This window comes from Amphiura filiformis, chromosome 15, assembly GCF_039555335.1.
Source record: "Amphiura filiformis chromosome 15, Afil_fr2py, whole genome shotgun sequence".
In the NCBI taxonomy this organism is placed as follows: domain Eukaryota; kingdom Metazoa; phylum Echinodermata; class Ophiuroidea; order Amphilepidida; family Amphiuridae; genus Amphiura; species Amphiura filiformis.
In genome coordinates this window covers 26121916-26266094 of record NC_092642.1, presented here as the reverse complement: position 1 = coordinate 26266094, position 144179 = coordinate 26121916, and the positions used below count along the sequence as shown (strand labels likewise).

Genomic DNA, 144179 nt, shown 5'->3' with positions numbered 1-144179 from the left:
TTCTGGCTCTCAAAATATGTCCTTTACCCAAGGCAGTCGGTGCCCCAGCCCTGCCTCTACATTATATAAAATTATCTATCTATGTTTGTGTGTTTTCTTCACTTTTGAGAAATTGCCTTGGTGCCCTTCTCAAATTTTCAACAGTTCCCATGATGCCCCTCTTGAAATATTACAAAGTGCTGTGCTGCCTTGCCTTTTCAGTGAACATCTAAGGCAATTATCAACTTGCCCTAAAAAGTTGCTGTGCCCCTTCAGATCCTTAATTTGAGGGCTTAGGGCTGATAGCAATGCCTCAGTTCCTGGGGGCGGGGGTAGTTCAATTGGTTATTACTATGGAGGGTCAGTCACATCAGCGAACTGGACCAGGTCCCACCCGGCACCAGGTCTACTTCATCAGCATCAGAAGCTTCCACGTCATTGATGGCCGACATAATCATAAGGTCCTGCATTTTAAGTCATCCTGGCTGATGTTGAAAAGTATGCAGCAAACAACAATGTATCACATGCACTCTCTAATACCACAAGCAGGGAAATTTTCTCTTGAGCTGATCAATCAGAACTCAGGTGGATATCCATGGTGGATCTATGACTCTGAAAAACAGTGAGAGAGAAAGAGAGAGGGGAATTATAACCTATTTACAAAAGGTGTTGAAATTGTCAGTATAACATTGGCACACACCATAAAAAAGTACTGCATTTTTTGATTCACATCAAGCTTCTCAAATAGGTCACTGAAGTACCATTGAGGCCTATTGACCTGCACCTATTGTAACACATGGAAAGTGAAACATCCTAGATTTATTCATTAAATTGTTAAATCCTATTTTGAATTGTATGAAAATAAACATTTTGATACACCTTTTGTCAAAATCAGAGCACTCTGATATTTTTGACCCCTTGGACCATAAATGTGACCTTTGACTTTCTTAGCTATAACCTAAGAAAGGTACATCCTGTCAAACTAATAACTACTAGTATACATCATCAGATCGAGCACGAAAGAGCTTGGAAGTTGGAAGTAGTACTACTGTCGCCAGTAAAAAGCGGTCGAATATTTTTTAATTTGCTTGCAATGCAAGGATAAGAATAAACAAAAAGTCATTAAATAAAAACATATATCATAGGCGATTAGGCGTAGATCCCCATTTACGGATTACCCAAATTAAAAAAAAAAAGTTATTTATTTTTTTCGGGTTTGTAGTGGCCCTGGACCTAGAGCTAAATGCTAGGATAATTCATTGTTGACTTATTCATTCATTGAATTAGTATCAATTTTGAAATTATTAATAGAGTATGACATATGAGTACAAATTTATTCAAATGACATAGGCCTACATTTTTTTTTAATAAGTCAGCCATGAAAATTGAATGATCCTAGCATTTAATTAGCTCTAGGTCCAGGGACACTACAAAGCCGAAAAAATAAATACCGTAACTTAAAAAAATATGTTTGATACTGGTACCAGGTTACACGCATGAAATTCACCTCGGTACCCGAATACGTCATTACCCGATAGGTCACAGCCTTAAATTTCATTGTATTTGGTTTATTTTAAGGAGATAAGATTCATTCATTCATTCCGTTTACTGTTCAAATGAGTGATGACACATCATACAGTGCTACAGACAAACTTGAGCAGAAAATATGCCACTGTCATGCTTGTCTTCACAACCCCCCCCCCAAAAAAACCATAAATATGTACTGTCATCATGCTGGTTCTGGTTGACCATGATTATGCCTGTCGTTGATGATACTGTTACCTGTATTCATGAAATTTACAGGAAATTGAATATTAAATACATGATGGAAGTACACTCTGCACTGAATCCCTTTCAACAAAGAAAACAAGCTAAGGCACTGTTCACAAACACTTGTAAGGGGGGGGCCTGATGCAAAAAAAAAGGGGGGGGGGCCTGAAAATTTTTTACCCTCCTAAGCGGGGCCCTGAAAAAAATTACCACAAATTTTCCTGGAAATTTTTTAGTTTATATGCTTTTCTATGGGGTTGACCCATAATTTTCATGTCAAAATTAAGGGGGGGGGGCCCTGAAATTTTTGAGGTCTGTAAAGGGGGGGGGGGCAAAAAAATTTTCATGATGAAATTTTTTTGCATCAGGCCCCCCTTACAAGTGTTTGTGAACGGTCCCTAAAGATCGTCCAATTCACAAGATTTTTTATCCCACGAAAAATACTGTGCAAATGTTGCTATTCGAGCCCGTAAGTGCATGAACTTACTTATTATTTTACACCCTGTATCACCACTTTAGTTATTCATTGCATAGCTAACTAACTATACAATTTATTAAAGCTCATAGTGTAACCTGCAACAAAATTAGATTTCTTTTGAGTTGTTTCATTCATACAAGTACTAAATAGCAAATGCAATAAATTATCAAGTAAAACCAGGTTTTTTTCATGATATCACACTATATTTTTTCTTACACACCCTGAATACCAACTTCCATTTTGCACAGTTGCATTGCTTGGAACATAAGCTTTCCAAATATGTATACTTTTGCTGTAATTGGGTCTATAGTTTTAAAGATTTCAATAACTTTTTCTAATGAAATGAAACAAAAATAGAAGTAGGAGTATCAAAATTTACTTTAGTGAGGCCAAAGTAAATTGTTTGGTTGCCCTTTTTTATGATTTTTTTGAAAATTCAGCATTTTTTAACCATTTTTTGGTGCAAATTTCTCGAAGTTGGTCTAAATTTTAAAAAAATAAAAAAGCGGCTCCTAGATATTTTTATCTAGTTTTTAAAAATTAATTTTAAAAAAATTGTTGCCCAAGAATTTTTTTGTTACGTTGAACGAAAAAGAAGTGGGCCAAAAACCATTATTTTTTGGATTTTGGGTCAAAAGTGCCATTTTGGCCCAAATTTGACCTTACGGATAAACTTATCAAGTCTTGGCCATTCTAAATATGTATACGTTTATATACTTCAGACCAACAATTTAGCAGTTATGAGACCAACCTTAAGGGAAAAAATTGTGTGTTTTTGGACTGAATTTAAATGTAAATACTTTGTGTTTTTTATCAAATATTGCATTTAAAGGCTTAATGTACAATTTCCTTCAAATTTAAAATTTGTCATTATATACTCAAAATGCTGAAATAATACTAGGAATAATTATGGGGAAATGGTTTCTGTCCATTTTGAGCTGAAATAACGAGGTAAAGTGAAAGAAACACTGCTTGTTATTTTGGCTGTTTAACACGCAGTTCTATGGGAGGACATAAAGTCATAATTTCTTGAATTATGACTTTATGTCAAACTTTACTCTGTTTACCTACAAACACAACAAATTTGGCTGATTCCATTTAGGTGCAAGTTGTGACATGTGTAAACATTACAAATATGCCAAAAAATCAGGTTTGAAAAAAATTAACCAAATTCATAAAATATAAGATCGTACATTATGACTTTAATAGATAAAATGAGTGAATAACAATTATAAAATGTCCTTAGTACCGGTACTGTCCAAATTTAAGGTTGCTTCTAAAAGAGTGATTGAACAAAGGACTACACCTACTGTACTGAAAATTAAGCAAGTCAAAGCAAGTAGTTATTGATTTATTGATCAAATATTGGTTTTCTCTCATTTTTGACTGTAACTCCACAACTGTTGTCTGTGCTGAAATAAAATTTCCATTGCATTAGTTGTAGTCCTTGCCCCTATAATATACATATCTTACTTGTCCCCAATGTGCTATAATTTTTGAGAAAAATGCAAAAATAGGCACAAAATTGGGCAGGGGTGTAGTACCCCCTTAAAGCAATGTGTGATTTGCATCAAAAATAGATTCCTATATCTAAATGTCAGTTTTCATTGAATAGCTACTGATCACATTGACCCCTTTTAATTTCGAGCCAAACAAATGAGGTAAAACAGAGAGAGCGCAAATGAGGTAAAACAGAGAAAGCGCCTATCGGGAGCTTCACACAGTTAATGGGATTCAAACAAGACGTATTAAAGACAAATAGCAGGCCTTGCCGTTTAGATTTTAAAGGCGAGTGGTTAATCACTCGCTAGCACGGCTTAAAGTGGTGAATTTTCACAAATACCACTTGGGTATAATAATAAAATAGAGCTTCGGTCTTAATACGGTATTTATGTATTGTTGAATGAAATGCGCGCGAAGCGGGCTAAAATTTGTGACTTTTTCCGCTTTGAGAGGGCAGACTCGATTTAATGCTGAAATGGCTGATTCAATGGCTGATTTTGAGAGATTTGCAGCGAGTGATATTTAGTGTCTATGGCGAGTGGAAAATCGCTCACTAGAAATCGAGTTTGGGCGAGCGGTGGCGAGCGAGAGCGATCGCTCGCCTCAAACGGCAAGACCTGAATAGCGATATACACACAGTTTATGCGTCAAGTTAACGTACAGCGCCTACAATAATGTATAATCTTGCCAATCGTATTATTTATATCATTATTGATGGAGCTACACGCAGCTGATGGGATGTACAAACAAGACATTCTACCAAGGTATATGCATACAGTTTATACAATGATTCAATATACACACGCAGGAGACGTATTTATTCAGTACTCGATCGATGAGCTCAGAATAAAACCGGGCGACCGGTTTAAATAAATGATAAATTTTAATGTAATTAAAGCACTCAAGTTCAGGCTTTATAGTCGTTCACAGGGCATGTACACCAATGGCCATTACAATGGTGCAAAAAGTAGAAATTCAAAAAAAATTGAGGGCGTTGCTGTCCCGGAGCATATCTCACATTATGGCTTTAATACAGGTTGTAGTGTAGTTGGTTCCTTGATTCTTGAATTCTTTGGAGTCTTATATCGTGGTGATGTGGTAGGGTAGTTTGTTCCAATCTTGAACTGTTCTTGGCCAGAACGAATAATTATAGCAATCCTTGTTTATCAACCGGCAGGGGCAGGAGACCCTCTTAGCCTTGTGGAGGATGGTTAACCCACTGAACCTATTGGCTGTTCTACAATCTTTCAAAGAACACCAATCCTGAATCCTAGATCTTGTAAATTGTAGTCATTCATAATCACAACTTTTATTATTTCCTTCCTGAAAATGTATACTTTCATAATACTAATCATCATTGCATTGCGGCAGTCATATACATGTCATGATGTACAGTCGGGCATGACAGACTATAGGTATGCTAGGTGAATTCAAATTTGCCATCAAACTGCATCATTTTACATATATCAAATTAAAGCCCTTGAGTAAAGAAAGCCAAAACTGAAAACATTTTTGTCATAGCACTTTCCGTAACAAAGTTACATCTTGTCAAAGATTGACTTTCATCAAAAAGATTCTGCTAGCAAAATCCCCCAAAACGGCATTTAGGGGTGTTTCTAGATCTTAGTCTCATGGGCCTGGCGATAGCAGCTTTTTTTAATGGAACTGCTATCAAAATCCCTCTAAAATTCCATGTGCGACTTGATTATCACCATAAAAAATCATATATTCATGGGTCAAGTGAAGTATAGAAAACATATTTATGTAGGTTTCCTTCACCGACCTGTTCTCAAAAAAACAAATCAAATTTCTATGTAAATATCCATTGACATTGTGTTTGGGCCCCCGTCTCAGCGAATTTCGCTGACTAGCAAATGTGTTAACTAAAGTTTGCCTGGGATACCTAGGCTACAGACTATTCTGTGCTGTGGCTGTACTGTACCCCGTACTTATGGGGTAGGCCTACCATGCATGCATTCAGCATGGTATGCCACTGTGCCAGGCGGCTTGGGCCCATGCATGACAGGATCTGTAGAATTGTGAATGCCGTCGATTTCGCGGCGCATGGCCGGTGGCATTTCCATAATAATCATGTTATATATTTATCACTTATTTGTAAGTAAGCTTACAATTACATCGGAGTGTCATGTATTGTACTGAAATTTGTCAGTGTCCCTGAATAATTTCATGATTTTATTCAGTTCGGTGAAATTTACTCAGTTGGTTATTTGTATTTTCATGTATCAGTCCCCCAGTGAATTCATTTGGAATATACAGTATTACTCACAAAATTAAGAAAATTAAACATCATCCGAATCTCCGGTTGTTCACGATCGCAATCTGCATCGCATTTCACATGTAAACAAAGTGAAACTCGCACCTGCTCCAGTTCCATTTCCGGCAAGAAATTGTAAAAATCGCGGGTGAAAGTGCGTTCGAATTTCGAGGTCACGCAAATCACACAAATTATTGAGAGGTCATCGGTGTGACATTGTCGTCAGAATTGAAAGGTGATAATGCGGGTCTCTGATTGGTCAATCGGCGAGTGTTGCACACCCTTCTCTATTTAATATGCGGAAATAAACACTACTTATGAATAATATATCATTTATCGATCATGAATATGCATGTTATCATGATCCGATTGAATCGTATCGTGTTTTGGGCGTTTACTACGTGTATATAGTGTCGCGAAAATCAGAAAAGTGGTGGCGTTTCGGAAGGATATTTTTCTCAGGGGGAGAGGGGCAAGTAAATAAATACCATTTAAAACGATCATTTACGGTGGAATTAACAATATTTTGTTATGTCTTTTAATTATAAATTTATTAAAACATCAGAAAGAGTAAAAAAATCAGACAGAATCACACATAATATATGTTAAAAACGTATTTTATTTCACACATTGTACAAATATCACAAACAATACAAGAATGCCTACAGCTCTTGCATCAACCACGGTGCCAGAACCATGACTCACAAGTATAGCTTCTATCCCCGTACCATCACCCAGTGGAACATACTTCCTGCATCCATCATTCATGAGTCAACATCAACCAAATCGTTCAACACCAAGGTCTGGAGCTACATACAGACTCACTCAGCTCAGCTGTACACAGGCGAGCCAGTGGATTCAACCCCAGCCTCATCAAACTAAGCCACTCTGCACCAGCCACTGTTTTTATGCGCACCCTTGGATTATGCACCCTCAGTTGAGTTGTTTTTAGACATTTGTGATGCCACCAGAATCTGGACGTCGATACCAATTGGTCCTGTCCAGTATTTCTTTAGATGTAGATAGGCCTCAGTTATCTACTGCTGATACCAATAAATCCAAGCGCGACGCGAAATACGCGATATGCGCTTCCCGTGACGCGGCGCACATGGTTACCGGTACAAGTTGCTCAAGATCCAAATAATATTGTACATTTCAAGATTTTGGTCAAATTATTTAGTAGGAAAAGTAACGACCAAACCAAAATGTAGGGAGCTGGAACAAAATATTTAGACAGGGGTAATCTCCCAATGGGAGCTACCCTAGCGAGACTAATAGTGGAAGATTATGAGCAACAGTGACCGACAATAACCAGACCCAAACCGCCATGGCTCTATCAAGAGCCCTGTCCGCCGCTTTTCGGCATGGAGTTAATCACTCTTTCTTATGTCCGTTAGCGGTTTCGTCTTCGTTTTCCATTTTCCATAATAGAGAAGGTCTTCTTACTTCATCAGTACTCGTTGACCCGATTGATTTCCAACCAAAACGGTAGGTAACAAACCTGTATAGGCAGGTCTACTTTTACCGGCCCCGGGATTTTGCGCACTGAATCCTCCCATTTTGCCTTCAGAATCATCATCATCTAGAACGTGTGTTAGGCAATGTTATTTTGGAACATTATTATTTTGAATGTTTTTTGCTTTCCTTGCTATCTTCTGTAGATAGCATGTAGGGCCTTGATTTATACCTCTAATTTGTTTTCTTTATGTTTAATGATTTTTAATGATATGACTGTCTACCGAAGATAGCAATCATGCCGGGTTTATATGAGACAACAAGTAATTATTTGCGTACTGAATGAATCATCATTGTTTTTTGTTTTGTTTTGTTTTGATTTTGTTTTCTTTTTGTTTTGTTTTTTTGTTTTGTTTATTATTTTCTTTCCTTCATGTTCCCAATAATCTCTGCTATATAAGTGCCGTTTTAAATTTGGTAAACTTCTTCATTTTAACATTTCTTTATAGCTTTGCATTCGGCCTAATGCCGATTTTTTTTTTCTAGGCGCGCGGCAAATTAATGCCGTTTTACCGGCCCCGGGATTTTACGCACTGAATCCTCCCATTTTGCCTTCTGAATCATCATCTAGAACGCGTGTTAGGCAATGTTATTTTGGAACATTATTATTTTGAATGATTTTTGCTTTTCTTGCTATCTTCTGTAGATAGCATTTAGGGCCTTGATTCATACCTCTATTTTTTTTCTTTATGTTTTATGATTTTTTTTAATGATATGACTGTCTACCGAAGATAGCAATCATGCCGGGTTTATATAAGACAAAAGTAATTTTTTGCGTACTGAATGAATCATCATTGTTTTTTGTTTTGTTTTCCTTTTGTTTTCTTTTTGTTTTGCTTTTTTGTTTTGTTTATTATTTTCTTTCCTTCATGTTCCCAATAATGTCTGCTATATAAGTGCCGTTTTAAATTTGGTAAACTTCTTCATTTTAACATTTCTTTATAGCTTTGCATTTGATCTAATGCTGATTTTTTTTCTAGGCGCGCGGCAAATTAATGCCGTTTTACCGGCCCCGGGATTTTGCGCACTGAATCCTCCCATTTTGCCTTCTGAATCATCATCATCTAGAACGCGTGTTAGGCAATGTTATTTTGGAACATTATTATTTTGAATGTTTTTGGCTTTCCTTGCTATCTTCTGTAGATATCATTTAGGGCCATGATTCATACCTCTAATTTTTTTCTTTATGTTTTATGATTTTTTTAATGATATGACTGTCTACCGAAGATAGCAATTATGCCGGGTTTATATGAGACAAAAAGTAATTTTTTGCGTACTGATGAATGAATCATCATTGTTTTTGTTTTCTTTTCTTTTTTTGTTTTGCTTTTTTGTTTTGTTTATTATTTTCTTTCCTTCATGTTCCCAATAATCTCTGCTATATAAGTGCCGTTTTAAATTTGGTAAACTTCTTCATTTTAACATTTCTTTATAGCTTTGCATTCGGCCTAATGCCGATTTTTTTTTCTAGGCGCGCGGCAAATTAATGCCGTTTTACCGGCCCCGGGATTTTACGCACTGAATCCTCCCATTTTGTCTTCTGAATCATCTACTAAAAGTAATTTTTTGCGTACTGAATGAAATCATCATTGTTTTTTGTTTTGTTTTCTTTTTGTTTTCTTTTTGTTTTGCTTTTTTGTTTTGTTTATTATTTTCTTTCCTTCATGTTCCCATAATTTCTGCTATATGTGCCGTTTTAAATTTTGGTCAACTTCTTCATTTTAACATTTCTTTATAGGTTTGCATTCGACCTAATATCGATTTTATTTCTAGGCGCGCGGCAAATTAATGCCGTTTTACCGGCCCGAGATTTTGCGCACTGAATCCTCCCATTTTGCCTTCTGAATCATCATCATCTAGAACGCGTGTTAGGCAATGTTATTTTGGAACATTATTATTTTGAATGTTTTTTTGCTTTCCTTGCTATCTTCTATAGATAGCATTTAGGGCCTTGATTCATACCTCTAATTTTTTTCTTTATGTTTAATGATTTTTTTAATGATATGACTGTCTACCGAAGATAGCAATCATGCCGGGTTTATATGACACAAAAAGTAATTTTTTGCGTACTGAATGAATCATCATTGTTTTTTGTTTTGTTTTCTTTTTGTTTTCTTTTTGTTTTGCTTTTTTGTTTTGTTTATTATTTTCTTTCCTTCATGTTCCCAATAATCTCTGCTATATAAGTGCCGTTTTAAATTTTGGTCAACTTCTTCATTTTAACATTTCATTATAGCTTTGCATTCGACCTAATGCCGATTTTTTTCTAGGCGCGCGGCAAATTAATGCCGTTTTACCGGCCCCGGGATTTTGCGCACTGAATCCTCCCATTTTGCCTTCTGAATCATCATCATCTAGAACGCGTGTTAGGCAATGTTATTTTGGAACATTATTATTTTGAATGTTTTTTGCTTTCCTTGCTATCTTCTGTAGATAGCATTTAGGGCCTTGATTCATACCTCTAATTTTTTTTCTTTATGTTTTATGATTTTTTAATGATATGACTGTCTACCGAAGATAGGAATCATGCCGGGTTTATATGAGACAAAAAGTAATTTTTTGCGTACTGAATGAATCATCATTGTTTTTTGTTTTGTTTTCTTTTTGTTTTCTTTTTGTTTTTCTTTTTTGTTTTGTTTATTATTTTCTTTCCTTCATGTTCCCAATAATATCTGCTATATAAGTGCCGTTTTAAATTTTGGTCAACTTCTTCATTTTAACATTTCTTTATAGCTTTGCATTCGGCCTAATGCCGATTTTTTTTTTTTTCTAGGCGCGCGGCAAATTAATGCCGTTTTACCCTTTATGTTTAATGATTTTTTAATGATATGACTGTCTACCGAAGATAGCAATCATGCCGGGTTTATATGACACAAAAAGTAATTTTTGCGTACTGAATGAATCATCATTGTTTTTGTTTTCTTTTCTTTTTGTTTTCTTTTTGTTTTGCTTTTTTGTTTTATTTATTATTTTCTTTCCTTCATGTTCCCAATAATCTCTGCTATATAAGTGCCGTTTTAAATTTTGGTCAACTTCTTCATTTTAACGTTTCTTTATAGCTTTGCATGCATTCGACCTAATGCCGATTTTTTTTCTAGGCGCGCGGCAAATTAATGCCGTTTTACCGGCCCGGGGATTTTTCGCACTGAATCCTCCCATTTTGCCTTCTGAATCATGATCATCTAGAACGCGTGTTAGGCAATGTTATTTTGGAACATTATTATTTTGAATGTTTTTTGCTTTCCTTGCTATCTTCTGTAGATAGCATTTAGGGCCTTGATTCATACCTCAATTTATTTCTTTATGTTTAATGATTTTTTTTAATGATATGACTGTCTACCGAAGATAGCAATCTTGCCGGGTTTATATGAGACAAAAAGTAATTTTTTGCGTACTGAATGAAATCATCATTGTTTTTTGTTTTCTTTTCTTTTTGTTTTCTTTTTGTTTTGCTTTTTTGTTTTGTTTATTATTTTCTTTCCTTCATGTTCCCATAATTTCTGCTATATGTGCCGTTTTAAATTTTGGTCAACTTCTTCATTTTAAAATTTCTTTATAGCTTTGCATTCGGCCTAATGCCGATTTTTTTAGGCGCGCGGCAAATTAATGCCGTTTTACCAGCCCCGGGATTTTGCGCACTGAATCCTCCCATTTTGCCTTCTGAATCATCATCATCTAGAACGCGTGTTAGGCAATGTTATTTTGGAACATTATTATTTTGAATATTGTTTGCTTTCCTTGCTATGCTCTGTACATATCATTTAGGTGCTTGATTCATACCTCTAATTTTTTCTTTATGTTTAATGATTTTTTTTAATGATATGACTGTCTACCGAAGATAGCAATTATGCCGGGTTTATATGAGACAAAAAGTAATTTTTTGCGTACTGATGAATGAATCATCATTGTTTTTTGTTTTGTTTTGTTTTCTTTTTGTTTTGCTTTTTTGTTTTGTTTATTATTTTCTTTCCTTCATGTTCCCAATAATCTCTGCTATATAAGTGCCGTTTTAAATTTGGTAAACTTCTTCATTTTAACATTTCTTTATAGCTTTGCATTCGACCTAATGCCGATTTTTTTTTCTATGCGCGTGGCAAATTAATGCCGTTTTACCGGCCCCGGGATTTTACGCACTGAATCCTCCCATTTTGTCTTCTGAATCATCATCATCTAGAACGCGTGTTAGGCAATGTTATTTTGGAACATTATTATTTTGAATGTTTTTTGCTTTCCTTGCTATCTTCTGTAGATATCATTTAGGGCCTTGATTCATACCTCTAATTTTTTTTCTTTATGTTTAATGATTTTTTTAATGATATGACTGTCTACCGAAGATAGCAATCATGCCGGGTTTATACGAGGGGCAGTCAGTATGTTTTAAGAATTGACTCGTGACGTCATTTGTGGATCGTTTTCATGACATTTCTCAATGATTACATAAACACTGTACCTTTGTCTTTCAAACAACACATGTAAAAATTCTATCACACACATGATTAACTTACAGCATTAGCATAAAATCACCTGGTGAAATTGAGGCGCTTTTGTTAAGGGAAATAAGAGGCTGAAATGAGGTATTGTTGTATTTTCTATATTTTCTCGGGAATTAAAGAATGGAGAATGCTGCCTTTTGGAACAGTAATAGAACACAAACTACCGGTTCATTAAACTATGTTTGTTGGGCTGTAAAGGTTTTAGTTTATTTAAAATGCGTGGTCAAATATGTCTTATTTTTGACAAAAACAAGGCTTTTCTTTCTTTAAAAATCTTGATATTGCCAAAAATAGCAAACGTGGATATTTAAATTTTTTTGCCAGTTCTGTTGACTAATCTCCAAACATTTAAACGGGAGTCTCCCTAGAAAATATTTGAATCCGTGATTAAAATATAACTGTTATTGTACCATTGTTACATTTATACAAAAAGTAGTGGTACAAAGAGAGAGGCCATCGTTTGAATGAGAAATTTATTTTTAAAACTTTTCTGTTCATTTCAGGTTGAGATCATCCATAAAAATTCATATGAATATTTAAATTACAATTTTCATAGCATTTTGTAATATTTTAGGCCCTATTTACATGGAATTTAGCAATTTTCGTGCATTTCCACCATGTTGTATCGGTCATCCCACTTGCGCATGCGCAGATTGTTGTTTCATTTGCACCAGGTATCATCGCACTGAGTACCAGCTCTCACACGTGACCAGTCATTATATTTTAGTCTGTTTCATTTTGGAGATAATTAATGTCATTTGTAATAACTGCTTTTTCATTTTCGCCATTTTTGCAGAATAATTTTGCTTCCATTCAAGCCCTAAAGTTGTTAAAGTTTCCAGACGTCCCATTCCACCAACGTTTAATGGCAAGTCTCATATTTGACCAAATGCAAACGGAGGACCTAGTGTTTATTCCTGCCCAAAACTAGCCATATGCACCTTGTACTTTTGCTGTTTTCGGACATTGTAAACACGTGTTTTTTCTGTAATTTAAAAGGCCCGCCTTTTTGCGTGATTTGGCAGTGTCCCTAGTATATTGATTTTATGCTAATGCAGTTACGTAATCATGTGTATGATATAATTTTTACATGTGTTGTTTGAAAGACAAAGGTACAGTGTTTATGTAATCATTGAGAAATGCCATGAAAACAATCCACAAATGACGTCACGAGTCAACTCTTAAAACATACTGACTGCCCCTCGTATGACACAAAAAGAAAAAGTAATTTTTTTGCGTACTGAATGAATCATCATTGTTTTTGTTTTGTTTTGTTTTTTGTTTTCTTTTTGTTTTGCTTTTTGTTTTATTTATTATTTTCTTTCCTTCATGTTCCCAATAATCTCTGCTATATAAGTGCCGTTTTAAATTTTGGTCAACTTCTTCATTTTAACATTTCCTTATAGCTTTGCATTCGACCTAATGCCGATTTTTTTCTATGCGCGTGGCAAATTAATGCCGTTTTACCGGCCCCGGAATTTACGCACTGAATCCTCCCATTTTGCCTTCTGAATCATCATCATCTAGAACGCGTGTTAGGCAATGTTATTTTGGAACATTATTATTTTGAATGTTTGCTTTCCTTGCTATCTTCTGTAGATATCATTTAGGGCATTGATTCATACCTCTTTTTTTTTCTTTATGTTTTATGATTTTTTAATGATATGACTGTCTACCGAAGATAGCAATTATGCCGGGTTTATATGAGACAAAAAGTAATTTTTTGCGTACTGATGAATGAATCATCATTGTTTTTTGTTTTGTTTTCTTTTTGTTTTCTTTTTGTTTTGCCTTTTTGTTTTGTTTATTATTTTCTTTCCTTCATGTTCCCAATAATCTCTGCTATATAAGTGCCGTTTTAAATTTGGTAAACTTCTTCATTTTAACATTTCTTTATAGCTTTGCATTCGGCCTAATGCCGATTTTTTTTTCTAGGCGCGCGGCAAATTATTGCCGTTTTACCGGCCCCAGGATTTTACGCACTGAATCCTCCCATTTTGTCTTCTGACTCATCATCATCTAGAACGCGTGTTAGGCAATGTTATTTTGGAACATTATTATTTTGAATGTTTTTTGCTTTCCTTGCTATCTTCTGTAGATATCATTTAGGGCCTTGATTCATACCTCTAATTTATTTCTTTATGTTTAATGATTTTTTTAATGATATGACTGTCTACCGAAGATAGCAATCTTGCCGGGTTTATATGAGACTAAAAGTAATTTTTTGCGTACTGAATGAAATCATCATTGTTTTTTGTTTTGTTTTCTTGTTGTTTTCTTTTTGTTTTGCTTTTTTGTTTTGTTTATTATTTTCTTTCCTTCATGTTCCCAATAATCTCTGCTATATAAGTGCCGTTTTAAATTTTGGTCAACTTCTTCATTTTAACATTTCTTTATAGCTTTGCATTCGACCTAATGCCGATTTTTTTCTAGGCGCGCGGCAAATTAATGCCGTTTTACCCCCAGACAAACAAGAACCTAGACCTATAACTTTGGTTTGCGTAGTGAAGTCAACACTGCTTAGCAACGATTTTGACAAGGACGCAACCCGGACGCAAACAAGCAGACATGTTCGCGTCTGCAGAACATGTTGCGTTTGACGCGGGCGATAACGGCGCAGCAATCACGCAAACGATCGCGTTTTTCGTTCCAGACATGAACGCTTATTTCTCCGCGTCCGACCACCCGACCAAAATCACCTTGGATACGTGGCTTCACCTACTGCCATGGTTAGGGATGGGCAGTTACAGGTCTAGGTGGTATGTCTATGGTTTTACCGGCCCCGGGATTTTGCGCACTGAATCCTCCCATTTTGCCTTCTGTATCATCATCATCTAGAACGCGTGTTAGGCAATGTTATTTTGGAACATTATTATTTTGAATGTTTTTTGCTTTCCTTGCTATCTTCTGTAGATAGCATTTAGGGCCTTGATTCATACCTCTAATTTTTTTCTTTATGTTTTATGATTTTTTTTAATGATATGACTGTCTACCGAAGATAGGAATCATGCCGGGTTTATATGAGACAAAAAGTAATTTTTTGCGTACTGAATGAATCATCATTGTTTTTTGTTTTGTTTTCTTTTTGTTTTCTTTTTGTTTTGCTTTTTTGTTTTGTTTATTATTTTCTTTCCTTCATGTTCCCAATAATATCTGCTATATAAGTGCCGTTTTAAATTTTGGTCAACTTCTTCATTTTAACATGTCTTTATAGCTTTGCATTCGGCCTAATGCCGATTTTTTTTTCTAGGTGCGCGGCAAATTAATGCCGTTTTACCCCTTTATGTTTAATGATTTTTTTAATGATATGACTGTCTACCGAAGATAGCAATCATGCCGGGTTTATATGACACAAAAAGTAATTTTTGCGTACTGAATGAATCATCATTGTTTTTTGTTTTCTTTTCTTTTTGTTTTCTTTTTGTTTTGCTTTTTTGTTTTATTTATTATTTTCTTTCCTTCATGTTCCCAATAATCTCTGCTATATAAGTGCCGTTTTAAATTTTGGTCAACTTCTTCATTTTAACGTTTCTTTATAGCTTTGCATGCATTCGACCTAATGCCGATTTTTTTTCTAGGCGCGCGGCAAATTAATGCCGTTTTACCGGCCCCGGGATTTTACGCACTGAATCCTCCCATTTTGCCTTCTGAATCATGATCATCTAGAACGCGTGTTAGGCAATGTTATTTTGGAACATTATTATTTTGAATGTTTTTTGCTTTCCTTGCTATCTTCTGTAGATAGCATTTAGGGTCTTGATTCATACCTCTAATTTTTTTCTTTATGTTTTATGATTTTTTTAATGATATGACTGTCTACCGAAGATAGCAATCATGCCGGGTTTATATGAGACAAAAAGTAATTTTTTGCGTACTGAATGAATCATCATTGTTTTTTGTTTTGTTTTTTTTTGTTTTGTTTTTGTTTTGCTTTTTTGTTTTATTTGTTATTTTCTTTCCTTCATGTTCCCAATAATCTCTGCTATATAAGTGCCGTTTTAAATTTTGGTCAACTTCTTCATTTTAACATTTCTTTATAGCGTTGCATTCGGCCTAATGCTGATTTTTTTTTTTTCTGGGCGCGCGGCAAATTAATGCCGTTTTACCGCCGGGCCCCGGGATTTTGCGCACTGAATCCTCCCATTTTGCCTTCTGAATCATCATCATCTAGAACGCGTGTTAGGCAATGGTATTTGGAACTTTATTATTTTAAATGTTTTTTGCTTTCCTTGCTATCTTTTGTAGATAGCATTTAGGGCCTTGATTCATACCTCTAATTTTTTTCTTTATGTTTAATGATTTTTGTAATGATATGACTGTCTACCGAAGATAGCAATCATGCCGGGTTTATATGAGACAAAAAGTATTTTTTTTGCGTACTGAATGAATCATCATTGTTTTTTGTTTTGTTTTGTTTTTTTTTGTTTTGTTTTTGTTTTGTTTTTGTTTTGCTTTTTTTGTTTTGTTTATTTTTTTTCCTTCATGTTCCCAATAATCTCTGCTATATAGGTGCCGTTTTAAATTTTGGTCAACTTCTTCATTTTAACATTTCTTTGTAGCTTTTTATTCGGCCTATATAATGCTGATTTTTTTTTCTAGGCGCCCGGCAAATTAATGCCGTTTTACCGCCGCGGCCCCGGGATTTTGTGCACTGAATCCTCTCATTTTGCCTTCTGAATCATCATCATCTAGAACGCATGTTAGGCAATGCTATTTTGGAACATTATTATTTTGAGTGTTTTTTGCTTTCCTTGCTATATTCTGTAGATAGCATTTAGGGCCTTGATTCATACCTCTAATTTTTTTCTTTATGTTTAATGATTTTTTAATGATATGACTGTCTACCGAAGATAGCAATCATGCCGGGTTTATATGAGACAAAAAGTAATTTTTTGCGTACTGAATGAATCATCATTGTTTTTTGTTTTGTTTTCTTTGTGTTTTCTTTTTGTTTTGCTTTTTTGTTTTGTTTATTATTTTCTTTCCTTCATGTTCCCAATAATCTCTGCTATATAAGTGCCGTTTTAAATTTGGGTAAACTTCTTCATTTTAACATTTCTTTATAGCTTTGCATTCGGCCTATATAATGCTGGGGTTTTTTTTCTAGACGCGCGGCAAATTAATGCCGTTTTACCGGCCCCGGGATTTTACGCACTGAATCCTCCCATTTTGCCTTCTGAATCATCATCATCTAGAACGCGTGTTAGGCAATGTTATTTTGGAACATTATTATTTTGAATGTTTTTTTGCTTTCCTTGCTATCTTCTGTAGATAGCATTTAGGCCCTTGATTCATACCTCTATTTTTTTTTCTTTATGTTTAATGATTTTTTTAATGATATGAACTACCTTAGATAGCAATCATACCGGGTTTAGGCCTATATGATACAAAAAGTAATTTTTTGCGTACTCAATGAATCGTCATTGTTTTTTTGTTTTGTTTTGTTTTTGTTTTGTTTTTGTTTTGCTTTTTTGTTTTATTTATTATTTTCTTTCCTTCATGTTCCCAATAATCTCTGCTATATAAGTGCCGTTTTAAAATTTTGGTCAACTTCTTCATTTTAACATTTCTTTATAGCTTTGCATTCGGCCTAATGCTGATTTTTTTTTCTAGGCGCGCGGCAAATTAATGCCGTTTTACCGTCCCGGGATTTTACGCACTGAATCCTCCCATTTTGCCTTCTGAATCATCATCATCTAGAATGCGTGTTAGGCAATGTTATTTTGGAACATTATTATTTTGAATGTTTTTTGCTTTCCTTGCTATCTTCTGTAGATATCATTTAGGGCCTTGATTCACACCTCTAATTTTTTTTTTTATGTTTAATGATTTTTTTAATGATATGTCTACCGAAGATAGCAATCTTGCCGGGTTTATATGACACAAAAAGTCATTTTTTGCGTACTGAATGAATCATCATTGTTTTTTGTTTTGTTTTCTTTTTGTTTTCTTTTTGTTTTGCTTTTTTGTTTTGTTTATTATTTTCTTTCCTTCATGTTCCCAATAATCTCTGCTATATAAGTGCCGTTTTAAATTTTGGTAAACTTCTTCATTTTAACATTTCTTTATAGCTTTGCATTCGGCCTATAGGCCTATAATGCTGATTTTTTTTCTAGACGCGCATCAAATTAATGCCGTTTTACCCCAGACAAACAAGTTGTGGTATGTCTATGGTTTTACCGGCCCCGGGATTTTACGCACTGAATCCTCCCATTTTGCCTTCTGAATCATCATAATCTAGAACGCGTGTTAGGCAATGTTATTTTGGAACATTACTATTTTGAATGTTTGCTTTCCTTGCTATCTTCTGTAAATAGCATTTAGGGCCTTGATTCATACCTCTAATTTTTTTTTCTTTATGTTTAATGATTTTTTTAATGATATGACTGTCTACCGAAGATAGCAATCATGCCGGGTTTATATGAGACAAAAGTAATTTTTGCGTACTGAATGAATCATCATTGTTTTTTGTTTTGTTTTTGTTTTCTTTTTGTTTTGCTTTTTTGTTTTGTTTATTATTTTCTTTCCTTCATGTTCCCAATAATCTCTGCTATATAAGTGCCGTTTTAAATTTTGGTCAACTTCTTCATTTTAACATTTCTTTATAGCTTTGCATTCGGCCTATATAATGCCGATTTTTTTTCTAGGCGCGCAGCAAATTAATGCCGTTTTACCGGCCCCGGGATTTTACGCACTGAATCCTCCCATTTTGCCTTCCGAATCATCATCATCTAGAACGCGTGTTAGGCAATGTTATTTTGGAACATTATTATTTTGAATGTTTTTTTGCTTTCCTTGCTATCTTCTGTAGATAGCATTTAGGCCCTTGATTCATACCTCTATTTTTTTTCTTTATGTTTAATGATTTTTTTAATGATATGAACTACCTTAGATAGCAATCATACCGGGTTTAGGCCTATATGACACAAAAAGTAATTTTTTGCGTACTCAATGAATCGTCATTGTTTTTTGTTTTGTTTTGTTTTTGTTTTGTTTTTGTTTTGCTTTTTTGTTTTATTTATTATTTTCTTTCCTTCATGTTCCCAATAATCTCTGCTATATAAGTGCCGTTTTAAAATTTTGGTCAACTTCTTCATTTTAACATTTCTTTATAGCTTTGCATTCGGCCTAATGCTGATTTTTTTTTTTCTAGGCGCGCGGCAAATTAATGCCGTTTTACCGGCCCCGGGATTTTACGCACTGAATCCTCCCATTTTGCCTTCTGAATCATCATCATCTAGAATGCGTGTTTATTATTATTTTGAATGTTTTTTGCTTTCCTTGCTATCTTCTGTAGATATCATTTAGGGCCTTGATTCACACCTCTAATTTTTTTCTTTATGTTTAATGATTTTTTTAATGATATGTCTACCGAAGATAGCAATCTTGCCGGGTTTATATGACACAAAAAGTCATTTTTTGCGTACTGAATGAATCATCATTGTTTTTTGTTTTGTTTTCTTTTTGTTTTCTTTTTGTTTTGCTTTTTTGTTTTGTTTATTATTTTCTTTCCTTCATGTTCCCAATAATCTCTGCTATATAAGTGCCGTTTTAAATTTTGGTAAACTTCTTCATTTTAACATTTCTTTATAGCTTTGCATTCGGCCTATAGGCCTATAATGCTGATTTTTTTTCTAGACGCGCATCAAATTAATGCCGTTTTACCCCAGACAAACAAGTTGTGGTATGTCTATGGTTTTACCGGCCCCGGGATTTTACGCACTGAATCCTCCCATTTTGCCTTCTGAATCATCATCATCTAGAACGCGTGTTAGGCAATGTTATTTTGGAACATTACTATTTTGAATGTTTGCTTTCCTTGCTATCTTCTGTAAATAGCATTTAGGGCCTTGATTCATACCTCTAATTTTTTTTTCTTTATGTTTAATGATTTTTTTAATGATATGACTGTCTACCGAAGATAGCAATCATGCCGGGTTTATATGAGACAAAAAGTAATTTTTTGCGTACTGAATGAATCATCATTGTTTTTTGTTTTGTTTTTGTTTTCTTTTTGTTTTGCTTTTTTGTTTTGTTTATTATTTTCTTTCCTTCATGTTCCCAATAATCTCTGCTATATAAGTGCCGTTTTAAATTTTGGTCAACTTCTTCATTTTAACATTTCTTTATAGCTTTGCATTCGGCCTATATAATGCTGGGATTTTTTTCTAGGCGCGCAGCAAATTAATGCCGTTTTACCGGCCCCGGGATTTTACGCACTGAATCCTCCCATTTTGCCTTCTGAATCATCATCATCTAGAACGCGTGTTTATAGGCAATGTTATTTTAGAACATTATTATTTTGAATGTTTTTTGCTTTCTTTGCTATCTTCTGTAGATAGCATTTTAGGGCCTTGATTCATACCTCTAATTTTTTTCTTTATGTTTAATGATTTTTTTAATGATATGACTGTCTACCGCAGATAGCAATCATGCCGGGTTTATATGAGACAAAAGAGAGCTTGCGAAATGGAGTTATATTTGTTTTGATTATTATTTTCTTTCCTTCATGTTTCCAATAATCTCTGCGATATAAGTGCCGTTTTAAATTTTGGTCAACTTCTTCATTTTAACATTTCTTTATAGCTTTGCATTAGGAAATCATACTGCAGTTACTGTCCGTTTTCCTATACACAATACACAGTGCTCTCACCATTGACGCGTGACCTCTACAAATGATGTATGTTGGAAGAATGGACCCTTGCCTAGTTAACATCACTGTGTGAAAAATAACCAGCCAATATTTTATTTATTCTCCAAAACTTCTAGCAAATATGTTTCTCTAACATGACCTAAAATTACAGCTAGGTTAGATGTTCAGAAATGGTCGCACTTTTGTAAAATATGAGTGAGGGCAAAGCATAGCTAGCTCATAGCTAGCCAACTCCCCGTGTTAATTGAATGGAGATTTGACCGAAAATATTGAGCTATATTGGTAACGGACCGCTCCGTTCTGAAGGATGCCACAAAAAAACGGTACAAGCTACATTTAAACTATTCTAAATAGGTTCTAGAAAATATAGTTTTGTAACATGTCCTAAATTTTAGCTAATTTAGATGTTTGGAGAGGGTCGCACTTTTGTGTTTTAGGAAGGATATGTAAACGACAGATAACACCAAAAATATGAAGAAATTATTTCCAAACCGTGTTAAGTCAACAATCATTATGTTGCTCATTTTGAAGAATGCTGGTTAACAAAAAACAGGTCTTTGTCTCATTTCGTGAACAAAGCTACACATACCATTAGCTACCATTGTTTCCTTTCGTTTCCTAATATAATCGGTTACCCAACTGAAGCTATAATACCAGCTTTATTGCGATGTCGCACATTGAAAACAGACACTTGTGCACAACCAGAGAAGATCTGATTTAATCAGTTGAGCTGCTTCAATGAGTGTTATCTTGGTTTAATAGCTTTTAATGGGGTTTAAGTCCTGCAAAGGTCGAGATGAATTCTATTGTAGACATGACTGCATCATGTTTTGCATATTTAGGCCTAAATCGCCTCGCATCCGGGACACCGGATTGAACCAACATTTTTCAGCCTTGAAAGTGAATCATGTTTAGTTGCTTAATCTACTTTTTTTTTTATCATCATTGATTTTCTGGGGCATATTTACTTTTACCTATTTGTATCCGTTACAATTTGATCATATCTTATTGTAAGATGAATTAATCTTGAAGGCCTACTAGTAGGTATGTCACAGTGGCTGCACAATAATTCTGTCATACTGTGCACGCATACATAACAGTGAATCAAAAAGCGCGCGGATCAAAGTTGGCCAATTTTTGAAAACATACATGTCAAAAAACGATTTCCTCGTTATGTTTCATTGATCACAATAATTTGTCTTTTTAATATATGGTAGGTGAAACATTTCCTAAATCACTATCAACTCCGCCGAAATTATACACTGCCTAGTTTAAGAGTTAAGACCTGTTTTATGAATTTTTTAGATCGTCCATAAATCAATAAATATAGGTCTCTGGAAATAGAGGACCTAGTACCACCGGTCTGAAATACCAGTGTTTGTTATCATGTATTTTTTTCCTTGGACAATGAGTGAAACACTTCCCTATACCAATTGAAAACTCGGTGCACTTAGGCAATTAACTGCAGTTTCTTTATTCAACATCACAGCAGGTTCATATTTGACAAAATCATGCTGTATGAATAAAACATAAATAAAACATTGAAAAAGTAAAATTACATATGCCTAATTAACATAAGAATGGCATAAATATATAATTAGATGTAATTAGCTAATTTGCATAATTAATGACTTTTTGTGTATTTTTTGTTACCAAATGAAAGAACTTTGGGTACTTATGTGTGCAAAAAAACCGCATCCTCATATCATGTACGGTTCTCTGTTGGCATTATTTTTGCATATTAATTAGCTGGACTTAGTCATTTTTAAGCTTTTATTTGTCTGCAGATTGGTCAAAATGGCTAAAATTGTATATTTGGTGGATTTATTACATTTATTCGAGGAGAGATTTTTTAATCTTGTTTTCTTTAACGAAGTCCGGAAAGATATGCAATTAATCTGTGATACTTAAATCAATGCTACCTTTTCAAGTAAGTGTCCGAATAAGCATTACAAATCCCAAAATTACCATTTTGCCATTTATAGCAATTTGTGGCAGGTTTTCACCCGATTTCCGGGTATCTTCAAGTTGACGTTACATCACTTTGCATTATCCGATTTTAATTCTGTTTTTTGTTTTTTGAAGCATTCATAACGATGATTCAATTAAAAGCGTCAAATAACATGTTTCTGCTGCGCTTATTTTTGGGGTGATATACCTACAGTACTAGTCTCCCCTTTCCTTAGCGACTGCGATGAGAGACTGTTATAGTGTCAAAGGTGACAGGTACAGCTGACATCTACGATCTAGGCGTTTTAGGGCGCAGGAAAGCTTATCTTTTTTTATCATTATTCTATATTCCAGCTCAGTTCTAAGTCTGAAGGTCACTCAAGGGTTATACCCTGCTTTTATTATTCAATTATAACTAGTTTGTTTTCTTCGCACAAAGTCCAGAGTAAGCCAGGTAAGTGTCAGTGGTGGATGCATGGTAGTACGTAGTCATGTAGTAAAAGCTTATCAATATCATGTTAAATCAATCATCACTTCCCTGATCATAAAGTATTATTCAGATTCCCTTTTACAAATTAACCATCGCGTATACGCGCGCGACGTCAAGCGTGTGCCATGGACCATGTGCAAAATAATACGCGCTGACTTTCGTATTCGGCGAGGAGAACGATTTCTACCTCCTGGTTTGTTTACAAACAGAGAGGTAGACAAAAGACCGTTCCGCTTGTCCAAACACTGAAGTATCAGAAGGATGGTCCACAATATATCTAGCGTGATTCACGTAACATGAATAGGGATTAAAAAGCTGTCACGTAGAACCATGTGTTTCTATTGTCCATGGGACCATGCCATCAAGATTTCATATGGAAACAGTTCAGACCCAGAACAGGATCATGTCAGAAATTAATATTTTGTTCTGGGTCTGATTATTCGGACTAGCAGTACGCTTAATTTGTAAAAGGAAATCTGAATAATACTTTTATTATCGATCATACATGTATACTTGCATATCAATATAATATTCATCTGATGAAATTGCACAGAAAGTGCACAGTGCAGTGTACATCACACATGCAGATTGAGCAATGTCAAATTCAGACATGAGTATGAATGACACCATACCAAATGATACCATACATGCATACCGTGCCACAGGGTTCCCGTTAAGGTTTTAAAAATGTGTGTCCGTAGTGACGCAAGTTTGCTGACGAGGTTGCAAAACTTGCGTCCAGACAGATTTTTGTGCGTCCATCTGATATTCACGATACACACGTAGCCCGGGTGCCGGGGTCTACACCTCATCAAATGTTGATTGTTAAAAAAAATGAAAGTGCATTTTCGCCGTGATATTCCATCTCCATTCGCTATGATAATTTTTCTCATTTCTGTGTCAGTTTTGGTCCGAAACGTGGAAACATGGTCAAAAACAGGTGCAAAACAATGAGCAAAGTCTGTCAATCTTATAAGCAAATTTTCGTTCGTACTTTTACTTCCGCATTCCTTTTTTTTAAATTAACGTGGTGTTTATGCTACAAAGCTAAAAACGCGCTGCCACAAATAATACAAAAAAGGTTATCATTTGGATTTTGTCTTTAAAATTGCTTTTATTCATCGTAACAATAATACTAAAGGAAACATAGATTATTTATGAGAAAATAAACTTAAAACATTAAAAATTGAATAGTGCATGTCAGCTTGTGATAAATAATTAAATAAACATTAACCGCACGTTAGCGGCACGTCGTCAGTCCAGCATGCTTGCATGTAAACAAATCCATCAGGACTTCCCCATCAAACAGCGATCGTTCGGAAAGCATGCAAAAAGTGCATGATTTTCTGACGTTACATTTACAAATATTGCAGAATTTACTTCAATTCTTAGCAGGTAGGTCAAAATTTTTTGGTTTTTATTATCTTAAAAATATAAAAAGAATAAAAATTTCTTATTTTTTATCATCAATTAATTAAATGATAAAATTTCGAAGTTTTGTCTGCGTCAACATGCATGTGACATGGACGCAAAATACTTGATTAGCCATGTGAACTTGCGTCCAAATTTGTAAAATACGCGTCTGGACCTAATGACGCACACTAACGGGAAGCCTGCCGTGCCATACTTTACCATAATTGAAACTCCCAGCTCTGACCTGGAGTTCCAAGAAGTGCTGTGTATGTGTTTAAATGTGCATTCGTATACATACCGTACTTTCTAAAGTTGTCAGTACAAAGTTCATTGTTGCAAATTTAAAGTGATTGCAAATTACCAGTGCCATACTTTTACTTTCCTATTTGGTGAGGCTCGTCTGTTTACAGACAGAGAGGTAGACAAAAGACCTGTCAAAACCGTTCCGGTTGTCCAAACACTCAAGTATCAGAAGGATGGTCCACAATACATGTATAGTGATTTACGCAGCATGAATAGGGGATTAAAAAACCTGTGAAGTGATCTCATTCTTTTATTTTTCAATATTTTTCTGTAAAAATTGGGGAAGGTAATGCCAATTATATTTTGTAACTATCTTGCAAATTACATCAACATAACTTGTTTCATTTTCCTGTAAGTGTGAGTCAAAATTGGTCCATCGCCACAGTGCGCTTAATTGCCAGTGGCCGAGTTCAGTACTGCTCAAGAATGGCACAAAATATTCAGATTAATAAGATCAGGTGAAAAACGTGGCCTACTGAGCTGTAATTTGGCAGAGTTGCCAGTAATACCTCTATCATACCCTCTAAAAGGTTAAAAAATTGAACAAGTACTGTAGATCTCGAGTTACAAATTAAATCACCAGCTTCCCTTTGGAATTTCCATACTCCTTTCGAATCATGCTAAGAAGACACATTTCTGAACATAATGTGAAGTTTCGTGCTCATTCGATGTATTTTTCACCTGATTTCAACTCTAAACATTTTCTTATATTTAGGCCTATACCATCTACAACTTGCTGCTGGCTATACCTTGTTTAGAACTTTCAAAAGAAGTACCTGAATGTGCAACCATAACTGTTTCAAAATAGCCTGCGAAAGTCATGCGGGTAACTCCAAGGTCATGCATTGAATTGTTTTGAATGAGGAATACTACAGGAACCAGCTCCTTTTGTTAGAAGTCACACATGAGTATGATGAGTGAAGTGGATAACCTCTATTGTTGTGAATGAGTCAATGACCTGATTTTGTTTGCATACACCTACTAATTGGTCATATTAAACCCAATAACAAATTTTTGGTTGTGAAAAAAAAAGTTCACCTGAATCTTGGATGATTTTTGGCAAATGTTCTCTAAATGCATGATTTCAATGCCTCGGTTTGAAAAAATAATTTATGCCATTGACTAGTAAAGTGCCATTTCATTTGAAACCCCTTTGATACTTTCACAATATGCTTGTTTCATGTTTGCATATATGTTAAAATAAAGAAATATATAAAGGTAAACATATGCATATATGCCAATTTTGCTCCCAAGTGCTATTTTTGGACCTTGTCATTTTATTTCGTTCCAATGACCGGTCGGAATGGGAAACTTTGATAATTCATAATTCGAAAAGTTTTTGACCGATTTTGACCATTTAACCACCAAAATACTTCTATTGATGAGTTCTATCCAGAAAATAATCTTTTGTAGCAATAGGGGCAACATGAAATTTTGATGGTTATCCCTAGTATGAATATATGGAGAGGTCAAACAGGTTGTTTAATTATTGTCAATTAATGAAAACAATTAAGGGCTGTGCAATAATTATGAGCCCGGGGGGGGGGGAATTCCGAATGGCCTGCCAAAAATCGCTTGCCCGACCTCGGCCTGCCAAAAATCACTTGGGCCCCCCCTCTCGGCCCGCCAAAAAATCTTTGCCCCCCCCCCCCCTTTACACATGCCAAATTTTTGGGATCCCAATCTTCAAACTTTAAATGGCCTAGATATACGAGGGGGTATCAAAAAGTTTTAGAAATTGCACAGAAGTGAAAGAGCTATATCAATGAAATTTTGTCAGTGCAATCACTGGTCCCTATGTACATTATGGTCCAAAAATGGTCTCATAGGTATGTTTATTTTTTTTACAGGTGGCACTAGATGCCAATAACCCGCTGCCCCAGTTACTGCGCATAAACTGCAAGATTGAGAAATTGAGGCAAGCAGCATTATTAAGATCCTGCTTTTGAAGGGTTGCAGGAACTTGCAGTGCCTAGAAAATTGTTGATGAAATGAAAGTTATCTTCGGTGGTGATTGTGATATGCCACTGTCGCTTTTTGGAAAAGGAATTTTTATTTCATCACAGATTTTCTGGGCACTGTAACCCTTAAAATGGAACTTAATCATGCTGCATGCCTCAATTTTCTCCATTTTGCTGGTTATCCGTTACATAGGCAGGTAGTGACATCTAGCTCCTGTAAAAAAGTAAACATACTTATGAGACCATTTTGCAACCATAGTGTACATAAGGACCAGTGATTGCACTGACAAAATTTCATTGACATAGCTCTTTCACTTCTGGGCGATTTCTAAAACTTTTTGATACCCCCTCGTATGTTGCGAGCGCAGCGAGCAGGAAAATTTTCATTAAAGCGTTTCCATAGTGTTTTCCTAAGCCTTTTTAGAGCGTTATATTGAAAAGGTGCCCCATGAATGTGTGCCAAAATTGCTTGCCCCCCTGCCTTCCGGCTCGCTAAAATTTCTTGCCCCCCAATTTTACCCTCCCTGCCGGGCCAGGGTTCATAATTATTGCACAGCCCCTAACACTGGAGACACCCAATGGCACTTCCTACAACTTAAGAACAAGTCCTCAACAAGGTTCTTCAGCGATCTGCTGATTTCGTGGATTTGGCACTGTTTTTATAGCACAGCTTAAATACAAAAGTGAGGTACACGTCATCACATCGACACCTCATTCCCCGATCAAGATGCGTTTCATTGAATGACTTTTTAGAGTGATAATCAGGAAGAGCATGCAGTCATACTCATACACTGTCGAAAGACCCTATCGAATATCATACTACATGTATACGTTTTCTTCCCGAATAACTCAAATTATTAAAATGAATTTCTCTACGTTTTGTGAACATAAACCTGCTCGGTGTGTGGCAGACTTAAATAAATCTGCTGTTTCCCCAAATTAAATCTGCTGTTTCCCCAAGTTAAAAGGGCATTTCGTGATCCACAGCCTCATCCCCCCACTTTTCTCAAAAAAAGTTGAGATTTTTATACCACTGGATACCTAATGGGCACATAATGTTTATGTACCAAATATTTCTTGCAGATTAATTCGTTTAGCAAAAATATCACCAAATTTGAATTACAACAGTACATGGAGCAGTGTAATACACATAATCATGCATAACTCGCAAGTTTACGCAAAATCTGAATCAACTGAAATTTTGGGAATAAGCTTTTTTCGTGGATACCTACTGAAAATGTCATAAAAAGAGGATGCTAGGATCACGAAATCCTCCTTTAATTAATTAACTGTCTGAATTAAATTAATCTTCAGTTCTCTTTTATTGTTTTCTTGCAGTGGAATGGCCGATGCCATCAGCTTTCTCAGTAACCCTTATACAGTAGCAGCTCTAGGTACTGCAGCCGCAACATCAGCATATTGGGTCATATCCAATATCAATATGCCAGTTGTTCAGCCTCCAATAGACATCAGACGCCAGTCTATTGAGTTGCCTGTAAGTATATATAAATATAAAGTGGATATTAAAGCCTCAATTTGAATAGCTACAGTACTAATAATTTCATTTGAATGAACACAGCCGATGATCGCCATGTATACTGCACTGTGTAACATGCGCTCAGAAGTGAATCCAACTCACTTATGATTGGTTGGTACATGTATTTTCGATGTCCTTTGATTGCTATATTTATTCAAATGAAATTTTTTCTGTACCAGGGTACATGTAGAACTTATAGAGTCGGAAGTTTTACGGAAAACGGAAAACGGAAGAAAATCACGGAATCAGAGGTAGTTCACGGAAAATGACATTTTTGTATGATGTGACAAAAATTGTTAAAAGATAAGCGAAATAAGTGTTAAAAACAAGCATGAGTTGTGTATGTCAATTTTTATGACTAAAATACTGTTTAATAATACCGAAATATAGGTATATTACCAAGGCATGAACCCCCTACACACCGACACCGCCTGGCTAATAATTATTTGGTGCAGCAGAGACACTAAAATGAATACACGGGATCGATACACGTGAATTGCTATGCACGATTTTGATATCAGACGAGAATCTTCGTATACCGGGTTAGAAAATGATGAATATCTCCCGTAAATGATTTTTTCTCAAGAAACCAGATGTGGTCTCATACACTTGAAAATACGTGTTGAACAGATATGATAGTCGCTAGAATGCGCTTTGAAAATTGGCTGTGCGCTTTGAACTCAAAATTAGCCCAAAACTCTAATTTTATATTGCGTTGGTCCTGTAGGGACTACATCGTGCAGTACAGCTGCACTCACTACTAGGCAGTATAAAAGTCGATGACCATTGACCTCAATGGGGTATACAAGCTTATTCACGCACAACCAAGATCAATTACCCGGCTATTGTGTGTAGCCTTAGTCATGTCCCTCGACTAATTCTTCGTCTCAAAGAGCTTCAAAGGTCTGAACCAAATGGCCAATCGTGGCTGTGGATTCAACCTACCATGGCGATTTATGCCATGAAGATATAGGGTCGATGACACTGTGCCCTATCCCTCCAAACATTGTAATAGTCGGTAAACGGTAAACTGAATATAGAAGCCAAAGTTTTGCATCACCAATCAGCTATATTTATGTTCTGTTTTTTAATGCATGTAGGAGTAAGCGTGGGTATCGACCGTATCATCAGTATTTCCAGTATTTCTCTGTCTTTTACCGCCACTGCAGCAAATCTTGTTGCAGTAAATGATAATAGCGATAATATAAAATAGGCGATCTCAAAAACTATCATTTGACATATTTTGTCGCTCGAAAAATGTAAAAAGAAAAACCAAATCTTTTCTGTGCCATATTTTATCTGAAGGAAAAGACTTTATTTTATATTTTCACCATATCTTATTAGTCTTAATGAAGTAACAAGGACAAATATATGAAAGTACCATATCATTTTTGTAGAGGGAATGGTGAAATTAATTCCATTGTATCTTGGAAATTTGGAAAAATTACCCTTTTTTGAAAAGGTCCAAAAACTAGATTTTTGACTCCATAGAGAACAATACTGCAATTTGTTCTTATCATTAAGAAGTGGTGGCATAATATGGACCTTTTTCCCAAATTTGTAATTTTTTGTTTCAAATTTTGAAGATACAGTTGAATTCCTTTCATCATTCCTTTTCCAATAATGTTTGCTTTCATATTTGTCTTTAATGGTACTTTCAAAGTTAGGTTATTGTGAAAATAAATTTCCTGCCAAATGGTCCTGTGTGCATCCTTATATAGAGTTAGCTGATCAGACATATGGGAGATGTACTCCTATTCCGATCAACCATGATCAACAAAGCAACCTCATCAATGTTGTTATCAGTAAAGACTGTGATCATCAAAATGTATCTACGACCAAGTTTGCATCTTGGAATGCGCGTTCAATGCATAAGAAGACTACATCGATCGTTGATTTCATAACTGAGAACGATTTGGATGTGATCGCCCTCCAAGAAACCTGGTTGACTGGGTCAGACCGGGATGATTGTGCTCTCGCTGATATAAAACACACTGTTCCAGATTTTGACATCTATAACATCCCTAGAGAGTTACGTCGTGGCGGAGGAGTTAGCTTTCTGGTGAAGAGCGGATTCACCACATGCCTCAACCAATCTCCCACTTACGAATCTTTTGAGCACATCGATGTCTCGATCTCCAAGAATACATCCACCTTGAGACTTATCAACTTATATCGCCTCCACCATCACGTGAGAACAAGCTTACGTCTAAAATGTTCCTCAATGATTTTTCCACCTTTCTTGAGAATGTTCTGTCCTCGCCAGGAGACATAGTAGTGTCCGGCGACTTCAACTATCATGTTGACGATCAGAATGATCGGGGACGCATCTCATTTTTCTGATCTTATTGATGAAGCTGGACTTGAGCAGCACGTTAACGGCCCCACCCACCGATCTGGACATACGCTGGACCTTCTGCTCTCGCGAAAAGAGTCCAACGTGATCCGTGATGTTAACCTTGCAATTGGTTTACCGTCTGACCATAACGCGGTGGTGTGCGGTTTCAACTTTGATCGTCCTGCAGCTTTGAAGAAAAAACTTGTGTACAGAAAAATCCATGAAATCGACATAGATCAGTTCAACAAGGACATTGAACTGTCTGCTCTGTTTATTCATCCTGAAACAGATCTTATCGAGCTTACCAAGCAATATGACGATGTTCTTCGTGATCTTCTTGATCTTCACGCTCCTGTTAAGGAAAGATCAGTCACCGTAAGACCAAATTGTCCTTGGTATTCCGACGATCTTCGCCGTGCAAAGAGGAACAAGCGTCGCCTTGAGAGAAAATATCGCAAATCAAAGCTCGAGGTTGATAGACAAATCTACAGTGATGCTTGTGAGTCCTACAGATCTGCGCTAGAAGCCTCAAAACGAGAGTATCACAACAGCAAGATACTTTTCCAAGCCATGAGTCGCCAGAATCTCTCGCTAATGAGTTTTCCAACTATTTTGTTAGCAAGATTCAGAACATTCGTACCAACTTAGACTCTGTCCCTCACACTGAACTTTCCGCTACTCTCCATGAGCAATGCACTAGTTCATTTGTTGAGTTCAGTGAGCTATCAGTGGACACGGTTCTTCGTCTAATCATGGAATCTCCACCGAAAAGCTGCTCCATGGATCCAATCCCGACCCCACTTCTGAAGAAATGTGCTCATACTCTCGCTCCGATTGTTACTCGTATCATCAATCTCTCGCTAACTACCGGCGTTGTACCACCGTGCTTTAAAGTCGCTAAGGTGACTCTGTTGTTGAAGAAGCAATCACTGGACAAGGACGTCTATAAGAACTACAGACCTGTGTCACTCTTGAGTTTCCTTTCAAAGCTTCTTGAAAGGTGTTGCATGCTGCAGATACAGGAGTATTTTAGCGCTAACAATCTTCACAGCAGTGCTCAATCTGCTTACCGTCCCCACCACAGCACTGAGACTGCTCTTTTGAGAGTGCAGAACGATATCCTTCGTGCAATTGACAACCACAGTGAGGCAGTGCTCATCCTTTTGGATTTGAGCGCTGCCTTCGATCGATCGACCATCATGTTCTCCTGCAAAGACTCGAGCTTCGCACGGTATTTCCGCACAGCACTACAATGGTTCACCTCATACCTTGAAGAGCGCTCCCAATGCGTCACCATTGGAGACTCGAATCGAGGCATCACAAGCTTGTTTGGGAGTGCCTCAAGGATCGGTATGTGGGGCACCTCTTTTACATTCTATACCGGCCCCTGAGCGACATTATCGCGAAACACGATCTCATGCACGTTATGTACGCTGGACGACACCCAAATCTACGCCCTCTTTAAGCCTCAAGATAGGAGTCCATAATTCATCGCCTTGAAGCTTGTATCAAGGACATCAAAGCGTGGGCGATTAACAACAAGCTCCAATTCAACGATGAGAAGACCGAGATAATACACTTCAGCTCCCGCTTTATCGGCACTGAAAATCTTCCTTCGATTGAAATCGGTGACTCTCATATCAACTCAAGCCCTGAAGCTCGCAATTTGGGAGTCATGTTGGATACCCATCTTAAACTGAAATCTCACATCAGCAACATCTGTCGCGCCAGCTGGGCTTTAATATACAAACTTGGGCGAATCCGGAAGTATCTGGACAATAATACCACAGAACGCTTAATCCATGCCTTCGTCACTTCGCGCTTGGACTCTTGCAACATTCTCCTTTTTGCTTTGCGGAATGTGATCTTCAGAAACTCCAAAGACTCCAAAACGCTGCTGCTCGCTTCTGGTCACCTGCATCAAACGCAATGAACATATAACTCCCATCCTTAAACAACTGCACTGGCTCCCAATCTCCCATCGCATTAGGTATAAAGTTCTCCTGCTGGTTTACAAAACTCTCATTGGACATGCACCCACTTATTTAGCCGATCTTATTGCACGCTACAAGCCTTCTCGCACGCTCCGGTCTTCATCGCTCAATCTTCTCAAATTCCCCTCTCCACCTCCACGTACCATCTTCTATGGACATAGAGCATTTTCAGTGTCCGCCCCAATGCTCTGGAACACTCTGCCAATGGAGATTAGGGCGCTGCTTCAATTGCTGAATTCAAATCTAGACTCAAGACTTTTCTTTTCAATGATTATTTTGACTAATGTGTTTTTATTATTGTTTATTCTGATGCTGTTATAGTATGTTTTCTTGCCATGAATTGCAGTTTCAAGGTTCTATGATGTGTAATATTAAGGTTGTTATACTGTTATATTAATATGTTTATTATGTTTTCTTGCCATGAACTGTAGTTTTAAGATCTATGATGTGTAATTTTAAGGTTTGATGTAATTATTTTTCTGTATTTATATGTTCAGCGCTCAGAGGGCTTTTTTTGTAATGTGCGCTATATAAATCCCTTGTTATTATTATATTATTATTATTATGTACATTTGTGTCCGTCCATATCAAAACGATGCACTTGTTGGCTGCTACATGTGTCGCGTTTTACATAATAGCTATGAATAAATACCAGACTCATCTCAAGTGGAGGTCATTTCAAATCATCCCCAAGTCACATGGTTTAGGAATACAGAGAACATTCCATAACAATGTGATTTGGGGATGATTTGAAGTGACCTCCACTTGGGATGAGTCTCGTATTTATTTCTAGCTTTAAGTGAAATGAGACACATGTAGCAGCCGACAAGTGCATCGTTTTGATATGGATGGACACATTTTAGCATAATTTCTGACAACCTTTGCAGAGCCTCATAAAGCGTAATTGCGAGTTATTATTTGAATTTGAATTCAATTTGTTTGTTTTCCGTTTGTTTGTTTGTTTGTTTGTTTCATGGCAGGGTGGTGAGCACATCCATGTGAGCCCTCTGACAGGTGTAGATGGAAAATTGTTAAAATATCGCTATGACGACGTACAGACCATCTATGAAGCTTTCCTAAAAGGCAGAAAACTTTGTGGTAAGATACAATTGTAGCATTGTAATAGACACAACTGTTCACAATGTTAGCTTCCCAGAATAAAATAAACATGAATGTCAAAAGGCAGTAGGTCAGTTTAAAGTAAATAATTGTGAGTTGCAAATCTGTCCATATCTAGCACTTAAGGGGGTACTACACCCCTCAATAAATTTGTGTCTATTTTTGCATTTTCTCAAAACTAATAACACAGTGGTAACAAAAGTTATGTATATTATAGGGGCAAGAATCAATTACTACACTGGAATTTCAGTGACCCAAGACAAGCGGTTTGTTATTTATGATCAGAAATAAGGTACCGCTAGGATGTACCTCGCTTCCTATCGTATATACTGAACCGCTTGTCTTGAGTCACTGAAATTTCAGTGTAGTAATTGGATTCCTTGCCCCAATAATATACATAACTTTTGTTACCAGTGTGCAATTATTTTTGAGAAAATGCAAAAATAGTCTAAATTTACCACATGGGTGTAGTACCCTTAACTTAATACCTATAGGTAGTAGTGTTTCTTTGGTAAATCAAGAATTCTATAAGCGAAACAGAATTTCTGTGTACAAAATGTAGGTGAAAATGGGCATTCTTACTAGTTATGCAAATCAAAGTTGATGATCAAAAGCTTTCTGCTTATTTTATGTAAATTAACGAAACAGCTTAAAGGGGCATAGCCCGATTGCTAATAGCCTCATCCCCAGAACCCTAGATTTTACCGGAAGTGGTATAAATTTTGGTATCAGAAGAAAGATACTATTTTTCTCATTTACCCTGTGAAATTTCAGGGCTCAAAGAGATTTAGTTTGAATGTAATGAATGAAAAGGACCAATTAATCAATCCACAGTGTTCCTATGGGGCTAGAAAATTACATTTTTAGCTCTTATATCAAAATGAATTGAAACACTGGCGTGAAACTTCACAGATCGGAATTGGTGGTAAAGGTCATTCAATCAAGAAGAACTTTATATAGTTAAATCGGGCCATGCCCCTTTAACAAAAACAATAAACAATTATCCAGTAAGCAAATCAGTCAAGTGGACTGATTTGTCTTCATGGTTTAACTTTAAGTAAAGACGTGATGGAAGTATTTAAGAGTTTGAAAGAGCAATCAGTTGGTGGAATTTAGAGATTGTTAAACCCAGAACCTCTGGTTGCAAGTGTTTATATTGACGGTCTATACAGAAAGGGTGGGAGAAATGGCAGTTTGCTTCTTAAATGAAATATGATATCTGTACTTTAATAACTAGCATTGGGTTATATCTTATACTTCCTTTATTGTTTTTGACAATGTGATTATTGACATTATATTTTGATGATACATTGTATTTGCAAAATTTTCACATAAGAGAGGTCCATATAAAAATTTGACCTGTATACATAAATTACATGTTCTTAATATTTTTGTTTTATGTTTTTGTATTCTAGGTGATCAGCCTTGCTATGGAGTGTGTCAAGATGAGAACACAATTGCATGGAAAACATATAATGAGGTAAAAGCGGGGAATACAAGATTAGTCTAGTCATTAAGGAAAGGGGTATGAGCGTTTGGACAGTATTTATTGTGGGACATTAGAGCACATCAGACATATCGAATTGCATTCTGAATCGAAGAATGTCCTTCTGATATCAAATAATTTTGATTTTTTGAAATTAGCAATGTAATACACATTTTATGGCAAATCATTAAAATTGATATTTTTGATATTTAACAGTACTAAAGTAAACTTTATAAATCTGATGATTTATACTTAAAGTGTATGTAGGTGGGATGAAAAGCCGACGATCAATTGAAAATTTTGACCTTTCAGTATTGAAGATATGGATTTTTTTTCCCAAAACACCAAAAAAAATTAGGTCTTTTGGGAAAAAATCCATATCTTCAATATGAAAGGTCAAAATTTTCAATTGATCGTCGGCTTTTCCTCCCAGCTACATACACTTTAAGAATATATCATTAGATTTATAAAATTTACTTCGAGGACTGTTATATATCAAAATTTGAAAAATATCAAATTTTATAATTTGTCATAAAATTTGTATTATATCGTGATTTTCAAAAATGAAAATTATTTGAGATCAGAAAGACATGCTTCGTATTCAGAATGCAATTCGATACGTCTGAGGTGCTCTCATGTTCCATAAAAAATACTGTCGAAACGCTCAAAACGCTCATTCCAGATCCCTTAAGCTTACTGCAGGGTCCATTTAAAATGATTAGCAGTTTTCATTATCAAGTGGTCCATATGGTATTATTTTCTTACCATTGAAACCAAATGTGAACTTATCCCTCCAAATTGTCTATTCCAGTTGGAATCCATACACTCCAAATTGTCTATTCCAGTTGGAATCCATACACCCCATTTATGGAAGACATGACCTTAATCTTCCCCATAGGAGTATGATTTTCAAAGGGGGTTACAGTAACCTGAATGGTTGGCTCCATTTGATATCTACACCCCCTGTGTGGGAGATTAAGGTAATGTCTTCCATAGGGGTGTATGGATTTCAACTGGAGTAGCCCATTTTTGGGAGCAGTTCACATTATATAGGGGGTGTATGGATTTCATCTGGAATAGCTTGATAAAGGTAAAGTAGCAAGGGCTGCATAGAGGATATGGTACAGTACATTTAACAAGGCCAATTTCAAAAGAAGACAAAGTAACCTCTGGAGGAAAGATTTTTGAAAGATTTTTAAAGACTGAACCAAGAAGCAATCCTAACCTTTTTGATGATTTTAAAAAATATTTCAAATTTGGTATATTTTGAGAGCTCACTGTAGGAAAGGCTCATCTCTGTTAGCTCCACTGAGTAATATTGTGTATAAATGGAATGATACTGATGAATAATATTACCCAGGGAGCTAATGGGGTTGTGAAATTGTTGCACTGAGCCCGCAATATTTGAAAGTCATTTTTGTCAACATAATTTTGTGGGAGATGACAGTCACATCTGAAAATGACATAGTACAACGTTCTCATTAATGGTGGGTAAAACTAGGGGTGTCAATGTATACACTTTTCACGTTTGAGTGACCACAAATGCACTACGAAAACCATTCAGATTTTGTTGGCCAAAAAAACAAACTGTAGACCGGTATTGTAGTTCCAAAACAAGTCTACAATGGTTGATAGCAAATGTTGAAATAAAAACCTTAAAAAAAGAGTTATTTTGGGGTTTTGTTTTCCCAAAGTTTTCTGATGGCAAAATTGTAAAAGTTTCTGATGGCAACATTTGGTAGAGAATTTTGATTGGAGAACCACCTTGTTGATTTTGTTGTCACAACCTCTTCTTACATTGCAGGTTTTTCAAATAGCACAAGAGCTTGGTTCAGGACTAATAGCAAGAGGTGTGGAACCTGGTAAAGGCACTATGATAGGAATATATGCACAGAATAGGCTACAGGTAGGTGCAACTGCAGTCTGTCATATTGACAGTGTATAGGCGGTGGTGAGAGTGCAGAGGTCCTTGGCAAGACTAGATATAATGGGTGTCATTTTGCCCAATGCGTGTGGTAATTCTTGGGAGGGGTTAAATATTTTAAGTTTTTGTTTTGATATATTATTGGCTTTAAGTGCAGTGTAATGGGAGAGAACATGGACCTTTTCGAGCATCATTATTTCTTAATTGTATGTTCAAAGTATATAAAACTATACATTTTTGGAAAGGAAATGAGTCAAGGAATACCATGGGGACGTCAGATTTGTTTAAAAATCTTGAGTTTTGAAAAAATCACAAAAAATCACTTTAGAAAAAAATCTGTTCAGAGTAAAAAAAATTCAGTTAGGTCTTTGATGTTTATTGATGTATATTTATTTATTTTTTTGAAATGCGTCTCTTTTTTCGAAATATTGAAAAAACATGTGAAAAAAACCATTTTGTCACTATTAAGCTAAAACTTGCACATAATGGTGTATATTTTTGTTTAAAGCAAATATTTTGAAAAAATGAGAAAACCTTCCCTAGACTTTGATGTACTCTAAACGATAGTGTAAAAAGTTTACCTTTTGCTTGCATATTTTTCGAGTTATCTTGTCACAAAAATCGTGCAATATTGTTAAAAGTGAACTCTGAGAAATCGATGTTTTAGTAAAAAAATGTCAAAATTATGCACAAAACGTCCTTTTATTTTAAAACGGTAAGACTTAAAAGCTGTATCTGTTGCATAGTCTAAATATGCATCTTTTTGCACCAATGAATCTATAATGTCTGCTTTCAGTGCGCCAAAATTCAAAATAATTAAAAATCTAAGTGGCATTTTGACTGCAAATTTTGTTTTGTTTACACCACATTTGCTGGCGTTAACAACATACCGAATGCGCCTTTACTGCGTTGGACATATGCGCAGCGTCGCGTCACGCATTGCGAATCGCGCGCGTAATCACAATATTTCGCATTCGTGCATTTCCGACTCATTGTTTCCTGCCAATTTACTAAGCTGTCTTGAGCCATGTGACTTTTTAGAGTTGAAAAGAGTGAAATAAATCAAGCAAAAATATTAGCAAGTTGTATTTTATCAGTTTCAAGTGAAAGAATACATCTTAGTGTTGATAAATATCAAGAAATCTCAAATTCGGGCGTGGACGAATGTGTCTCCCATTACTCTGGCCTTAACTCAAGAATTGCAAGACCAATGGAAATATAAATGCAATTATTTCCTTGCCTCATTTCCCATAAGATCAATGTATTAATATTAAGAAGTACTCTGCAGTTTTTTAGTTAAATACCGAAAACTATGAAAATAAAGCTCCTGCCATCCCACTCGCCTTAACAGATTTCAGTCAATTTTAAAGAGGTAGCCCGCTTGGCTAGTTCTCCATAGAAGAACTGACAATACACCTGCTACTTTGATGACAGACAGAACAGAATTTACATGGATAAATTTTAACCTTGATTAATTCCCCAAGGAACTTGAACCAAAATTGGGGCTTTCACTTTAAGAGTTTGGTAATTCTGTAGAAGAGCTTTTAAGAAAGAAGTAGAAATCTGTCAACGGAAATATTAGTTTATATCAAGCAGTAAATTTCATGTGACTTGAATGTATTGTCACAATCCATAATGTACTATACACTATTGTCTGACAAAACATAGCCAAATACCAATCAAAATTACACCACACCCATTCATTTAAAATAGAATATGTTTATCTAAATGCACACCTGATATTTGGTTCATACTGTTCTATATTCTTCTCTTTTTCAGTGGGGCTATGCTGAGATTGCCTGTACTATGTACACCTTGTGTTCAGTACCACTCTATGACACACTGGGACCAGATGCATGCTCTTTCATCATAGATCAAGGTAAGATTACCTGTACTATGTACACCTTGTGCTCGGTACCACTCTATGACACACTGGGACCAGATGCATGCTCTTTCATCATAGGTCAAGGTAACATCAAAATCAAGTACTTCTTGCAGTTTTCAGTCTGCCTTCACTTTCATGACTTGGGCAGTGTTGTAGAAAGTCGACTTGTTACTTTAGTCAAGTTGATACATTGCGATGACTCGACTTGACTAGAGTGGATAGTCAAAATGTATCGACTTGACTCAAGTCACCAACTACAATGACTTGACTTGGACTCAAGTCAGTTTCTAAAATGACTCAACATGACTCTGACTGAACAGTTGACTGCACGACTCAATGACTGTGACTCAAGTAATGCAAATGACTTACACTTTTTTGCTTAAATAAATTGGTAAAAATTTGCGCCTCATTAAATGAGACTGCATCATTTTCTTAAATTAGCATTTTATACCTGTAGAGAGTGAAACGTACAAAGATATGTTACATACATCTTACGAAGTGGTAGTGAAAAGTTCTTATTACTTGAAGATGAAATTTACCCCTTTATGCCATAATGAAATAGTTTTACTTGACTCATCTAGTGCCTGACTCTGACTCAACTCAACAAACATGTTCATCTTGACTTGCCTCTTGAAAGCTAGTCAGTGACTCAACTCAACAAACATGTCCGTCTTGACTTGCCTCAAGCTAGTCAGTGACTCAACTCAACAAACATGTTCATCTTGACTTGCCTCTTGAAAGCTAGTCAGTGACTCAACTCAACAAACATGTGCATCTTGACTTGCCTCAAGCTAGTCAGTGGCTCAACTTGATTTGTGGCTTGACCACTGATTGACTTGTGAAATAGAGATTCAGTCCAATATTCTGACCCCTGTCAATGTAAAGGCAACTATTAAATATTGGGCAGAAAGAATTGGATTTGGTGGGTATGCTATCAAGTCAAGACAGAGTAGTTCAATTAAAACTTAGTCATGTTTTTAAAATTTTTCATAACTGTTGTCCTGAATATATGAAAATGCATTTTACTAGAGTATCATCTCTTCATAATTACAGTACCAGGGGTAGTCCATTCAACTTTAAGGTTCCTCACTCCAAGGGCCAAAATAGCCTCACTTTCTTTAATAGTGCAATTCATTATTGGAACTCACTGCCAAATGAAATCAAGAACATCAATGATTTTAAATTGTACAAACAATCTGTCAAACAGTTTTTAGCTGATCAAGGGCCCATTTGATTTTGAGGGTTTGAGCTGGTCTCACATTTCTGCTTTTTGCGCCCTTTGTGCACGTTGTCTCTGTTCTTGTTTTTGTATGGCAGTTTGTTCCTATCTTTCTCTTGCTTGTAAAGGACCCCAATGGAAATAAGCTTTTCCCAAGGCTTTTTGGGCTATCCTTGGTACTTGTGTTGATTTGTAATTTCGTTATACAATTTTGATGTGCAATATATTTTATTTTGTTATAATAATACTGTATATGTAGTGTAATTTGTATGTTATTCTTATTGTACCAAATAAAATCAATCAATCAATCAATCAATCGATCAATGAGCTCCAATATATGTCTGTCTGTGTATCTGCATGGAATGTGAGTCAAAACTGAACTGAACTGAAAATATTTATGCATGTGTATATTTTCTTTGTTTCAGCTCAAATGAGTACAGTAATTAGTGATACCAAGCAACGGATCAAGACTCTACTGGAGAAAGCTGATGAATCCTCTTGTCTCAAAGAAATCATCGCTATGTTACCATCAGAAGTTGATGATGATCTGAGATCAATGGCTGAACAGAAGGGTGTGTCATTAGTCACATTTGATGAAATACTGGTAAGTTGAGGTCCCATGTTCAACTCCCAGTTGAGGATATTGATACTCGGCAATAATAATAATATTTATTTGAATTACCAAAATACAAAATACAAACAATTTAAAAGAGGGTATGCAATATGTTGTCACTCATGACAGAGTCATCCTCATTTAAATAAAATTCTGTCCTATAAAGTAGCATGGGGCAATTCGCATGATAATACAATAAAACAGGTGCTAGGTATGAATGGTTGTGGAATCGATCTAGAGACCTGTCCCTCTATCAACTAACGCTATCTTAGAACTGTCCTCCAACATGGCTGCCATTTCAATTGTTATACCGTTCTGGTTGGTTTATTGCATACACACACAACTTGCAAATGGTAATTCAGGAAAGAAAAATAGAATAGTCCAAATACAGGGTGCTTTCCTTTCCTGTTACATGTGCATATGATAATATAATTCATATGTAAAAGAAAACACACAAAAATAAATACAAAATTAAATAGATAGAGAACTGCATGAATTGTTGAAAGTCTGTGTACAGGGGATTCCCAACAAAATCAAATGTGAGCAACAAGTAAAGCAAAAGCTCAAAGTGTGCAAAAAATACAATGCAAGGACAGGCTAATAAATACACTCTTAATTAAACTAAGAGATCTGTTAATGAGTGTTACACTAAAAATTATTCTTACAATTTACTGTTGATATAGCTCCACTTTTACCATATTTCAAATTATTTTCAATGATTTATTGCAGGAAGAAGGAAAAAGCAATTTACGAGAACCAGTGGTAAGTTATCATGATTCTTTTTGACTCTGCTAATATTTGAATATACATATTTTATATTCATTTCTTTCTTGACACTTTAACTTTTATGTGAAAATCATGTAAGTGAAAATAATCACTTTTTCATTATTATTTTAACCCCTCTAGCTATAACCATGAATATTTCTCTTTATTTTTAAAGACTTAATCAGTTATTAGCCTCCCCCCAAAAAAAAAAACACACCTGATCACCTTTAATCCATGAACATTCAGCAGAAGCAGATTTTAGTACTTCATGAACAAATATAGAGTCAGGGACGATAAATAATCCTTTCAGTAGGCTAACCTAAAATTGATTAAGAAGTAATTGAGCCTGTTGAATTCGGAAACTCTTGAATTCAGAAACTATGTTTATTAGATAGAATTCCAGATTCATTCAGTTTGTTTGTATTTAGTGGTAATAAAATGAGAATGAGAATAAAATGGGAATATTAAAAATCAAATTGGTCTCTAGCCATTTCCAAGAAAAAAATTGGAGTTAACAACATCTTCTTCTGATGAGGAAGTTCCTCAAAATTATTGTGTTGTTGTGTTGTTTGTTTCAGCCACCCAAACCAGATGATTTATACACAGTGTGCTATACCAGTGGTATTACAGGTAGGTTTCTTGCTCTTATAATCCCAGCAAACACGAAAAGTCAATACATAATTTATATCTTCATTTCTTTTCTTCTACTAAAACTTGCTCAAATTTGAAAGTAGACATTGTGTATTTGTATTATTTAGTCATGGTGTTTTACCAGTATATTACATGTAGATGATGCCAGTGTTACTCAGAGGCTATATGTTGCAATTTTGGCATTGTGAAAATTAGATTTGGTGCACAAGTCTGTGTTACAATTAGACAATTTGAGGAATTTTTTAGCCAAGTAGGGCCAGTTTGGTGAAAAATGCTTCATTTGTTCACCCGATTGGATTACAACCACTGGTTGATGGTACCTTCTGTTTTTTTATCTTGTGAAAAGGTGATCCAAAAGGAGCATTGATAACCCATGGGAACCTGATAGCAACAACAGCTGGACTTCAAGCAATATGTGAAGTACCTGTAAGTTTATCTTCGAAAATACATATGTGACTCGTTCTGACAAAACCAGGAACAAGTCGCATTTTTGATATTTCATGATTGGAATAAAAATGTAAGCACAGGACAATAAGCTTCAAAATTATACCAAAATTATATACATAGCATCAATACTTTTCAAGATATGGATAATGTTGTAAATGATACCTTGATATTTTTGCCGAACTGTTATTCTGAGTAATGGGCTAATTATTTTCCTGCTTTACACAGGATTATCATAGTTCAACTGTCAATTATTGATTAAATAAACCTCTTTTTAATAAGTACTTTTAAGGGTGTGAAAGTCCACTCAGTCCCAAGGTCACAAACCATGAAATTAAAAATTCCAAAATTTGATTTTTTTTATGGGAATGTCATCTTTAAAGGCCTATAATTCAAAAACATGCCTGTCAACTTGTTCCGGGTTTTGTTGGAGCTGGTCACATATGTGATGTGATCAAGGGAAATGCCACTAATGTTGATTGACAAAAATTTGGTCAGATTCCTTTATTACTTTTTGTTTTCATCAATGATAAATTGCCTATAACATGGTAAAGTGAAACTCAATTTTCATGTGGTTTACATCAAAACATAGCATTTTTAGCGCTGCACTAGCTTCCAGAGTAGAACGGCACTCTCTTCCCCATGGTGAGCGTACACAGCGTAAATACAGAAGTGGGTCTCAGATTGGGTGACTCAGTCATACCGGTAATCAGACAGGTGATCTGCTTATGTGTCAAATTGTGGTTCCGCGCATAGCGGTTCTCATGAAGGGAACACAAAGTTTGGTATATGTTGCTCATTAACGGGGCGCACACAGCAATCAGAACAAGAAAGTGCCATACTTCTCTTGAAGCTAGTGTAGTACAGAGGGCAGCGTGGCCGGGCGGTTAAGGCATTGGACTGTGAATCCAAGGGTCGAGGGTTCGAAATCTGAGTAGGTTCGCTTGAGCTTGGCTGGCTCTTTGTGTCCTTGAGCAAGGCACTTCACTCTACTTGCTTCGGAGGGCACTTTAAGCCATCGGTCCCGTGTACATTATTTCTGACATTAATGCAGTGTGCATGTTAAAGAACGTCACAGGCTATTCAAAAAGAGCAGGGGATCATCCCGGTACTGTTGACTGTACTTCAAAATACACTCATCTACTCTAGGTTCCAGAGTAAAAAAAGAAGTACAGCTTGTCTGTATGCAGTGCGATAATACTCATACATATGAGGTAGGCACTAATATTAGGAAGAAGAAGAAGAAGTAACTGATGTTAATCATACTTTACTCATATGTGGTGTGATCAAGCAAAATCAGTCTGAAGTCGGGCATATTCAATTTTTTAGTTGCAAAGCTACATTTAGCAGAAAACCGCATTGAAATTAAACATTTAGTTCTAAAGATATGAACAGTTGAAGTGTTTCCAAAACAATAGGCAACAAAAGAAAATATTGTCTTTGTTTGGCTATATCTGAAAATCAATATATATCTGACTTCCGACTGATTTTGCTGGATCACATCACATATGTGACACGATCAAGAGAAATGAGTCAGATGTCGCTAATATTGATTTTGAGATAATGGTAAAAAAAGTATTAAAATTCTTTTGTTTTATATTGTTTTCAGCGATAGATAAATTGATGTAACTTCACAAAGAAAAGTCATATCAACATTGGGTTTTCAGTTTCTGAAAGCTCTAAATGTTTTCTTTAGAAACTTATGTAAAATGCATTTTCGACCAGGGTCTACATGTGACTCATTCCCTTGATCATGTCGCATTGTGAAGTTTCATTAATCAAAACAAATGATTCTTGCGTGAACAATTTCAATTTAATTATTGCGGTTGTTTTGTTTTTCATTTACACTTTGAAAATGCTAAAGTAAAGTCCAAATCCCATTCTGGTTATAAAAGTTATTGGCGATTTTAAAACAAAGTAAAACATAAGAATGTATCACCTTTTATCGCCTTTTTGTGTCAAAAACACAAAATGAATATTAGCAGCATCAGACTTATAACTGGCTGACATAACAGTCAGTAACTCAGACCTGCGTATTGACCAACATTTAAAAGTTCCTTTCCGGCGGCTTTCACTGTCCCAGAGATCATTTTGTCTGTTTGCCTCGTCCATCTGGAATTATCTCCCTGAGGCTATTGTCAATGCTTCTTCCCTCCAGGCCTTCAAATTGGCCATTCAGTCCCACCTCCTCCAACCAGTTCGCCATAATTTTTTTTAAATTTTATTCTGTCTTGTTTATATGTATTTTCTAGTAATGTTTTGATTTTAATGTAAGGGCAATCCATCAATTTATTGTGTTTTCGATATTGGATATGCCTGACCTTGTGCCAAATGTAAAGAAAGAAAGAAATAAAGAAATAAAATTTAATTTACAAGTCAAATTGCATCTATTACTAGATACAGCAGACTAGTGAAATTTCATTACAATTTTTATATTTTGTTATTTGTTATTTACAGCCAATGACCTTCAGACCTGGTGTGAGACTTCTGTCTTATCTTCCTCTTGCTCATATGTATGAGAGACTTTGTCAGGTACGTTATCAGAGAAGTAATTGTATTCCGAGGTCCAAAGCAAAATGTTTAGATTTTTCACAAAGCCCGACATATTACCGATGCAAAATTATTAACCTCATTCATAACCATCACTTTCTTCTCTTCACTTTACAAAATAACACAATATTTTACTTAAAAATTTGTAAAAATAAACAATTTTTACATTTTCCCACAAAATCTGATTGCACAACTGCACAATTTCGGTATTGATAACATGGAATATGCTAGTCGAGGCACACATAGTGCGTTGCAGGCGTTGGCCTAGTCCATAATTCGTGCATGCGATCAAAAGTATGCACAACTAAAGATGTGAAATTGTAAGTGTCATTCGTTTTAGAATAAGGGTATGACAGTAACTTAATTTATTTGCTATATTAAATAGTTTATAGTTATTAAAATAATTTTTGACTGACTCAAATTAGAATGATGAGAATAAACAATAGGAATTTGTGGTTTTCTATCCTCTATCATGTGCACGTCATATACTATCCTCTGTCATGGGATAGATGATCAGCAGGTACAATATTTTATCGTAGTAAAATGTGTTTATATGATGTCATGACTTTTATTTTTATTGTCCTATCCTAGGCTATGATGACTATGCATGGCGGTCAAATAGCATTCTATCGTGGAGATGTCAAGAAAATTTTAGATGATGTGAGAATGACTCATCCAACTGGCTTCCCATCTGTGCCTAGGTTACTGAATAGAGTATATGATAAGGTAAGATTCATCATTCAAGTTGTGGAATTGAAAACTGAATCCTAAATGAATTAAGGTGGGTCGCAGGGGACCATGATCTAGCGGTATTTGCATTAAAATATTGCGACAAATAAAGCTGACACACTAGAGGAATGGGTTCTATAAAGGTGATCCCAAGGCTTGATATAAGGGGTTTCATGATGTACATGATTTTACTCTGAAGGCGGAAAGCACACAAACCTTTTGTTTTGATATATTAAGAACTACAATATATATGGAAATATAAATGGGATTATTGGCTTATTGCCTTATTTCTTATCAGATCCTTGTATTAATATCAAGAAGTACACTGCAATTTTTAGTTAAATGGCCAAAGTGGAAAATATGTCTCCTGTCACCCCACTCGCATCAAATGCAGGAAATGTATCATTGAAAAGACATGTTACAGTGGTTTGTATGCCACCTGTGACAGATGACACAGGAATAAGGAATGCATAAGGAATGAGGGTGTTCTTATTACTAATCTCTGCTTTGTAGCAATTTCTGGGATAGCATTTTCACACTTGTAGTGCCAACTTTAAAAAAAATATCTGTACAATATTAGCAATTTTAGTGTTGATAGTTTTTTCAAGAACTTGTGAATATTTAGACAATTGTAGACACACACGGGGGCGGTTCAAACTTTCAGGAGTCTACGAGTCTGTTATCAGGTCAAAGGTCAAGAAGATCGTGACTTGATACAGTCACTCACTCGCTGATGAAAGATGGAGTACCATCTGAAAATTCCAAGGTACAAATTATTTCTTTGTGTTTGGATCAAAGGTTTAAATCAAAATCATGATTTATACCAACACAGATGAACTTTCATGAATATATGATAGTTTGTTTGTTTGTTAATAGTAGTTGGTTGCTATGGGTTTTTTGTTTAACAAATCATGCTTTCTTTCTTTCTTTTTATTATTCTTTATTTAGGTCCAGCAAGGTGTGGCACAAGCCAATTGGGTGAAGAGAACGCTATTCAACATGGCCATGAATAGCAAGAAGAAAGACCTTGAAAGGTAGGACCTGTCATTGCTGTTGCCACCATGCACCTCCACCAGGACCACCACCTCCACGTCCTACATGTATACCACCGACAATGCCACCTCCACCACAACTACCCCTCTACCTTTACTGCCACCTCCTTCATTACCTCAACTACTACCACCACCTTCTCCTCCTCATTACTTCAAATGTCATGACCGTCAAGAAGCTTGCATACATCATATGATTGCATTCAACTGTGTGTAAAGATTTCATATTCTATCCAGTATCAGTAAATAAATCTAATTATTAAATATGGGTGGTCCAATTTTATCATGTCGTTGTTGAGCAGGAAAAAAAACCTAGTATGTACTTGTGGTCCTTGTACATGTTTAAATTAGAAGTGCCAAGAGGTTACATGCTTTGCTTTAAACTTGTTCAGGGGCCAATGACACATAGGAGGTTTTTCCTGTGCCCAACAACGAATGGTGTTTTGTACCTTACATTGAGGCATATCACTAAAAAAGTCCAATTCCAAGTTTTGAGTTAAAGTGCTCCAACAGTTCGGATATTAAAAGCAAAATTGTATTATTACGACGACCCATATATAGAACAGGACAGATGGTACACCACCATGGGGGTAAGGTAAAGCCACGATTTTTCCGTGTTACAAAATTTTAATTCTGTGTTACAATTTACATTATAAAGCACTGAAAAGTGAATACAAGCATGTTTTTAATTAAAAGTGTAATTTGTCTTATTTAATTATATGTACCTTTTTACTGTAGTCTCCCCTCAGCATCCCCATTAAAATTAAGCAGCATCAATTGTCTTGTGTGTACTTCCGATAGCTGTATCGGCCAGAATCTTGCATCGTAGGCCTAGAATAAATGCTAGAATGGGTTGTTTAATGGCTAATTACTGCTAAATTATCACTTTTCTTTGTTTTCTTTTGCAAATCAACACAAAAGTTAGACATTTTACACAGTTTTTCACTATTTTGTGGCATTTTCAAATTTCTGTGAGCAAACCCTGAATTCCGTGAATTTTTCCGTTTTTTCCGTATCACGGAGAAATCATGGCTTTAGGGTAAGGCTACCACTTTTTTGTTTAGAGCAAAGAGCATAATAGAGGAAACATCTGTCACTGGGGTAATGACAAAGAGCTTTCTTCAGATGCCAAGATGGGGTACAGTGGATGATGAGGCTGTCAATCAGATCACCACCTTTAACTTTTGCACAGTCCTTATTATATCAAATAATTTGTATTTTTCCTCATACGTAATATTGTTCACACATTTTGTTGATTGAACAGGGGCGTTGTTAGGAGAGATAGCATCTGGGATAAACTTGTCTTCAAAAAATTTCAGGTAAGACAACAGGTCAATTAACTATTTTACTAATTTGTTACAGACCCTGGGGGTACATCATACAAATGACAGCTAATAACCATATTGATCGCAATTTGGCCATCTGCTTTATCAATTACCAACTTTTAGGTCAAAGTTGGTTATGAATAGGTTATTTATCAACGTTTTCTCAGATTATTCAGAAAAGTAGGCACATTTTGCATCATTGTAGCCCAACTTCTCAAAATGTGTCAACATCTTTGGCAGTTTGGTAAAAGCTGTTCCAATTTGTGTTGAATTTGGCTAAAAACTTGGGCTAACAGACCGCATTTACTGACTGCAATAATAGCATATATGAAATTCCACAAAAATTTGAAGACTGCAAAGAGTGAATTCTTGAACAAAAAGCTGAATTTTCAACAGTAATAATTTCATTTGAATAAGTAATACTTGTATTTTCAGATGAATTTGATCTCTAAGATATTGTGTAGTATGAAATATTTTATCTGTTAATTACAGGATCTAATGGGTGGAGATGTAGAAATCATATTCTCTGGTGCAGCTCCCTTATCTGGTGATGTTATGACATTCCTGAGGTGTGCATTTGGTTGCCATGTAAGTACATGTATAGAGTGGTATAAATGCACAGATGAATATGAATGAAATTTGAATGCAGCAGTGTTCTTGCATTAGTCATAAGTAAAGGGAGTGTTGGTTGTTCTATCAATGCTATTACCCATTCTAATAAATCTACGAAAGATATCAATATCACCATCAGTTCACTTGGAAAATATGCAGTGACTTATTGAGAGTTACTGTAAGCATGGGTGTGAATGTATTGTAGGCTGTTTGTTAGTGGTGTGTGCATGCATGTATGCATACGTTTCTTTGCGTGTATAAGGGGGGGTATGTGTAGGTATTTGCCAGCAAACGAGGGCACAAACTCACACTTCACATTTAAACCATGGACCTCTCTCACAATGGGGTACCGTCCTCAGTTCAAGGAGGTCTACAAATGACCACAATTGCATGTATAATGTATTTGTGAAATATGTCTTTTATCGTGCGTGAGATATAATGTCTGCAGTTGCTAGGTAAAATTGCATAGTTATCCGCAGTTGCAGGTCAAATTGTCAGCAGTTGCTTGGTAAAATTACATAGTTGCTAGGTAAAATTGCATAGTTATACACAAAAAATGACAAAAGATTGGCAGAAAACATACTTGGTATGTTGCTTTAGTACGGATTCAGACAAACGCATTTGCATAGTCCTAAACGGCGTCCACGTTTGGAGGCAATTACACATGGGGTGTGTAGGTGCATGTGAATGCATATTTCATCATGTGTGTACAATAGTAGGGGTGTGTACAATAACTTGTCTCCATGTTAATTCTTCCAGGTAATTGAAGGCTATGGTCAGACTGAATCATCTGTGGCCACCACATTCACAGTACCAGGGGACCACACTGTCGGTAAGATATTAAATTCTAAACCCCCAAAAAAAAAAGTGTTGTGAAATTGGATTTCATGTGTGGTGTTACAAGATTGCCCCCTTGGTAGTTCCCAGAACTAAAGTGGTCCAAAATGGAATAAAAAATAATATATCCTAAGCACTGAGCTTGGTTTCCTAACTAAAACATATGTTGTTGAATAAATTTGCATTTGTTAAAGGGGTATTTTGTGATTTTAGCATCTTCTTTTTAGGGTATGGTTCAATAGATAATAGAGAAAAGCTTATTTCCAAAATATCAGTTGATTTGGACATTGAATTTGCGAGTTATGCATAATTGCATGTATTACAGTGCCCTATACGTCACTGTGTTGTAATTTACAGCTGTCAACAGCTGGAAAAGACAAATAATTGGAGGCTTGTCAAAAGTGACCGAATCTGCAAGAAAGTTTATGTAATCCTGGGTTTCTGATGGTATAAAAATATCAAGTATTTTTGAGTAAGTTGGGTGATGAAGTTGTTGATCATGAAATGCCCTTCTAGTATCAATGCTTTTTCCAAATTTCACCTTTTCTAAGATGATGGGATAGTGACTGTCCACCACAAATGTGCAGGAAAGTCAGCTGTTTCACTTTTTACAGGTCAATTCTCCTCAATATCAGAGTACACTCATTTATTGCATTTGCCTATTGTTTGTGTATGTTGCTAGGAAGTAATGAATAGGATGAGAAATCCTTTATTTCTTATGATTTTATTGTCAGGTTCAATGGAATGTATCTCAAAACTCTAGTGCCTTACTCCCCATTCCAGAAAAATACAGAACTAATTTTTTTGGATTAAAAAAATATTATCTGGTTTTGCCAAATGAAACATAGCTTAATCTTACATCCTTTAGGTAGTCCTAACTGGCAATAAAAGTCAAATTTTTAATATTTGGTAAATTTTTGGAAATAAGGGCCTAAAACATGCATTTTTAGGGTGTTTTTCGACCTTTTTCGTATTATGTGACAATCAGGCCCAAAGATTTGAACAAAGACTAATTTCAAGTTATGCATTAATTTTTTGAAAACACATTTTCCAATCTTTTTCATAACCAATTAGCAAAAATAACATATTAAAATTATGAGCTAACTCTTAGCCTATACTCAAGATTTTGAATGCTTAGACTTGTGCCAAATCTTACAGTTTTGTCACTGTAATTGTAAGAAAACATGCAAAATTGCATGTTTTTGGACCATTTTACCTCAAATTGCAAAAATATTAAAATTTGACTTTTATTGTCAGTTAAGACTAACTAAACAATTAAGATTTAGCTATGTTTCATTTGACAATACAGGATAATGATTTTTTAATCCAAAAAAATTAGTTCTATATGTTTCTGGAATGGGGAGTAGATCCGTACTTAAACAGACATCAAATCTTTTTACATTTATTCCGCTGCCACTAGGATCTATCACATTATTTGGCAGGCAACAATAACAGTACCAGTATGACTACCACCGAACAGCTCCCCATTTTACACCTGGGTGGAATGGGACAAGCAAGATATAAAGTGTCTTGCCTTGGGACACAACAAGTTGGCCCTGACAGGGTTCGTACCTGCAACCTTGTGGTCATAAGTCAAAAGTCCTAACAGTTTTACACCATACATTTGTCGGTTTCTGGTAATGATCATATTATAACCATGTCACTTTCTTGCTTTTTGTATTATTCATTATTTTGTATTGTTTATTATTGTAGGACATGTTGGAGCCCCCATTCCATGTAATCAGATCAAATTAGTTGACATTCCTGAGATGGATTACTTCGCTGACAAGGACCAAGGAGAGGTGAGTAAACTCTGATCAAGGATACACAAGTGATGGCTCATACTTCCTAGAGACAAGACTATGAGTCCAGACTCCGAATAGTCCTGATGGGACAGTGTAAATCTACCATATTGGATTGGCATAGCTGGGAATAAAAATCCAAGATCAAAATACTGTATAAGTAGTAATTTTCGCGAGGGTTTTATTTTCGCGAATTTCACGATTAGAGCTCCAACCGAGAAAATAACACCTCACGAATATATGCGTATTACAAGTATAAGGACTGGGCAATCACGAAAATAGTGTTCTCAAAAATGTGTCTCTCACTCCAAATCGCGAAAAATAACTGTACGTGAAAATTACCACTTATATACAGTAGTGTACCGGTCATTACCATATTGTAACAATTTCACTTTTCATTTGTGTGAACAGGTTTGCTATAAAGGCTACAACATCTTCCAAGGTTATTTGAACAATCCAGATAAGACCAAAGAAGCATTGGATGAAGATGGATGGCTGCATTCAGGTGATATAGGACAATGGCTACCTGTAAGTTCATATTAGAAGTGTGTAGACTATTATTATATAATAACTTGCTGTAAACATTTGATGAGAGTGTACTTCCACAGTTATAACATTGTGGAACTAACACCATATACAACATCAAATTTTATAGAAAATTGACTAATTTCAGGAAATTTTGTTCTACCCTTCCTGTGCAAAAATATAGGGAAAAGGGCATTTTCTGGACTTTTCAAGATTTGACAACACCAAGTGGTATCTCTGAGTTGCAGATCGTGTCAACAGCCAATCAGATACATATGAATATATGTGATGTGACTCACATATGTAGTAAAGTATGCTCTTGTCAAAGGTTTGCAGCAATTGACTTTAGTGAAAGTTGTAGTATTTCTGCAAGGCTGTCCTTCCATCTGGTCACATGCCCAAACCAATTTAGCTGCCTGTGTTTCACTATGGTTAACAGATGATCATACCTGTTTTATGTGTGATTCATGTATTACAAATTATTTGAAATGTTTCAGTATCGTTGATCAAAGAAATAGTAATTCCATAATTCAACAGAGGTCTAAAGAGACTCTCAGTGCAAAATCAACAAATTAAATAACTGTGACATTTAGGCATGTACAGAGGAATTTTATGTTATTTTGATGGAATGATGGACTTGAACTTGTGGTGACCTTTGCCCAGATCAAGGCATGATTATATGGTGAACAATGCTACCATTGGGCTAGTCCAAGTGAAATGTATACACCCCCTATGGAAGACATCTACACAGGGAGTGTGGATTTCAAATGGGGTTACCCCTGAATGAGTGGCTTCACTTGAATTCTACACTACCTGTGTGTGAGATTAAGGTCATGTCTTCCATACTTGTATATGGATTTAAATGGCATAGCTAATTTATTTGACTTTTTTTCAGAATGGAAGTTTGAAGATCATTGACAGAAAGAAGAACATCTTCAAGTTGGCACAGGTAGGCACACTAAAGACATAACTTAGTTTCAGCTAACATATTCTTGTGATTTATACTTTCAATAACTACTGTCTTTAAATGCTTCGGTTTTGTCTCATGTATTTTCTACTTTATATAAATGATCCACGGTTGTTTGAAGGGATCATTTATTAACATTGCTGACAAAACATTACATTATTGTCAATTCTAGACCTTTGAGAGTCAGATGTATTTTTAAAATGTGTAGACTAGCTGTTTGTTATCTCGATAATGTATAACAGGAGCCCAATCTGTGCAAACGAAACATTCAACTGAGCTCTGAAGAATCGTATAGCTTGTCAGTATTGAAATGTTTCTTGTTGGATTTGCTTGAAGCAACCTTTGTTTCACCCTTGGGTGAAATATATACCATGATTTTAGTACATCTTTTTCAAGGCACACATTATTTACTTACATTTTCTTATTTTATTCTTTCTTTACATGTATATCAGGGAGAGTATCTAGCTCCAGAGAAGATAGAAAATGTGTACATTGGCTGCTCACTGGTAGAACAGGTCTGGGTGCATGGAGATAGTTTACAGGTATGTTGTCTTAAAAGTGGAATTTTCCACAGAGTGAATGAAATGTTAACAATGAGAAAGAAGGAATGCAGATATATGATAGCTTTGGATGTAATATATAGCAGAAACATTCCTAAAATATTAATTGGTAGGCATTCAGTGAGTGCTACATTATACCAAATCCATTTGTGGTGTTTTAAACTAAAATGAAATCAGTGGGTTAAAAAAAAAGCTATTAAAATGAAGAGCTACATGTAATTGCGAAGATGCAATGTATCAGAAGATCCAAACATACAATGTAGTTCAGGCCCATTAACCCTAACGCTCTGAGGGGAGTTTAATCAGAGTTGCCCTATATCTTTTACCTCCCCCCTCGGGCACCCAGCCTTTAGTATTTGGTAGAGTTAGGGTTAATCCACCTTAATTGCCTTAGCTTTGTTTGCAAACTTGGGTCTGGTCATTTTCATGTCTGATATAAAATTGAATCGATTGAGCCCATATTTATTGGTCAAGCTATGAGTTCTAGAATATTGGACGAGACATAGTTGAGTCCAATATTTTAAAACTCATAGCGAGACCAATAAATATTAGGCGTAAACATCCAATTTTATTATGTTTTGGATCCAATATTTTCACACACTTGGACTCATCAAAACATAATTATGTTGTATATTGTACTTCATGTAAATCATGTAAAGATTATGCAAACACACTTTATGAAAGTTTCAAACTCAAAAGATTCTGTATGGCAAGAAGCACAGACTCTGGAAATATTATGACATTTTAAAAATGGGCAAAAGACATGAAATTTAAAATGGAACCCTGATGTTTATTTCTTTGTAATACAAACTGATACATTTTGTTTTCTAGGCATTTGCAGTTGGTTTTGTTATACCAGATAGGGAGACTCTGTTACCATGGGCACAGAAAAAAGACATAAGTGCAACATTTGAAGACCTATGCAATAATGAGGTAGGAAAAGAGTTTTATTTAAAAAAAAGAAGAGCATTAATTTATCGCAACTGAGCAGAACAAAATAACTTCACATTCACTTTACCAGCTGTGTGGTAAATGGTTTTGTGGCTAAATGTATCCTTTTGAAAATGGCTCTTTCAGTATCTATATTTGACCCAAAGATTTAGTATGTATTATATGTCTGACAATGTTCTTTTTCTGTAGACTGTGAAGAAAGGCATTCTTGAAGAGATGATAGCAGCTGGTAGGACTTCCGGACTCAAATCATTTGAACAGGTAAGCTTAATTAGTCAGTAACATTTATCTAAGTCACTATGTTTTTTGAAAAATTGCATTCACAAGGGCATAAACTTGAAAACTAGAGAACCTGGACTCCCTATACTGCCATGTGCAATAGTGTTGCCAGTTATGGGAAAGAAATTGGGGGTATTCATGTCCTTGCCGATGGTACGCAGAAACAAACTAAAACAATTCTGCATGATCATACTATGCATTGTGTCGCCTCTTTGAGGCAGTCAGTGCATACAAGCACCAATTAGTTTTGGTTGCATTCGAGAGAATCATTTTAAACTGGGTCAAACCCAGAACCACAAGGCTGAAGTAGTTAAAATAATAATTATAGCCTTTTATGTGTAGGGATATCTTCTTGTGTTATTCCAGTTGAAATCTATACACTACTATGGAAGACATGATCTTAATCTTCCACACAGGGAGCGTAGATTTCAAATGGAGTCACCCATTCAGGGTCATCTACTCCAAATTGGGCTATTCCAGTTGACATCCATACACCCCTATAAGACATGACCTTAAACTTCCACACTGGGGGTGTAGATTTCATAATGTTACCCATTCAGGTAACCCCATTTGAAATTCACACCCCCTGTGTGAAAGATTAAGGTCATGTCTTCCATGGGGGAGGGGTGTCGATTTCAATTGGAATGGCTCATTATGCCGATAGCCCCTTAGACCACTCAGCCATCTCACCCTCTCTTGTGTAACATGGTTACATATATCCAGGGACAGGCGATTTGCGCGGAAAAAAAATAGCAAATTGCACAGGACTTTTTTTTCAGTGCAAATCATGTATCCCTGCTCATAGGAAAAAGAATAGCCAATTCCGCGCAAATCGCCTGTCCCTGCATATATCTCACTGTGTTTATGGTTTATATGATTTTGTTTTTTAGGTCAAGGATATACATGTGTGCTCAGACCTGTTCAGCGTTGAAAACGGCCTGCTCACACCAACATTCAAGCTCAAACGTCCGGTGCTGAAGAAGAAATTTGCAGCAGAAATTGAGGCTTTGTATGAAAAAAATCAGTGAAATGGCTTCCAAAGGTTGACATCAATCTGCCTAATGACTTTTTTAATAAGGCTATCAATTTTGTATTTTTTTATATCATGCGCATGTATGAATTACAATTATGTCCATGTGTAATTATTGTTTTTTTGCATATAATAAATGTGATATTTCAGTATTAACATTCCCAAAGATGTCTGCACAAATATGAGTCCCGCCTATATGAGCTATTCCAAATGAAGTCCACACTACCCCTGTGGAAGATTTAGCTAAAGTCTTCCACAGAGGGAGTATGAGTTTTGAATAGAATAGACAGTTGGGTTTCAAAATAATTAACCCTGACCAATTACATTTAAAAAATATTCTCCCCCTGTGGAAGATATTTCCAAAATCTTCCACAGGGGTAGTGTGGATTTTAACTGGAATAGCCCAATTCATCACAATGTGGCTGAATCTACCTACAATTATTAAGACAATTTGTGTAAATTTTGAAATGTACCCAACTGTATGAATAAATTATTATTAAGACAATTTGTGTAAAATTGTGAAACGTATAATGTTAACATAAAACTATAAATTCCTGTATCTTGAATATTATGTTGCTAAAATATGGATGTTTTCTTCATGTAAAACATGCAGAGCTAGACTAGGGTAAAGACTTAATTGAGGGATTATACGTAATATTCTCTCAATGAAGTTTTTACACTAGACTTTAGTTCTGCTGATTTCTTACATGAAGGAGAGGTCTAAATATAAAATAATTGATGATGTAGTGTGTGATAAGTGGAAATGAGGTCTTGATTGGATGATAGTCTCAGTCTAAGATAGTATATGGAATTCCTTTGTCACCTAAACAAACCATTTGACGTCTTTGATCATCAGAGCATATTTGGAGTATAATTTCTACTTCTCAGTTAATCAAATTGGCTAGTTGAAAATTTTATATCGCTACATCATTGAAAATCTGCTTATCCAATCAATGAATGTTGTTTCGATCAATGATGACCATATATAGTTTGTTGAGGTGATGAATGACATCAAGCATCTGGGACCTAAGACTGGATTGAATGATTGACTGAGGTCATGATATATTAAGAAACATTCCAAACACATCTTTCTTGAACAAATTATGAAGCTGAGCATGTAAGCCATTGCCGATAGTTTAAGCAGTGGTTTTACATTTATTGTGAGTAATGTGCAGATCAGTAATCTATGTACTTAAAATAATACAAGCAAATGAACAATAATAAATAATGAATAAATAAATCATGGCTTCAATGAAGAGACTTGGAGATATCACCAATGTCGATTAGCACGTTTGGAGCTTGGAATTAGAAAAACTTACAAATTTGGCATATCCCAAAATTAATTTATGCAACAATTGGGATATTCCACCCCCATGGAAGGCATGACCTTATTCTCCCACTCTGGGGATGTGAATTTTATATACGGTTACATAATGGAAGATTAAAGGTGGGTAACCTGATGGACAATCTCATCCCCCACTTTACCTCATCAAAATGCTGATTTTGTTATCAGATGAAAGCTCATATTTTTCTCATAAACATATTCAAATTTGGCGTTCCAAATCGGTGTATTTCCGAAGAAATCATCAAAAAACTGCTGAATTAGTCTCAAATATGGTATACCATAGTTGAGACTAATTAGGCAGTTTTTTGATGATATCTTGGGAAATACACTGAGTTGGAACTTCTAATTTCAATATGTTTATGAGAAAAATAGGGTCTTTCACTTGAAATCAATATATGACATGATCATGATGATTATCATTAATAAAAACACTGTAGACTACCAATATCACACTGTATAAATGTCGGTAATTCCATTACGAATAAGTCACATTTACAAAAAACATTTACATTTTCTTTTTGCATGAGTGCTTTGAAAGGGATGACATTTTATGTTATACGTAAGTTTTAAAGAATTTGATTTTCCAAATATATTAGGTCACCTTCCTTTAAGGTCATGTATTCTATAGGGGTGTATGGAATTTAACTGGAATAGCACATTGACTCATTGTGCTTAATTCTGTCATGAATATGGGGAATGTGGCCTCTAAAGGCTTGTACTGCTATGGGCCATTATAATGACAGTATCTCAAATTTGCTACAAAAAGTTACATAAATGCGCAGTTAACAGGCCTTAGGCAGGGACACACACCCTATGGAAGACATGACCTTAATCTTTCACACAGGCGGTGTGAATTTCAAATGGGGTTACCTGAATGGGTAATATTTGAAGCTTTGGAAATATGGACAATAATTTTCGGATTTTCTACGAGTGGTAACTAATTTACAAACTGAGAAAATATGAACAATTATTTTTTGTGATATTCACAGAATGCTATGATGTGCTATCAAGATCAGCTCAATATGTGTGCAAATGTTAGTCCTCTGAGAATTCAGAAATTTCAGTTTACTATATCATGTATATATGTGACCATCCAGCACAACTGAGCCCTGAAGTCGCCAATCATCATTTTTGAGATATTCAACCAAAATATTCTGCTTGAAATTAGCTTTAAAATGATGTATATCATCATGTCTATAGTACTTGACATTTAAGTAGTGAAAAATCAATAAAACAGTCAATAAATCCCTGGTTTCCTATTGTTTATTGTTAAGTTCAATGGAGCATATCTCAATAGTGGCACTGGTGACATATGGGCTCAGTTGTGGAGGATGGTCACATATGGTTAAAAAGTGAAATATATTAACTAGATATCAAAGTAATTAATATATCAAAGGAATAATGTGATTAAAACAATATAAAATGAATTGCAAAAATACCTGTGCACTGTATTACATGGTTACGGAAATGTCTTTCAAAATCAAATTTTGGACCATATTCACCAAACTCTAGCTTCACTTTAACAGCTGACCATTGACATGGTCACTTAAATTCTTGTCTAGCACCCTATAGTTTGATCAGCTCGTAATCGGCGGGCCTTATAACATCGCGGATAAATATCAATATATTTTATTTTGAGAATTGCCTTGTGACATCTCGCCATCACAAATTGTTCATTGAAGTCCTAAACTTAGTCTGCTTTATTAAACAATATAGACCAGACAGGTCAACTATATCACTCTTAATGTGGGTCTACCTTTCAGGTGTAGTGGTAAAAGCCTAACTATTTCCGCTGATTACGAGCTGATCAAAGTATATGATTTAGAAAATAATGGTAGCTATATCAGATATATATACCTACATTGTAACTGTATTTTGTACTAATGAAAATTATTATTTTATTACTTCTGTCTCTTTCAAAAACAAGTTGGTGTATTTTTTTTTCATTATTCAATTCAACTCGCATTGTATGATTACATTTTGTTAATCAGTAATGTGACAATTGCATTTATTAGTGCAATTTATGAAAACAATGCTTTATTTTATAAATAATTGAGAATGGAATAAATTATTATTTTGTTGCTTTATCATTATAATCATATGCATTTCATGTGTTTTGTAATGTAAGATATTATTTTCAATTTCAAAAATATTTGTGCCGCTTGATGAATTTCAGTACTACTTCATTTTTTCTACTTTCAACTTATTTGTCTTCATGTAAAGGTGCATTGACACTATACATGTACCTCATAACATTATATGCTTGATTTATATTATAATTTTTTTTACTATTTTACAATCTATCATTTACTCTAACCACTCGGGTATAAGCCCACCCCACTAGATAGGTGATTTCACTCCAGAAGTAGGGTGGGATTAAAACCGGAGAGGGGCTAGTACTTGGAATGTTTTTGTTTTTTTGTTCTTCCTTATTTGTAACATTCATGCCTGAAGTACCAGTAATTTCTATTGTTAATGTTTCAGGTATGGAATGTCAACTTTTAAACTGATATTTTTTTTAATTGTGTTCTTTAATGTGAGAACAAAGCATTGGATTGATTTAAGAAATTGCCAAAATTACTACTACTGGGCTTTATAGCCGTATACACTCTTGTTTCCAGAATGTTTTGAAAAATAGGGGTGGGCTTATAGCCAAGGTGGGCTTATACCCGCATGGTTATGGTTGTTCCAGTTGAAATTCATACAACCCCTATCCTATGGAAGAAATGACCTTAATCTTCTACACAAGGAGTGTAGATTTCAAATGGCCGGGTTACCTGAATGGGTGGCTCCATTTGAAATCTTGATCTACACCTCCTTTGTTGGGATTGATGTCATGTCTTCCATAGGGGTTGTATGGATTTCAACTAGAATAGCCCAATGCTGGTAACAATTTTTCAAACCCTGCCAGCATTTTAGTGAATTCAGAGTAGTGTAACAGAATGAAATAGTTTTGGGTATGATATTTTGAGTATGAAACTACTTAATGTGACCTGCTACCATGAAATGAGCGTAAAGTCGCAAGTTGGTAGTTTTGAGACATCCTGCTGCTGAGTTGATGTCCTTTGTTTGCTGTGCACCTGCACAAGCCAGAAGCATATTCTTCATGAATGGCATTGTGCCCTCATTGACAAAGGACATACAGCCATATTATTGGCTTGAACAGGTGTATATAAAATAAAATACACCAATGCAGCAGCTAGGTCATCTCAAACTACCAACTTGTGACTTTTTGCTCATTCCGAGGTAGCAGGTCACAAAGTAGTTACAGCAAGAAATTGGTTGAGTTTATGATTCAAAATGAACTAGAGTCAACAGACGCTGATACAAGCCGCAATTTGACCCCTATAACTTGACCCCTGGGTTACGGATGGGGTCAACTGCTCTTGCATTGTGCTTAGGAGGTCATAAGAAATATTCCTGGTGAATTTCAGCTTAATCGAACTTATACATGGATTTTGATTTTTGAAAATTTTGATTGACCTTTTGACCCCTTAATGACCTTTGACCTCAATGAAAAAAAAAAACCTTGTGTACACCGATAAAATGCATTGTTCCAATTTTAATTAAAAAATTCTAACATGTTTAGTTCTTGAGATAAAAATTCTTGAAGTTATTCAGCTAAAAACAGGAAGTGACCCCTTAATGACCTTTGACCCCCAAAATAAAAAAATACCATGCATACATCAGGGAACACTAACTCATGTATGTTGGTTATATTATTCTGGTCTGTTTACATTTTGAGATAAATATTTTTTGAACATTTTTGGTTTTTGACCGGAAGTAACCCCTTAATGACCTTTGACCCCAAACCTGTAGGCATCCTAAAGGGAGCGCACCACCATTAAACGCGCCCATTGAAATACACGGTAAAAGGCCTACATTTGGATCTCGTTTTGGCACTTGAATTACGTATTTCAACTATAAAGCTTGGTATCAAATTAAAGCTGATCATATGTAGAATATTATTCTGTTAACGGAATATATTGCTAACCACCGAATTTTTTTGTTATTTTGCCGCAAAGAAAAATTGTGCAAATTTAACTCTAAAAAATCACTCAATTTTGGAAACCGGACGTTGTTCAAATTCGCGCCAGAACTTCAACTCTGAAATAAAATTTTGGGAATTTTTCTCAAATTTGGTCATGTATACACTTGTCGGAAGCAAATGAGCTGAAAATGGGCAAGATTTGACTATACGTTTAGAAAATAAAGCCATAACAAGCTCAAATAAGCGGTGGACTATTTTAACCGAATTTCACTGGTACATAAATCGTGGAGTGATTTGGTGGTGCGCCCTCTTATAAACGTCACTTGTTATCAAAATCCAATTTTGTACTTTTTAAAGTAAACTAGAGAAGGTTTCTAGTCATTTCAAGCAAAATTTCACCTCTCTGCGACATTCCGTTTGGAAGAAATGACGATCTAAATCTCAGCTCAGAATCACCAAAAGACACAAATTTCAACACGTTCATCAACATGCTGAGTTTTGCAGAGGTTGGACAGAAAATTGAAAGTTTTATACAAAAAGATACTTTCTAATTTTAATTTTTAGTTGTGAAAAGTACAAAATGTGTGTATTCATGTTTTGAATATCTTCAATATAGGCCTATTTACATAATTATGTCAAAAGACCCCCCTTCTCTTTTCTGTCTTCAAAACAAGGCCTACTGATATTGGCAATTTAGGCAAAAATACAAGTTTTATACGTTATTCTGATCTGGTATAAATTTATAGCAAAAACGCTCACGGAAGTTGATTTTTCATGCCTTTCTTAACGTCAAAGACTTGTATTTTTGGATAAATTAAAAAAAAATATTCCTAAAATTAATCACAAAAGTCATTTAAAGCGTTTGCGAATGAAATAAAATGATTTATTAAGACTTTCGCCCTTATTTTATGTCTTTTTTGTACTGAAGCGCGTAAATAGTAACACACCTTGAAAGCCTCTTATAAGGGAGCGCACCACCATTAAACGCGCCCATTGAAATACACGGTAAAAGGCCTACATTTGGATCTCGTTTTGGCACTTGAATTACGTATTTCAACTATAAAGCTTGGTATCAAATTAAAGCTGATCATATGTAGAATATTATTCTTTTAACTGAATATATTGCTAACCACCGACTTTTTTGTTATTTTGCCGCAAAGAAAAATTGTGCAAATTCAACCCTAAAAATCACTCAATTTTGGAAACCGGACGTTGTTCAAATTCGCGCCAGAACTTCAACTCTGAAATAAAATTTTGGGAATTTTTCTCAAATTTGGTCATGTATACACTTGTCGGAAGCAAATGAGCTGAAAATGGGCAAGATTTGACTATACGTTTAGAAAATAAAGCCGCAACAAGCTCAAATAAGCGGTGGACTATTTTAACCGAATTTCACTGGTACATAAATCGTGGAGTGATTTGGTGGTGCGCCCTCTAAAGACCCTGGCTAGTAGCAATGCATGTGTGCTAATGGCGACTCTCTGCTATATATTTTGTAAAGACAGTGATTTTTTGAATATTTTTAGCTTTCAGACCGGAAATGACCCCCTTAATGACCTTTGACCTCAATTCTTTTTAGGAAGTTTTAAGCACTGCCACATGTTGATTCATATGCATGAGTCACATGATCATTGCATGAAATTTGTGGAAGGAGTAGCATTTTTGTGAAATCACATTTTTGACCATTATAGCTAGGTCAAAGGTCACAGCGAGGTCAAAGTCAAATGGAAGGTTTGGCCTAGCCCAGTGGTCATTTGGGTCAACTTTGGTTGAAATCTGTCAAGCATAAGAGAGCTAGAGGTAAACGTGGCAAGTCACGCAAAATGTCACGAGTTGCCAGAAGAAGAAAGAAAGAATTGAGAAGAGACAGAACAAGCCGACATCCGTCGTCGGCTTGTAATCATGGATTTATTAAATAATACAGGTATAAGTTAATACAATAATTCATTGACTTAATTCAGAACAACATAAGCACGTGCAATTTGACAAATACTTTAACAAGTTTATTCTAGGTAAACTTGTAAATGTATTTGTACTACCTTTAAGATCAAATATGTCCAAATTGAAAATGTATCGGATTTTATATTGAAAAACGATAATAATACCAACTTGAAGCAAAACATTGCTACTGTTTGCTACATTTCATTCTCTGCTAGCAGGTTGCTGTAAGGGGGCTTCCTCGGAAGGGGATGGGTCATGAAAATACTGGGGTGCTCTTAGTTTTTCTCACCAAACAAGCTCGACAGAATCTCAGATGTTACAGGTTTATTGTATTTAAGTTTGACAATTTTTGTTATTGTCATGATCATTGTGTAATAAAGACAAATTTATTAAAAGATGGCGAAGTAAACTGCATTTCGCTAACTCTCAATTGATCTTTGTCAAACTAATCCTTCACAACATGAGGAAAACTCTTGAGCTTTCATGAATCCCACTTTTCATCCCTCTTTTTCTTCTTGACTAATTGTTGCCCAACCACTGGTAGGCAAAAAAAAAAATTGTTTGTTTGTCCACGTCCGACCGACCGTGTATCCTGGTCCCGACCGTGTTTTTTTTTCTTTTTTTAATTTGCGTTGAATGTGCTAGTAAAACAGTGGTTAGTATAAATTTAAAGAAAGAAAATGAACAGTATAACATGCAGAACCATCTCAAGAGTTAAACCAGTAAAGTGCTGACTTATTTACCAGTCTTCAAATTGTCAGTTTCAAGTGCAATATCTGTAAAAAAAATTTTTTTTTTTTTAAATCCGACCTACCGACCCAACTGTTTCATAAGCCTTTATGGACAAACAAACAATTTATTTTTTTTGGCCTTATTGGTGGTGTGCGCTCTTATACCGACTCCAGACAGACAGAGTGTGTCAAGTCGCGTCTCATGTACGCTGACCTAGGTAACGCCGTAAACATCCGCAGTTCAGAGTATATACTAGATAATTCGTATTGAAACCCAGCAACAATCTTTGCCTGTCTGTATACAATGCGCATGTGCCATGCTGCTCAGCGACTCCTCAGCATGAAAGTATAAAGGAACAAAGCGTTATGAACGAACTGAAGGACAGGGTTAATGCATGAGGTGCTGTCCACACCTAAAAATAGGGGGTCGTAATTTTATGCCTGAAAAATACGGAGGTGATAAAACTATCAAGGGCTTGTGACTATAAAAGTGTCATTTACTTATTGGACAGTTTCAATGCAGAGCCCTATTCTAGCTAACCTTGTTTTTTATTTGACATAGTGAACCTTATTTTCGACATAGCAAACTTTCGACATAGCAACCTTCAATATTTAGCATGCAGACACTGGATTGGCAAAATATTTCATTTGGCAAAACAGCTTATCATGTGTAGATTTCTAAGATATCATAATTCCAGACAAGTGGGTAAACTTTACAAAGTATTGTCTGAAGGTCACTCAAAGGTTATATATACCCTGTCCAGAGCACAAAGTCCAGAGCAAAGTAGGTAAGTGTGAGTAGTGGATGTAGAGTGTTAAGCTTATCAAAATGTTAACATTGCATATTACAATGGTCAATGTATTGGCATTGTACAGTGTATCACACTACAGTTACTATATAATGCAGTCTACGAGTGATGCATATTGACTATTGTGCCATGTGTTAGAATATGCAGTATTCTGTCGGTCCAGCATCTAGTCTTGGGGCCCAAGCTTCACGTGGCTCACGGTATGTAATCAATAACAGAAACCGACTGTGAAGGAGACGATCGATGTTGTCACTCTATTCCAAATTCAGCTGAAATTTTAGCTGAAATAGAGTGAAATATTTGGCCCATAATCCAGATGCATCGCTTTGAAAAGCAATTTACAATTACACTTTTGTGGGATGCATTCGTCACTTTTGCATTTATACTAATTGTGGTGACTGCAATTAATTGCAGATGATGAAAATTAAAATATTAAAAATACCATAAAATATATTTTGTACGATATTGATATTGATATATGAAGATTTCACACAAAAATATCAACTGCTGTATAAATGCATTTTGATTTTGTTTTTTGTTTACTTAAATTGCAAAATTTGCTGAGTATACCCAATAAATTGTAATTTGCATATTATAGACACCTTTTTGATGGATTTCAATATTGTGTTTTCATAATTTTGATGTACTCAAAATTTGAATTTGTACTTTACATGATTATAAATAGATTAACCTGTGAAGAATTAATCTTCTTTTTTCAATTGTTTGCTTGCAGTGGAATGATGGACGCCATTAGCTTTCTTAGTAACCCCTATATAGTAGCAGCTCTAGGTACTGCTGCAGTGACATTGGCATATTGGGTCATATTCAATTTGAATATTCCAGTCATACAACCTCCAATAGACATCAGACGCCAGTCTATCGAGTTGCCTGTAAGTTTTAACCACAATGGATTGTAAACTCTCAATTTGAATGTGCTCTTCCAGTTGAAATCCGTACACCCCTATGGAAGATATGATCTTAATCTTCCACACACAGTGTGAAGTTCAAATGGGGTTACCTGGATGGGTGACTCCATTTGAATTTTACACCCCCTGTGCAATCTGACTACCAGGTGTGACCTCCAGTAAATTATTAGGAAACTCTAAATTGTTTGAATTTGACACTTCAAAATCAACCAGAAATGTGATGGAATCAGAATCACATGATGATGTGGCTTATCAAATTTAAATCAAGAAGTTGAATTCAATTTGTTTGTTTTTCCGTTTGTTTGTTTCATGTCAGGGTGGTGAGCACATCCATGTGAGTCCCCTGACAGGTGTAGATGGAAAATTGTTAAAATATCGCTATGACGACGTACAGACCATCTATGAAGCTTTCCTGAAAGGCAGAAAACTTTGTGGTAAGATGCAAGTTTATAACATTATATAATACTCAGTCCTGCACCAAGGGCATTTGCCCAGCCCCTGTATACCCCCCCTCCCATCTTGGGCTTTGTCCCCACCCTCTTGTCTTCCCCATCATAATAGGAAAATTGCAACCCCCCCTCCTAAAATTGTCTTGACACCCCACTAGAAAAAGTTTGGTGCTACCAATGATAATACCATATTATATTCACACGGGTCTTGTTCACATATCAATGAGCCATAAATGTGCCACATACACCAATAAGAACTATACCAATAACCGCCCTTGTGTTGTAATAGACCCCAACAAAAATAAGGTTCACAAGAGGCTTTCTTAATTTATACAGGGTTTTCTAACCCAAATAAATGAAATTCAAATAAAAAAAACTTACATGGACAGGACTGATAACTATTTACAACTGGGGAATTAATTCTTTTTCATGTTTCCACAACCCACAGTACATGTCTCCATATTTTTTTTACAGTGTACATGTAACCAGTTATTGGTCTCTTATATATTGGCATTTCAAGACACAATAACATGTTAAGTCAATGGATCAATAATTTTAAAAGGGTCAAAACCACTAAAAATTTGGCGAAAATGCTGTCGCAACCTTGCATAAGATTCTCTAAAGTACAAGATAATAGTCTAAATTATGAAAGATGGATATTAGATTACTTATTCCACATCTCCTGTATTCAAATTCACACTCACTCCAGGATACCAATGGTAAGGGTGAAATACTAGTAAGTCTTTTGGGTTGAAAGAAGCAAGTTCAAACATCCATTTCAAATAGTGAAAACCGATCTTTAGTAATGCACTTCACTCCCTGACAAAATCAATGCTGAGTCTTACAAACCAAAGTAACGTATGTTACAGCAGTAAATTTCGCTAGTTTTCTTGTAAGTGCCATAAATAAAAAAAAGTTCACAATATTACGTGCTCATATTTGTCTGGGTCAAAATTCCAAGTGTCATCTCTGACTTTTATATGTGTAAACATGATTAGGATAACATTTTATTTTCCCCATTTTTGGAAATCCGAATTGCTTGTTTTTAGTGGTTTTGACCCTAAAGTGAATAATAGTGACAAATCTGTCAAAATCTATAGTGCTTAGATACACAGGTTTTTGTGTTTCTTTGCTAATTTGTCATTATATTTTGATGATTCATTGTATTTGCGAAAATATCACATCAAAGAGGTCCATAAGATTTCCATATAAAAATGGTTGAATGGTACACATAATCAGCTGAAGATAATAATGATCAGTAATTTCATTTTATGTTTTTGTATTCTAGCTGATCAGCCTTGCTACGGAGTGTGTCAAGATGACAACACAATTGCTTGGAAAACATATAATGAGGTAAAACCTGCAAATATAATATCAGTCATTCATCAAGCTTATTTCAGACTTTCAGTACATTGAAATTGATGTACATGTATAGTTTTCATCATATTGTTTTCCATGTTATTATTTTCTTACCAAAGACCCAAATGTCAATGGTTGCGGCGTTCTAAAAAGCAGTTCAAAAATATAAATATCAGTACAGATTTATTGTATCCACACTTCGCTGTGATTTTTTTCTACATGAATATAATTGCCATAGTCGATCCTTTTGCATTTTTTATCACTTTTATTCTTGTTTCATCATTTTAAAAAAGGTGATTTGAACATCACAATCACCAGGGTAGAAAGCTCAAAACACATGAAACTATATGAAATAACATTAGAAAAATGACATCTAAACCTTGAACCCTTTTTGTATACAAAGTACAGCACTTCCATTATTGATGTGTTACATCATTGATGTTGCATAATTCTTATAATTCAGAAATAACATTTTTATAGTAAACTTCATTGATATTTATCACAAAATCTTACATTGCAGGTTTATCGAACAGCACAAGAGCTTGGTTCAGGTATAATAGCAAGGGGTGTGGAACCTGGTAAAGGCATGATGATAGGAATATATGCACAGAATAGGCTACAGGTAGGTACAACTGCAGTCTGTCAAATTGACAGTAGAGAGATTGCGAAATTTACGTGAAACGTGACACGGGAACGCGAACAGCAAGCTACATTAGTCGAAAATCGGTTATTATGCCCTCTAGAGGGTGAAATCTATTGTGAATTGGTCAATCGTGGAATTACCGTAAAGGCGATTACGTTGCGGTTGGTAGCAAAAATGACGCTCCAAAATGACAAAAAACGCATTATAAAATGCAGGAAAATGTTATGTTTATCATGTTATGACACGAATCAAAGTATCCTAATAGAACAAGTAGAGTCCGACATGTAATAAAATCCATTTTGGGGTTAAAATTTGATCTCGTATAGACAAGAAGAAGTGAACAAATTTCGATTTTTTTTCGACGCTGAATTCGAACGGGCAGATTGCCTATTCATTTGTGTGTGGAAAATGCCGTCCAAAAATCAGCTTGCGAATAATAGGCGTTTTAGGCAAGATTGTGTCGTGTTACGGCATAAATGCTTGTATAATTGTCTGTTTGGGACGGGAACAGAAGTTCGTGGTAACGCTATTTTTCGCCTTGCTTTTTCGTTGTGCATTAAACAGCTGTCAAAGCGTTTTGCTTATGGATACTATTCAGCAAACTCCAAAATGTTTTTAAAACATGATAATGCATGTGTTTTTGGTTTTAGTTATAACGTTTTGATAACATATCGATGCATGTTTATATAAAAATCATGAAAACTCGTGTTATACTGAAAAAATAATACAACATTTTAAGCCAAAATTGAGAAATGCTACCGGGGGTATAGTAAAATATCATTTTGCAAACATATTTAAGTGTCTATTGTGTTAGAACGTTTATCAGCAAGTTTAGAACAAAGGGTTTTTTGAATGTTATTAAAACTTTTTAATGCCCTTGACCCTCACATAACCTTTAACCCGACATTTAACGTTTTCTGTAATATATATGTGTTTGCTGGGTAGTAATCGAACTAGGCATATGATTAGATTATCTATTTTCATTTTGCTTTAGAAAGTAAACAGGGTATTATTTATATGATAATGGAGTTTGTTTCTTGTTATTCGAATAATATACACCAAGACTTCCCAGGCATCCAACACCAAACTAGATTATTTAGACAAATAGCATACACGTTTGAACATATAGGCCTATACTCATTTTCCAATAGCCCGCAAAACTCAAATATCGCTAATCTGGACTGAATGCTTAGAGCATTATAGATACAGAGCCAGTCGTATTTACATATCAATACCGAGGAAAGTAGTTCGATGAAAGAAGATAATCTTCTCTGGTTCGATGCACCCAAGGTGAATCAATGGGTGCTTCTATTACCTTTAGATTATTTGTCTCAGCATAGCGCCATCATGATTGCAATTGCGTTTACACGTAGTCTTGGTTCAGACCCTATGCGGCTATCACGAACATACTAGGAACGACGAGCGTTAGGACCGACACAAACTGGCTGTGTAGGAGGCTAGTTTGGATGTGAACGGGACTATGACGTTCTGCCGCAAAATGCAGAAATCCGTAACCCGTATGGCGTTTCCCGTGAACGCCTCTCCGCAATCTCTCTAATATATAGGCAGTGGTGAGAATACCAAGGTCCTGGGTTCAATTCCCAGTGCCGTATCCCATGATATTTTGTTTTAGGATTGAATATATGCCACAATAGATATTGTGCATGTACAGTGGCATAAATGTTATCCTGGTGCTAAAATTGTACATTGAAATGTTATTCAACAATGATATTCTGGTACATACTACAATATGTAGCGTATAATAATTTTATTGGGAATAGGCCAAGTGGTGTTATGACTGGGATCTATTCACTTCTGTTTAGCTCAATCTCAAATTCTCTGTCAAGCAGTGAATGCACAATGCACAGCATATCAACCATTGACCTCCCAGTACACACCAAATGTCCTCAGGTTTCAAAAAAGTGTTAAATTTGGGGTTACCCAATGAAGGAACACTTCAGTGATATCCATCCAATACCTGTTCCATTAAGGGATCTAAAATGAGCGTTTATTGCGTTTCGACAGTATTTTTGTGGGATATGAGAGCACCTCAGACCTATCGAATTGCATTCTGAATACGAAGCATGTCTTTCTGATATCAAATAATTTTCATTTTTTGAAAATCACAATATAATACAAATTTTATGACAAATTATACAAATTTGATATTTTTCAAATTTTTGATATATAACAGTCCTCGAAAGTAAATTATATAAATCTAATGATATATTCTTAAAGTGTATGTAGCAGGGAGGAAAAGCCGACGGTCAATTGAAAATTTTGACCTTTCATATTGAAGATATGGATTTTTTCCCAAAAAGACCTAATTTTTTTTGGTGTTTTGGGAAAAAAATCCATATCTTCAATCTAAAGGTCCAAATTTTCAATTGATCGTCGGCTTTTTCATCCCACCTACATACACTTTAAATATAAATCATCAGATTTATAAAGTTTACTTCAAGTACTGTTAAATATCAAAAATATCAATTTTTAATGATTTGCCATAAAATGTGTATTAAATTGCGAATTTCAAAAAATCAAAATTATTTGATATTAGAATGACATTCTTCGTATTCAGAATGCAATTCGATATGTCTGATGTGCTCTAATGTCCCAAAATAAATACTGCCCAAACGTTCATACCCCAGCCCTTAACTGAATAAAGGAAATTAAAATACTTCCGCAGCATAACACTTCCAACAATGTCCAAGTCCAAAGTAATGTGATATTTGTTGGTGAAGGTTGTCATTCATCCAGGTATAATCAAATATAAAATTACATTCTTTAAACTATTCAACTGGACTCATGGTTTTGAGAGGCAATGGTTTCACACCTTATCCTAGGTGCATCTTCCGGCTGTCAGTTGGTCTGTCAGCAATTGCTCACTGACCAGTGGCGAGATGGTGTTGCCAGAGGTCATAGATTTAGAGCCAAACTTCTTTGGAGTGTATACGCAAACTTCTTTGCTGTGTATACACATTTGGAGAGCAGGAATCACACCTTCGACAACAAGGATGTTGTGATTTTAGACAGGGATCGCAGGTGTTACGAAAGGGGAGTCAAGGAAGCGATCTATGTCAAGAAAGAACAGCCTTCACTCAACAGTGGAGGCGGCATGTGTCACAACTTGGCAGGGGCCTACAATTCCGTTATCAAGAACATTCCAAAGAAGTTTGGCTCTAAATCTATGGCCTCTGGCAACTCTATCTCGCCACTGGTCAGTGACCAATTGCCGACAGACCAACAGATGGCCTGAAGATGCACCTATGATAAGGTGTGAAACCATTGCATCTCAAAACCGTGAGTCCAGTTGAATAGTTTAAAGAATCTAATTTTATAAATGTGATATCTGGTTCTTACCATTTACATCTGTCTCTTCTTTCAGTGGGGTTATGCAGAGATTGCCTGTACTATGTACACCTTGTGCTCGGTACCACTCTATGACACACTGGGACCAGATGCATGCTCTTTCATCATAGATCAAGGTAAGATTGCCTGTACTATGTATACCTTGTGCTCAGTACCACTCTATGACACACTGGGACCAGATGCATGCTCTTTCATCATAGATCAAGGTAAGATTGCCTGTACTATGTACACCTTGTGCTCAGTACCACTCTATGACACACTGGGACCAGATGCATGCTCTTTCATCATAGATCAAGGTAAGATTGCCTGTACTATGTACACCTTGTGCTCAGTACCACTCTATGACACCCTGGGACCAGATGCATGCTCTTTCATCATAGATCAAGGTAAGATTGCCTGTACTATGTACACCTTGTGTTCAGTACCACTCTATGACACACTAGGACCAGATGCATGCTCTTTTATCATAGATCAAGGTAAGATTGCCTGTACTATGTACACCTTGTGCTCAGTACCACTCTATGACACCCTGGGACCAGATGCATGCTCTTTTATCATAGATCAAGGTAAGATTGCCTGTACTATGTACACCTTGTGTTCAGTACCACTCTATGACACCCTGGGACCAGATGCATGCTCTTTTATCATAGATCAAGGTAAAATTGCCTGTACTATGTACACCTTGTGTTCAGTACCACTCTATGACACACTAGGACCAGATGCATGCTCTTTTATCATAGATCAAGGTAAGATTGCCTGTACTATGTATACCTTGTGTTCAGTACCACTCTATGACACACTAGGACCAGATGCATGCTCTTTCATCATAGATCAAGGTAAGATTGCCTGTACTATGTACACCTTGTGTTCAGTACCACTCTATGACACACTGGGACCAGATGCATGCTCTTTCATCATAGATCAAGGTAAGATTGCCTGTACTATGTACACCTTGTGCTCAGTACCACTCTATGACACCCTGGGACCAGATGCATGCTCTTTTATCATAGATCAAGGTAAGATTGCCTGTACTATGTACACCTTGTGTTCAATACCACTCTATGACACCCTGGGACCAGATGCATGCTATTTCATCATAGATCAAGGTAAGATTGCCTGTACTATGTACACCTTGTGTTCAGTACCACTCTATGACACACTGGGACCAGATGCATGCTCTTTTATCATAGATCAAGGTAAGATTGCCTGTACTATGTATACCTTGTGCTCAGTACCACTCTATGACACCCTGGGACCAGATGCATGCTCTTTCATCATAGATCAAGGTAAGATTGCCTGTACTATGTACACCTTGTGTTCAGTACCACTCTATGACACACTGGGACCAGATGCATGCTCTTTCATCATAGATCAAGGTAAGATTGCCTGTACTATGTACACCTTGTGCTCGGTACCACTCTATGACACCCTGGGACCAGATGCATGCTCTTTCATCATAGATCAAGGTAAGATTGCCTGTACTATGTACACCTTGTGTTCAGTACCACTCTATGACACACTAGGACCAGATGCATGCTCTTTTATCATAGATCAAGGTAAGATTGCCTGTACTATGTACACCTTGTGCTCAGTACCACTCTATGACACCCTGGGACCAGATGCATGCTCTTTTATCATAGATCAAGGTAAGATTGCCTGTACTATGTACACCTTGTGTTCAGTACCACTCTATGACACCCTGGGACCAGATGCATGCTCTTTTATCATAGATCAAGGTAAAATTGCCTGTACTATGTACACCTTGTGTTCAGTACCACTCTATGACACACTAGGACCAGATGCATGCTCTTTTATCATAGATCAAGGTAAGATTGCCTGTACTATGTATACCTTGTGTTCAGTACCACTCTATGACACACTAGGACCAGATGCATGCTCTTTCATCATAGATCAAGGTAAGATTGCCTGTACTATGTACACCTTGTGTTCAGTACCACTCTATGACACACTAGGACCAGATGCATGCTCCTTCATCATAGATAAAGGTAAGATTGCCTGTACTATGTACACCTTGTGTTCAATACCACTCTATGACACACTAGGACCAGATGCATGCTCTTTCATCATAGATCAAGGTAAGATTGCCTGTACTATGTACACCTTGTGTTCAGTACCACTCTATGACACACTGGGACCAGATGCATGCTCTTTTATCATAGATCAAGGTAAGATTGCCTGTACTATGTACACCTTGTGTTCAGTACCACTCTATGACACCCTGGGACCAGATGCATGCTCTTTTATCATAGATCAAGGTAAGATTGCCTGTACTATGTACACCTTGTGTTCAGTACCACTCTATGACACACTAGGACCAGATGCATGCTCTTTTATCATAGATCAAGGTAAGATTGCCTGTACTATGTATACCTTGTGTTCAGTACCACTCTATGACACACTAGGACCAGATGCATGCTCTTTCATCATAGATCAAGGTAAGATTGCCTGTACTATGTACACCTTGTGCTCAGTACCACTCTATGACACCCTGGGACCAGATGCATGCTCTTTCATCATAGATCAAGGTAAGATTGCCTGTACTATGTACACCTTGTGTTCAGTACCACTCTATGACACACTGGGACCAGATGCATGCTCTTTCATCATAGATCAAGGTAAGATTGCCTGTACTATGTACACCTTGTGTTCAGTACCACTCTATGACACACTGGGACCAGATGCATGCTCTTTCATCATAGATCAAGGTAAGATTGCCTGTACTATGTACACCTTGTGCTCAGTACCACTCTATGACACACTGGGACCAGATGCATGCTTATTCATCATAGATCAAGGTAAGATTGCCTGTACTATGTACACCTTGTGTTCAGTACCACTCTATGACACACTGGGACCGGATGCATGCTCATTCATCATAGACCAAGGTATCATTAAAATCACTTTTTTGTCAGTTGTCTGCTGGGTGAAATATTCAATGGGAAGGGTAACAATATTAATGCAAAGTCAACTGCTGGTGATCTTTTTCTTCTTGACATTGATAGATTGAGGATGAATATTGGTGTATCAGTACCATGGCGTATACCAGGCAAAATACCTAAGGGGTCCAAATCAGTTCATATCTATGCAACAAGACCAACATTGTGAAATTTGACCGAGTATAATGGGTGAAATGCTCCATAATGCTACTCTTACCCCTTAATTTAGCAATTCAGATATCATCAATATTTAACTACATATATACCAAAAAACAAAAAAAAATAATGGAAATTAGTTTTAGACTGTTTGCTATCTGGTGATATGTTCTAAAGGATCCAAACAAAGTACCCAATGAAAAATATTGGCTATGATGTCATATGAAGGCCTACTTTTCCCAGGCTGTTCTTTCTGATTTCTATTTATAGAGTTATACAGTAAGAAATAGCAAATAAGGAGGGTTTTGTGAAAATCTACTGCCAGGCAAAATATGCTTTAATCTTACTGATAATTCAGTACAATAGTAATATGAACCCTAGTAAAATTCTCCAAGAGTTCCAAGTCGATCCGAGAAAAAGAGTGTTTTTAGCCACACCCTAATGTGTGTCTTGTGACTTGTACATTTGGTAATGGACTCCAAATATATATGTATGTGTTTGTTTGAATTATTTTGTTTTAGCACAAATGAGTATAGTAATCAGTGATACCAAGCAACGGATCAAGACTCTACTGCAGAAAGCTGATGAATCCTCATGTCTCAAAGAAATCATCGCTATGTTGCCATCAGAAGTTGATGATGATCTGAGATCAATGGCCAAACAGAAGGGTGTGTCATTAGTCACATTTGATGAAATATTGGTAAGCTGACATCCTTGGTTTGAGGATCCCAAGTATATACACTCTTTGTGTAATGTGGTTTCATTACAGTCTACAGTCCTTACACCAGGAGGACAAGAAATTATAAAGCTAATATGCACTCAGTCTGTTAAGTGTTTTTAATACAAGCCTCTGCGGTTTTTAAGGTTATAAAACATTTTTACAATGTTTTCAAAAGGATTCGGAAAATAATATTACCATGTTGGAATTTTTTTGATGATTTATTGCAGGAAGAAGGAAAAAGCAATTTACAAGAACCAGTGGTAAGTTATTGTTATTCTTTCTGACTCGGACTTTTTGCTTTAGCAGGTTTTGTAACAGGTTCATCAGGTTTGGTAATTAAGAATTAAAGAGTTCATGATTTGTCAAAACCAATCAAGCAACTTAATATTTTCTTGCTGACAGTTTCGTCAGTGAAGCACTTACCTTTTCAAAGCTTGTTGTTATTGTTGTAATGATCCAAAAGCTGATGACTGGCAGAAAGTTATGTCACTTCAGGTATCAATGTTAGTCTTGCTAGCAGTCTCCAATACCAACAGTGGATATTAAACATGACTTAGATTGTAGATCCCCTCGTCTCTGTTCACAACTCTTCACCCGCTCCTCCTGATCTGAATTGTCTCTTTGATCCATCATGCATTTCTGTCACTCTCTCTCTCTTAGATTTTGGACTCCCCTTAATTGATAATATGACACAATTAACATAACGTCTTGCCAGACATTTTGGATCATCGCTACAATTTCAACAAGTTTTTAAAAAGTCATAAACTCTCGATCAGCATGAAAATAGTAAGTTTCTTGATTGGTTTTGACAAAATAAAACCTCTATAATGCCTAAGCAGATTGTTATTATTAAATTGAAACTTACGGGCTTTATGAAACTTACGGGCTTTGTGAAATATAATTAGTAAAGTAATAAATAAAATAGAAGGTTTTGTTCCTTCTGTTGTAATTATGTTAGACACCATGTATCTGAAATATTATTTCATAAATAATTTTTTTAATAATTAGACAATAACTGCACACTGTCTATTTTGAGGTTATTGCAGGAAATTATTGTGTTGTCTGTTTCAGCCACCCAAACCAGATGATTTATACACAGTGTGCTATACCAGTGGCACTACAGGTGCGTATATTATGTGTTGTTCTATTGTCTGTTAATGGTGCTATACAAGGTCACATACTGAGGTCAAAGGTCATTTGAGGTCAACTTGTAAAATTAACTGAAAATGGAAAAAAAATTGTTTCACAAAAGTAAAAAAAAATTGCACATGAATGTTTACTATGTTCACTACCCATATCTTGATATGATGTATCTGGGACCACCATCCCTATTTTATATCTTGTGAAAAGGTGATCCGAAAGGAGCAATGATAACACATGGGAACCTGATAGCAACAGCAGCTGGACTTCAAGCAATATGTGAAGTACCTGTAAGTTTATTTCTGATAATTGATTATACATTATGTGACCTGCTCTCACAAAATGAGCATACAGTTGACAAAATAACCTGAGATATTTAGGATTTGGATTCCTTATTTTTTAAACTTTTTAAAGCATATACTAAACATGCTGGGGTTGCTCCTTGCTTTTGGCTTCATAGCTTTGGGTGATACTAAATGGACAATATACTATAACAGCTCCCCATTTCACCCCTGGGTAGGGAGAGGTAAGTAAGGTAAAGGGCTTTGCCCAAGTGCACAACACGATAGCACCGCCGGGACTCGAACTCACTAAAAAGCAAATTAACTGACTGAACTTAACTCACTAAAAAGCAAATTAACTGACTGAAATTAAACTAACACTAACCAATTATATCAAACTGATTCAATGAAATGTTATACTTGAGTGCATGTGTCATCATTACAATTTCTATATTTTGTCACTTTTCTGTTTGAAGCCAGTGGTTTTCTTCAGACCTGGTGCCCGAATTCTGTCTTACCTTCCTCTTGCACACATGTATGAGAGACTTTGCCAGGTAGGTTGTCATAGGTAACAAAGTATCATTTTCATCCCTGTGAGTACAAGGATTTTGAAAGTATTATGTTTAAAGAATAGTCGCATATGAAACAAGAAACAGGTAAAAGGATACCTTACTCGGAGTAAAAGGCTGTAAACACAGTTTCCTCTTCACTACATCCTCAGGAACCTCAGCAAAACACAACTTTTTACACAAATTTATATAATCTGAATTAACCCACTTGTCAGAACTCCATTTTGGCATAATGACTGGATTTGTGTTCTGGACCTGATTTTTCACAAAATTACTGTGGTCTACCTGCTTCGTTACCCAAAAGGTCCCAATTTTGAAGAAGTTATGTCCTGTCTATTGTCCACTTTCTTCAATGAAAATGTTTTTAAACAAGTACACTTTTTATGAGCAAGCTAATTTTTTAGGGTTTAGGGGTGTAATATAATTTGGAAATCTTGGTACAGACCATGCAGACATGATCATGATTTTGCTTTGATTGTTTGTTCCCAGGCAATAATGACTATGCATGGTGGTCAAATTGCATTCTATCGCAGAGATGTTAATAAAATTTTAGACGACGTGAGAATGACTCGTCCAACTGGCTTCCAGGCTGTGCCTAGGTTACTGAATAGAGTGTATGATAAGGTAAGATTTGTCAGACGATGTGAGAATGACTCATCCAACTGGCTTCCCATCTGTGCCAAGGTTACTTAATAGAGTATATGATAAGGTAAGAGTTATCAATTAGACGATGTGAGAATGACTCGTCCAAATGGCTTCCAGGCCGTGCCTAGGTTACTTAATAGAGTGTATGATAAGGTAAGATTTGTCAGACGATTTGAGAATGACTCATCCAACTGGCTTCCCATCTGTGCCAAGGTTACTTAATAGAGTATATGATAAGGTAAGAGTTATCAATTAGACGATGTGAGAATGACTCGTCCAAATGGCTTCCAGGCCGTGCCTAGGTTACTTAATAGAGTGTATGATAAGGTAAGATTTGTCAGACGATGTGAGAATGACTCATCCAACTGGCTTCCCATCTGTGCCAAGGTTACTTAATAGAGTATATGATACGGTAAGAGTTATCAATTAGACGATGTGAGAATGACTCGTCCAAATGGCTTCCAGGCCGTGCCTAGGTTACTTAATAGAGTGTATGATAAGGTAAGATTTGTCAGACGATGTGAGAATGACTCATCCAACTGGCTTCCCATCTGTGCCTAGGTTACTGAATAGAGTATATGATAAGGTAAGATTTGTCAGACGATGTGAGAATGACTCATCCAACTGGCTTCCCATCTGTGCCTAGGTTACTTAATAGAGTGCATGATAAGGTAAGATTTGACAGACGATGTGAGAATGACTCATCCAACTGGCTTCCCATCTGTGCCTAGGTTACTGAATAAAGTATATGATAAGGTAAGATTTGTCACATTGTGAAACCAAAAAATTGTGAAATGAATAAAATTATACAAAATATGGTCCTGATGGGGGGAGTGGCAATTTTCCTGTGGGATTTTTTAATCGATTGGTGCAGCACATGCCCCTTGGTGCCCTATGATGTTATGCCACTGTTGAAGATAATTTCCATGAATCTGGGGGCACCTGTCTATGCCACTGCTACACCATGGGCCCGTCATCCATGGCATTACAGGCATAGTGATTGGCAAGTCTCAAGTCTTTTAAAAGTGTCACATTAATGTAGACCAGTGTGACATCAAAGTTTTACATTTGAGTTCAGACCTAATTGTAGGCCTATCCTGCCTATTAAAATATGATTATTATAATGAGACATGAGTGACAGGGGCACTTGACCACTTCAAACACCAGTGTTCCATATAACTTGGTCTTATCCAGCCCCAGATCCAGCATTCATTGACAGCTATGAGTATGAGTGACAGCACCCTTAATTACCACACACCTCTATTGAAATATTTATAGGTAATAAACGTGTATCACTTATTGGGAGTGAAATTGTACACAATAATAACACACGTGCTGAGATGTTGATCGTCTAATACACGAGCCCGAAGAAGGGGGAGTGCATTAGACGATCAACATCTCAGTATAAGTGCATTATTTTGTACAATTTCTCAACAACAAGTGATACATAACATACAAACTAATTTTTATGCTATTTTTATTACCAATTTGTCATTAAAAATGTTGGAAAATGCATACAAATATAAATTCATCCTCCCGCAAGAAAAATTAATGCATCCAAAAGTACTGCACGTACTACACAGAGTATTATTATACAATATTTATGCACGGCTAGTAATTTACTAATGTTTGCTCTGATTGGTTCTCACTATCTAGGAGTATATGAAGATCGATGCATTGATACACCAAACCTAACAATGAAGTCAAGTTACAGATCAACCTGACATATTTGTGACATGATCAAGGGGAATGAGTCGGATGTCGCTAATATTGATTTTGAGATATTAGCAAAGAAAGTGTTAAAATTCTTTTGTTTTATATTGTTTTCAGCGATTGATAAATTGACATAACTTCACAAAGAAAAGTTGTATCAACATGGGGTTTTTAGTTTCTGAAAGCTCTAAATGTTTCTTTTAGAAACATGTGTAAAACTCATTTTTGACCAGGGTCAACATGTGACTCATTCCCCTTGATCATGTCACATTTTTGTTTCTGAAAAGACTAACAGAAACCAAAAAGATAAAAAGACTTTTAGAATGTTGAACATGGTACACGGCAATAACACAGTATGGCTGATTGTTGTCTTAATTTCTGTACAAAGCTAGCAATTTTAGAGTTGAGAGTTATGTTTTTCAAGCTCTTGTGAAGTTACCTTGAAAAGAAAGTGAAAAATTGTTTATGTTTTTATTATTTTTCATTTAGGTCCAGCAAGGTTTGGCACAAGCTAATTGGGTGAAGAGAACGCTATTCAACATGGCCATGAATAGCAAGAAGAAAGATCTTGAAAGGTAGGACTTCTCATTGTTGTTGCCACTGCCACCACTGCACTATGACCACAAAATTCTTTGTCATGAATGAAATAGGTTTATAAATTCAGATCCCTTGTTGAAATTAACACAATAATGCACTTGCGCTGAATGCTGATGCATCCATGGTACTCTTTTGCTGGGCTTGTTTCTTGAATTGAGGCCAATTCTCTCTCAACAAATAATACGCATTTGATAGCAAATTTGGAATTCGTAATGAAAAAGAGACTACCTGTTTACATTGCATTTGAAACAGAATCAGTCAAAATCAAATTACAACTTTTTGTGTGTGTAAACTGGGCCTTGTAATTGTAGGTTTTCTTCATCCATAATATTTTCTACACATTTTGTTGATTGAACAGTGGCATTGTTAGGAGAGATAGCATCTGGGATAAACTTGTCTTCAAAAAATTTCAGGTAAGACTGCAGGTCCATTAACTGATACCATTATTTGTTATAGACACTGAGTGTGCTTGGTACAAATGACAATACTATGGGACCATGCTATAAAACATGGGTTGCTTCTTCACCTATTATATCACCCTTTCTCTGGGTCAAATTTGGTGTATATATTGGTCAGTTTTACAACATTCCTCTAATTATTTTTCATCATTGTGACCAAATTCATCATAAATATTTGAATTTACAGAATATGTATATATTATTAACAAATAACATCAACCAACTTGAAATACAACAAAATAAGTTACACATATTCACTCGGTTGGACATCCGGGAACATTGTCCCTTCGTCCCCTTTGCACAAGCGCAGCAAGATAGCAACCAGCTCGAGAAAGGGAACTGCACATGCGCACACTGGTTTTACAAGGCTATTTCCCTTTGTGACGTCATCCGAGAATGTGATAACAATGGATTTTATTAAAATACAAGCACAAACAAGAGTAAACTTATTGTTACAGGACCTTTGGGAAATTTGATTTGAATTGGCATATTGAAATGTTCTCCAACTTTATTCTCTAACCAGAGATGTTTTTTAATTCCAGGACCTCATGGGAGGTGAGGTAAATATCATCTCTTCTGGTGCAGCTCCTTTATCTGGTGATGTCATGACATTCTTGAGGTGTGCATTTGGTTGCCATGTAAGTATCAATGGGATATGCAAGTTGAAATCCATACACCCCCTATGGAAGACATGACCTTAATCTTCAACACAGGGAGCGTGAATTTCAAGTGGGGTTACCTGAATGGTTGACTCCATTTGAAATGTATACCCCTGTGTGGGAGATTAAGGTCATGTCTTTCATAGGAGGTATAAGGATTTCAACTGGAATAGCCCATTAGTGGAAAATGCTCTGCATGCTGGCCATAGGCTTCAACAAGTATTGAGATTGTTTCTCAAAATATCAAGAGCTATCTTAAGAACCACTGAATAAATATTAGGCTTGTTTGTACTCATTTTAATGCATTTTTCATACTGATTCCAAATATTTGACATGATCAAGGGAAATGAGGTGGATGTTGCTAATTGATTTTGAGATACTGGCAGAGAAAGTGTTCAAATTCTTTTGTTTTATATTGTTTTCAGCGATTGATAAATTGACATAATTTCACAAAGAAAAGTCGTATCAACATGGGGTTTTCAGTTTCTGAACTATATGTTTCTGAAACTATATGTTTCACATATACAGGGTCCACATGTGACTCATTCCCCTTGATCAAGTCACATATGGTCATGGAAATGTACAATTTTGAATTTTTTTATAAAATTTTTAAAGAAAATCTGAAATTTGTCATCTGCAGTGGAGAGGATAAATTTCATTGAGTTTGTCTAGCAGCATTTTTATTTTGAGTGTAATGGGCTGTGTGTTAGTTACATTTGTATGTGGGGGTGTGTTTGTGCAGGTCTGCATGAATAGAAAAGCTTAGAAATAAATTGCAGCTTATACATCTTTTTATGTCAATTCCTGTAGGTAATTGAAGGCTATGGTCTGACTGAAACAACTGTAGCCACAACATTCACAGTTCATGGGGACTATAGTGTAGGTAAGATATATCTCAATATTTACAGATGTTGAATTCCATAGGTGGGGGACGGGGTGAATGTACCAATTTTGGCAAGGGGGGACATCTCCAGCTCCCCTAACAATAATAATAGATTTAAAAAAGCAATAATTGCCCTGTACATCTTCCTTTTAGGGTAAAATAGGGTAAAATGGTAAACTTTTGTGTGCTTTGCCTGCACTGGCCCAACAAATATAGCAAAACACCCCTTAATTTGGGGCTAAAATTAGTGCACAAAAAAGGCCTAGTAAAACAGAAACAAAATATGCTTGACCCCCAACCCCCATTAAATTTCAATGCTTCTGCCGCCACTGTGGAATTCTAAAACTAAGGTTAGATTTCCTTGAGAAACTAGCGCACAAAGATTTTGTGAATTTAGCTTTCCTGTGTGGTGCTATAATATCACCCTACATTTAGTTGCCAGAAAAAGAAGTGGGCAAATAAACCCCAAAACAACTTACCATGGATATCAGAGATGAAGTCCTCCGATGTGAAGGACGAAATATTGTAGTGAGTAAAAATTTGCTTGGGTTTTGTCAAGCAAAATGGAAATATGTATTCTTTGAAAATTAGTTCAGAAATATGTTATGTGCGGTTAAAATCAACGGGGTCAGCACGGTCGATGAATGCATGGAGTAGTACTATGATTATTAACACCAATCATGTACCACGTTGCTCTTAAATCTGTGTATTGGATGAGACTGCATGGCCTATAAGGTATTCAAATCACCAGAAATTGGTTAAATATGTTTTGCTGGGCATGATCTTTTTTTCACTGTTGAAGTCCTCATGATAAGTTCTTTTGATGGGGGCCTTTTTGTAACAACAAGTATTTCATGGTATGGAGGGTTTTTTTTCACCCTACAATGATCATTGACCAAAGCCTGTGTTGCATAGACAGCGATATGTGCAAATGCATGGACACCACAAATGCATGGACTGGAAAGTCAGCATTTTAACTTTTATGGAGACTTATTGCATTTTTCTAGCAAGCAATCAAGTAAAAAAAAAATAAACTGGTTGAGTAATCCCTTGTTTTCTATTATTTATTGAAGGGTTCAGTGGCGGGATCTTATTTCAAAACTAGGGATGCCAACATTCCACAGCTTATGATGTCTTATTCATTATTTTCATGTAGGACATGTTGGAGCCCCTATGCCATGCAATATGATCAAATTAATAGACATTCCAGAGATGAATTACTATGCTGACAACGACCAAGGAGAGGTGAGTAAATTGTGACTAAGAATACAATGGTCAAAACCCAGTGCACCCCCCTCGCCCCCCCTAAACTCAACACACAATTTGACAACCATGAGAGTTACCAAATCTTTCAAAGACCCCCTTTTGCAATGATTTTTCAACAAATTTACCCCCTTCATGCAAAATCGAAGACAAAAAGTGGCCCAAAACAACCCTTTTTTTGTGGTTTTCAATGACTAGAATTTCAAACACCGTACCCCTTGACACTCAATATTGATATAAAATAGGGACTGTAAAGTAACTTAGACTTTTTAAAAGCACACCCAATAAGCCCAATCGCCATTCTAACTTCCGGTTTTTGAGAGCAGTTTTAGGACACTTTGACCTCTGACATATCGGGAAAATTTACGTAATTATTATTAATTTTCTTATTATTGTCACAATTTTGATCATTAAAAATACCAAATAATTAATTTATAAAACACTAATATTTTTTATATTTGTTTTAAATATTGTAAAACATTTTTAGATTATATTTTGTATGCGTACAAAAACCCAATATTTCTGAATTTTCTGAAAGGTCAAAGGACAAAGTGTCCTAAAACTGCAAAAACTGTCCTACAATGCATTGCAAACTTCCAATGCCGATTGGGCTTATTGGGAGAGATGTAAAGAACAAGTTACTAGGTCAATCTTCTGACTTCTAAAAGGTGTTCAATACATAAATACAAAAGAATCGCTCATCTGCTGATAATCTTATGATTGCATGGGTGCCATTTCAAATTCGAAGAGACTTGTGGATACCCAGTTTCTTGTGGCTCCGCAGGCCGGCGCGTCATTAATAAAGCCCATGGAATCAGCGGCCAAACTGAGTAAGTCCCACCGAAGTCAATTGAACAATTTACTGTATTTAAGATCACCGGTATTAAGTCCCCAGTGACGTAATCTGGGACGGAAGGGGCTGACATCCTTATATCGCGATGGCACAATGATGACATTACTTCCTGGGAGTGCTGAGCCTGGTGCTGAGGGGATGATGATGGACGAATACCAGATATCAGATTTTCCCCAAAACCCTTTTATCCAAATTTCAGCGGACAGTGCCAATTAAATACCCCCTATTTTGCGGTCCGCGCTACTGGTAAAAAAAAATCCCCTTTTCCGCTATTTTTGGTAACTCTCATGGTTGTCATATTGTGTGTTGAGTTTGGATGACTTGTGTTAGCCGGCAGCCTAGAATAGTCCCAGTTGGCCACAGTTTCTACGCCCAAAGTCACTATGCATATGAGCACTGCCTGAATTACAGCAGCAGCCGACCTGTAGGATCTTGACCCCTGAGCACTACCTGCCGATCTAACATTGCCTCTGATTGGTCAATTACATGATATCTTCATTTTAATCACCAACCAGAATGGAGCTTTGCAAGTAATTCACCCCAATTTTTTGGCGTGGTGAAATTATTCTAACAATGTTGCTGATTGGTCCAATTGATAATGAAAACTTCTTTTTGGCCAATCGGCAGGTAGTTCTCATGGATGTTAACATTTGGTTTGGACAGGTTGTGTGACTGAGGATAATGTCCCAAAACATTAATACATCGAAAGGATGCACTTGTTAGCTGCTACAAGTGTCTCTTTTTACATAATAGCTAGGAATAAATACCAAACTTATCTCAAGTGGATCCCCAAGTCACATGGTCAGTTAGGAATGGTATCTGTATTCCTAAACCATGTGACTTGGCATGATTTGAAGTGACCTCCACTGGAGACGAGTCTAGTATTTATTCCTAGCGTTTATGTAGAAAGTGGCACATGTAGCAGCCGACAAGTGCATATGGATGTACGCATATCCAGTTTGGGTGAGTGCCAAGCGAGAGCGATCACTCGCATCTAATGAAAAGGCCTGCCTCACAAATCCCATAGGCCTTGTGGCAACCCTATCCTAATCTCACATAGTAACCATAATAATGTTTTTATCAAATTTGTTTAAAACAGATTTGCTGCAAAGGGAATAACATCTTCCAAGGTTATCTAAACAATCCAGAGAAAACCAAAGAAACTTTAGATGAAGATGGATGGCTGCATTCAGGTGATATAGGAGAATGGCTGCCTGTAAGTTAAAGCCATAATGTGTGATTTGTTTCACAGCGATGCCCTCATAATTTTGCATAATTATAATGCCCAGTGGTATACTAAAATACCACGTAAAAGACTAAGCCTGAAGTGCTTTAATAACAATAAAATTTAACTTTTTGTATTAAAACCGGGTCGACACACTTTTATTCAGAGTTCAGCGATCGAGTACTTGCTAACATGTACCGTGGATGTCAGCTTGTATGTACACACGTCGAGCGCGATGCTCCGTGCAGTTACATGTAATACGATCAGCGAGCGTAGAACACGCATTGCAGGCATTGGAATGAATCGCAATTTTCTTCGTTATACCTCAATTGTTTGGCTCAAAATTAAGAGGTATAACGAAGAAAATTTGATCAGTGAAAACAAACATTTAAATGAGAATCTATTCTTTATGCAAATCACACATTATTGCTTTTTAAAATTGTTTACCCATTATATAGACAGGAGAACTCTGAGAACTCTGAGTAACTGGATTATTTATTGTCTGTTGTTACATCCTACGTGTAGCATATTTGGTTGCAAAGTTTAAATGTCTTAATTAATCTTTAACCAAAGAATTTTAAAAAACCTAGTGAAATGTTTTAGTAGGACAGGTGTAATTGACATTTAATTGAATTCATCTGTTTTTTTCAGAATGGAAGCTTGAAATTTATTGACAGAAAGAAGAATGTCTTCAAAATGGCTCAGGAAGTTGAGGTAGGCAGGCACATTTTCTATATTTTCAGCTGACATATTCATGTGATTTATACTTTATATCCATCATCTGTAAGCATTATCATTAAAAGGAAATGGTTCAACTTTACCACATGTGATTTCTACTTTATATAATGTAACTTATACAGATTATAAGTAATCTTGATGCCCGGTTCTCCCCCAATATGAAGTCCCATGTATTTGCCTTTTTCTATTTGAGAGTCATGTGTCTATTTGTGTCATGTGTATTTTTTAAATGAAGTATAAACCCATAGTCATATTATTAGCTTGGTCCATAAACAAAACACTCAGCTCTGATTGTAGCGCATCATCATCAGTATCTCAGAAATCAGAGACTTGCATGCTTGATTTATTCACAACACCATGCTTGAGTAAAAATGTGTACCATTTAGATTACTTTTTATTTAATATTTTCTTTTTATCAGGGAGGGTATCTAAATATACATATAGCCCCAGAGAAGATAGAGAATGTCTACATTGGCTGCTCACTGGTGGAACAGGTCTGGGTGTTTGGGAATAGTTTACAGGTATGTAGAAGATAGAGAATGTCTACATTGGCTGCTCACTGGAAGAACAGGTCTGGGTGTATGGGAATAGTTTACAGGTATGTAGAAGATAGAGAATGTCTACATTGGCTGCTCATACTGGTGGAACAGGTCTGGGTGTATGGGAATAGTTTACAGGTATGTCATCTAAAAAGTCCTTGAAGAACAAGGAATCAATAGATAATAGAATGAATACACTTCTGACATTGGAGGAAAATGTTGGTAGTAAAGAGTGGCGACTATGCCATGTTTCTGCGTGTTTACACTGAGCACTCTGTATTTTTACCCGGTATTACCTGGTAACCCACAATCCGATTCAGGCAACAACCAGCACGTTTCTACTGAATAGTACTGATGCTTAAAATAAGGGTTGTGGTGTGTACCGGAAGTACTGAAAATATTTTCCTGACCCCCAAGCTGCTTTTAAGGTCACGATGTGATACATAAAATGTACATAAAAGATGTTCAACACCCAGCAACCGTTAACCGTTGTTTCCACTGACAGAAATACGGGTGTCACACCACGTGGTGGATCATGGTTGCCGGGTGTCCACACCATATCACTCTGAACCGATCTGTTTCACTGAAGCTCACTGAGCACATTAACCGGTAACACTCTAAACTAAACCACATTACCCGCCAAACGTTCCCCAGTAGAAACACGCAGTTTGTGTGGCTATGTCTTTCATAAGAGGTGTATGCCCAATTATTAAAAGTATTAAAGTAGCATAACAATTTTCATTTGAACTAATGTACAGGGTTCTCATCACAGACTTAGGAATGTCATGACATGTTAAAACATTTCAAATCAAACCATGATGTACAAGGGGGTATCAAAAAGTTTTTTTTTTTTTTTTGAAGCGAAAGAGCTATATCAATGAAATTTTAACAGTGTAAGTACTGGTCCCTATGTACATTATGGTCCAAAAATGGTCTCATAAGTATGTTTTCTTTCTTTACAGGTGGCGCTAGATGGGCGGTATGCGCGTAACCTGCAAGATGAAGAAAATTGAGGCTCGCAGCATGATTAAGTTCCTGCATTTGAAGGGTTATAGGCCTAAAATGCACAGAAAATCTATGATGAAATGAAGGCTGTCTATGGTGATGATTGCCTGTCATATGGAACTGTTGCTCTTTGAAAAAGGAATTTCCAAACTGCCCGCATGCATGTCCCTCACCGAAGCCAAGAAGTGGACGTCCATCACTTGGGGATGATGCGTCCACAGTAAAGAAAGTGGAGGATCTTATCATGAAAAGGTTATGCGCTTACCGCTCATCTAGCACCACCTGTTAAAAAAGTAAACATACTTACAAGACCATTTTTGGACCATAATGTACATAAGGACCAGTGATTACACAGACAAATCTTCATCGATATAGCTCCTTCACTTCTGGGTGATTTCAAAAACTTGTTGATACCCCCTCGTAGATTTCGTCTTAATGCAAACTGATACCCAGCATGTATTCATTTTGTTTTAGTCTTTTGCAGTTGGTATTGTTGTACCAGATAAGGAGACTCTGTTATCATGGGCACAGAAAAAAGACATCAGTGCAACATTTGAAGACCTATGCAATAATGAGGTAGGAAAATAGTTTTTATTTGCTCAGTTCTCACAATGTTTGACTTGAAATTATTAAGAAAAGCATTAATTTACCACAATTTTACTGAGCAGAACAAGTCACATAACTTGCAATATTAATATCAGCAGTGTGGCAATGGATGTACTTGATTTTGATCGCTTTGCCAGATGATAAAGGTATTCTTCTTCCTCTAAATAACAGCTAATGCCTCATCTGTTTTTCAGTGAGTTTTGTGAATCTTGAACCCAACAAATCAGTATATAATGATATACATGAATGACGATGTTCTTTTTCTGTAGACTGTAAAGAAAGGCATTCTTGATGAAATGATAGCAGCTGGTAGGACTTCCGGACTCAAATCATTTGAACAGGTAATAAGCTTACTTAATCGTTAACATTTATCTTCAGTCACTGTGGTACTGCAGAAAGTAAGACAGTACCGGCAGTGTTTACTCATCATTTTGGACGGGCAGTTTAATCCTGAGCTGGGCATGATTAAATGCAAAAACAATACTTGAATAAGGTATGTGAACTAAGGCAGTGTTTACTCATCATTTTGGACGGGCAGTTTAATCCTGAGCTGGGCATGATTAAATGCAAAAACAATACTTGAATAAGGTATGTGAACTCAAAACAAGACCACACTAGCTGGTTTATGTTTTCGGGGTCAAAATTTGGAACCCTAAAAAGTTGATGGCATGAAATGCCATACATTACATGTAGAACAGGGTTTATTCTATATGGTTGTTGCCTTATACATATTTTCCACTATATTTATGGTGTATATATTTTTTGTTTTTTAGGTCAAGGATATCCATGTGTGCTCTGATTTGTTCAACGTTGAAAACGGCCTGCTCACACCAACATTCAAGCTGAAACGACCTGCGCTGAGGAAACAATTTGCAGCTGAAATTGAGGCTTTGTATGCAAGAAATCAGTGAAAGGGCTTCCAAAGGTTGACATCAATCTGCATGAAAACATTTTTAAAGACTGTCAATTTTATATTTTTGTTTTATATCATATACATACATGTACAGTCATGTCCATATGAAATTGATTGCACATTAAAAATGTGACATTCAGTATTTCAACATTCCAAATGATGACTACCGCCATGTAATCATGATGAAGTGAAAAATATCAGTGCTTATATTAGCAGGTGGGCTTATCCCGGAATCATACATTATTTTGCACTACATAAAAAGTATTACTTTATTACTGTCTCTTTCAAAACTACCTTAAACATGTCAGGTGTATTTTTTCATAATTCAATTCTATCCATATCAGGTATGAGACTGTACTTTCCTAAAAAAACTGAAAATGTGTGTGAAATTGGGCAAAAAGTACCAAAACAGGCTGAAATTAAATAAAGTTGTGGAAATTTTGACTAAAAATCTGAATTCAGTTTTAAAACTGTAAATTCTCATGCCTGCCATATGTGTACACATCCATTATCAAAAGGATGCACTTGTCGGCTGCTACATGTAATGTGTCTCTTTTTACATAATTGCTAGGAATAAATACCAGACTCATCTCAAGTGGAGGTTACTTCCATACATCCCCATGTCACATGGTTTAGGAATACAGAGAACATTTCTAAACCATGTGACTTGGGGTTCCATGACTTGAAGTGACCTCCACTTGAGATGACTTCAGATGAGGGTTTATTCCCAGCTTTTAGATAAAAAGAGACACATGTACATGAAGCAGCTGACCAGTGCATACTTTCTAATATGGATGTTCCCATAATTATGTGATGTTATTGCATTTGTTAATGCAATTATTGATGAAAATGACTGGTTTTAAAGGATGGATTTCTTTTTAATCATTGAAAATGGAATATATAATATTCATGTGTATTATTTGTGTTGCTATTAAATATCATTACGAAGATGTAAATATTTAACAGATTTATTTGTATGATGCATATTATTTTTTTAATGTTTCCACATGTAAGATATTATTATCAATTTCAAAGAAATGTGTGCATTTGGATGAAATTCAGCATGAATTTATTACAATTTTTTACTTTTAACATCAAAAGATTTATTACCAGTCTTCCTTTAAGGTACATACATGTACATATGTATACTTAATAATGCTATGTGTACTTGATTTACATTATTTATAGGTTTGTCTTCCCCTCTGTCTGGGGCACTTCATGATCCACATTCTCACTCATCCCCCCACTTTTTATACCCAAAAAGTGAGATATTTATACTATTAGCAACTTGAAAATCTTCATATCAAGTTTACCTTTCTATAATTTAATTAGACTATGGATTTTCATGAAAGTGGTTTTAAATTAAAGCATATATACTTAACAGATTTCTTTAAGTGGATTCTTGAATTATATTTACGTATCCAATATTGCATTAATTTTTTAAGATTTTAGATAATTTAGGTAATTTTTTGAAATTGCAATGTAATACACATTTTATGGCAAATGATTAAAAATTGATATTTTTGATATTTAACAGTACTCGAAAAGTAAACTTTATAAATCTGATGATTTATACTTAAAGTATATGTAGGTGGGATGAAAAGCCGATGATCAATTGAAAAGTTTGACCTTTCGTATTGAAGATATGGATTTTTTTCCCAAAACACCAAAAAAAATAGGTCTTTTTGGGAAAAAATCCATATCTTCAATATGAAAGGTCAAAATTTTCAATTGATCGTTGGCTTTTCCACCCAGCTACATACACTTTAAGAATATATCATTAGATTTATAAAATTTACTTCGAGGACTGAATATATCAAATTTTAATAATTTGTCATAAAATTTGTATTATATCGTGAATTTCAAAAATGTAAATTATTTGATATCAGAAAGACATTCTTCGTATTCAGAATGCAATTCGATGTCTGATGTGCTCTCATGCCCCACAAAAAATACTGTCGAAACACTCAAAACGCTCATTCCAGATCCCTTAAGAGATGTATAATATACTGAAAGAGTCTGGCCTCCACTTTGATTGCGTGTCACCTTTTCAGCGTAGGCCAGCCATAGCCGGTATCGGGGACCAAAATGCTACTCAATTATGATCACTATGACTATGCTACACAATTATGGAAATGTGTAGCAATTTTATGCCATACACTTATACAGTGAATGTGCAAATGTAACAAAAATCAAGTAGTGCAAGCTGATAATGCTACGCATAAAAAACGTTTTATGTCCAAAGCTGCACCTATTCGCCCTTTGCATGGATCCGCTATCTTGCTACCAAAACGAGGCTCTCCCTGCAAATGCATATGCAAAAAGTGCACTTTTGTTACTCACGCTTTTCTAGCAACACGTCAGAAGGCTTTTGCAAAGCGTACGCGGCAGTTAACGCACACGTTTGTCAGGCATACATACGCACACACACTCTGCGGGTAGAACCTTGTTTTGAGATGACTGCACGATCAGCAAATTGAAAGGCAAACTTAGGGATTATTTCAACCCATGCCCACGTAAACTTGGATGTATACAGTATGTGCTTTTAATTTATAAATAAATATGTGTATAAAACTTTACAGCTTCAAGAATTTTGTGCTTGACTGTGAAATATTAACAGTTTTATGTTGGACAGTTGGAACAGGGCTCGAAATTCAGAAAGGCCACAAAGACCATGGTCTCTGTAAATCAGTGGTGATACTCGATGTCTAAGCATTCTTCTGTACCTAGTGGCCTTTTTGCTCGTTGCTTACTAGCCTTGAAAATATGCCCATGAATATGTCCTATGGTGAATATCCGGGAGCATATAATTTTGTTCTGAAGAAATTAGAACATCATAATAAAAACCCTACAGTTTAAATTTGTTCAGTGGGCATTTCCAGTTGAAATCCATACGCCCCCTATAGAAGACATGACCTTTATTTCACACACAGGTTGTGTAGATTTCAAATTGAATCAACTATTAATAGGCAAATCCATTTGAATTTCACACTCCCTGTGTGGAACTGCGATGTCTTCCATAGGGGGGGGTTGGATCTCAACTGGAAAAGCCCAATATAGACCAACCTTTCTACTTACACAGCATGTGTAATTTATACAAAACAATCTGGCTACCTGTTTATTTGTTACCAAATTTCTTGTAGATAATTTGAGCAAACAATCATCAATTCTGATTAACACTAACAGAATGAAATTACAACCCAGTGACGGGCATAACTCACAAACACAAAATCGGAACCAACTGAAATTTTGGGAATAAACTGTTTTTGTGGATATCTATAGTGAAATGTCATAAAGTGAGGATGCTGGAATCACAAAATACTCCTGTAACAGATTTTATGCTAACAATGTTCCATTGTAAAAAGATAAATGCCTTCACTGCTCAGTTTCAAATGTCAAGGGTGAGGCATTAGCTTGTGTGTTACATAATCAACTGAATATATTGGCATCTGTGTATGGCCAAGCTTTAAAGCTTCCCAGTTTTTTACCGTCCGCATCGTAATGCAGCATCCGAAAGCACGGATTGCAAAAAAACGATGGATCATTTGGCGAAAAACTGTCCTCTCTTGTGATCCATTTTGCCGTGAACACATTACACACAATGCAATGAATGCGTCTGGCTTCACATTTGTTAATCATCATTGGATAGCCTGCCAAGTCTTTGTTATCCATATCATGCATAAGACGGATATCTGAGAACAGAAAGACGTGCTCACATTCTCCCTGATGGCAGTAAAGATACGGGTACCCAAGTCTTATGTTGAGACTTTCCATTGTGACATCCTCCATTGATTCAACTTGCATATCTGCAGACACTCCAGTTCGATGTCCTGAAGCCCACTTGCGTATTGGCTCACTTAGGTCCTTACATGATGGGTGACTCTCATCCACATAAAACGTGTCGTCTATGAAAAAGAATGACGACTTGAAGACATCTTTAGCTCGCTGATCTTGTGGGAGGTCTGGACATTCGCTGCATTCTTCTGCTAGGAGGGCTTCATCTGTGACACAAGTGATCATTTTCTTGATGTCTTTTAGTTTTTGAGTGGACAGGAGTAACACCTCGCGATCAAACATCATTTTTACTTTAGACTCTCGATCCTTACCACTTGTAAGAAGTGGTTTGAAGAACCATAATTGTAGGAGCGTCATAGGTTGAACGATATGTTTCGCATTACCTGGTTTTGAAATATGATGATACTCCATATCAAAGGTACTCCTGTTGGACCTGAAGCGCCCTCTAACAATCGATACTGAATGCATAGCCTTTGCTTTGGTGTTCTTCTGACTATCCATACGTAATTGTAATGTACTTAACCTATGACCTTTTGTGGCTGATATAGCTTCCTCCAACTCCATCTTGTCTAGAGCTTTTTTAACCGGCATCTTCGCATCCAGTCCACTGGGATCACAAACACCCCCTAGCTCTTTCACTATCTCCTTGTTCGCTCCCAGTAAATCGCACATAATTTCAGGTTCTGGATTAATGGCATTAGGAAGGTAGTCTACTGTGTCCAGAACAGACTCCCATTTGGAGACAAAACTTCCAACATGGATTAAGGGAGAGACATTGAGGTCTTCGGGTTTGACAAACTCGTCATATATTGGCACTGTCTCATCTCCGCTCATATAATCATCCATTGTGTCGCAGTGATTTATGCAATCTATAGAATGAGAAAAGAAAATTATAGAGTGAATGCGTCAATAATGGGCTGTTTGCAGAGATGCCAACCTTGCAACTCAAGAAACTGTACTCACAGACCCCAAAAACTGTATTTTGCCATACAAAACTGTATTTTTTGAGATCATGTGTAATTTTACTTGTAACTACAATCTCAGAAATATTTGTTCGAACACTTTTAAGGCCATATTGGAAATGGTCCCCTTCTACCCCCGTACAATGTTGGCATGCCCAATATGCTCATCTTCACCATATCTTCTCCCAACATTGTTTGGTGGGGAAAGGGAGGGGCATGCTTAAGATAAACGTTGAGACAACACTATTATAATTCTTATTTTCCAGTGACTCATATAGCGTGCGCACTATGCTAAGAAGAACATGGGAATTACAGTGGGTGTTCGAACACATTTTTTCCGGGATTGTCTACAAAATTGCTTAGCAAAATCATCTGATTTTAGTTTTTGGACAATAACTCTGCAGTTACGCCATCGATCTTAATGCAATTTGGCACACATGTCAGAGACATGATTTGCTATCATCTCACAAAATATGGAGGAAATCGATGAATATTTGGATAGCGGTCAGTTACCATAGATTTAATATAGCGTTTTGTACACACAAATATTAGGCCTTAATGGTTTATGTGCTATGTTAATTGCTCATTATGTTCATATTGTATAATAAATTAAAAGGAGGAATTAAAATTTTATTTTCAGCTAGAAATAATAAATAAACATTACTCAGAATTCAATGTTATTTATTTCAATGTCACACAGTACCACGGTATGATAAATGGGGAGGGGGGGGGGGCGTCGAGAACGAGGGAGAGGGAGAGAGTGATAGGAAGGGAGAGAAACGCATCGGATACGCACATGTATTGATTTAAAATGAGTTTATAATAAAAAACATTACTTGACCAAAATTTAAAAAACAGCCTAATGTGTGAAATTGTGTTCATTAAACATTTTAAATACACCATGGTTAGGATGGTCAAATGGTAAAACGTAATGATTTACACACATAGACAAGCACGCATATCCATCGATTTACCATATAATAGAAAAGTAAATCATATTATTCTTTATGTTTTGTGGTCAATCGTGCATACTGTGTGTTTTCAATGGGGAGATGAGCAATGATTTACCTTTACCATGAATAGGGTTTCACACTTTCAGTGTACATAATTATACCCACAGAAGAGACAACGTAAATCATGTTTTTAATGAATTTTGCCCATGTAAGATTGCATGTAGGCCTAGAAATAAAGGTCATTATCTATCATGCTCATAATGATCGGTGGTTCTTTAATCGGAAAACAGCATTTTTGAAAATATTTTCTTTTATTCCATTCAAATATAATGACAATCATGAAATAACCCTGAGCTTGCATACCAATCATTGAATATGTTAGTTACAATTGTTTTATGTGTCTTATACATTGCGCATGTGTGTCTTTTAATGTGCAATTGGTCTTGAACTTGAAACTTATTGACCAGCAAGTGACATGTGCACTTTTTATTACTTTTTTTTATTCTTCCTTCTTTTTTAATTATGGTTTTCTTTTTAGTTTGATTGTTCGTTTTATCTTCTTGAATTTCTTTTTAGTATTTTCTTTGCATTTTTGTTTTGATTTCCTTTCTTTGTTTCTTTCATCTTTTTTATGGGGGTGGGTCTTTAATGATTTCTTTTTCTTTGTCTTTGCTTGAATTCTTTGAGGTATACTTTCGTGGGTCGGGAATTACTGGTTTGGAGGGAGAAGTTTGGCAAAGCAATGGACATAGGTTGGTATATGTCTTTGCATTATTTTGCTATCTACTGCAGATAACATTGATAAATTTGCATCCCACATCCGTATGATTTTTGCTTGACGGTGCCCTTAGTGTCATAGCAAATATAAAAGATGGTGAATGATTTTCCAAACAGATTTTCAACTTTTTAATTATCCAAATTGCTATGTTTTAAAATGTTTGGGGCTACGAATAATGTATTCTACGTGTTATTTGACTTAACTTAGTCAAAATTTGATGAAAATATATGTTTAAACTGACCGATCCCTGAAATATTTGTGAATGGAATGTAATATTTTTTATTCCCTATGTTCCTTAGTATATATAAACTAACATGTGTGAGTTTCATTTCAATCGCTCTACTGGATCTGAAGTTGTGAACCCAAATGTGAAGTAGCAAACACTGATTTAGGAATTCCTCAGACAATCTCAGAAATATTTGTTCGAACACTTTTAAGGCCATATTGGAAATGGTCCCCTTCTACCCCGTACAATGTTGGCATGCCCAATATGCTCATCTTCACCATATCTTCTCCCAACATTGTTTGGTGGGGAAAGGGAGGGGCATGCTTAAGATAAACGTTGAGACAACACTATTATAGTTCTTATTTTCCAGTGACTCATATAGCGTGCGCACTATGCTAAGAAGAACATGGGAATTACAGTGGGTGTTCGAACACATTTTTTCCGGGATTGTCTACAAAATTGCTTAGCAAAATCATCTGATTTTAGTTTTTGGACAATAACTCTGCAGTTACGCCATCGATCTTAATGCAATTTGGCACACATGTCAGAGACATGATTTGCTATCATCTCACAAAATATGGAGGAAATCGATGAATATTTGGATAGCGGTCAGTTACCATAGATTTAATATAGCGTTTTGTACACACAAATATTAGGCCTTAATGGTTTATGTGCTATGTTAATTGCTCATTATGTTCATATTGTATAATAAATTAAAAGGAGGAATTAAAATTTTATTTTCAGCTAGAAATAATAAATAAACATTACTCGTAAATCAATGTTATTTATTTCAATGTCACACAGTACCACGGTATGATAAATGGGGGGGGGGGGCGTCGAGAACGAGGGAGAGGGAGAGAGTGATGGGAAGGGAGAGAAACGCACCGGATACGCAAATGTATTGCTTTAAAATTAGTTTATAATAAAAACATTACTTGACAAACATTTAAAAAACAGCCTAATGTGTGAAATTGTGTTCATTAAACATTTTAAATACACCATGGTTAGGATGGTCAAATGGTAAAACGTAATGATTTACACACATAGACAAGCACGCATATCCATCGATTTACCATATAATAGAAAAGTAAATCATATTATTCTTTATGTTTTGTGGTCAATCGTGCATACTGTGTGTTTTCAATGGGGAGATGAGCAATGATTTACCTTTACCATGAATAGGGTTTCACACTTTCAGTGTACATAATTATACCCACAGAAGAGACAACGTAAATCATGTTTTTAATGAATTTTGCCCATGTAAGATTGCATGTAGGCCTAGAAATAAAGGTCATTATCTATCATGCTCATAATGATCGGTGGTTCTTTAATCGGAAAACAGCATTTTTGAAAATATTTTCTTTTATTCCATTCAAATATAATGACAATCATGAAATAACCCTGAGCTTGCATACCAATCATTGAATATGTTAGTTACAATTGTTTTATGTGTCTTATACATTGCGCATGTGTGTCTTTTAATGTGCAATTGGTCTTGAACTTGAAACTTATTGACCAGCAAGTGACATGTGCACTTTTTATTACTTTTTTTTATTCTTCCTTCTTTTTTAATTATGGTTTTCTTTTTAGTTTGATTGTTCGTTTTATCTTCTTGAATTTCTTTTTAGTATTTTCTTTGCATTTTTGTTTTGATTTCCTTTCTTTGTTTCTTTCATCTTTTTTATGGGGGGGAGGGTCTTTAATGATTTTTTTTTCTTTGTCTTTGCTTGAATTCTTTGAGGTATACTTTCGTGGGGTCGGGAATTACTGGTTTGGAAGGAGAAGTTTGGCAAAGCAATGGACATAGGTTGGTATATGTCTTTGCATTATTTTGCTATCTACTGCAGATAACATTGATAAATTTGCATCCCACATCCGTATGATTTTTGCTTGACGGTGCCCTTAGTGTCATAGCAAATATAAAAGATGGTGAATGATTTTCCAAACAGATTTTCAACTTTTTAATTATCCAAATTGCTATGTTTTAAAATGTTTGGGGCTACGTATAATGTATTCTACGTGTTATTTGACTTAACTTAGTCAAAATTTGATGAAAATATATGTTTAAACTGACCGATCCCTGAAATATTTGTGAATGGAATGTAATATTTTTTTTTTTTATGTTCCTTATTATATATAAACTAACATGTGTGAGTTTCATTTCAATCGCTCTACTGGATCTGAAGTTGTGAACCCAAATGTGAAGTAGCAAACACTGATTTAGGAATTCCTCAGACAATCTCAGAAATATTTGTTCGAACACTTTTAAGGCCATATTGGAAATGGTCCCCTTCTACCCCCGTACAATGTTGGCATGCCCAATATGCTCATCTTCACCATATCTTCTCCAACATTGTTTGGTGGGGAAAGGGGAGGGGGCATGCTTAAGATAAACGTTGAGACAACACTATTATAATTCTTATTTTCCAGTGACTCATATAGCGTGCGCACTATGCTAAGAAGAACATGGGAATTACAGTGGGTGTTCGAACACATTTTTTCCGGGATTGTCTACAAAATTGCTTAGCAAAATCATCTGATTTTAGTTTTTGGACAATAACTCTGCAGTTACGCCATCGATCTTAATGCAATTTGGCACACATGTCAGAGACATGATTTGCTATCATCTCACAAAATATGGAGGAAATCGATGAATATTTGGATAGCGGTCAGTTACCATAGATTTAATATAGCGTTTTGTACACACAAATATTAGGCCTTAATGGTTTATGTGCTATGTTAATTGCTCATTATGTTCATATTGTATAATAAATTAAAAGGAGGAATTAAAATTTTATTTTCAGCTAGAAATAATAAATAAACATTACTCGTAAATTCAATGTTATTTATTTCAATGTCACACAGTACCACGGTATGATAAATGGGGGGGGGGGGGCGTCGAGAACGAGGGAGAGGGAGAGAGTGATAGGAAGGAGAAACGCACCGGATACGCACATGTATTGCTTTAAAATTAGTTTATAATAAAAACATTACTTGACAAACATTTAAAAAACAGCCTAATGTGTGAAATTGTGTTCATTAAACATTTTAAATACACCATGGTTAGGATGGTCAAATGGTAAAACGTAATGATTTACACACATAGACAAGCACGCATATCCATCGATTTACCATATAATAGAAAAGTAAATCATATTATTCTTTATGTTTTGTGGTCAATCGTGCATACTGTGTGTTTTCAATGGGGAGATGAGCAATGATTTACCTTTACCATGAATAGGGTTTCACACTTTCAGTGTACATAATTATACCCACAGAAGAGACAACGTAAATCATGTTTTTAATGAATTTTGCCCATGTAAGATTGCATGTAGGCCTAGAAATAAAGGTCATTATCTATCATGCTCATAATGATCGGTGGTTCTTTAATCGGAAAACAGCATTTTGAAAATATTTTCTTTTATTCCATTCAAATATAATGACAATCATGAAATAACCCTGAGCTTGCATACCAATCATTGAATATGTTAGTTACAATTGTTTTATGTGTCTTATACATTGCGCATGTGTGTCTTTTAATGTGCAATTGGTCTTGAACTTGAAACTTATTGACCAGCAAGTGACATGTGCACTTTTAATTACTTTTTTATTCTTCCTTCTTTTTTAATTATGGTTTTCTTTTTAGTTTGATTGTTCGTTTTATCTTCTTGAATTTCTTTTTAGTATTTTCTTTGCATTTTGTTTTGATTTCCTTTCTTTGTTTCTTTCATCTTTTTTATGGGGGGTCTTTAATGATTTCTTTTTCTTTGTCTTTGCTTGAATTCTTTGAGGTATACTTTCGTGGGGTCGGGAATTACTGGTTTGGAGGGAGAAGTTTGGCAAAGCAATGGACATAGGTTGGTATATGTCTTTGCATTATTTTGCTATCTACTGCAGATAACATTGATAAATTTGCATCCCACATCCGTATGATTTTTGCTTGACGGTGCCCTTAGTGTCATAGCAAATATAAAAGATGGTGAATGATTTTCCAAACAGATTTTCAACTTTTTAATTATCCAAATTGCTATGTTTTAAAATGTTTGGGGCTACGTATAATGTATTCTACGTGTTATTTGACTTAACTTAGTCAAAATTTGATGAAAATATATGTTTAAACTGACCGATCCCTGAAATATTTGTGAATGGAATGTAATATTTTTATTCCCTATGTTCCTTAGTATATATAAACTAACATGTGTGAGTTTCATTTCAATCGCTCTACTGGATCTGAAGTTGTGAACCCAAATGTGAAGTAGCAAACACTGATTTAGGAATTCCTCAGACAATCTCAGAAATATTTGTTCGAACACTTTTAAGGCCATATTGGAAATGGTCCCCTTCTACCCCAGTACAATGTTGGCATGCCCAATATGCTCATCTTCACCATATCTTCTCCCAACATTGTTTGGTGGGGAAAGGGAGGGGCATGCTTAAGATAAACGTTGAGACAACACTATTATAATTCTTATTTTCCAGTGACTCATATAGCGCGCGCACTATGCTAAGAAGAACATGGGAATTACAGTGGGTGTTCGAACACATTTTTTCCGGGATTGTCTACAAAATTGCTTAGCAAAATCATCTGATTTTAGTTTTTGGACAATAACTCTGCAGTTACGCCATCGATCTTAATGCAATTTGGCACACATGTCAGAGACATGATTTGCTATCATCTCACAAAATATGGAGGAAATCGATGAATATTTGGATAGCGGTCAGTTACCATAGATTTAATATAGCTTTTTGTACACACAAATATTAGGCCTTAATGGTTTATGTGCTATGTTAATTGCTCATTATGTTCATATTGTATAATAAATTAAGAGGAGGAATTAAAATTTTATTTTCAGCTAGAAATAATAAATAAACATTACTCAGTAAATTCAATGTTATTTATTTCAATGTCACACAGTACCACGGTATGATAAATGGGGGAGGGAGCATCGAGAACGAGGGAGAGGGAGAGAGTGATAGGAAGGGGGAGAAACGCACCGGATACGCACATGTATTGCTTTAAAATTAGTTTATAATAAAAAACATTACTTGACAAACATTAAAAAAAACAGCCTAATGTGTGAAATTGTGTTCATTAAACATTTTAAATACACCATGGTTAGGATGGTCAAATGGTAAAACGTAATGATTTACACACATAGACAAGCACGCATATCCATCGATTTACCATATAATAGAAAAGTAAATCATATTATTCTTTATGTTTTGTGGTCAATCGTGCATACTGTGTGTTTTCAATGGGGAGATGAGCAATGATTTACCTTTACCATGAATAGGGTTTCACACTTTCAGTGTACATAATTATACCCACAGAAGAGACAACGTAAATCATGTTTTTAATGAATTTTGCCCATGTAAGATTGCATGTAGGCCTAGAAATAAAGGTCATTATCTATCATGCTCATAATGATCGGTGGTTCTTTAATCGGAAAACAGCATTTTTGAAAATATTTTCTTTTATTCCATTCAAATATAATGACAATCATGAAATAACCCTGAGCTTGCATACCAATCATTGAATATGTTAGTTACAATTGTTTTATGTGTCTTATACATTGCGCATGTGTGTCTTTTAATGTGCAATTGGTCTTGAACTTGAAACTTATTGACCAGCAAGTGACATGTGCACTTTTTATTACTTTTTTTTATTCTTCCTTCTTTTTTAATTATGGTTTTTTTTTAGTTTGATTGTTCGTTTTATCTTCTTGAATTTCTTTTTAGTATTTTCTTTGCATTTTTGTTTTGATTTCCTTTCTTTGTTTCTTTCATCTTTTTATGGGGGGGTCTTTAATGATTTCTTTTTCTTTGTCTTTGCTTGAATTCTTTGAGGTATACTTTCGTGGGGTCGGGAATTACTGGTTTGGAGGGAGAAGTTTGGCAAAGCAATGGACATAGGTTGGTATATGTCTTTGCATTATTTTGCTATCTACTGCAGATAACATTGATAAATTTGCATCCCACATCCGTATGATTTTTGCTTGACGGTGCCCTTAGTGTCATAGCAAATATAAAAGATGGTGAATGATTTTCCAAACAGATTTTCAACTTTTAATTATCCAAATTGCTATGTTTTAAAATGTTTGGGGCTACGATAATGTATTCTACGTGTTATTTGACTTAACTTAGTCAAAATTTGATGAAAATATATGTTTAAACTGACCGATCCCTGAAATATTTGTGAATGGAATGTAATATTTTTTATTCCCTATGTTCCTTAGTATATATAAACTAACATGTGTGAGTTTCATTTCAATCGCTCTACTGGATCTGAAGTTGTGAACCCAAATGTGAAGTAGCAAACACTGATTTAGGAATTCCTCAGACAATCTCAGAAATATTTGTTCGAACACTTTTAAGGCCATATTGGAAATGGTCCCCTTCTAACCCCGTACAATGTTGGCATGCCCAATATGCTCATCTTCACCATATCTTCTCCCAACATTGTTTGGTGGGGAAAGGGGAGGGGGCATGCTTAAGATAAACGTTGAGACAACACTATTATAATTCTTATTTTCCAGTGACTCATATAGCGTGCGCACTATGCTAAGAAGAACATGGGAATTACAGTGGGTGTTCGAACACATTTTTTCGGGATTGTCTACAAAATTGCTTAGCAAAATCATCTGATTTTAGTTTTTGGACAATAACTCTGCAGTTACGCCATCGATCTTAATGCAATTTGGCACACATGTCAGAGACATGATTTGCTATCATCTCACAAAATATGGAGGAAATCGATGAATATTTGGATAGCGGTCAGTTACCATAGATTTAATATAGCGTTTTGTACACACAAATATTAGGCCTTAATGGTTTATGTGCTATGTTAATTGCTCATTATGTTCATATTGTATAATAAATTAAAAGGAGGAATTAAAATTTTATTTTCAGCTAGAAATAATAAATAAACATTACTCGTAAATTCAATGTTATTTATTTCAATGTCACACAGTACCACGGTATGATAAATGGGGAGGGGGGGGGCGTCGAGAACGAGGGAGAGGGAGAGAGTGATAGGAAGGGAGAGAAACGCACCGGATACGCACATGTATTGCTTTAAAATTAGTTTATAATAAAAAACATTACTTGACAAACATTTAAAAACAGCCTAATGTGTGAAATTGTGTTCATTAAACATTTTAAATACACCATGGTTAGGATGGTCAAATGGTAAAACGTAATGATTTACACACATAGACAAGCACGCATATCCATCGATTTACCATATAATAGAAAAGTAAATCATATTATTCTTTATGTTTTGTGGTCAATCGTGCATACTGTGTGTTTTCAATGGGGAGATGAGCAATGATTTACCTTTACCATGAATAGGGTTTCACACTTTCAGTGTACATAATTATACCCACAGAAGAGACAACGTAAATCATGTTTTTAATGAATTTTGCCCATGTAAGATTGCATGTAGGCCTAGAAATAAAGGTCATTATCTATCATGCTCATAATGATCGGTGGTTCTTTAATCGGAAAACAGCATTTTGAAAATATTTTCTTTTATTCCATTCAAATATAATGACAATCATGAAATAACCCTGAGCTTGCATACCAATCATTGAATATGTTAGTTACAATTGTTTTATGTGTCTTATACATTGCGCATGTGTGTCTTTTTTAATGTGCAATTGGTCTTGAACTTGAAACTTATTGACCAGCAAGTGACATGTGCACTTTTTATTACTTTTTTTATTCTTCCTTCTTTTTTAATTATGGTTTTCTTTTTAGTTTGATTGTTCGTTTTATCTTCTTGAATTTCTTTTTAGTATTTTCTTTGCATTTTGTTTTGATTTCCTTTCTTTGTTTCTTTCATCTTTTTTTTATGGGGGGTCTTTAATGATTTCTTTTTCTTTGTCTTTGCTTGAATTCTTTGAGGTATACTTTCGTGGGGTCGGGAATTACTGGTTTGGAGGGAGAAGTTTGGCAAAGCAATGGACATAGGTTGGTATATGTCTTTGCATTATTTTGCTATCTACTGCAGATAACATTGATAAATTTGCATCCCACATCCGTATGATTTTTGCTTGACGGTGCCCTTAGTGTCATAGCAAATATAAAAGATGGTGAATGATTTTCCAAACAGATTTTCAACTTTTAATTATCCAAATTGCTATGTTTTAAAATGTTTGGGGCTACGTATAATGTATTCTACGTGTTATTTGACTTAACTTAGTCAAAATTTGATGAAAATATATGTTTAAACTGACCGATCCCTGAAATATTTGTGAATGGAATGTAATATTTTTTATTTCCTATGTTCCTTAGTATATATAAACTAACATGTGTGAGTTTCATTTCAATCGCTCTACTGGATCTGAAGTTGTGAACCCAAATGTGAAGTAGCAAACACTGATTTAGGAATTCCTCAGACAATCTCAGAAATATTTGTTCGAACACTTTTAAGGCCATATTGGAAATGGTCCCCTTCTACCCCCGCATACAATGTTGGCATGCCCAATATGCTCATCTTCACCATATCTTCTCCCAACATTTTTGGTGGGGTAAGGGGAGGGGGCGTGCTTAAGATTAACGTTGAGACAACACTATTATAATTCTTATTTTCCAGTGACTCATATAGCGTGCGCACTATGCTAAGAAGAACATGGGAATTACAGTGGGTGTTCGAACACATTTTTCCGGGATTGTCTACAAAATTGCTTAGCAAAATCATCTGATTTTAGTTTTTGGACAATAACTCTGCAGTTACGCCATCGATCTTAATGCAATTTGGCACACATGTCAGAGACATGATTTGCTATCATCTCACAAAATATGGAGGAAATCGATGAATATTTGGATAGCGGTCAGTTACCATAGATTTAATATAGCGTTTTGTACACACAAATATTAGGCCTTAATGGTTTATGTGCTATGTTAATTGCTCATTATGTTCATATTGTATAATAAATTAAAAGGAGGAATTAAAATTTTATTTTCAGCTAGAAATAATAAATAAACATTACTCAGTAAATTCAATGTTATTTATTTCAATGTCACACAGTACCACGGTATGATAAATGGGGAGGGGGGGGGGGGCATCGAGAACGAGGGAGAGGGAGAGAGTGATAGGAAGGGAGAGAAACGCACCGGATACGCACATGTATTGCTTTAAAATTAGTTTATAATAAAAACATTACTTGACAAACATTTAAAAAACAGCCTAATGTGTGAAATTGTGTTCATTAAACATTTTAAATACACCATGGTTAGGATGGTCAAATGGTAAAACGTAATGATTTACACACATAGACAAGCACGCATATCCATCGATTTACCATATAATAGAAAAGTAAATCATATTATTCTTTATGTTTTGTGGTCAATCGTGCATACTGTGTGTTTTCAATGGGGAGATGAGCAATGATTTACCTTTACCATGAATAGGGTTTCACACTTTCAGTGTACATAATTATACCCACAGAAGAGACAACGTAAATCATGTTTTTAATGAATTTTGCCCATGTAAGATTGCATGTAGGCCTAGAAATAAAGGTCATTATCTATCATGCTCATAATGATCGGTGGTTCTTTAATCGGAAAACAGCATTTTTGAAAATATTTTCTTTTATTCCATTCAAATATAATGACAATCATGAAATAACCCTGAGCTTGCATACCAATCATTGAATATGTTAGTTACAATTGTTTTATGTGTCTTATACATTGCGCATGTGTGTCTTTTAATGTGCAATTGGTCTTGAACTTGAAACTTATTGACCAGCAAGTGACATGTGCACTTTTTATTACTTTTTTTATTCTTCCTTCTTTTTTAATTATGGTTTTCTTTTTAGTTTGATTGTTCGTTTTATCTTCTTGAATTTCTTTTTAGTATTTTCTTTGCATTTTTGTTTTGATTTCCTTTCTTTGTTTCTTTCATCTTTTTTATGGGGGGTCTTTAATGATTTCTTTTTCTTTGTCTTTGCTTGAATTCTTTGAGGTATACTTTCGTGGGGTCGGGAATTACTGGTTTGGAGGGAGAAGTTTGGCAAAGCAATGGACATAGGTTGGTATATGTCTTTGCATTATTTTGCTATCTACTGCAGATAACATTGATAAATTTGCATCCCACATCCGTATGATTTTTGCTTGACGGTGCCCTTAGTGTCATAGCAAATATAAAAGATGGTGAATGATTTTCCAAACAGATTTTCAACTTGTTAATTATCCAAATTGCTATGTTTTAAAATGTTTGGGGCTACGTATAATGTATTCTACGTGTTATTTGACTTAACTTAGTCAAAATTTGATGAAAATATATGTTTAAACTGACCGATCCCTGAAATATTTGTGAATGGAATGTAATATTTTTTATTCCCTATGTTCCTTAGTATATATAAACTAACATGTGTGAGTTTCATTTCAATCGCTCTACTGGATCTGAAGTTGTGAACCCAAATGTGAAGTAGCAAACACTGATTTAGGAATTCCTCAGACAATCTCAGAAATATTTGTTCGAACACTTTTAAGGCCATATTGGAAATGGTCCCCTTCTACCCCGTACAATGTTGGCATGCCCAATATGCTCATCTTCACCATATCTTCTCCCAACATTGTTTGGTGGGGAAAGGGAGGGGCATGCTTAAGATAAACGTTGAGACAACACTATTATAATTCTTATTTTCCAGTGACTCATATAGCGTGCGCACTATGCTAAGAAGAACATGGGAATTACAGTGGGTGTTCGAACACATTTTTCCGGGATTGTCTACAAAATTGCTTAGCAAAATCATCTGATTTTAGTTTTTGGACAATAACTCTGCAGTTACGCCATCGATCTTAATGCAATTTGGCACACATGTCAGAGACATGATTTGCTATCATCTCACAAAATATGGAGGAAATCGATGAATATTTGGATAGCGGTCAGTTACCATAGATTTAATATAGCGTTTTGTACACACAAATATTAGGCCTTAATGGTTTATGTGCTATGTTAATTGCTCATTATGTTCATATTGTATAATAAATTAAAAGGAGGAATTAAAATTTTATTTTCAGCTAGAAATAATAAATAAACATTACTCGTAAATTCAATGTTATTTATTTCAATGTCACACAGTACCACGGTATGATAAATGGGGGAGGGGGGCGTCGAGAACGAGGGAGAGGGAGAGAGTGATAGGAAGGAGAGAAACGCACCGGATACGCACATGTATTGCTTTAAAATTAGTTTATAATAAAAACATTACTTGACAAACATTTAAAAACAGCCTAATGTGTGAAATTGTGTTCATTAAACATTTTAAATACACCATGGTTAGGATGGTCAAATGGTAAAACGTAATGATTTACACACATAGACAAGCACGCATATCCATCGATTTACCATATAATAGAAAAGTAAATCATATTATTCTTTATGTTTTGTGGTCAATCGTGCATACTGTGTGTTTTCAATGGGGAGATGAGCAATGATTTACCTTTACCATGAATAGGGTTTCACACTTTCAGTGTACATAATTATACCCACAGAAGAGACAACGTAAATCATGTTTTTAATGAATTTTGCCCATGTAAGATTGCATGTAGGCCTAGAAATAAAGGTCATTATCTATCATGCTCATAATGATCGGTGGTTCTTTAATCGGAAAACAGCATTTTTGAAAATATTTTCTTTTATTCCATTCAAATATAATGACAATCATGAAATAACCCTGAGCTTGCATACCAATCATTGAATATGTTAGTTACAATTGTTTTATGTGTCTTATACATTGCGCATGTGTGTCTTTTAATGTGCAATTGGTCTTGAACTTGAAACTTATTGACCAGCAAGTGACATGTGCACTTTTTATTACTTTTTTTTATTCTTCCTTCTTTTTTAATTATGGTTTTCTTTTTAGTTTGATTGTTCGTTTTATCTTCTTGAATTTCTTTTTAGTATTTTCTTTGCATTTTTGTTTTGATTTCCTTTCTTTGTTTCTTTCATCTTTTTTTTATGGGGGGTCTTTAATGATTTCTTTTTCTTTGTCTTTGCTTGAATTCTTTGAGGTATACTTTCGTGGGGTCGGGAATTACTGGTTTGGAGGAGAAGTTTGGCAAAGCAATGGACATAGGTTGGTATATGTCTTTGCATTATTTTGCTATCTACTGCAGATAACATTGATAAATTTGCATCCCACATCCGTATGATTTTTGCTTGACGGTGCCCTTAGTGTCATAGCAAATATAAAAGATGGTGAATGATTTTCAAAAAGATTTTCAACTTTTTAATTATCCAAATTGCTATGTTTTAAAATGTTTGGGGCTACGATAATGTATTCTACGTGTTATTTGACTTAACTTAGTCAAAATTTGATGAAAATATATGTTTAAACTGACCGATCCCTGAAATATTTGTGAATGGAATGTAATATTTTTATTCCCTATGTTCCTTAGTATATATAAACTAACATGTGTGAGTTTCATTTCAATCGCTCTACTGGATCTGAAGTTGTGAACCCAAATGTGAAGTAGCAAACACTGATTTAGGAATTCCTCAGACAATCTCAGAAATATTTGTTCGAACACTTTTAAGGCCATATTGGAAATGGTCCCCCTTCTACCCACCGTACAATGTTGGCATGCCCAATATGCTCATCTTCACCATATCTTCTCCCAACATTGTTTGGTGGGGAAAGGGAGGGGCATGCTTAAGATAAACGTTGAGACAACACTATTATAATTCTTATTTTCCAGAGACTCATATAGCGTGCGGACTATGCTAAGAAGAACATGGGAATTACAGTGGGTGTTCGAACACATTTTTTCCGGGATTGTCTACAAAATTGCTTAGCAAAATCATCTGATTTTAGTTTTTGGACAATAACTCTGCAGTTACGCCATCGATCTTAATGCAATTTGGCACACATGTCAGAGACATGATTTGCTATCATCTCACAAAATATGGAGGAAATCGATGAATATTTGGATAGCGGTCAGTTACCATAGATTTAATATAGCGTTTTGTACACACAAATATTAGGCCTTAATGGTTTATGTGCTATGTTAATTGCTCATTATGTTCATATTGTATAATAAATTAAAAGGAGGAATTAAAATTTTATTTTCAGCTAGAAATAATAAATAAACATTACTCGTAAATTCAATGTTATTTATTTCAATGTCACACAGTACCACGGTATGATAAATGGGGGGAGGGGGGGGCGTCGAGAACGAGGGAGAGGGAGAGAGTGATAGGAAGGGAGAGAAACGCACCGGATACGCACATGTATTGCTTTAAAATTAGTTTATAATAAAAAACATTACTTGACAAACATTTAAAAAACAGCCTAATGTGTGAAATTGTGTTCATTAAACATTTTAAATACACCATGGTTAGGATGGTCAAATGGTACAACGTAATGATTTACACACATAGACAAGCACGCATATCCATCGATTTACCATATAATAGAAAAGTAAATCATATTATTCTTTATGTTTTGTGGTCAATCGTGCATACTGTGTGTTTTCAATGGGGAGATGAGCAATGATTTACCTTTACCATGAATAGGGTTTCACACTTTCAGTGTACATAATTATACCCACAGAAGAGACAACGTAAATCATGTTTTTAATGAATTTTGCCCATGTAAGATTGCATGTAGGCCTAGAAATAAAGGTCATTATCTATCATGCTCATAATGATCGGTGGTTCTTTAATCGGAAAACAGCATTTTTGAAAATATTTTCTTTTATTCCATTCAAATATAATGACAATCATGAAATAACCCTGAGCTTGCATACCAATCATTGAATATGTTAGTTACAATTGTTTTATGTGTCTTATACATTGCGCATGTGTGTCTTTTAATGTGCAATTGGTCTTGAACTTGAAACTTATTGACCAGCAAGTGACATGTGCACTTTTTATTACCTTTTTTATTCTTCCTTCTTTTTTAATTATGGTTTTCTTTTTAGTTTGATTGTTCGTTTTATCTTCTTGAATTTCTTTTTAGTATTTTCTTTGCATTTTTGTTTTGATTTCCTTTCTTTGTTTCTTTCATCTTTTTTTATGGGGGGTCTTTAATGATTTCTTTTCTTTGTCTTTGCTTGAATTCTTTGAGGTATACTTTCGTGGGGTCGGGAATTACTGGTTTGGAGGGAGAAGTTTGGCAAAGCAATGGACATAGGTTGGTATATGTCTTTGCATTATTTTGCTATCTACTGCAGATAACATTGATAAATTTGCATCCCACATCCGTATGATTTTTGCTTGACGGTGCCCTTAGTGTCATAGCAAATATAAAAGATGGTGAATGATTTTCCAAAAAGATTTTCAACTTTTAATTATCCAAATTGCTATGTTTTAAAATGTTTGGGGCTACGTATAATGTATTCTACGTGTTATTTGACTTAACTTAGTCAAAATTTGATGAAAATATATGTTTAAACTGACCGATCCCTGAAATATTTGTGAATGGAATGTAATATTTTTTATTTCCTATGTTCCTTAGTATATATAAACTAACATGTGTGAGTTTCATTTCAATCGCTCTACTGGATCTGAAGTTGTGAACCCAAATGTGAAGTAGCAAACACTGATTTAGGAATTCCTCAGACAATCTCAGAAATATTTGTTCGAACACTTTTAAGGCCATATTGGAAATGGTCCCCTTCTACCCCATTACAATGTTGGCATGCCCAATATGCTCATCTTCACCATATCTTCTCCCAACATTGTTTGGTGGGGAAAGGGGAGGGGGCATGCTTAAGATAAACGTTGAGACAACACTATTACAATTCTTATTTTCCAGTGACTCATATAGCGTGCGCACTATGCTAAGAAGAACATGGGAATTACAGTGGGTGTTCGAACACATTTTTTCCGGGATTGTCTACAAAATTGCTTAGCAAAATCATCTGATTTTAGTTTTTGGACAATAACTCTGCAGTTACGCCATCGATCTTAATGCAATTTGGCACACATGTCAGAGACATGATTTGCTATCATCTCACAAAATATGGAGGAAATCGATGAATATTTGGATAGCGGTCAGTTACCATAGATTTAATATAGCGTTTTGTACACACAAATATTAGGCCTTAATGGTTTATGTGCTATGTTAATTGCTCATTATGTTCATATTGTATAATAAATTAAAAGGAGGAATTAAAATTTTATTTTCAGCTAGAAATAATAAATAAACATTACTCGTAAATTCAATGTTATTTATTTCAATGTCACACAGTACCACGGTATGATAAATGGGGGGGGGTCGAGAACGAGGGAGAGGGAGAGAGTGATAGGAAGGAGAGAAACGCACCGGATACGCACATGTATTGCTTTAAAATTAGTTTATAATAAAAAACATTACTTGACCAACATTGAAAAAACAGCCTAATGTGTGAAATTGTGTTCATTAAACATTTTAAATACACCATGGTTAGGATGGTCAAATGGTAAAACGTAATGATTTACACACATAGACAAGCACGCATATCCATCGATTTACCATATAATAGAAAAGTAAATCATATTATTCTTTATGTTTTGTGGTCAATCGTGCATACTGTGTGTTTTCAATGGGGAGATGAGCAATGATTTACCTTTACCATGAATAGGGTTTCACACTTTCAGTGTACATAATTATACCCACAGAAGAGACAACGTAAATCATGTTTTTAATGAATTTTGCCCATGTAAGATTGCATGTAGGCCTAGAAATAAAGGTCATTATCTATCATGCTCATAATGATCGGTGGTTCTTTAATCGGAAAACAGCATTTTTGAAAATATTTTCTTTTATTCCATTCAAATATAATGACAATCATGAAATAACCCTGAGCTTGCATACCAATCATTGAATATGTTAGTTACAATTGTTTTATGTGTCTTATACATTGCGCATGTGTGTCTTTTAATGTGCAATTGGTCTTGAACTTGAAACTTATTGACCAGCAAGTGACATGTGCACTTTTTTATTACTTTTTTATTCTTCCTTCTTTTTTAATTATGGTTTTCTTTTTAGTTTGATTGTTCGTTTTATCTTCTTGAATTTCTTTTTAGTATTTTCTTTGCATTTTTGTTTTGATTTCCTTTTTTTTTTCTTTCATCTTTTTTATGGGGGGTCTTTAATGATTTCTTTTTCTTTGTCTTTGCTTGAATTCTTTGAGGTATACTTTCGTGGGTCGGGAATTACTGGTTTGGAGGGAGAAGTTTGGCAAAGCAATGGACATAGGTTGGTATATGTCTTTGCATTATTTTGCTATCTACTGCAGATAACATTGATAAATTTGCATCCCACATCCGTATGATTTTTGCTTGACGGTGCCCTTAGTGTCATAGCAAATATAAAAGATGGTGAATGATTTTCCAAAAAGATTTTCAACTTTTTAATTATCCAAATTGCTATGTTTTAAAATGTTTGGGGCTACGTATAATGTATTCTACGTGTTATTTGACTTAACTTAGTCAAAATTTGATGAAAATATATGTTTAAACTGACCGATCCCTGAAATATTTGTGAATGGAATGTAATATTTTTATTCCCTATGTTCCTTAGTATATATAAACTAACATGTGTGAGTTTCATTTCAATCGCTCTACTGGATCTGAAGTTGTGAACCCAAATGTGAAGTAGCAAACACTGATTTAGGAATTCCTCAGACAATCTCAGAAATATTTGTTCGAACACTTTTAAGGCCATATTGGAAATGGTCCCCTTCTACCCCGCATACAATGTTGGCATGCCCAATATGCTCATCTTCACCATATCTTCTCCCAACATTGTTTGGTGGGGAAAGGGGAGGGGCATGCTTAAGATAAACGTTGAGACAACACTATTATAATTCTTATTTTCCAGTGACTCATATAGCGCGCGCACTATGCTAAGAAGAACATGGGAATTACAGTGGGTGTTCGAACACATTTTTCCGGGATTGTCTACAAAATTGCTTAGCAAAATAATCTGATTTTAGTTTTTGGTCAATAACTCTGCAGTTACGCCATCGATCTTAATGCAATTTGGCACACATGTCAGAGACATGATTTGCTATCATCTCACAAAATATGGAGGAAATCGATGAATATTTGGATAGCGGTCAGTTACCATAGATTTAATATAGCGCTTTGTACACACAAATATTAGGCCTTAATGGTTTATGTGCTATGTTAATTGCTCATTATGTTCATATTGTATAATAAATTAAAAGGAGGAATTAAAATTTTATTTTCAGCTAGAAATAATAAATAAACATTACTCGTAAATTCAAAGTTATTTATTTCAATGTCACACAGTACCACGGTATGATAAATGGGGGGGCGTCGAGAACGAGGGAGAGGGAGAGAGTGATAGGGAGGGAGAGAAGCGCACCGGATACGCACATGTATTGCTTTAAAATTAGTTTATAATAAAAACATTACTTGACAAACATTTAAAAAACAGCCTAATGTGTGAAATTGTGTTCATTAAACATTTTAAATACACCATGGTTAGGATGGTCAAATGGTAAAACGTAATGATTTACACACATAGACAAGCACGCATATCCATCGATTTACCATATAATAGAAAAGTAAATCATATTATTCTTTATGTTTTGTGGTCAATCGTGCATACTGTGTGTTTTCAATGGGGAGATGAGCAATGATTTACCTTTACCATGAATAGGGTTTCACACTTTCAGTGTACATAATTATACCCACAGAAGAGACAACGTAAATCATGTTTTTAATGAATTTTGCCCATGTAAGATTGCATGTAGGCCTAGAAATAAAGGTCATTATCTATCATGCTCATAATGATCGGTGGTTCTTTAATCGGAAAACAGCATTTTTGAAAATATTTTCTTTTATTCCATTCAAATATAATGACAATCATGAAATAACCCTGAGCTTGCATACCAATCATTGAATATGTTAGTTACAATTGTTTTGTGTCTTATACATTGCGCATGTGTGTCTTTTAATGTGCAATTGGTCTTGAACTTGAAACTTATTGACCAGCAAGTGACATGTGCACTTTTTATTACTTTTTTTTATTCTTCCTTCTTTTTTAATTATGGTTTTCTTTTTAGTTTGATTGTTCGTTTTATCTTCTTGAATTTCTTTTTAGTATTTTCTTTGCATTTTTGTTTTGATTTCCTTTCTTTGTTTCTTTCATCTTTTTATGGGGGGTCTTTAATGATTTCTTTTTCTTTGTCTTTGCTTGAATTCTTTGAGGTATACTTTCGTGGGGTCGGGAATTACTGTTTTGGAGTGAGAAGTTTGGCAAAGCAATGGACATAGGTTGGTATATGTCTTTGCATTATTTTGCTATCTACTGCAGATAACATTGATAAATTTGCATCCCACATCCGTATGATTTTTGCTTGACGGTGCCCTTAGTGTCATAGCAAATATAAAAGATGGTGAATGATTTTCCAAAAGATTTTCAACTTTTTAATTATCCAAATTGCTATGTTTTAAAATGTTTGGGGCTACGTATAATGTATTCTACGTGTTATTTGACTTAACTTAGTCAAAATTTGATGAAAATATATGTTTAAACTGACCGATCCCTGAAATATTTGTGAATGGAATGTAATATTTTTTATTCCCTATGTTCCTTAGTATATATAAACTAACATGTGTGAGTTTCATTTCAATCGCTCTACTGGATCTGAAGTTGTGAACCCAAATGTGAAGTAGCAAACACTGATTTAGGAATTCCTCAGACAATCTCAGAAATATTTGTTCGAACACTTTTAAGGCCATATTGGAAATGGTCCCCTTCTACCCCGTACAATGTTGGCATGCCCAATATGCTCATCTTCACCATATCTTCTCCCAACATTGTTTGGTGGGGAAAGGGGAGGGGGCATGCTTAAGATAAACGTTGAGACAACACTATTATAATTCTTATTTTCCAGTGACTCATATAGCGTGCGCACTATGCTAAGAAGAACATGGAATTACAGTGGGTGTTCGAACACATTTTTCCGGGATTGTCTACAAAATTGCTTAGCAAAATCATCTGATTTTAGTTTTTGGACAATAACTCTGCAGTTACGCCATCGATCTTAATGCAATTTGGCACACATGTCAGAGACATGATTTGCTATCATCTCACAAAATATGGAGGAAATCGATGAATATTTGGATAGCGGTCAGTTACCATAGATTTAATATAGCGTTTTGTACACACAAATATTAGGCCTTAATGGTTTATGTGCTATGTTAATTGCTCATTATGTTCATATTGTATAATAAATTAAAAGGAGGAATTAAAATTTTATTTTCAGCTAGAAATAATAAATAAACATTACTCGTAAATTCAATGTTATTTATTTCAATGTCACACAGTACCACGGTATGATAAATGGGGAGGGGGGGCGTCGAGAACGAGGGAGAGGAGAGAGTGATAGGAAGGAGAGAAAGCGCACCGGATACGCACATGTATTGCTTTAAAATTAGTTTATAATAAAAACATTACTTGACAAACATTTAAAAAACAGCCTAATGTGTGAAATTGTGTTCATTAAACATTTTAAATACACCATGGTTAGGATGGTCAAATGGTAAAACGTAATGATTTACACACATAGACAAGCACGCATATCCATCGATTTACCATATAATAGAAAAGTAAATCATATTATTCTTTATGTTTTGTGGTCAATCGTGCATACTGTGTGTTTTCAATGGGGAGATGAGCAATGATTTACCTTTACCATGAATAGGGTTTCACACTTTCAGTGTACATAATTATACCCACAGAAGAGACAACGTAAATCATGTTTTTAATGAATTTTGCCCATGTAAGATTGCATGTAGGCCTAGAAATAAAGGTCATTATCTATCATGCTCATAATGATCGGTGGTTCTTTAATCGGAAAACAGCATTTTTGAAAATATTTTCTTTTATTCCATTCAAATATAATGACAATCATGAAATAACCCTGAGCTTGCATACCAATCATTGAATATGTTAGTTACAATTGTTTTATGTGTCTTATACATTGCGCATGTGTGTCTTTTAATGTGCAATTGGTCTTGAACTTGAAACTTATTGACCAGCAAGTGACATGTGCACTTTTTATTACTTTTTTTTATTCTTCCTTCTTTTTTAATTATGGTTTTCTTTTTAGTTTGATTGTTCGTTTTATCTTCTTGAATTTCTTTTTAGTATTTTCTTTGCATTTTTGTTTTGATTTCCTTTCTTTGTTTCTTTCATCTTTTTTATGGGGGGTCTTTAATGATTTCTTTTTCTTTGTCTTTGCTTGAATTCTTTGAGGTATACTTTCGTGGGGTCGGGAATTACTGGTTTGGAGGAGAAGTTTGGCAAAGCAATGGACATAGGTTGGTATATGTCTTTGCATTATTTTGCTATCTACTGCAGATAACATTGATAAATTTGCATCCCACATCCGTATGATTTTTGCTTGACGGTGCCCTTAGTGTCATAGCAAATATAAAAGATGGTGAATGATTTTCTAAAAAGATTTTCAACTTTTTAATTATCCAAATTGCTATGTTTTAAAATGTTTGGGGCTACGTATAATGTATTCTACGTGTTATTTGACTTAACTTAGTCAAAATTTGATGAAAATATATGTTTAAACTGACCGATCCTGAAATATTTGTGAATGGAATGTAATATTTTTTATTCCCTATGTTCCTTAGTATATATAAACTAACATGTGTGAGTTTCATTTCAATCGCTCTACTGGATCTGAAGTTGTGAACCCAAATGTGAAGTAGCAAACACTGATTTAGGAATTCCTCAGACAATCTCAGAAATATTTGTTCGAACACTTTTAAGGCCATATTGGAAATGGTCCCCTTCTACCCCATTACAATGTTGGCATGCCCAATATGCTCATCTTCACCATATCTTCTCCCAACATTGTTTGGTGGGGCAAGGGGAGGGGGCATGCTTAAGATAAGCGTTGAGACAACACTATTATAATTCTTATTTTCCAGTGACTCATATAGCGTGCGCACTATGCTAAGAAGAACATGGGAATTACAGTGGGTGTTCGAACACATTTTTCCGGGATTGTCTACAAAATTGCTTAGCAAAATCATCTGATTTTAGTTATTGTGCATTAAGTCTGCGGATACGTCATCGATCTTAATGCAATTTGGCACACATGTCAGAGACATGATTTGCTATCATCTCACAAAATATGGAGGAAATCGATGAATATTTGGATAGCGGTCAGTTACCATAGATTTAATATAGCGTTTTGTACACACAAATATTAGGCCTTAATGGTTTATGTGCTATGTTAATTGCTCATTATGTTCATATTGTATAATAAATTAAAAGGAGGAATTAAAATTTTATTTTCAGCTAGAAATAATAAATAAACATTACTCAGTAAATTCAATGTTATTTATTTCAATGTCACACAGTACCACGGTATGATAAATGGGGGGGGGCGTCGAGCGAGGAGAGGAGAGAGTGATAGGAAGGGAGAAACGCACCGGATACGCACATGTATTGCTTTAAAATTAGTTTATAATAAAAACATTACTTGACAAACATTTAAAAACAGCCTAATGTGTGAAATTGTGTTCATTAAACATTTTAAATACACCATGGTTAGGATGGTCAAATGGTAAAACGTAATGATTTACACACATAGACAAGCACGCATATCCATCGATTTACCATATAATAGAAAAGTAAATCATATTATTCTTTATGTTTTGTGGTCAATCGTGCATACTGTGTGTTTTCAATGGGGAGATGAGCAATGATTTACCTTTACCATGAATAGGGTTTCACACTTTCAGTGTACATAATTATACCCACAGAAGAGACAACGTAAATCATGTTTTTAATGAATTTTGCCCATGTAAGATTGCATGTAGGCCTAGAAATAAAGGTCATTATCTATCATGCTCATAATGATCGGTGGTTCTTTAATCGGAAAACAGCATTTTTGAAAATATTTTCTTTTATTCCATTCAAATATAATGACAATCATGAAATAACCCTGAGCTTGCATACCAATCATTGAATATGTTAGTTACAATTGTTTTATGTGTCTTATACATTGCGCATGTGTGTCTTTTAATGTGCAATTGGTCTTGAACTTGAAACTTATTGACCAGCAAGTGACATGTGCACTTTTATTACTTTTTTTATTCTTCCTTCTTTTTTAATTATGGTTTTCTTTTTAGTTTGATTGTTCGTTTTATCTTCTTGAATTTCTTTTTAGTATTTTCTTTGCATTTTTGTTTTGATTTCCTTTCTTTGTTTCTTTCATCTTTTTTATGGGGGGTCTTTAATGATTTCTTTTTCTTTGTCTTTGCTTGAATTCTTTGAGGTATACTTTCGTGGGGTCGGGAATTACTGGTTTGGAGGGAGAAGTTTGGCAAAGCAATGGACATAGGTTGGTATATGTCTTTGCATTATTTTGCTATCTACTGCAGATAACATTGATAAATTTGCATCCCACATCCGTATGATTTTTGCTTGACGGTGCCCTTAGTGTCATAGCAAATATAAAAGATGGTGAATGATTTTCCAAAAAGATTTTCAACTTTTTAATTATCCAAATTGCTATGTTTTAAAATGTTTGGGGCTACGTATAATGTATTCTACGTGTTATTTGACTTAACTTAGTCAAAATTTGATGAAAATATATGTTTAAACTGACCGATCCCTGAAATATTTGTGAATGGAATGTAATATTTTTATTCCCTATGTTCCTTAGTATATATAAACTAACATGTGTGAGTTTCATTTCAATCGCTCTACTGGATCTGAAGTTGTGAACCCAAATGTGAAGTAGCAAACACTGATTTAGGAATTCCTCAGACAATCTCAGAAATATTTGTTCGAACACTTTTAAGGCCATATTGGAAATGGTCCCCCTTCTACCCCCGTACAATGTTGGCATGCCCAATATGCTCATCTTCACCATATCTTCTCCCAACATTGTTTGGTGGGGAAAGGGGGGGCATGCTTAAGATAAACGTTGAGACAACACTATTATAATTCTTATTTTCCAGTGACTCATATAGCGTGTGCACTATGCTAAGAAGAACATGGGAATTACAGTGGGTGTTCGAACACATTTTTTCCGGGATTGTCTACAAAATTGCTTAGCAAAATCATCTGATTTTAGTTTTTGGACAATAACTCTGCAGTTACGCCATCGATCTTAATGCAATTTGGCACACATGTCAGAGACATGATTTGCTATCATCTCACAAAATATGGAGGAAATCGATGAATATTTGGATAGCGGTCAGTTACCATAGATTTAATATAGCGTTTTGTACACACAAATATTAGGCCTTAATGGTTTATGTGCTATGTTAATTGCTCATTATGTTCATATTGTATAATAAATTAAAAGGAGGAATTAAAATTTTATTTTCAGCTAGAAATAATAAATAAACATTACTCGTAAATTCAATGTTATTTATTTCAATGTCACACAGTACCACGGTATGATAAATGGGGGGGGGGGGCGTCGAGAACGAGGGAGAGGGAGAGAGTGATAGGAAGGAGAGAAACGCACCGGATACGCACATGTATTGCTTTAAAATTAGTTTATAATAAAAACATTACTTGACAAACATTTAAAAACAGCCTAATGTGTGAAATTGTGTTCATTAAACATTTTAAATACACCATGGTTAGGATGGTCAAATGGTAAAACGTAATGATTTACACACATAGACAAGCACGCATATCCATCGATTTACCATATAATAGAAAAGTAAATCATATTATTCTTTATGTTTTGTGGTCAATCGTGCATACTGTGTGTTTTCAATGGGGAGATGAGCAATGATTTACCTTTACCATGAATAGGGTTTCACACTTTCAGTGTACATAATTATACCCACAGAAGAGACAACGTAAATCATGTTTTTAATGAATTTTGCCCATGTAAGATTGCATGTAGGCCTAGAAATAAAGGTCATTATCTATCATGCTCATAATGATCGGTGGTTCTTTAATCGGAAAACAGCATTTTGAAATATTTTCTTTTATTCCATTCAAATATAATGACAATCATGAAATAACCCTGAGCTTGCATACCAATCATTGAATATGTTAGTTACAATTGTTTTATGTGTCTTATACATTGCGCATGTGTGTCTTTTAATGTGCAATTGGTCTTGAACTTGAAACTTATTGACCAGCAAGTGACATGTGCACTTTTTATTACTTTTTTTATTCTTCCTTCTTTTTTAATTATGGTTTTCTTTTTAGTTTGATTGTTCGTTTTATCTTCTTGAATTTCTTTTTAGTATTTTCTTTGCATTTTTGTTTTGATTTCCTTTCTTTGTTTCTTTCATCTTTTTTATGGGGGGGGGGGGTCTTTAATGATTTCTTTTTCTTTGTCTTTGCTTGAATTCTTTGAGGTATACTTTCGTGGGGTCGGGAATTACTGGTTTGGAGGGAGAAGTTTGGCAAAGCAATGGACATAGGTTGGTATATGTCTTTGCATTATTTTGCTATCTACTGCAGATAACATTGATAAATTTGCATCCCACATCCGTATGATTTTTGCTTGACGGTGCCCTTAGTGTCATAGCAAATATAAAAGATGGTGAATGATTTTCCAAAAGATTTTCAACTTTTAATTATCCAAATTGCTATGTTTTAAAATGTTTGGGGCTACGTATAATGTATTCTACGTGTTATTTGACTTAACTTAGTCAAAATTTGATGAAAATATATGTTTAAACTGACCGATCCCTGAAATATTTGTGAATGGAATGTAATATTTTTATTCCCTATGTTCCTTAGTATATATAAACTAACATGTGTGAGTTTCATTTCAATCGCTCTACTGGATCTGAAGTTGTGAACCCAAATGTGAAGTAGCAAACACTGATTTAGGAATTCCTCAGACAATCTCAGAAATATTTGTTCGAACACTTTTAAGGCCATATTGGAAATGGTCCCCCTTCTACCCCCGTACAATGTTGGCATGCCCAATATGCTCATCTTCACCATATCTTCTCCCAACATTGTTTGGTGGGGAAAGGGAGGGGCATGCTTAAGATAAACGTTGAGACAACACTATTATAATTCTTATTTTCCAGTGACTCATATAGCGTGCGCACTATGCTAAGAAGAACATGGGAATTACAGTGGGTGTTCGAACACATTTTTTCCGGGATTGTAGCTATAAACATTAAAAACTAACTTATTTTCAAGTTTGTCAACTAAAATGACCTGTTGCATACCTGCCAACTTTTGAAAACTAGAAATGGCTAGGGACACTTGTGAAGCGTAGCTCGCGACTACGGCCAGGTTCCAGGGGCCCGCCTTATCAAATTTGGCAATGCCAATGAACCATTCCATCAAAGTAATAAATCAATACAGAAAGATGCTTCCTTTACGAGTTATTACTCATTGAAAGTGCTACTTTGCTATACTTTACATGGAAAGTGGCCATCTTAAAGTCGTCATATTTCCTTAATCACATGACTGATCAAGCTGATTTTCGGATATGTGATGCACAGTTAAAAATTATTTATTAAAAGATTTGGTGACCTCAGTCGACCTTTGACCTTGTATGTGACCTTTGATCTCACGAAATTGGATAAAGTATGTAGAGGAAACAAATTGATATATATTTCTGGAAACATTGGGTTTTGTTACTTCTAATGTATAGAAGCATGATTGGTTAAACTTTCAAGCTCAGAAAATCATTGATCATCATCATCATCTTCATCATTACAGTATCAGTCGATAGGCCTAACATCGGGTTTTGTTCATGTTTTCAAAAAAAATTGAACAGTCTAATGTCAATGTCAATTAGAAGACTGTACTGGGTAGGCCTATAGTAATTGTCTATGCATGGTTAAAGAAAAATATTAAAAATATTAATGTGCCACTGCGTGCACCATTGAGAAAACAAAGTCGGAAAGCATCTTGCAGGCTTATTCTTTTGCAGACCTAAATAGTTAACTAAATACCTCCAGAAGACGTAGCATGTGTAGCAGTTAGATGAAGATGCTTAATAAAAAATATTAATGTGCATGAAAGATCCGCAAGTCAGGAGAAAATTATTACGGAAACCATCTTGTTATTCTTGTAGGCCTATTAAATATTTCTTTAATGTGCATGCATCGTGCGAAAGTCGGAAGTAAAAGGAGGTTGGAAACCTTCTTGTAGGGTTAAATATATATTAATGTGCATGAAAAATCTGCAAGTCAGAAGAAAATTATTTCGGAAACCATCTTGTTATTCTTGTAGGCCTATTAAATATTTCTTTAATGTGCATGCATCGTGCGAAAGTCGGAAGTAAAAGGAGGTTGGAAACCTTCTTGTAGGGTTATTCTTTTGCACCAATAGAGCTAAATAGTTAACTAAATACCTTCAGAAGACATAGCATTAGGTGGTTAATAAAAAATATATATTAATGTGCATGAAAAATCTGCAAGTCAGAAGAAAATTATTTCGGAAACCATCTTGTAGGCCTTAAATATTTCTTTAATGTGCATGCATCGTGCGAAAGTCGGAAGTAAAAGGAGGTCGGAAACCTTGTAGGGTTATTCTTTTGCACCAATAGAGCTAAATAGTTAACTAAATACCTTCAGAAGACATAGCATTACGTGGTTAATAAAAAATATTAATGTGCATGAAAAATCTGCAAGTCAGAAGAAAATTATTTCGGAAACCATCTTGTAGACCTATTAAATATTTCTTTAATGTGCATGCATCCTGCGAAAGTCGGAAGTAAAAGGAGGTCGGAAACCTTCTTGTAGGGTTATTCTTTTGCACCAATAGAGCTAAATAGTGAACTAAATACCTTCAGAAGACATATCATTAGGTGGTTAAAAAATATTAATGTGCATGAAAAATCTGCAAATCAGAAGAAAATTATTTCGGAAACCATCTTGTAGGCCTATTAAATATTTCTTTAATGTGCATGCATAGTGCGAAAGTCGGAAGTAAAAGGAGGTTGTAAACCTTGTACGCTTATTCTTTTGCAACAAATAGACTTTTTACCCCATGTTTGCCCAGTTTTGACTTCTGGTGTGTCCAATATTTTACACTACAAACTATAGGACCAGGAGCCATATTTGAGACCACAGGAGCTCATTATATGTGACAGCTCCAACAAAACCCGGAACAAGTCGCCAGACGATGACATTCCCATAAAATTGGAATTCTTAATTTTATGGTATTTGACTGTGGGACTATGACTTTCAAATCTTTGAAACTACTTGTTAGAAAGGGCTTTATTTTAAACAGTTGAACTATGATAATCCCTATTCACTTTTAGGCATATTTTCAGATTTTGCCACCATCTCCTTCTGCCCCATTTTAAATATCATTTAATTACCTTGGGAAATCTATGCATTATCAGAAAAAGTGTTGGCATCCATGAGCTCATCAATCTTATCCTTGAGGGTTTCCAGTATCTCTGAATCAATAAAGACATGCGTGTCATCAAGATCTGCCAGGATGAACTTCTTACCAAGCTTCTGTGTCTCATCCAAGTGAAGGAGAAATTGCTTCATGGCTGGATCACTGCAGGTGGTATAACAAAAGATAAAAGATTGTGGGATAGGTTTTTACGACGGGAATTCATAACAATTAGTGGGTTTTTAGCGGGTTCGCCGTCGGACAAGTTTAGAACTGTCAAGCTTTCGTCAGGAGTAGCTCTGACTGCTTCAGGACAAAGTACCTAAAAAACAGAAACAAGCAGACTGCTTGTTTCTGTAGACAAGGGGCAGTCTTCAGCAAACTGCTCTTTTCAGAGCCACCAAAACCTTTATATTAGCAGATAGGCGAGATCTGCTTGTTCCCTGTTGACAAGGGGCAGTCTTCAGTGAACGACTCTTTTCAGAGTCATCAGTAGACAAGGGGCGGTCTACATGTCTCAATCTTAGGTACTTTGTCCTGAAGAAGTCAGAGCTACACCTGACGAAAGCTTGACAGTTCTAAACTTGTCCGACGGCGAACCCGCTAAAAACCCACTAATTGAAAAGATAAAAGATTGATCAAGAGGTATTTTGGCATAGGAATGTGCATCAAGCAACCCACCAGCATGTTGGCATTCATGCACAGATAATATGCCTGGTGCAATAAATTACAAGGTTTCAAACACCTTTTAGGCTAATGAAATGAAATTATTAGTTTCCCGTCACCCGCCCTCATAACTTTTTCAATTTGAACAAAACTTTCATTATTTTCATAAAAGTCAATTATCTGAAATTGAGATGGAAATACTGTAATAAGTCAATATTTTCGCGAGAAGATATTTTCGCGATTTTGAAGATTTTGTCAATTGCACGAGAATTAAATTTTGCGGTTTTGATATTGATACAACAGAATCCTAATGTAAAAGGTTATTTTCGCGAGTTTTTATTTTCGCGACATTATGTCCACTCGCGAAATTCGCGAAAATAAAAACCTCGCGAAAATTTCTACTTTTACAGTACCGTAATCAAAATTGGAACTCTCAAAATGTATGACATCCCCTGCTGATCATAATCAGCTGTTTTTCTTAGTTGTAGGGGGTAGAGGATGTGGTAAATAATGAAAATTTAAGGATTACCTCATCATGTTTCTAGTGATTACAAAAATTGCAAAATATTTTTAAATTTTAATAAAAACAAATTCAAATCATTTCTCAATCTGTTGCAAAATGTTTGTAATGATGAGCTATAAGCATTAATACCTGTTTTGAGATGGTCTTTTATCAACAATATAGGTAATAGCCATGTAAATGAAACTTTTGACAATAATGAAATTTTCCAAAATAATGAATAATGAAGTCATGACCTCATATTTCACTGAAAAAAGATGTGACGGGAAACTAATCATTTCATTTCATTAGCCTTATTCAACAAGGACCTGTATACATTTGTATGCTATACTATACCACATTTTTTGCTGAGGTGCACATGCTGAGACACATAGATTGAAAAACACTAAATGTCGAAATGGACTAACTTTTAATTGTGCTGCATAATTTTTTTTCTTTACATTCCTTAATTTGTTACACGGTACCAAAATATCAAGGCTGTGACATACAGCAAGCAGTTTGGTTCCATGTCAATGCATTTTTTCAGCTGTGTCAATTTAAATGTTTCCAAAGCTATTGGCCCTGATGGGATATCTCCCAGGGTCTTGAAAGAATGCGCTCATGAAATTGTTTTTCCTTTGTGCCACATTTTTAACTTACATTGTATCTTTGAGTTCTGGTATTATGCCTGAGACCTGGTTAAAAGCCAATGTTGTTCCTGTTTTTAAAAAGTCTGACAGGCAACGTGCTGAAAATTATAGACCGGTGTCACTATTGTGTATATGGTCGAATCCAACCAAAAGTGTCCACGGGCCAAAAATAAAAGTCCGAAATAAAAATGTCTCCACAATTTTTCCTTTTGCCCATTGATTGATGACATATTGGCCTTATAGGAACCAAAAGTGCCATTACTAATCTTGAAAAATAAATCCAGGACGTGTGATAGTAAATGTGATATCAAAACCCAATGTTACCTACGAATACCACTAGGATGTTTTTACTATCGCAATACTAATCAACCTAAAACAAATGGAATATTCCCATTAACGCCTTTTTTGTGTAATGTAGACCACAGGGTGTCAGGCAAATGCTAGCTCAACCAGAAAATATTTGTTTTTATTTTTATAACGCGATCAATATGATCTTAGTCAATTTATGCTACTTTATTTTTGAAAATGAAGTTTAGGGCAGTTTCTGTATTTTATTTATCAAATGAGTATGAATCAATTTACACATTGTATAAGAACGAGTAGGATATATGTTTTCAAGAATATTAGGAATTATACGCATACACCTAACGCTTTATACAATGAAAAGGTGAAGAAACCCGGTATTCAGAGGTAACATGAGCGATTTAACAATATCTATATTGAGTTTAGAGGTTTAAATTTTGCTATTATGGTAATGAATTAATAAAATGGTAGTTTTTAGATCTCGTTCAGATGGTACGTCCAAATGAATAAAGCTATTACCTTAGATCAAAATTTTTTGATGCTTTTAGCAAGATTTTGACCACTTCATTTTGATATACAAGTAGTTAATCAGCAATTTTACATAATAAATAATTGTTGAATGAATCCGTATATGGGTAATAATAGTGTCCTGGGGTACCGCTTTAAGTTTTTGACAATTAATTTCCATTGGTAGGGACACTTCATTACACATGTCATGTATTATGCTGTATTCGTAAGTAACATTTCAGTATTTGTAGGTAAGAATTAGACTGTTGGTGGATATCGCAATCAAAACTGCATTTTATAAAGCACTTTGAATGTATTATTTTCTTTATGTGCTTATTGATACTTTAGACCCTATCATGTATTAATAATGTCGGTTCACAGCGGTTGAAAGAGGATTGAAGTAAGAAACAAAGGCACTAAAGTGACTTTAATTTGCTTAATTGCACCAAATCGCTTAAAACCGTTATTGCAGACTTGTGAAGTCCATCTTGGAGTCAGTTACGCCTTGTGGCCTTTCGTTTGAGGACAACTACAATTAGCTTTATACCAGGGTCCATCACTGTGTTGTCTAGATCATGAGACAATGAGAACAGTCGTTTTTTCCATGGTATTCGTAGGTAACCTTAGCTAAAACGTCAAAAGTTACCTTGAATAAATCAATTTGGACACAAATTACTCAGAAACCAGAAGGTCGGTAAACATTTAAAATGAAGCACACATGACAGTTGACAAATCCAAGTATTTATCCCTTCTAATCTTCTTTGAATCTGATTTTTCTTTCAAATGAGCAGACCGTCGTCTATTTCAATACATATTTTTCAACAATTAAGCCAGTATTCACTTTTGCATGGTGGGCATGTATGTGAATTCGCAACTTTCATTGACATATGATTTGATAGCAAACATACAGGCCTTCGTTATGTACCAATATGGGCATTGGCATGAATGGTGGTGTTTCACAATACTGTCATGATGTCAAATTGTATTCGTAGGTATCATTCGGTTACCGAAATTTACCTACGAATACTTGCTTTTATTGTTGACATCTCAGAAATATTTAAACGCAGGCTATTGAAACTTGGTAGAAATAAAGAGTGTATTACTCTGCACCTATTGCTAAACTATTGTTTACTATTCTCTCACTTTGTGGAAATGACACAGCTTTTAACATGTATTCGGAGGTAATGCATATTTTTTACCAAACCTACCTTTGTGCCATTTAGAATTTCTGGCAGCTAAACACAATAATAAAGATGTCCGAATGCAATGCATTTCAGTATTGGACATATCAAAGCTTGTATCAATTGCCCATTTATTAGTGATTTCCATTTTTTAAAGATATATCTAGTGCTATGAAAAATTGTATTCGTAGGTAATGTAAAAAAATACCACTCACAAAATTATCACAAAAAATTCATAATTATGTACAAATATGTGAAAAATTGAACAGGCAATCTTTGAATACACACCTTTCAGGAAATTAATTTAGATTCAATCCAATGACTTCTTTTCATAACTGATTTAGATGTTTTAAAAAATACTTTAAGAAATATTTTGAAAAAATGGGTAAAAATAGCATGTTTTGGGGTATCTGTGTCTAAGTTTTTCACAGAAGTTGGTCTTATTATATATGGCGCGAAGCGTATGATCAAGGCGAATAAACACAATACAAAAACGAATGAGAATTGATTAATACTTTTAAGTTATGGCCCTGAACATGCCATGTACACTTTTCGTTGGATTCGACCATATGTGGAAAAGTGATGGAGAGAGCTATTTTTGATCAAGTGTTCCCCGCAATTAAAGACCAATTATACCATCTGCAACACGGTTTTATCAAGGGTCGCTCCACTGTGACACAGCTTTTATCCGCTTTTCATGAAGTCAGTTCTACTCTGGACAACGCTGGGCAAGTTGATATGATCTATCTTGATTTCTCGAAAGCTTTTGACAGTGTTTGTCATAGCTTGTTGCTTCACAAATTGCAATCTTTTGGCTTTCATTCTGACCTCCTCAATTGGTTTCAAGCGCTTATTTAACAGGGAGGAGGCAGAGGGTTGTTATTGATGGGGTAAATTCGACTGGCTTCCAGTGGTTTCAGGGTACCCCAAGGATCAATATTGGGGCCTATGCTTTTTCTTTTGTACATTAACGACATGCCCAGTGTTGCCCAGAATTCTTCTTTAGCTTTGTTTGCAGATGACTCTAAATGTTATAAAAACATTTCTGATGTCTCTGATTGTCACATGCTCCAAAGTGATATTGATGCATTATTTAATTGGAGCAAAACTTGGGATCTCCATTTTCATCCCTCTAAATGCCAGATCATATCAATCACCTGACGTAGGAATGCAATTCATCATGATTATAAAATGAATGGTGCCGTTCTAGACCGTGTTAGTTCCATCAAAGATCTTGGTCTTGATATTTCCTCGTCTTTCACTTGGGATGATCACATTAACAGGGTTGTTAAAAAGTGTGACAAAAAACTTGGTATGATTAAACGCACCATTGGCTTCAATGCCCCTCGTAATGTATCCAGGACTTTGTACTCAGCCTTGGTTCGTAGTGATTTGGAATATTGCAGTCCCTCTGGAGTGGTACCTCAAAGCGCAACATCCAGAAAGTTGAGGGGGTCCAGAGAAGGGCAACTAAATTCATTTTAGATTATCCCGAGGCTGAGTACAAAGAAAGGTTAACAGAGCTAACTCTTCTTCCATTAAGTTTTAGAAGAGAATATGTTGATCTCAATATATTTTTCAAGTGCAATCTGGGATTATATGACATCAATCTAGATGATTATGTAGTTTTTAATGGTATTACATGTAACAAAGACCGTCCCACCACCAGATTTTCCTCTGATCCTTTGTTGCTGGTAAATCAGCTTTCTAAAACCGAGTGCCACAAGATGGGCTTTTTTCAGCGTATGGTGCCCATTTGGAACCAGCTCCCTAGTATTATCAGATCTACAAATTCTGTTGCTTCATTTAAGCAACAAGTTTTGGAGTTTTACCAGTCCAAATTTGCTCGCACCTTTGATGCAACTTCTGTTTGCACTTGGACCTCTTTTTTGTAATTGTCCAAATTGCAGGCAAATGTAACTTACCTGCATTTGCCCCCTCTAATCTATTTTTCCCTTCTTCTTCTTTTTGGTTTTGGTGGGCGGTCTTAGAGGTGCCTGGCACCTGTTCGCTCCAGCCATTCACTGGACTTTTAAAACTAATGTTTCTTTCATAATATTGTGTAATTTTTTTTTTAACTTATGTGCAATATTATATATTTTTTGCAATTCTGTGCCAGTGATAAAGTGTAATAAATAAATAAATAAATAAATAAATTTGAATATTGACAATATAATATGTCTTTAGAATAAAGTACCCGTTACTGAACAGTAATCCTGTCATTTTGGTTCATTTTGATGGACATATTTTCTAGATCTATGACCATGTGAAAAATTATAAGTTTCTTTTGAGCATAGTTTATGAAAATTATTCAATCCAAAAGCTAAAAGACAGTGTAATGTGTTCAAGTTACTTCTGAACTTCCTTTGCTTTGCTTTGTGTCATCATGCTTCACGGATCCAACTCAGTTCCAATAATTGAAACTCACATGTATACAGTAACATACTCATGACATGTACTTAGACGTCGGTATGAAGCAATCGTTGCTCCAAAAATAATTGCAAATGTATACAGATAATTTTGTAATCATGAAAAAAAATAATAGTTTCTCGATCATGAGAGCTCAATAGGCAGGCAATGACAAATGCGTCGGCGTGCAACGCCTACCACACACGCTCTGCATTTCCTGTGCGTGCACAATCGATCGCGCTATTGTGTCATTCCACTAAACTTGCGACATTACGCAGTGCACGCAGTACTATACCCTGTGTGGGCAATGACTTGCTCTGAACGTCCATATATGTTTGGAAGAGACGGATACATTGCATGAGAGCCTGCCAATTTAAGCTTCCTATAATATCAATTGCAATAAACATACGAAGTCACAAACTTACAAACTTCAATAATACAGCAGACCAGCTGTTAATTATTACCGATCCTGTAGAATAACTTACATAATCGTCCATTTCATGGAATCCCGTTGCTCAGAATGCCAATTTCATTTTTATCTGTCAAATGCGCTGTGGATGTGCTCCATTAAATCACAGCTGTGAAACTGACTTTATACCACTCGCTCGCTTCCGTAGAAAAGCCAGCCTCGTGGCTCTGGGGCATGACGTCATCGTGGACGTATGCAAAATTTCCGACGGGCGCCATATAACCCGTATTGTGATTGGTTGCAAAAGCCATTCTTTGAAATCGTAAGCCAATCAATGAACGCGACGGCCTTTTACGGTATTAATTAATGTGACTCGCCAGTAAAGTACGTCTAACCTGATTGGTTTACAAAACTATTTTGATAATTGCTAAGCCAGTCAGCGTGCTCGATGCCAGGCGGCGGATGACATGATCGAGCCGGCAACTTGTGAAACCGCCCGGCCGTATGGCATTTTCCAATATAGTCGGTTAGTTTTGTGGGGTTCATTATCGAACCACAACGGTTTTAGCTTGTATTTATATTATTTATAAACATAGGCCTATTTGTTTGTGATATTTCAAGCGTTTTAAAATTTCAAAATAATCCCATTCAATTACACGGTTGACGATGAAAATTTACTGAATTTAGGGAATGCAATGCGGCCACCACCTGCTCGATGCAACAACCTCGTAGAGGTTTTCGAGAGGTGAATTCAATGGGGATCCAGCGATCGAAAGTATAAGCCTTGACAACTGCTCTCATGGCGAGATCGCAGGTGCAATAACAATACATGGACACAATCAGTGACAACTACACAATGTATTATTAATAATGAATTATTTATGACATGTATCGGCTGGATTTTACGATCGAGGCAAGGCTTTTGGCCTGTCCCTGCGTGAATATCCTTAGTTTTCAGCATCAAAGATACTTGCGATGACCAGTTTTTTGCGGACACTTTGATACCGGTAACAGGTAACTTTTATAGGTCATAGCCTAGGGTAGAAACTATAGTTGTACAATTTTTACGAACTTACATTTTGTTATAGGCCTAAAATGTTAACAAAAATATATTGGTCCGTACGTTGTGCTTGTATTCAGTTGTTCGACGTATAACGGGATTAACGCAATACATTCATACTCTCAGTCTCATGATCGAGAAACTATTATTATTTTTAGCTATATAAGTATAGATAATAGATTTACATGCAATGGCCTCTAGCTCCGAATGTGTAGCTATCGGTGAGCAATTTAAATTACATCAAATAGTTTTCCACATAGATAGATAATCACGTTTTACTATAACTAGTCTAAGTAAGCTTTTTTTTTTTTTCCGAGTAATCAAAATTCTGCAGGCCAAAAAAAGCCATGTTTTTACACCGACGTCACTAAAATCCTGTAATTTCCATTTGATTTTTACAATTTTTGGATGCCATACTAACCATTCCACAAGTACTCCTCTGGTTACATTCACCATTTTTTTAAAGAAGTCAAACAACACGAAATAAAGACACTTTCAGGAGACGAAAGTTGTGAAGCGCAACGTTTGCTCGATAGCTGCGAAGCCGCATTATACATTTGTTGTCGGTTCTCTAGAAATATTGAGCTACCTAAATTTAGTTTGCCGACACCGGTATGGGTACACACCGCCAAAAAAGAGTCCCATCCCATTGCAATTGTGATTTGAAAACGCATCTTCTCCGATGCGCGATTTTAGACCTCTTGGTCAACAATTTAAAAACAATATCACCAGCCTAGATTATGAATCGACGAAAATGTATCATTAAGTCAGATGAAAAACACTGAGCATGCGAGCATAATAAGGAGATAAGGGGCTGTGCAATAATTATGAGCCCTGGGGGTAAAATTGGGGGGGCAAGAAATTTTTGGCGGGCCGAGGGGGCTTTTTTGGCGAGCCGTTTGGAAATTCCATAGGGCTACAGTGGCAGCGCTAGGGGCACCGCCACTGCCTACAATACTGAAAACCCGTTTTGGGCCATTTTTCAAATTAACCTCATATTTTAGCCTAGGCCCTAAGTGCAAATTTTCACGCGCTTTGCGTAAATATCCATTTCACCAATTTTGTTCCTTCACGCTTGGTTTCTATAGTGTTGTGGAGTCCTTCAAAGTCAAAGTCAAAGCTTCAATGGCATATTATTCAACGCTTTGCGTGCATTTGTACCATAAACTTATTCTGTCACCAAAAGGGGCTGTGTTTAGGCCTAGGCCTAATATTTCAAGAATCAAGAAATTCTAACCCCATCCCCACAGTGTCAAAAAGAACTGATACGCCACTGACATGATCCCAAAGATCTTGCATGATCCACCACCCCCCCAAAAAAATGGTACAAAAACTTACTGGTCCAAATTTTGAAAAAATATCCCCTCAGCTTACAAAATCAGCCCCCCCCCCCTCCCAGATACCGACGATGGCCCTGTCATGCCTGTGAACGACTGACGATGATTATAAAAAACATTCGGGTCCGATATGCCTGATGTGCGATAAGTGAGCATGGGGCTTCTCAAAGCCATCAATGCACGATCTAAAGTATGCTCCCCCCCCCCCCAATTCCTAAAATGTGTGTATTGCCAAAATGTATAGGAGCTTATAGGCGAGGCTACCAAAAATGTGTGTTAAATGTATTATTATTTTTGTAACATTGAAATCAGGATCTCAAAACCACAAAACCAGTGATAACCCAATTTTTTGGCCAAAAGTAGTTTTGCGCTGAAATTGGGGTCATTGCAAAAAATGCCCCCCCCCCCTCAAAAAAAGAAAGTGTTTGTTTTTGTTTTGTTTTTTGGGTTTTTTTACACAGTTACTATAATTATTTTATGACCCAACACAGTGTACGTGTAATAACTCAATTTGGTAACATTTTCTCTAGATGACGAAAACCCATTTCCTCCTAGGGTAATTTTGTTGACGATAATATTTACCACAACATTACACCATCTACGCGGTACAACAAAATGGCGACTGCAAGTACAGAAAACACAGGAGCCGCAGATCAAATTTCTACCGGTTTTTCACAGCTTTCTACACCTACGACAACTACCATACATGTGCAATCTCGTCCCGAAGATAGAGATGCTCAGGCAAACGCCACGATTGCAACAATAACCCAAATTTCATCAAATTTTGAGCTTACAGATGGCGATGCAGCGTCGGGAAGTGCACAACAACAACATGAACAAGAAGCTCGTAGTGCCACAATGACTGCAGCCGACATGGAAATGGCTATTATGCTGGCCACAATTGATCAAAAAATCACAAAGTTATGTGATAGTGAATTGAATAATTCTGAAACAAAAGCAGGGTATCTAACTGGTTATATAGAAGGTGACGGTGATGCGTTGGAGAAGTTTCTTCGTAGCTACTACGCAGTGACGGGGACATCATTTGTACGAACGAGCATAAGACTTCGATCGCAACCAGGAACATCAAAAAGATTTGGGCAATCTGATGGTTAATATCTAGGTTTATTGTTATAATAGTTTTACATAGTGTACGCATATTATTCTAGATGCGAATATGAAATTTTGTTGTATGATCGCACTGCCACTGGTAAAGTCTTATTCAGATTCCCTTTTACAAATTAAGCGTACTGCTAGCCGTCCAGCGCGTATTATTTGCACAAGGTCCAATGCACACGCTTAACGTCGCTCGCGTATACGCGATGGTTAAGCTGTCAAATGAAATCTGAATAAGACTTTACATGTAAGGCAGCCATGAATTTTGTGAAAATGTTAGCACAAACAAAAAGTTTTCTGTGTTGATAAATTTAACAAAATTGCACTGATATAATTGATGTGTCAAATGCACTCCCCCAGCTGGGCTCAAGTACTAATAATAGACACAATATATCGGTGCACAATTTTATCCAATTTTTCTCATGGTTTATTTAAAACCAGCTCTTGTGACCTTGACAATGACCATAAAAACCCAAATAAAAACAGTCTTGTCAATAAGTGATTCAAAATTCCTGTGCCAAAATGGTCTAGGGCAGTGATGTCATACTCAACTGTCGCCAGCCTTCATTGTATTCATGCGCGTACGCAGGAATTTCTCATAGAAGGGGGGTGTGATGATAAACAATACTAAAATGGCCGCATAGCGGTCATCCCGTCGCACTTGCGCGACGCAGGGGGGTGTCTGAGGGCCCCCCTCAGAATTAAGAAACTTTTGGAAAATGAAGACCGAATTGAAGCAATTTGGAGGACAATTTTGGCACTATTAGTGTGTAAAAGTTCAATTTGAAAAAGCCATACAGTTGTAGGCCTATGAATTGTGTTTTAAAACACAAATGGTAAATGTCGAAAGCAGGAGCAAAAATGGCTGCTTGTTTATCCACTACGCAGGGGGTGTCTGATGGGGTATATGCCCCCTCAGAATTAAGAAACTTTTGCAAAATGAAGACCTAATTGAAGCAATTTGGTTGACCATTTTGGCACTATTAGCATGATTAGCGATGCAGGGGGGGTGTCCCCCCTCAGACACCCCTCAGAATTAAGAAACTTGGAAAATGAAGACCTAATTGAAGCGATTTGGTGGACAATTTTGGCACTATTATTAGTGTGTAAAATTTTAATTTGAAAAAGCCGAAAATTTGTGAAATGACGGTCCATGAAGCCTTTTGTGAACAAGTTTTTCCTACAGTTGTAGGCCTATATGAATTGTGTTAAACACATTTTTTGGTAAATGTCGAAAGCAGAAGCATCCACTACGCAGGGGGGTGTCTGAGGGGGGATATGTCCCTCTCAGAATTAAGAAACTTTTGCAAAATGAAGACCTGATTTGGTGGACCTTACTAGCATGATTAGTGTGTAAAATTTGAGTTTGAAAAAGCCGAAAATTTGTGAAATGGCCAAATCCATGAAGCCTTTCGTGAACAAGCCTTGCCTACAGTTGTAGGCCTATAAATTGTGTTAAATACAAATTGGTAAATGTCGAAAGCAAAAGCCAAAATGGCTACTTTATCCACGATACAGGGGGTGTCTGACGCCCCCCCCCCCAGCATTAAGAAACTTTTGCAAACTGTAGACCCAATTGAAGCGATTTGGCGGACCATTTAGACACTATTAGTGTGTAAAATTTTAGTTTGAAAAAGCCCAAAATTGGTGAAATAATGGTCCATGAAGAAGTTGGAAAAATTTGCAAAATGAAGGTCCGATTGAAGCCATTTGGTGCATAATTTTTACACTATTTAAATCATTGCTTCAAACAGAAAAAAGGGCCCAAACTAAATTTGCACAATTAAAACCTTTAGGCCTACGTACGTACGTTGCCGGGCCGGGGTAGGGTCCGGAGGTAGGATGTGGGGTGTGACGATGTGGAGGTGTTGGTGTTAACATGTAGGCCCTATATCCATGTCATTTAACAATTAAAACCTTTACGTACGTACCGTAAAATGGGGTAACTTCCGTCAGCGGAGTAACTTTGGTCGGTCAAATATATTTTTTTAAATTGTCATATTTTCGTACAGCAATATTATTTTTAGTCATATTTGGTGTCAATTTGTTAAGAAATATATTTGGAAGAAATAATAGTTGCTCATGTCTAATTTCCTTGAAATTTACCAAAAATTCGAGGTATATGCCCCCTCAGAATTAAGAAACTTTGGCACTATTAGCATGATTAGCGATGCAGGGGGGTGTCTGAGGGGGGATGTGCCCCCTCAGAATTAAGAAACTTGGAAAATGAAGACCTAATTGAAACGATTTGGTGGACAATTTTGGCACTATTATTAGTGTGTAAAATTTTAATTTGAAAAAGCCGAAAATTTGTGAAATGACGGTCCATGAAGCCTTTTTGTGAACAAGTTTTTCCTACAGTTGTAGGCCTATATGAATTGTGTTAAACACATTTTTTTGTAAATGTCGAAAGCAGAAGCATCCACTACGCAGGGGGGTGTCTGAGGGGGGATATGTCCCTCTCAGAATTAAGAAACTTTTGCAAAATGAAGACCTGATTTGGTGGACCTTACTAGCATGATTAGTGTGTAAAATTTGAGTTTGAAAAAGCCGAAAATTTGTGAAATGGCCGTCCATGAAGCCTTTCGTGAACAAGCCTTGCCTACAGTTGTAGGCCTATAAATTGTGTTAAATACAAATTGGTAAATGTCGAAAGCAAAAGCCAAAATGGCTACTTTATCCACTATACAGGGGGTGTCTGAGGCCCCCCCCCAGCATTAAGAAACTTTTGCAAACTGTAGACCCAATTGAAGCGATTTGGCGGACCATTTAGACACTATTAGTGTGTAAAATTTTAGTTTGAAAAAGCCCAAAATTGGTGAAATAATGGTCCATGAAGAAGTTGGAAAAATTTGCAAAATGAAGGTCCGATTGAAGCCATTTGGTGCATAATTTTTACACTATTTAAATCATTGCTTCAAACAGAAAAAAGGGCCCAAACTAAATTTGCACAATTAAAACCTTTAGGCCTACGTACGTACGTTGCCGGGCCGGGGTAGGGTCCGGAGGTAGGATGTGGGGTGTGACGATGTGGAGGTGTTGGTGTTAACATGTAGGCCCTATATCCATGTCATTTAACAATTAAAACCTTTACGTCACGTATCCGTAAAATGGGGTAACTTCCGTCAGCGGAGTAACTTTGGTCGGTCAAATATATTTTTTAAATTGTCATATTTTCAGTACAGCAATATTATTTTTAGTCATATTTGGTGTCAATTTGTTAAGAAATATATTTGGAAGAAATAATAGTTGCTCATGTCTAATTTCCTTGAAATTTACCAAAAATTCGAGGTATATGCCCCCTCAGAATTAAGAAACTTTTGCAAAATGAAGACCTAATTGAAGCAATTTGGTTGACCATTTTGGCACTATTAGCATGATTAGCGATGCAGGGGGTGTCTGAGGGGGGATGTGCCCCCTCAGAATTAAGAAACTTGGAAAATGAAGACCTAATTGAAGCGATTTGGTGGACAATTTTGGCACTATTATTAGTGTGTAAAATTTTAATTTGAAAAAGCCGAAAATTTGTGAAATGACGGTCCATGAAGCCTTTTGTGAACAAGTTTTTCCTACAGTTGTAGGCCTATATGAATTGTGTTAAACACATTTTTTGGTAAATCTCGAAAGCAGAAGCATCCACTACACAGGGGGGTGTCTGAGGGGGGATATGTCCCTCTCAGAATTAAGAAACTTTTGCAAAATGAAGACCTGATTTGGTGGACCTTACTAGCATGATTAGTGTGTAAAATTTGAGTTTGAAAAAGCCGAAAATTTGTGAAATGGCCATCCATGAAGCCTTTCGTGAACAAGCCTTGCCTACAGTTGTAGGCCTATAAATTGTGTTAAATACACATTGGTAAATGTCGAAAGCAAAAGCCAAAATGGCTACTTTATCCACTATACAGGGGGTGTCTGAGGCCCCCCCCCCCAGCATTAAGAAACTTTTGCAAACTGTAGACCCAATTGAAGTGTGTAAAATTTTAGTTTGAAAAAGCCCAAAATTGGTGAAATAATGGTCCATGAAGAAGTTGGAAAAATTTGCAAAATGAAGGTCCGATTGAAGCCATTTGGTGCATAATTTTTACACTATTTAAATCATTGCTTCAAACAGAAAAAAGGGCCCAAACTAAATTTGCACAATTAAAACCTTTAGGCCTACGTACGTACGTTGCCGGGCCGGGGTAGGGTCCGGAGGTAGGATGTAGGGTGTGACGATGTGGAGGTGTTGGTGTTAACGTTAATTTTAATTTTTAATTTTTAATTTTTAATTTTTAATTTTTAATTTTTAATTTTAATTTAAAAAACCTTTACGTACGTACCGTAAAATGGGGTAACTTCGGTCAGCGGAGTAACTTTGGTCGGTCAAATATATTTTTTTAAATTGTCATATTTTCGTACAGCAATATTATTTTTAGTCATATTTGGTGTCAATTTGTTAAGAAATATATTTGGAAGAAATAATAGTTGCTCATGTCTAATTTCCTTGAAATTTACCAAAAATTCGAGATTTTTGACCAAAAATTAGCATTTTTTACATTTTTTTCAGAAAAAATAAAAATCGATATTTGTGAGCAAAAATGTGTGCTTGATTAATTTTGCAAGGGGTCAAATGTCACAAAAAACAACAACTTGCCCATATACAGCGAAGATCAAATTATTAAAAAATCTTTTTCAACTTCAAGGTTTAGAAGGGAACCCTAATGTCATAAAAAAGAGTTAATTAGAAATAGCCTAATTGGTTTTGTTTGGAAGCAGTGATTTAAAAACTCTGAAAAGTGCCAAAAGTTACCCCATTTTACGGTACATTGCCAGGGTAGAGGTGTGACTGCATGATGATGATGTGTGTGGGGGGTGTTAACATTAATCGACACATTTACGTACGTTGCCGGTCAAGACCAGGTAAAGGGGTTAGAAAAATTTGTGTGGGGATGGTTAAGGCATCTATAGGCCTATGATAATTTGATAATATGTCCCCTATGCCTTGCTCATCTCCCTCCTCTCCTCTTCCCCCCCCCCCCCCTCTCTCTCTCCCTTTCTCTTTCTTTGCCTTTTCTCCCCATTTTTATTTTTTTGGACAGACACAAGGGGGGTGTTTCACACCCGTAACACCCCCCCTGCGTACGCCAATGATTGTATTTATACTGGGATGTCATTTCACCAGACAATTTTAGCGCCCGGGAATTTTGAATATCACATGTTGAGACATGGTGGGTTTTTTTATGCCTCCACCGCGAGGCATACTGTTTTTGCAATGTCCGAGCTTCTGAGCTTCCGTCCGTCCGTCCGGATGCTGTATCTCGGGCATGGATGGGCGGATTGACTTCAAATTTTCAGGATAGGTGGGTCATGGTCAAAAACTCTGGCTACTTTTTTTTGGGTGGGGTTCAAGGTCATATACTGAGGTCAAAGGTCATTTGAGGTCAAATTACTAAAAACTGTCGTATGGGCATGAAACTTGGTGGGTACAGTCAACATTTAGAGCCAAATTTTTGGAAGGTCATTTTGGGGTCATCCGGGGTCACCCAGGGGTCATCTAAGGTCAAATTACTAAATATTGTCTTATGGGCATGAAACTTGGTGGGTACAGTCAACATTTAGAGTCAATTTTTGGAAGGTCATTTTGGGGTCATCAGGGGTCATCTAAGGTCAAATTAATAAAATTGGTCGTATGGGCATGAAACTTGGTAAGTGCAGTCAACATTTAGAGCCAAATTTTTGGAAGATCATTTTGGGGTCATCCTGGGTCACCCAGGGTCATCTAAGGTCAAATTACTAAATATTGTCTTATGGGCATGAAACTTGGTGGGTACAGTCAACATTTAGAGGCAATTTTTTGGAAGGTCATCCAGGGTCACCCAGGGGTCATCTAAGGTCAAATTAATAAAATTAGTCATATGGGCATGAAACTTGGTGGGTACAGTCAACATTTAGAGCCAAATTGTTGGCATGTCAATTTGGAATCATCCGGGGTCACCCAGGGGTCATCTGAGGTCACATTACTAAAAATGGATTTGTACACATTTAAATCACCCCATGGTGGAGGCATCCCACTCGACGCCTTGCGTCGAAAACCGCGACGTTTCTAGTTTGTTTTTATGGTCAAAAAAATTAATATAATTTTCCTAACATATTTTATAAGGCATAATGTGGTGATTGCCAGACTTCCTTTGAATTATGGGTTCATCCGATCATTCGTGAAAGTATATTTTCATGACTAAATGGTAATGGTTGTTTTGCCTGAAATGGCCAGAGTTCAGTCAAGGAAATATATGAATATCTCATTATCTCCACAATTATCAACACTAAACTAGTAAAAGTATACATTTTTAAAAAGTTGAAGCATTTAAAAAAAGCAAATTAAATATACACATTTCAACTCATTGTACAGGTCACTACAGGGTGACCTTGAAGTTAGAGTGGAATATAAAGTCTGGATATATAAAAATGGGTTACATGTGTGTACTTAATGCATTGATAATAACTTGCAGTATAAATAAAAGTAAACAGTTGACATAATTTGTATTAAATGGGGGGAGCTTGGAAAAAAAATCATAACTGTTTGGTAATCTCAGCATACAGTGTATCACAAAGTATGTTAGAATTTTTTACAATTCAACATATTTTGAACTGAAACATGTTACCACTAAAAAGTAAGTCCATAATCAGATTCCTCATCAAATTGCCTTTCAGAAAATGTATACTTTGACTATGATAGGATAAGTAATGAAAAAGAAAAAATTTACGGTACCGTACATTAGGGTGCATCTATAGCCCCCCTATTTTTAAAATGCTAACCCTGATTTTTGTCCATAGCATAAATGTGTTCCACTATCAAAATAAATACCTCACACAAAATTTCGTCGAAATCGGACCTCGTCCTATGGGGCCACCGCCATCAGAACATTTATGATAAGCTATACCACAATTTCATAAGGCAGCTATTTTGATTCATATACTTTGTGTGCTTTAGTATAGCTGCTGTATTCTCAATACTGCTAAGTGCATCAATTTAAAGATATTTTAGACCATTTCTAAAAGCATTTGCATATTTTTTTGTCAATGGCAGCTATGTTTACAGTCTTGATTGCTGTATCAAGTAATAGCTGCCTTACGTAAAAGAGTTTTACAATCCTAAAATGCTATTTTCAGCACTCGCTATTACATTCATTAAGAAGTTCAGTGCTTCTTGAGGAGTCTGGTTTTAATCATCAGTGTAAGATTTGCGCTTTCCAAGATTTGGTTCATTCTTGTGGCTTAGTTCAAGAACTTGTAGTGTATTTTGGTAGTGCTTTTCCGTTCTTGCTGCATCCAAGAAGTCCGCGCAAGCTGTGCACTGCGTTCTGCACAGTGCACAGTCGTTGATAACATATTGATGGCTCCAATGTTGGCAAAGGATTCTTGATATGCTGAAGAATTTGACCATGTATCAACATCTTCAGTGAGAAAGTCAGTGTTTATTTGGAGGATGTGGATAGTGAACCATGAGTCTTCATTGACCAAGTCTCCAAGAGATGTTGCAGCGGTGATGTTGGTTGGAAACTCAGGCTTTCCAAAGGATAATCCAATCCGCTTCTTAGGTGCTAACATGTCTACCGCAGGTTTAACTGCATGGAGTTTATCAGCGAGTTCACATCGCTCATCTGTGGGCACTATATCACTAAACAGTGCAAGGGGCACCATCTCTCAAGTACCATACTTGACGCTTCAAAGCTTTAATTGCACTTGAAGAAATGACTGGATTCACAGCCTCATACCCCGGGCCCGGGACCCCGGGCCTCATACATGAGCAACTTGTGATACAGATTGAGGTCATGCCATGGGGCATCAGCAGCTGAAGTGCAGGTCAACCACCACAAACTGTAGATCAGCAGAGTGGCGAAGATAACCAATTCTCTCACTTTGGGCACTTGATGGGCGGCTGTTATGGTACCTTGTGGCAGCTGTGAAATCTGGGCTTTGTGGAGAGCTCCAGGTTGCTTGAATTTAGCTGACAATTACTGCATCATCGCTTCCTAAGGTGTGGAATCCTTGATCAAGATCTTATTGGAAGGACTGATAAAAAGAAGACCCAATGATTTACACAACATGCAGTAGGGCCTATTACTTTGCTCTGATTGTTATATATATGTTTATTGTTGACCTTTGACCTTGTTTGGTTGACCTTTGACCTTTGTTGACATTGAACTCTGTTGACCTTTGACCCTCATCTGAATATCCAAAAAACAAATCCCACAGCAGAGTATTAAAGTTAAGTTTGATATGGCCCTCTTCTTTCCATTTACACATTACATGCATTATATAGGATATTACTGTGTTTTTAGAGTGCAAAGTTCACTTTACTACACGTTTCAATGGACAAGCCCATTTTCGGGCTTCAAGCCTGTGGTGGCCCCATAAGACAAACTCCGAATTCAATAAAATTTGGTAGGGATTAGTTTTGGGACAAGTGGAACATGTTAAGGCTATGGACAAAAATAATGCAAACTATGGGGGCTATAGATGCACCCTACCGTACATCAGCTTTTAGATTTTGAAGACAAAGTCTGCATTTAATACATGTACTTGCATACATGTACTACAGCGTTAAATTGGTGTGGAATGATACAAGCTGGAATTAATAAAAGAACAACATGGCTGTACACGTACACTGTACGTTGTACAGGTGTATCAATCATGTCAATCATGTCAAATTATATATGCAAATTTAAGCTATATCAAACTGATTTTAATATATTTTCTTTCCTTCTAGGGTGTTTCCGTTGGGAGGCCAGGTTAGGGGATCTTCCCATCTATTACTTTGGACATCCATTTCGTGTTGAAGGCACTACCTACATGCATTGTCAGTATGGACCAACTTCTGTAAGTACTAGTACCACATTGGCTGCAACCATCCACCTTTTTCGTAATTGACCACTTCGGTGCCGTTGGCAGCGTGTGGCTCTGCCAACTCCAATTATGCCAGAGTTAGCTAAGCGGAAAACTGATAGTGAGGTCAAAGATCTTACCTGATTGATTTCAGTCCACAAACCATATTACATTGTACATACTACTAATAATCTAATAATATGAATGCTGATCTTTTTCACTGTTACAGGACTCCAGAGGAAACAAGAAGCCAGCCAACCACATGAAAAATACCCGTAAGATGAACTGCAAAGCTACCATTCTCATCCGGGAGATCCTGGCAGTTAAAGATGCTGCTTACTCAGTAGATCCTAGCATCAAGATCAAGTCTGCGGGTCAGATGCGTAAAGAGAAAGAAAAGCGCTTGAAGCAGCTCAGGCAGCATCTTCTGGAAGGCAAAGAATTTGTCGCTCACAGAAGATTCTATTTACGTGTTCCGTTGGTGTCGTCGCACACAGTTCCCCATCCTGTGGGGTCTATGGCATGCGTGAAGCAGACGCTTGATCGTAAAGTTGCTAACAAGGCAAAGCAGCTGATAGAAAAGAACGTGACGGATGTCGATGAACTTTCTGCAAGGTTACGTGAGTATGTCGAGTGCGGACTATTTGCAAATCAGCCGGCTGAGTTCATGCCGGAAGATAACAACCGAAAATTCTTCCCACCCAAGAAAGATTTGAACATTTTGATCACAACGGGTCAGAGAAAGGTCAAAACTGAACTGAAACGCACTATAGAGACACCTGAACAAGAGCTGCATGTAACAAACACTATGATAACCGTAGATCAGCAAGGGGTTGCAGAACTTGCTGGTATAGCGGTCAGTAGCCCGGAAAACACTCCGACACCGAAAAAACGCAAAGGCCTTTCACCCCAAGCGGTGCTGAAACGCAAAGTGAGAGTTCTTCGACAACGCATGAAAGTCATGGATAGCATGCTGGACAGTATCAATGACCCTGATGTTATTGAAGAGGCAAGTAAGCAGATCCAGTTAGCTATTAAGTACCTTAAGAGTCCACCTCCGAAACAGGTGTCACAGATGGAGACAGTTGAGGTTCATATACATGATATACAGCCCAGTGAAGCTGATAGAATGACAGCAGTTGGAGCGTTAGAACAGATTGCAGCTTGTGGATGGCTACAGGACCATGTATAAACTTTGCTATGATATAGTGTCGGCTACCATTCTGTAGTGTACAAAGATTTAGTTTGAATCGATTGAGTTTGAAGTCATTTGAGTGATTTAAGCAGCTGATTGCTAAAGCTCATTAGCCTTTTCAAAATATGGTGGACACAATACAGTTTGTCTACTCTGAACTACAAAGTGACAACGCACGCTTTAACAGTGCGTAGTGCTGCGTCTTTGCTCCAGGTATGCTAGCCTTCAAAGTCGGCACAATGTGTGCGCTGTGCGTCTGTACTTTGTACTTCAGAGTAGACTGAAGTCTTTTGAATTTGCCTGGTTTTACCCAGATTGAAGACTGCCCTCCTTTTGTGTACGCCATACTTCGAAAAGGCTAATCCAGGCTGCACTCTACCCAAGACCACTTTGTACATGTTACTTTCAGAGTGTTATACATGTAGGGACATTTTCAGTCAAGGAGACATCTCTATACCTCATATGAACACAACACAAGAAAGTCCTCACTCCAGTGACCCATCATAAATCTAACCCTAGT

The 144179-nt window shown here is 35.9% G+C and overlaps 3 protein-coding genes and 1 pseudogene across 3 annotated transcripts in view; 3 read left to right on the top strand and 1 right to left on the bottom strand.

Moving 5' to 3' along the window:
• Nucleotides 1–22897: 22897 nt before the first annotated feature.
• LOC140171437 (long-chain-fatty-acid--CoA ligase 6-like) lies at nt 22898–59141 on the top strand. The gene is made up of 23 exons (XM_072194697.1): nt 22898–23070; nt 28122–28278; nt 33633–33750; nt 35187–35251; nt 37062–37163; nt 38961–39060; nt 40711–40889; nt 41628–41660; nt 42242–42293; nt 42661–42740; nt 45216–45290; nt 45900–46034; nt 46986–47071; nt 48351–48405; nt 48904–48999; nt 49783–49855; nt 51574–51662; nt 52074–52190; nt 53083–53136; nt 53607–53696; nt 54546–54647; nt 54855–54926; nt 55835–59141. Exons 2-23 carry the CDS (start codon nt 28126–28128, stop codon nt 55970–55972), a joined length of 2064 nt encoding a protein of 687 aa, XP_072050798.1. The 5' UTR covers nt 22898–23070; nt 28122–28125; the 3' UTR covers nt 55973–59141.
• Nucleotides 59142–64932: 5791 nt separating this feature from the next.
• Nucleotides 64933–89803, top strand: LOC140170828 (long-chain-fatty-acid--CoA ligase 6-like; annotated as a pseudogene).
• A 1181-nt stretch (nt 89804–90984) lies between these two features.
• Nucleotides 90985–123578, bottom strand: LOC140171438 (snRNA-activating protein complex subunit 3-like). Its single transcript, XM_072194698.1, has 2 exons — nt 123440–123578; nt 90985–94122 (listed from the first exon to the last, which is right to left on the bottom strand). The coding sequence occupies exon 2, from the start codon at nt 94097–94099 to the stop codon at nt 92888–92890; it is 1212 nt and encodes a 403-aa protein (XP_072050799.1). The 5' UTR covers nt 94100–94122; nt 123440–123578; the 3' UTR covers nt 90985–92887.
• Nucleotides 123579–133081: 9503 nt separating this feature from the next.
• The window catches only part of LOC140171436 (uncharacterized), a 12633-nt gene continuing 1535 nt past the window's right edge, over nt 133082–144179 (top strand). The window contains exons 1-3 of the mRNA XM_072194696.1: nt 133082–133594; nt 142349–142458; nt 142694–144179. The exon at nt 142694–144179 is cut by the window's right edge and continues 1535 nt beyond it. Of these exons, the coding sequence (XP_072050797.1) occupies nt 133099–133594; nt 142349–142458; nt 142694–143656 (1569 nt within the window). The 5' untranslated portion in view covers nt 133082–133098 and the 3' untranslated portion in view covers nt 143657–144179. The remainder of the gene's footprint in view (nt 133595–142348; nt 142459–142693) is intronic.

Coding starts and splice junctions, on each gene's coding strand:
- LOC140171437 (XM_072194697.1), top strand. CDS start 28,126: ATGGCCGATGCCATCAGCTTTCTCAGTAACCCTTATACAGTAGCAGCT. Junction 42,294..42,660: donor CTATACCAGTGGTATTACAG/GTAGGTTTCTTG, acceptor TCTTGTGAAAAG/GTGATCCAAAAGGAGCATTG. Junction 54,648..54,854: donor AAGACCTATGCAATAATGAG/GTAGGAAAAGAG, acceptor CTTTTTCTGTAG/ACTGTGAAGAAAGGCATTCT.
- LOC140171438 (XM_072194698.1), bottom strand. CDS start 94,099: ATGGATGATTATATGAGCGGAGATGAGACAGTGCCAATATATGACGAG.